This window comes from Equus quagga, chromosome 7 (genome assembly GCF_021613505.1).
Source record: "Equus quagga isolate Etosha38 chromosome 7, UCLA_HA_Equagga_1.0, whole genome shotgun sequence".
Classification (NCBI taxonomy): Eukaryota; Metazoa; Chordata; class Mammalia; order Perissodactyla; family Equidae; genus Equus; species Equus quagga.
The window spans coordinates 134,533,722-134,639,787 of record NC_060273.1 but is presented as its reverse complement, the minus strand read 5'-3'; the positions used below and the strand labels follow the sequence as shown (position 1 = coordinate 134,639,787).

At 45.2% G+C, this 106,066-nt stretch overlaps 3 protein-coding genes and 1 pseudogene across 3 annotated transcripts; 2 read left to right on the top strand and 2 right to left on the bottom strand.

Moving 5' to 3' along the window:
• Window positions 1-14,312: 14,312 nt before the first annotated feature.
• Window positions 14,313-44,495, top strand: NLRP3 (NLR family pyrin domain containing 3). The gene is made up of 11 exons (XM_046667393.1): window positions 14,313-14,427; window positions 14,508-14,567; window positions 14,735-15,055; window positions 18,541-18,639; window positions 19,142-20,909; window positions 22,936-23,106; window positions 25,271-25,441; window positions 26,790-26,960; window positions 40,103-40,273; window positions 40,773-40,943; window positions 43,949-44,495. The coding sequence occupies exons 3-11, from the start codon at window positions 14,779-14,781 to the stop codon at window positions 44,046-44,048; spliced, it is 3,099 nt and encodes a 1,032-aa protein (XP_046523349.1). The 5' UTR covers window positions 14,313-14,427; window positions 14,508-14,567; window positions 14,735-14,778; the 3' UTR covers window positions 44,049-44,495.
• A 6,397-nt stretch (window positions 44,496-50,892) lies between these two features.
• On the bottom strand, window positions 50,893-60,080 carry LOC124242659 (olfactory receptor 2H2-like; annotated as a pseudogene).
• A 4,372-nt stretch (window positions 60,081-64,452) lies between these two features.
• Window positions 64,453-65,409, bottom strand: LOC124242913 (olfactory receptor 2B11). The gene has a single exon (XM_046668335.1). The coding sequence runs from the start codon at window positions 65,407-65,409 to the stop codon at window positions 64,453-64,455; it is 957 nt and encodes a 318-aa protein (XP_046524291.1).
• A 32,450-nt stretch (window positions 65,410-97,859) lies between these two features.
• LOC124242979 (putative olfactory receptor 2W6) lies at window positions 97,860-98,807 on the top strand. The gene has a single exon (XM_046668476.1). It carries the CDS (start codon window positions 97,860-97,862, stop codon window positions 98,805-98,807), a length of 948 nt encoding a protein of 315 aa, XP_046524432.1.
• Window positions 98,808-106,066: the final 7,259 nt, after the last annotated feature.

The following is a 106,066-nucleotide window of genomic DNA, read 5'->3' as shown; positions in this document are numbered from 1 at the left end:
CACACCGGGACACAGGCACCCCACACCGGGACACAGGCACCCCACACAGGGACACAGGCACCCCACACAGGGACACAGGCACCCCACACCGGGACACACGCACCCCACACCGGGACACACGCACCCTACACCGGGACACAGGCACCCCACACAGGGACACAGGCACCCCACACCGGGACGGTGGAAAAGGGGCTCTAACTTCTCCTATTGCTGCTGAAGGGGTGGACTACTTTGTGGTTTTTGAAATCACATGCATAAATTATTTCAATAAAAGTTAATTTCAAAAATGTGAAAACAAATTATGTGCCACCAACATCATCTTACAACATCTGCTCTTTTCATTACGTCATGGGCTTAAGTTTGCACCCTGGCAAGTTTTTTTTTTTCTTTTCCAAAAAGTGGGCATGGGAATGGTGGTTTTAAAGTTCTGATCTGTTCAAAGTATGTTTCTCTCAACTACCGGCTTAAATGAATGTTGGCTGCCTGTGAAGTTCTTAAGGCAAATTTTGCTTTAAGATTTCATTAAATTATACTGAGATTTTGGCCAAAAGCCTGTGAGCACCTGGATTGTTGTTCTTTATAAGTGTCTTTAGTGGTTCACTTTTGCCCACAGGATTACTTCTCAGTCTTTGAAAGATACGCCCAAGGGTTGACATCCTGAGTCAGTTTCCTCTGAGACACGCTGTGCCTTTGCAGTTGGGAGATTCAAGCATTCCTTTGTTTTAGGAAAGTTTTGTTTAAGTCTCCGCTTTCTTTCCTGTTGCGTTTTCTCTGGTCTTCAGGGGCAGAAATTGTGCAGAAGCAGGATCTCCTTTGTCTTACACATCCTGCTTTGACTTTTGAATCCTCTGAGGCTTCTGTCCTCTGCTCAGTTTCTCAAGCATGTTCCCAGGGCCCAAACCGCGGCCGATGTAGTTTTCTTTCCTGCTGCTCCTCACGCTTCGTCCTGCAGGCTCCCCCTTCCTGTGACCTTATCGGGCCGGCCCCTCATTTCACCCCTTTTTCTCAGGTTGCCCCTACAGTGCAGCCCTGATGTCTCTTCTTCAGACTTTTTGTGATACATACTACTTCCTGTGAAGTGTCTGATTTCATGAAGAACTTGTGGATCTTAGTTGTATTAGCTTTCCGTGGCTGCCATACACATTGCCACAAATTTGCCGGTGTAAGACAACAAAAAGTGTTAATCCTATGGGCCTCACTGGTTAAAATCACGGTGCCAGCAGGGCTGCGTTCCTCCTCCTGGAGGCTCCGGGGGCGAATCTAGTTCCTTGCCTCCTCCAGCTGCCAGAGGTCCCTCCACGCGTCCTTCTCGCATCCGGTCGCTGCTCTCCTGTCCCCTCTTCCACTCCTGAGGGCCCCTGTGACTATTTTAGCCTCACTCATAGGATCCAGGAGAATCTCCCTAATTTAAGGTCAGCTGATGAGCGAAGTGAATTCCATCTGCTGCCTTGATTCCCCTGGTCGCAGTTTCCCGGTGTTGGCGGGCAGCCGCGCTGCGGGGGGTCACCGAGCCCCAGTGCTGACCTCCACTCGCCTCGGGGCATGTGCTGTGTTTCCTGCGTTTCTCCTTGTCTCCTGTTTGCCAGACACTTTTTCTCCTTTTGTTTTTCGCTCCTGTGTTATGTTTACACAGTTTCCGTGATGGTGCCTTTTAAAAGAGTCACTTTCCTTTGAAATATCGGAGTTTTCCTTGGAGTAGCTCTTGGGAGAGTAGCTGGGCAGGGCTGGCACCTCTCCCCAAGGCTTCTGTGGACGTAGCTCAGGGGTCTGTGAGCTTGGACGGGAAGCATTTTAATTGTGATTTTCTCTAGTGAATGCAGACGATGCAGTCCGGCAGCATCCGTGACCCTTCACCTTGGTCACCAGGAGAAGTTTCGGCTCTTCTCTGCTGGGGGTGCTCCCCTCCCAAATGACTCACAGCATACTCTGCATGTCACCAGTTCGGGGTGATTTAGCCTGGACTTAGCTGATGAGCGTCAGCGTGGGTCAGCTCCCATGGACTCTCAGTTTCTCCCCACCCTGGCAACAGACAACCCCACTCCTGGAAATGTATGTCTCTGTTTCATCTCAACCTCCTGCCAGGATGGCCCCATGGGGCTCGAAGCTGTGTTGGGTTTCCCCAGCGCCTGGACCTTGCAGTTCCAAGGAGAGTGGGGCTGGGGTTGCTGCTTCCCGCTGGCTGTGTTCCCTGCTCTGAAAACCCTGGGTTCAGAGGGTCTGCCTCACTGGGTTCCTCTCACCCCCAACCTGGCTCCAAGCAGCTGAGCCTCTCATGATGGGTGACTTCACGGAAGTGGATGTTCTTTGTTTCTCTTTATTGTTCTGGGCTGATTTCAGAGATGACACAGGAGTGAGACATTTCTCCTCTGCCCTCTTCAGCAGGGAGTCCTTCAGCTTTCTACAAAACTTTTAAAGAGTTGCTGAAGTTCTTTATAACAAAGAGATGATACAGAATGGCATGAAGCAGAAGCGTGTGCTCCTCCCTACAGTCACCTCTTTCAGGGACTAACTAGAGGTGAAGATGTGTGTGTCTGTTACCAAACGCAGACACAGCGGGGCCAATAAAGAGAAAAACCCAAAACGTCAGGCTTGTGGCAAGGAGAGAGGTTTACCATCAAAAGGCAGCCAGACAAGGAGATGGGAGTTAGAATTCAGATCCACCTCTTCAGAGGGAAAAAGGTAGGGGTTTTACGTGGGGAGGGGGAGCATGAGCTGGGGTTGTAGGTTGGGGAGGGGAGCATGTGGCCTTGCTGGTTGGTGCCTTTCCACCAGCCTGCGTTTGGCCTTGAAAACTGAATTTCTTTCCCTTGACCGTCTGGACTTTCCCGGTTAGTTTTCATCTTCAGCCTGTGTTTGTCCTTGTGAGGCTGAGTCTTGACGTCTGGACCTTGACTACCTGGGAAAGGCGGCTCACTATCTACTAAGGAGGGGCAGAAAGAGCTGGTTAGTTTTGAATCACAGTTGACTACACTGAAAATGCACAGCTGCAGTTGGCAAAGCTGATGGCAAAGTTTTTGCTCTTGGGAAGATGTTTTAGCCTCTTTGTTCTCGATTTCACGTCTGTTGTCTGTGCACACCGAGAAATGCTTATATGAAGACGTTAAGTATGACTCCATCTACCGTCTGCGTAGGCATGTCTGGGGAAGTGAGATTCACTGCTCACCTTTAACTCTTGAGTGTGAGGAGTAGCGTTTGCACTCCGGCTCTTCTTTACTCTCTTCTGGGCTAAATGAGGGGGGGAATGTATAAAATGACTGTTTTTCTTCTTTTTTTATTCTGAAAATATGTATACCATAAATTTACCATTTCAGCCATTTCTAAGTGTGCGATTCACTAGTGTGAAGCATATTCACATTGTTGTGCAACCGATCTCAAGAATTCTTTTCACCTTGCAAAACTGAAACTCTGTCCCCTTCCAACAACTCTTCCCCACCCCCTCCCCCCAGCCCCTGCCAGCCGCCGTCCCACTTTCTGTTTCTACGAGTTTGACTATTCTAGGAATCTTTTATAAATAGAGTCGCATAGTATTTGCCCTTTTGTGACTGGCTTGTTTCACTTTGCGTAACACTCTTATGTGTAGAGTGTGTCAGAGCTTCCTTCCTTTTCAAGGCTGAATAATATTCCATGGCATGTATATAACACATTTTGTTTATCCATCCCTTAGTTGATGACATTCGGGTTGTTTCCATCTTTTGGCTATTGCAAATATCACTGCTATGAACACGGGTATATTAAAATAACTTTTTTTCTACATGTAACTGTACTTTACCAAATATCCCTTCTTTCTGATGAAGAAACTTGAAATATTTGTCTTCTTTGTTTAAAGATAAGGCTTTCAGTTATAAGATGAGTAATTCTGGGGGCCTCATGTGCAGCATGGTGACCACAGGTAATAATGCTGTATTGTATACCTGAAATTTGTGAGAAGAGTAGACCTTAAATGATCTCACCAGGAAAAAAAAGGTAACTATGTGAGGTGGTGAGATATTAACTACCTTGTCATTCTGATCATTTCTCAATGTATATGTGTATCAACTCGTCACATTGTACACCTTAAACTTACACAATGTCATTTATCAATTACACCTCAATAAACCTGGAAAAAGAGTATGGTTGAGAGTCAGGAGTTGGGAATTCAAATTCTTACAGTTCCCAGCAGGCAATATAGAGGCAAGGTGTGGACTGAATCTGAAAGACAGGAGGGAGTGGTGGGGACTGCAGCAAACTGGGGAGTTCACCCTCTAGCTCAACGGACCACCTGTCCTAGTGCCCGGTTCCATGTTTGTTGAAGGAACAATGGTTGGATTGGGTCTAGATTTCTAAGTTTTAGATAGAAACCTGAAATCTATTTTATGGAACATCTCTGATTTAATTGTTGGCAACTCACTTAATGTAAGTATACTATGAGCCAAGGTTTCGCCTCTCACCCTCCCAACCAAGAATATGCCTTTTCTTCTTAAGGAAGAATTAATTAAAATTTTGTTTAAAGGAGACAAAATAGAAAAAGGCACCAAAAGTTATGCAAAAATAAAAGAATTTCTAGGAGGGATAAAATTTATCCTCTCATATGTGAAAGTGTTTATATTTCATCAATAAAATAAAATATAAATGACTTCGTCGCTGGTTTTTAGTCAACTGACGTGGGGCTCATGAAATCATTCCACACGACCCCCTGCTTCTGCGAGGCAGGTGGCCTGTCTTTCCTTCTGGTTCCTGGTCTGCAGTGAAAGCTCCTGGCTTTGCTCTAACTTGGAATGTGTCTTCCGGAAATGCTGGGAGCATCACCTAAAGGTAGATGAGCCAACGGGCCACAGCTAGAACTCATGACGGGGTCTCCGATTCTAATGCTTTTGGTAAAAATTAATTCTAGAGAGAAGCTCAGGGACAGGGAAAAGGCAGAGTAATGGCGGGAGATGAACTGCTTTCCATTGGTGCGTGGATGCTCACGCCGGGGATTTGTGCCTTCTGAAGCCGGAATCACAACTCCTTTTCGTGGTTGCCCACCAAATCTGCTTCAATCCTTGTCTCAGAAGGCATGGAGGTCCGAGAATTGGGGCTCCTGGAGTGCTGGGGCTCATACACCCCCGGAAGCCCCTCTCAACTGGGGACGCTGGGTGACATCCCATGGGGCGGGTGGTCCCAGCTGCCCAGGCCCCAGGGAGACAGCCCCGCTGAAAAGACGGAGGTGAGCGTGACCAAATACAGGGCCTGTGCCAGGCTCGTCCCCACGAGAACCCAGAGACCCAGGAATGCAAAATTGTAGCTTTATTTTCTAAAACTGAGTCTATCTTTGCTCATCTTCCTGCCACATCCATTCCTGCCTTGTGGTCTGTCCTTCAGGCACTTTCAGTTTAAAACAACTCTCTTTCCAGGAAAGCTCAGCGCCTCGCACGGTCCACCTCTCATCTCTTCTCTTCTCCCTGTAGCAGGAGGGCGTCTGGCTGCTGGGCGGATCTATGTCCCTGCTGGGCCCCTCTGAGATCCCGCACCCGGGCCTGGGTACCAGCCTTCTCCCCAGCTGCATCCGGCACCACATCCTCAGCCCAGTCTCGGGCCCCTTGGGATTTCTCACTGTCCCTGCCTGGGTCTGGGACATGTAGGGTTTTGTGAATATGTCATGGCCAACCCGCCTGGCATCTCAGGCACCATTTCCTTGTTGTTTTAGAAGAGGGGTTTCTCTGAGAGTTGTGCGCTCTTTCTGGGCTGCATCCGGGAAAGTGAGGCGTCTTTTCCCCTACTCTCAGATCCCCACACCAACTAGTAGTTTCTGTAACTCCCCATCCTGGGGCTTGGGCTGCAGGTGTGGGGCTGGGCTCTGGGTCCTTACTCAGGGAGGGTTAGTCAGGGTTCTCCAAAGAAACAGAGCCAGTTGGCTGTGTACGTTTGTATATGTAGACACACACGCACACACACATATATAATATAAACCGAGTGTTTGTGTCCCCCCCCCCAAGGTTCATATGTTGAAACCTCACCCCCAGTGTGACGGTGTTAGGAGGTGGGGCCTTTGGGAGGTGATTAGGTCATGAGGGCGGGGCCCTTGTGAATGCAATCGGTGCTCTTATAGAATGCGCCAGGGAGACCCCTTGCTCCTTCTGCCATGTGAGGACAGAGTAAAACGATGGTTTTCTGTGAACCAGGAAGCGGGTCCTTATCAGACACTGAACCTGACAGCACCTTGATCTTGGGCTTCTAGCCTCCAGAACTGTGAGAAATAAGTGTCTGTTGTTTAAATATGCTTATACGTATATATGGATATGTATGTCTATAGAGAGAGAGTTACTTTAAGGAAATGGCTCACATGTGTACGAAGGCTGGCAAGCCCAAAATCTGCAGGGCAGGTGGGGGACCCAGAGAAGGAGTGAGGCCACCGTCTTGTCTGAGTGCAGACTGCAGGCAGAGCTGCTTCTTCCTCAGAGGGTCTGTCTTTTCTCTTAAGATCTTCAGCTGGCTGGATGAGGCCCACCCACATTATGGAGAATAATCTGCTTTACTCAAAGTCTACTTATTTAAATGCTAATCTCCTTTAAAAAGTACCTTCACAGCAACACCCAGAGTGATGTTGGACCAAGTATGTGGGTGCTGTGGCCTGACCAACAGCATAAAACAGCATTTATTTTGATGCATAAAATTAACAACCACAGAGACTCTCAGGTGTCTACCCACCATTTCTCCAATTCCGTCTCCTGCTGAAATTCTCATGTTCTTTGAAGCTGTTCTTTCCTCACCTCGCCGTCTTCTCCATGCTGTAGTTTATGAGATAAAATTTATTTCCTGAGTTCACAAATGCTCACAGCATTTGGAGCTCAGCAAATCTCCTGTCTCAGAGCCCACTTCTATCACAAGAGCCTTTCTTTCAAGACCATTGTTCGACCTTGAAATTCAGAGCTGGCTGATAGCGCCTTATTTTTAGGCCACATTTACCGCAGGGAAGACTACGATGGGCAAATGTTGAGGAATGACAGCAACTGATGACTACAGGGGTCTTTTTAGAAATTCATAACAATCCTCAGGGCACAGACGCCCACCGTTAGCACAGGCACAGGCTGTCAGCAGGGCCACAGCTGTACTAGTGAGCGTCAGCTCAGTGATGACCCCAGGGAAAGGGAAACTCACAGAGAAGGAGAGGCAATCTCACCTTAAAAATGGCAACTCCTGTGTGAGTTGCTTTTGGATCTAAGGAATAGAAAAGCCGTATGAAATCGGCTTCAACAACGAGACGTTTCATTGTCGGGCTGGTTGCTTCAGTGGACACGTTCCTTCCAGCTCTGGTTGTGCCATCCTCAGCTCTCTCATAGTCACAAAAAGGCCACAGCAGCTCCAGGCATCAAGCCACTACTTGACCTCATCTATTGGCAGCAAAGGACCAAGATTATGGAATTTCTTTCTTAGGAGCACAGACTTTTCATTCTGTGATGCTCTGGTCTTATAACTAGAACTTACTCACCAGCCCACTCCTTAAATGATCATTTTTAGACAAGAGGATCCTGTGACCGGCTTGTATAAATCAGAATACATCCCTGGAGTTGGAAAAGGTTAACTTTCCAAGTCCTTTGAGGATGGGGCAGATACTTGCACAAAACTGGAGCCCTTTCAGCAAGGAAGAAGGCGGCCAGGGGATGCTGCTCTGACCACCTGTGGGATCTGCTCCACTCCTGTTAAATCCTGTGCTCATAGCAGGACAGAGGACCTGCGTAGCCTTGTGCGGCTGATGTCTTGACGTGGATGAGAAGGCGTGGGAGAAAGATTAGCAGCTACTGGGGGAGAAGAGAGAAAAGGAGCATGTCAGATGCAGGGTGGTGCGCTGAGGAGGATGGGAGGGTGGGAAGCCCAATGTGGGGACTGTCCTAGTTCGAGGGCACCAAAATCCCAGCAACTTGACACTGTGCTGGGGACACTCCCTTTTCTGTTTTTAGTTACAAAGTTATATATGCTTGTGGGAAAAAAGCCAATCAATACAGAAATGTACAATGTATAAAATACAAGTCCTCTGTGTGAATGTAGCAAATGAAGGGACTTGGTGTGCTCCTGCGCATGCTTGTGGTTTCAACACAGCTCTTCCAGGGGGCCGGCCCGGTGGCACAGTGGTCAGTTCACATGTTCTGCTTCAGCGGCCTGGGATTCACCAGTTCAGATCCCAGACACAGACCTATGCACCACTTCGCAAGCCATGCTGTGGCAGATGTCCCACATATAAAGTAGAGGAAGATGGGCACGGATGTTAGCTCAGGGCCAGACTTCCTCAGCAAAAAGAGGAGGACTGACAGCAGATATTAGCTCAGGGCCAATCTTCCTCAAAAAAATCATTCAATCAATACAGCTCTTCCAGATTTGTCTACACATGTACCAATAAGTGCATATGTCTATTTAAAAATAAGTGATCCTATTTACACCTTCAATAACTTGCCTAATGTCTGATAGAATAATACGCCGTTGGAAATTCTTTACATTTTCCAAGCATGAGGAATTAAGCTCCAGGAGGCCCTTCCAGGTGGCGAGAGGAGGCAGACCAGGGCTGACCAAGAAGACTCTGCAGTGATGGACGTGTCCTGTTTTGTGTTGTCCCCACGTGTGGCTGTCTAGCCCTTAAAATGCCACTAGTGCAGCTGGAACTAAATTGTTCATGGTCATTCATTTGAACTTGAATTTCAGCAGCCACGTGTAGCTGGTGGCTCCTGTGTCAGTCAGTGCAGGCTGGACGAAAGGAATGCATTGGCGATCCCTGTGGCCTGAGAGTGGCTTTCTGCTGGGACAGTACTGTGCTTTGTCCCTACGCATGTGGGAGAAGTGGGACCACCTCCCTGCAGGCCTGGGGGATCCGCTCTCATGCTGCACCTGGTGTGTGTGGGGGGGGGGGGGGGGGTAGCTGGGCGAGCGTTTGGAGGTGTTCGGCTCAGAGACCATGCAGGATTTGGGGGTCCTGCACTGTTGTAGCTGTTTGGCTTTGGGTTTCCCCATAGAATTCTGACTTTAAATGTTTGGGTCTTTGTCCCCCTGCCTACACTTTCACGTCTCATGTCTGGATTTTGGGGCTCAGAGCATGCCTCTGGCACTGCCTCGCTCTACTCCCACCCTGGGAACTGGGGTTTGTCCGGGTCACAGGCACTGGGAGGTGGGGGTGGGAAGCACGTCTGTCCGGCCCCATTTCTTTCCCCTCACACTTCGGTGGCTGTTGTCTTTGTAGTTTACGCAGCCATTGGCCTCCCGCTGTGTACTTTTCTTTGGTGTCTTGTAGTTTACGCCAGCCATTGGCCTCCCGCTGTGCACTTTTCTTTGGTGTCTTGTACTTTATTCAATTAGAAAGAATCTGTGGCAAGTGTGGGTTTGGCACCCAGTGCCCTGAGTGCCCTCGCTTTCCAGGAGGAGCTGCAGGGCCTGCGGGTGTCGTCGTTTTCTTCAGGGCACGATATTAAACTGTTCTTCTCCAGGCTGCTTTTGGAGGGGGCGTGAAGGATGTGCAAAGGGCAGATGTTATGCTCTACTTTTGTGACTTTCCTTGTTTATTATTTGTGTTGATTTTGATATTCCCGCATCTGGAAAAGAATTTTTTTCAGAATGCAGAATAACAGGTAAAGCGTGGTGACTTTTTTCTTGACGAATTTTTGTACGTGGTTAGAGTATCTTTCCACAGTTCTGGAGTGGCCTCTGAACACCGCCTTCTGCTTCACACGTCCTCTCAGGAGCTGTTTGACGGAGCCTCACAGCCGAGGGGATGGCTGGCCCAGGGGTGCAGCTGGGCGTCAGGAGGTGACAGCTGGACGTCGCGTCCGCTCTCCCTGAGCCTCCAGGGACTGATGTCCTTAAACCACTGCAACCAGCTCAGCTGCATGAACCTTTCAAAACATGGCTTAGTTCAATCCCCTTGTTCATACAAACCTACAGAATGGTTTAAACAAGCAAACCCAACTGATTCAGCCCCAAGCTGGGGGGAGACGCGGGGACTGGAGCCCCAGGCGTTGCTGGTGGCAATATAAAATGGTGTGGCCACCTTGGCAGGCAGCTTGGCAGTTTCTTATGAAGTTAAACATACCCCTCCCGCGTGATCCAGGCATTCCACTTTTAGGTATTTACCCAAGAGAAGTGACAACTGTATGCGAATGTTTATAGTGGCTTTATTAAAATTGCCCCAAACCGGAAACAGCCCGAATGTGTGGGTGTGGATAAACACACTGTGGTGGGTCCACACCACAGGCTGACCCAGCAACAGGAAGGAACGGAGCAGCGACAGACGCAACAGCAGGGACCAGGTTCCTCTGCGCTCTGCGGAGTGAAGGCACCTGGGAGCCAGGAGCTGCAGGCGGCCGATGCCGCTGTGCAACACCCTGGAAGAGGCACAACTTCAGTGGCAGAACCCAGGCCAGGGGACGGCATCTGCGCCTGGGGACAGAGTCTGATCACGCGGTGGTACAAGCAGAGCTTCGGGGCCATGGAGGCGTTCTGGATCTCCACGGTGGTGGTGGTCACATGACGACGACGGTGCCAGTGAGAACTCACAGACCTGGGCACCAGAACGGCGCGAGCTTTTCCTGCGTATAAATTCACCTGATTCTCTCAATTCACCTGAATAAAGACAGACAAAATCCCCAGTCAACAGATCCAAAGGATCAACTGCAAGTCAATACAGCGTAACCATTCGCTGCAGTAGAAAAGGAGGACACAAATGCTAGATAGGAAAGCGTGAAAAGTTCGTAACTGTTCTAGGAGGGAAGAAAACTGTTCACAACTACTTGTTGATCATTCAGAAACGAAAAATTAAATCTCGTCTTAGACGTCAGAAGCCCCAAGTTGAAGTATGAATCCCACTGCTGACTACGTGGCTGTGTCCTTAAGAACGCCCAGGTCCACGCAATGGCCATTTCTTCATCTGTGAAGCAATGGTCAACCCTGCCGGCCGCCTTCACGGGCGGGTCCTGCCCATCGTTTAAACGCGAGGATTTCCTTTAGGGCCTGCTCTGAGATGCACCGTTAGTTAACTTAACTTATGGTTTAATTTGTTTCTTTACTCTGATGAGTAATGCGTGTTCATGGCAAAACCATAAAACTTCAAATACCACCGAAAGGCATAAAGGAAAAAGGAAAAGTTCCCTCAGCCTCAAGAAAAAAATCCCTGGTCAAGCCAGCGGGCTCCTTTCCTTTCCAGCTTGACTGATCTGCTCTCTGTGGCCTCAGCACCCACGTCTGGCTGCTGTTGCACCCAGCCTGCCCTGACGACCTGAGGCTCGGCTCTGCCTCCCGCCCTGCTTCAGGAGGGGCAGGTGCCCCTCTCTGCTCCCTCCAAGCGCTGTGCGTGTGCTTCTGTAACAACGGCAGGGCCCGGAGCTGACCTCCAGGCTCTGCCAGAAAGGCCTCACATTCACCTATTCGCTCAGTCCTTATGACAACCCTCTACAGTTGGCACCACTGTTGTCCCCACTTTACAGGCGAGGAAACCGAGGCACTTGCCAACGCCCCTCTGCTGGCCTTGGATGCCTGTCCTTCTCCCTCCAGGGGTTCCTGCCCTCGCCTGGGGTGCTGGGCGCTGCTCGCCCTCCAGACTCTGTAGGACTCACGCCCTTGTCCGACTGTGGTCCTGCAGGTGCTGCCAGAGCCAGGGAGGCAGGTCTGCTGCTTCTCTCTCCTCCAGTTCCTCTCGGGGAAGGCGCTTTTCAGCTTTGTGTTTGCGCCTGGCGCACACCAGGCGCTCCGTAGGTGTCGGTGGAGCAAGTGTGTCCGTCAGTCAAGAAGTAGAGTTTGTGCCTATCCAAAGGCATTGAAGCCAGGATCCTGAAGAGCTGCCTGCACCCCCGTGTTCACTGCAGCGTTGTTCACTATAGCTGAGGCGCGGAAACACCTCGAGCGCCCGTCAGTGGAGGAACGGACAAAGGCGATGCCGTGTATATATAAACATATGTATATCTCCAGCCATGAGAGACAAGGACATCCTGCCATTTGTGATGACACGGATGGACCTTGAGGATATTATGCAAAGTTAAATAGTTAGACTGAGAAAGACAAACACTGTATGATCTCACTTAGATGAGAAACCTGAAATAGTCAAACTCATAGAAACAGAGAGCAGGATGGCAGTTGCCAAGGCTGGGGAGAGGGAGCAAGGGGGAGCATTAGTCAAAGGATATGAAGTTTCCGTCGTGCAGGATGACTAAGTCCGGCAGAGCTCCAGTGCAGCACAGGGCCTGCAGTCCACAGCACTGGACTGTAAGGTGAGGTTTGCGAAAAGGGCAGGCCCTTCTATTAAGTGTTCTTACCACACACACAATAATAGTAACAATAATAAAACAATAATAATAATAATAATAAAGGGGTGGGTGGGAGGAAAGTCTGGGAAGTGATAAATGTGTTTGTGGCCTTGATGGTGGTGATGGTTTCACGGGTATATACTTACCTCCATGCGGCGGTTTTAAAAAAATGAACAGGCGATAAGAGCACCTGCACCTCCTGTGACCCCTCTGTGTGACGGTGTGGAAGGGCATGGGTCATACTCTCGACTGTGCCCACCACTCTGCGGGATCCCCCATCCCAGCCTCACCTCTGTTGTTACAACACTTCACGTGGTTGCTGTGAGAGTCAGAGTGAGCGTCCATTGAGCACCGGTTGAGTCTCATCAAGGAAACGCCAAACTTCTCTGGCTACAGCCAGGCTCAGCTTCGAAAACACTCTTTCTTTCTTTACTTGTTCAGTTTGGAAAATCCGGGGCTGTGAGTAACCTCGGTCTCTGCCTTTGCCTGTGATGCAAGCTTGTTCAGTCCAGCCTGAGACCACATCCTTCCTGCCCCTGCTCTGCCATGACCACTATAAATTCATCAAGTTTCCTCCTGGGCTGTTCCTGAGGCCGCATGTGGGTGAGTCCAGCTCCATGGAGGGGGATGACAGAGAAAGCATGGGGGTGTCGAGGGCCAGACTCGCCTTGGTTAATGGACTTGGGATTTCTTTTGCCAGCCTCCAAGTCTGTCCTCCAACAACGATTCTGGAATGTTCTTTTATGTTTATCATTTGGGCTCTGTGTGTGCAAGTGCGTGTGTGCGTAGGGGGCAAGGACAGGGGCAGCAACCATGGCTTACACCCATGACTCCAGCATTCCACCAGGGAGTGGATGGGTGGGACATGTATGAGAAAATGAGTGTCCTCAGAAACCAAGGCCCAGAGTGGGTAAAGGTCAGGGCAGAGTGCACTATGGTTAAGGTCAGGGGAACACCAGAGGCAGAGTCCTGATGTGATGGAGAGACGGATGGAGCAGGACCTGGGAGGGTCTGCAGAGCTGGTGGATCTGTCTGGAGACCCTCACACCCCGTCAAACACATAAGGGGGTGGACTTGGGGGTGCATGAGGCCAGGAGCAGAGCGGTAAGAATGGAGATAGAAGAAGGAGAGATGAGCACGTTGGAGATGTCTCAAACATCAGACCATGGCCGTTACAATTTTCAGTTTGTTCCACTGCTTCACAGTGCCGCTCCCTCCCGTTACATCATTTATGGCTTTGGCTGATGTTGTGCCTTTGAGTAATATGAAGGGCTCAATCCCAAACAAAGCCAATGTGTTCATCCACCCGAAATTAGGAGTTGTGGAGGAATGAAAGACACGGCAGCTGACTTCTAGTCTTCCTGGAACTTGAAGTCTAGTTAGGAAAGCTGAGTAGGGGACCCTACAATGAAAAGCTGTGTGTGATAAATGCTTCCCTTTTAACCAGCTATTTTATTGTCTTTGATCGTCTTGGTTCCTATCTGTCTGAGATACATAGTTAAGTGGTGGAAGAGATGGTCTCCCACCTTCTCAGGCTGTGAAAAGCGCAGCGTCAGCAGCATGAGCTCAGAAGTGGGTGACCCCAGCCTAAATCCTGGCTTCGTCCCTTCCTGGCTGCGAAACTCTGGGCGAGCCGCTGAGCCTCTCTAAGACAGTCTCTACTTCCATAAAGCAGGGCCAGGAATAGATACACCTCGGGGGGGTTTGAGCACTTAGATGGGAGAAAGCGTCAGAGCGGCATCAGCCTATGAGAAGCTCTCAGTATGTGTGAGTTCTAATAATTGTCATAGTTACAAATTTTACGAGGAGACATTAAAGTGAGGTGTGTGTTCGCTGTTCCCCCCACACAACCCAAGCTCCATCTCAGTTCAGTTTCCATCAGTCAGTGGATTGAGAGAAGGGCGGTTGCAGACCACCCTGTCCTCCACCCGCCCTGTGCTCTCCCTTCTCTCTCTCTAGCCATGCGCTGCTCTGCCCTGGCCTCCTTCTTCTGTCGCTCATTGGTCTTTCCTCGGGTCAAAACAGAAACAAGGAACCAGAGTCTTTCACTTGGAAGGAACGTAGAGGCCATCTTCCCCACTGTGTCATTTCACGGATGAGGAAGCTGAAGTCGAGGGACAGTGAAGAGCTTGTCGTGGGTCATAGCCCAGTAATCAGTGGGACCAAGTTCCCCCGGCGATATGTCAAGGAGGTACCATGAAGCAGTGTGGGCCTCCATCACGCTGTTAATGCGGCTGAGTTTGTGGGTTTAATTACTGTTTCCCTCCACAGGAAGGCTTTCTTCCATGGCTCAGGACACAGTCCCGTGCGGAGCTAACAGCAAAGTTTCTGGTAAGTATTTGACTCACTTTTCAAAACTAAAGATGGCTACTTGTTACAGCCCAGAGATACTTTTTCCTTGCAATCTTTGGGGGTTTTGATAGCTTAGTTCCCTCTGAGGGTGGCTTTGAAAAAGACTGTCCTTACCTATATGCTGTTTTCACCGTCCAACTTCTCAGCGTGGACGTATGCCCAAGGAGCCTGACGGGGGCTGCAAGAGAGCATGGCAAGCGTCCGCTGCAAGCTGGCACGCTACCTGGAGGACCTGGAGGACGCGGACCTCAAGAAATTCAAGATGCACTTGGAAGACTATCCTCCTCAGAAGGGCTGCACCCGACCCCCTCGGGGTCAGACGGAGAAAGCAGATCCTGTGGATCTGGCCACCCTGATGATCGACTTCAATGGGGAGGAGAAGGCGTGGGCCATGGCCGTGTGGATTTTTGCTGCGATCAACAGGAGAGACCTTCACGAGAAGGCTAAACTGGAAGAGCCGGAGTGGGGTAAGTGGGAGGAAGATGGCATTTTTTAACGGTGATAAAGTACATGTAGCATAAAATTTACTGTCTTAACTGTTTTTAGGTGTACAATTTGGTAGTCCTAAGCACATTCATGTTGTTGTGCAATCAATCTCCAGAACTCTTTTTCGTCTTGCAAAACTCTACACCCATTAGACAATTCCTCATTCCCCCCTCCCCTCAGCCCGAGGCAACCACCACTTTCTGTCTCTATGAATTTGGCTACTCTATGCACCTCATAAATGCAGTCATAAAGTACGTGTCTTTTTCTATCCGGCTTATTTCACTTAGTATAACATCCTCAAACTTCATCTATGTTGTCTCATATGACAGGATTTCATTCTTTTTTAAGGCTGAATAATATTCCATGGTATGTGTATACCATATTTTGTCATCCATTTATCCGTCAGTGGACATTCAGATTGCTTCTGGCTTCTGATTATGGTGAATAATGCTGCTATGAACATGGGTGTACAGATCTCTTTAAGACCCTGCTTTCAATTCATTTGAGTATAGTCCCAGAAGTGGACTTACTGGATTACATGGTAATTCTGTGGTTACTGATGTTTTCCAGGGGCTGGCCTGGTGGTGTAGTGGTTGGGCTCACACGCTCTGCTTTGGTGGCCCAGGGTTGGCAGGTTTGGATGGTGGGCGTGGACATGCACATGGCTCATTGGGCCATTCTGTGGTGGTGTCCTGCATACAAAGTGGAGGAAGATTGGCACAGATGTTGCCTTGGGGACAATCTTCCTCAAGCAAAAACTGGAAGATTGGCAACAGTTGTTAGTTCAGGGCCAATTGTCCTCACACACACACACAAACGTTTTGCATAGTGGCTCTACGATTTTACACTCCCACCAACAGTGTACAAGGGCTCTAATTTCTCCACATCATTGCCAACACTTATTTTATGGTTGTTTTTTTTGGAGAGTAGCCATCCTAACGGGTGTAAGATGGTAGCTCATTGTGGGTTTGATTTGCATTTCCCTGTTGACTGGTGACGTTGAGTGTCTTTTCATGTGATTGTTGGCCATTCATTTACTTTTGGAGAAATGTCTCTTCAAGTCCTTTTCCCATGTTTTAATTGGGTTTCGTTGCAATTCTTGTTGAGTTGTAGGAGTTCTTCACATGTCCTGGATATGAACCCCTTGTCAGATGCATGATTTGCAAATATTTTTTCCCATTCTCCGTGTTCCTTTTCACTTTGTTGATGGTACCCTTTGATGCATCTAAATTGGTATGATTGGCTTTTAATAATTTCTTTTATTATCTTGGCCTCATCCTCTCTCTTCCTCTCATGATAGTGCTGTGAGAAGATGGAGGAAAGCACTTTGCTCTTTTCTGGTTCCTTTAAAACCCCACATCAGGGCTCACCCACCCCTGGGAACACCCCTGGTTAGTCCCACTTTATCCGAACCCCTCACCCAGCTCCTCGGGTATCTGCCTGCACAGCCACAAGCTTGGGTGTCTGCTTCCCATGGCTCAGGGGGCCGCCCCTCACCTCATAGAACTGTGTAATTTGTGGAGAAAAGGAATTCCCTCCCTCTCCGTGGGCATGGTGGGGGTCATGCTCTTCATTGTGCTTGGTGTTCTGAGCAAGGGAGGAAAACAAGGAAGGGCTCAGAAGGGTCTAGAACTCACAGGATGGGGATGTTGAGCTGGTGGGAAGGAGGAGTGAGAATGATTGGGTAGCCAAGGAGAATCTTGGTGAGGCGGGGCGGCAATATGGGTGTGATGATGGGGAGAAAAAGAGCCCGGGGGCAGAGGTGGGGGCACACAGCAGTGAGGCGCTCTGGAGAAACTGCTGTAATAGCACGGTTAGAACCGTGTTGGGGCCTGCTGCTCATCAACCACCGTAGAGTGTGACCATCGTGGTTGCAAAAATCATTTGCCAAGCAGTTTTATGAATTTCGTTCATTCCTCACACGAACCCCATGAGGCAGGCACTTTCAGATGAACTTTTAATTTCACGGTGCTAAGTGCAATAAACCAGTCACAAAAGAGAATGATTCCACTCATCGGCGGTGCCCGGCGCAGTCAGCTTCACGGAGACAGAAAGTGGCCGTTGCCAGGGGCGGGGGAATTGCTGTTCAATCGGTGTGGAGCTTCATTTTTGCAAGATGAGAAGCGTTGGGGAGACGGGCTGCCCGACAGTGTGAGGTGGGCCTGGAACAGGTTCTGGTTGCCCCTGGGTCTGTCCTAGTTGGATCCCAGGCCAGGGCTCCACGCCACGTGTGTCTCTGGCAAAAGCCCGGCCCCTAACCCCAGCTGGGTCTCGAGGTAGAAGAGTTATCACCAGGGTTAGCAGGTTTTTGGGGAGGTTTTTGGGGGGGCTAGGGTCAGCTTTAGGTAAGAATTAGGCTATGGTTTTGGTGTGAGTTAATGTCTGGATTTTGTTTTGTGATTGGGTTGCCAATAGCACTTGCCCACGGAATAAGTAGACACCTCCCAAGAGCCCTTCCTGTCGCTCTTGGGCTCCCCTCCACCTGAGGTATCCTCTGTATTTCCCCTGTGCCAACTCCTGTTCTCCCGTGCCTAAATTTCTCCTACGGACGCGTCCTTGGGATGTGTGATTTCGTGACTGTTTATGTCTGTGATTCTTAACCGTGGATGCAGGTTGGAGCTTTTAAAATACAATGGTACCTGGGCCCCACCGCAGATGGATTGAGAAAGAATCCCTGGCTGGAGTTCTGGAATCAGTTTTGGGTTTTTTGTTTGTTTTTTCTGTTGAGGAAGATTAGACCTGAGCTGACATCTGTGACAATCTTCTTCCATTTTGTGTGTGGGATGCCACCACAGCGTGGCTAATGAATGGTGGAGGTCCATCCCCGGGATCTGAACCTGTGAACCCAGGCCACCAAAGCAGAGTGCGATGAACTTAAGCACTAGGGCGTGGGGGCGGCCCCTGGAGTTGGTATTTTTAAAGCTTCCTAATGTTGGTCAGGATTCTGAACCATGGAGTTAGATATAAAGCAGACTGGTAATTCTCACTCTTGAAGACCCAGAATGTGGGTAAGATAAATTGCAGGCATTTGAGGTCAAGGAAGGATGCGCCTGCTGGCCCATGGCCCTCTTGGGGACACTGGAGAGTGTGGGGAGGGCCTCAAAAGCAGAACCCTGGCGGGGGGCAGTCTGCCAAGGACAAAGGAGGTAAGGGAGGCCGTGCCCGTCTCACGTGTTGGCCAGCTGATTCCCGGGCCCGGGAGAGAGATTCTGCCACTCGATACAGAGGGACGCGTTGCTGGGTGGGTGGGCGATATCCGCTGCTTTGAAATCAGGATGGCAGGGACACCCCCAGCTGATGTTCAACTGCACACCCGTCCCGCAGCTCTGAACTGTGCTCTGGTTGGGAGGGGCCCGGGGGGGGAGCTCTGACCTGCGCCCCGTGCTGGCCACTGGGTCTCAGTCACATCACCTTAGTCAGGAGTCCTGGGTCTTGACATTTTGTGTCTTTTTCCTTTTATTCTCAGATCATTCACACTTGATATGCCAGGAAGAAAGCATTGAAGAGGAGTGGATTGGTTTATTGGAGTACCTTTCCAGAATCTCTATTTGTAAAAAAAAGAAAGGTGAGCCATGAGGGTGATGCGTCCACTTGGGTTTGGAGACCGAATTTGGAAGGCACTGGGAAACTGGGAAGCTTGGCCACCCTACGTGCTCCTGCTTCTTGGGGTGTGGAGGCCCATCTCTGGGAATCCCGTGTCACTGAAGAAAGGGCCACGCTCACGAGGCTCCTTGCAGTCCCACAACAAGGGGAGGCGACTGGGGCTGAATATTGCAGGTTCTAAAAGGCACGGGCTGCAGACCACCAAAACGAGTAAGAACGAATAAAAAGGGTTTCCCCACTGGGACACATATGGCACTTCACTATTCTGCTCAGCCGTGCATAGGAAGATTTTGACATCTTAGATTTCTGGTGCTGCCCATACCCAAGCAGTGGAGAGAAACTGCACCTCCCGTTTCATAGTTTTGGTCCCCACTCCCCACCGACCACAGGCCCCTGTGGACAGCCCATCTCGAGTGGACGTGCTCGGGCTTCTCCCAAAGTCTAACCTCCCATCTCTGCTGCAGATTACTGTAAGAAGTACAGAAAGCATGTGAGAAGCAGGTTCCAGTGTATCAAAGACAGGAACGCCCGTCTGGGCGAGAGCGTCAACCTCAACAAACGCTACACCAGGCTGTGTCTCCTCAAGGAGCACCGCAGCCAGCAGGAGAGGGAGCAGGAGCTGCTGGCCATCGGCAGGACCTCGCCCAAGACGCAGGACTGCCCCATGAGCTCCATGAACCTGGAACTGCTGTTCGAGCCGGACGACCAACACTCGGAGCCCGTGCACACGGTGGTCTTCCAGGGAGCAGCGGGCATCGGGAAAACAATCCTGGCCAGGAAGATCATGTTGGACTGGGCATCAGAGAAACTTTACAAGAACAGGTTTGACTATCTGTTCTACATCCACTGTCGGGAGGTGAGCCTCGGGACACGGAGGAGCCTGGGGGACCTGATCGTCAGCTGCTGCCCCGACCCCAAGCCGCCCATAGGTAAGATTCTGAGCAAGCCTTCCAGGATCCTCTTCCTCATGGACGGCTTCGACGAGCTACAAGGCGCCTTCGACGAGCACACGGAGGCGCTCTGCACGGACTGGCAGAAGGTGGAGCGGGGAGACATCCTCCTGAGCAGCCTCATCAGAAAGAGGCTGCTCCCCGAGGCCTCCCTGCTCATCACCACGAGACCCGTGGCCCTGGAGAAGCTGCAGCACTTGCTGGACCGTCCCCGGCACGTGGAGATCCTGGGCTTCTCAGAGGCCAAGAGGAAGGAATATTTCTTTAAGTATTTCTCAGACGAGCAGCAGGCCTGCGAAGCCTTCAGGCTGATTCAGGAGAACGAGATCCTCTTCACCATGTGCTTTATTCCCCTGGTCTGCTGGATCGTGTGCACTGGGCTGAAACAGCAGATGGACAGCGGCAAGAGCCTTGCCCAGACGTCCAAGACCACCACCGCCGTGTACGTCTTCTTCCTCTCCAGTTTGTTGCAATCCCGAGGAGGGAGCCAGAAGCAGCACCTCTCTGCCAACGTCCGGGGTCTCTGCTCCTTGGCTGCGGATGGAATCTGGAACCAGAAAATCCTGTTTGAGGAGAGCGACCTCAGGAAACACGGCCTGCAGAGGGCGGATGCGTCCGCCTTCCTGAGGATGAACCTCTTCCAAAAGGAAGTGGACTGCGAGAAATTCTACAGCTTCATCCACATGACCTTCCAGGAGTTCTTTGCTGCCATGTACTACCTGCTGGAAGACGAGGAGCAGGGCAGTGTGAGGAACGTGCCGTGGAGTCGCTCGAATCTTCCCAACCGGGACGTGTCGGTGCTTCTCGAAAACTACGGCAAATTTGAAAAGGGGTACCTGATTTTTGTTGTCCGTTTCCTCTTTGGCCTCGTAAACCAGGAGAGAACCTCCTACTTGGAGAAAAAACTGAGTTGCAAGATCTCTCAGCAAATCAGGCTGGAGCTGCTGAAATGGATCAGTGTGAAAGCCGAGGTCAAGAAGCTGCAGACCCAGCCCAGCCAGCTGGAGCTGTTCTACTGCTTGTACGAGATGCAGGAGGAGGACTTCGTGCGGAGGGCCATGGGCTATTTCCCCAAAATCGAGATCAGTCTCTCCACCAGAATGGACCACGTGGTTTCTTCTTTCTGTATTGAGAACTGTCGCAGCGTGGAATCACTTTCCCTGAGGTTGCTCTATAACTCGCCCAAGGAGGAGGAGGAGGAGGAGGAGGAAGAGGAAGAGGATGGAGTTCGACACTCTGACATGGACCGCTGTGTCCCCTCAGATGCCACCTACTCTCCTCGGTAAGGAGGCCCGGCTTCGGGCAGGGGGTGGAACACGCCCTCCACCTGCCGGCCCCTTCTTCTTGGCACTTTCTTCCTCTCTCCTCTTCTCAACTGTCTTTCAAGTGCAGTTGCCACAGCTCTGTGATAATGCCACCACCAGCCATTTCCACCAGACCCCTTCATGGGCTGAGGGTAGGTGGGCAAATGGGATGAGAAAAAAAAGCCAACGAAACCATAAGCAAATGTTTGGTGGATGGCAATTCAGCACACAGCATGGAGTTGGGTAGAGAGTTGAATAAAAATGTTTGTCATCAACTTGGGCTCCAGTGGGTCACAGCCAGCCAACAACTCAGGAACAAAACAGCCCCAGTGACCGTCCCAGGAACGCAGAGGACAGAGGGCCTTAGCGCTGGACGCGGGCGAGCTCTCTTGGAGGAGTGAGGTTTGAGCGTGCTGGAGGGTTTGGCAGCACGTGGGTGCGAATGTGGTCTGAGGGAGAGTGTGCAGGAGACGATAGGGAGGGACCAGCTTCATGGGAACACACACACTGAGGGCAAGTGGAGGAAACGGCTGGGAAGGACCGAGTGCTTCTCGGCCACGTTGGGTTTGCAGCCAGGCAGTCACCAGCGGCACCTCTGCAGGGTCTGCTCTCGGACTTGCGAGGAGATTGGAAGCCAGGTGTGGTGTCTGCACAGCGAAGCCGTTGAGTTGCCTGACTTCCGAAGTCCCTGCACAGAACCGCCACAGCTACAGTGGCTGCCGGAAGGTGGCGGCCCAGAGAACGCGGGGGCTCCCCCTCCACAGAAGGCACTTGACATGGGACAAAATTACGGAGAAAGGGAGCTGGACCCTCCCCCACAGGGATGCGTTTTTGGCTCCCTCTCTCTGCCTTGGCACCACTACCAGGACAACCTTTCTATTTATCGTTGGTTCACCAAGGACCACCCACTGTGGCTTCTGTGGTGGCTGAGTCCCAGGTCCTGCTCACAACCACTTAAGGTTGGGTCGTGGGGACAGTGGAGAAACAAGGGCAGAGAGTAGAGGGGGATGGGCCATGGCAAGAACACTTGCAGGGTGACCTGAAGCACACGGTGCCCTTGACCAGCTGGATCCTGAAGGATGGGTGGGGCATGAGAGAGCCACGAGCGGGCAAGGGGCCCCCGACAGAGGGAGCAGTGGGCTCAGAGGGAGGGAGGTGGGAAAGCAGGGTACACTTCCATGATGACAAATAGTTCAGAATAACAAGCAAGAAGATGGGAGATGGGGAGAAAGAGAGAGAAGGAGTGAAAGGAGGAGGCAGACCTGCTCATTAGGCCCTAAAAGTGAGGCTGAGGAAACCAGAAACCTGAGCAGGATCACACAGCTGGAGGAAGGTTCGCAGGGACCCAGACTCAAATTCCTGGTGAAGAGCCTGACCCCTTCTCGCTCGTGACAGCTACCTTCCTCTGAGGGCAGGAGCTTGCTTTGTGTGTTCTAGAACCTTCTCAGGACCAGCAGCCTGGGCATCCAGCCAGTGCCTGTTGGAAGTGCAGAATCCTAGACCCACAGAGTCAGAATCTGCATTTGCACGAGAGCTGAACGCTGGCGTCGCCTGGAAGACCTAATATGGACATGCTTGGTCGCATCCCTGAGATTCTGGCTATTCCTACGGTGTGGCCTGGCCTAGGGATTTCTGAGAGCACTGCTGACACTGTTGTGCAGCCAACATGAGAACTGGTCTCTGGATCACTTAGCAGAGTGGGCAGGACGCTGACTGATGAGGGAGGGAGAAGAGGGGCACCCGAGGGAGGGGCCGGAGGGCGCTCACAGTCAGCCCAGGTCACAGGCTCCCTCTCTTTCCACCGTAGGTGTGCAGAGCGGTCTTTCCAAGGCTCCCCTGGCCTTCATTCCTCAGGAGGCCATCTTTGGTTCTGTGACTCATTTCTGAATCCCTGGGAGGCCTTTGTCTGAACTGGTACCAGTCGCTCTTGGCCCCTGGCTTCAGTTGGTCATTCTTAGAGATTGACTTTCTTTTCTCTCCTTCTTCCTTCCTTCCAATCTCTAGGTTGGTGAACTGCTCTCTCACTTCCAGCTTTTGTCAGAGCCTCTTCTCAGCCCTGAGCACTAACTGGAGCCTCACTGAACTGAACCTCAGTGACAACACTCTGGGGGACTCCGGCATGAAGGTGTTATGTGATATGCTCCAGCATCCTGGCTGTAACATTCAGAGACTGTGGTAAGAGCCTGTGTGTGTGTGTGTGAGAGAGAGAGAGACAGAGACACAGAGACAGAGAGAGAGAGACAGAGAGGAGGACTGGAGGAAGATCTCAGACCAGATCAGTGGTTTACTAGTTTCCTGGGGCCGCCATATCAAAGTGCTACACACTGGGGGCTTAAACAACAGAAATTTACTTTCTCACAGTCCTGGAGGCTGGACGTCCAAGGTGAAGGTGTGAGCAGGGCTGGCTCCTTCTGATGCCTCTCACCTCGGTGTGTAGATGGCCGTCTTCTCACTGTGTCCTACATGGTCTCTCTGTGTCCTCTTCTTCCAAGGACACCAGTCCTGTTGGCTTAGGATCTGCCTAATGACCTGGTTTTAGCTTAATTACCTCCTTAAAGGCCCTGTCTCCAAATACAGTCACATTCTCAGGTCCTAGGGATTAAGACTTCAACTATGGATTTTTGGGTGGGGACACACTTCAGCCCATAACAATTGGGAAGGCGAAATGGATTGGAGGCCAGGTGTTTGGGAAGTTTCAGATGGGGAAGAATGAAGGGGAACTGAAAATAAGTTATTTGTTGGTGATATGACAAAAGGGGCATGACCTTCAACATCCTCCATTTCCTCATCAGCTGTGCTCACAGAAGAGAATTGGAGAGTTTCGTCATACACGACAATGGCCATCTGGGCTGGAACCCATCACAACATTTTGCATAGATTGAACCATTACAGGGAATCTCCTGTAGCTTTATTAACAAAGTGCTTGCTCTGGGCCCACAATGTGAATCAGACTCACCTGCCCCGAGTTGAGCCCACAGTTGTCTGGCCACGCCCCCAGCCTTCTCCCATCACACAACAGCATTTTTGACAAGCTACGCAGCCAGTGTCAAAGCCTACCGCTCTAGGACATTTTCATACCCCTCTCTCCTGCTCATCATACTTACCCCAACACCAATCTCATCAATTTTACCTACTGTACAAGCCATTGTCCACTTTTCCTCATCCTGACTCCACCAGCCCAGGTCCAACAACCATGATCCCTTGCCTGGATACGGCAAAGGTCTCCAAGATCATCAGCTTCCCAGGACAGGATTTGTGTTTGTCTTGCCAATGTCTCTAGAATGTCTGGACAAATGTCTCAGCACATCTTAGTGCTCAGAGATGCATACTGAGTTGGTATTGGCTGTTTGGTCTCCGTACATCCGCTCTGCTGCCTACCAATCCATTCTCCACACAGAAGTGAAAGTCAGAGGGTTATTTAGAAAACCCCACGATGATCATGCCATTCCTTGCTTAAATGCTTTCTCTTTGCTCTTTTGATAAGTTATGAATCCTCTTCTTGCCTTCAAGGCTCTGGCTGGTTTGGGCATCTAACCTGCCTCTCCACCTGCATCCCACACCACTCTCTCCATCACCTCTGTGGGTGCCCCTGTGTGATTCCAGAGAGTGAGACACAAACAGGAGACATGGGTGATAACAAGATGCTTTGTGCATAAATAGAAATTTAGTTGTCCATTTGCTTCTAGTTGGTGTGAAGATGGGGCCAGAAAGGAAGGTGGCCAACAAGCTCCAAGACATATGAATGATTGGCATGGAAAGGAGCAGGAATATTGTCCTCGCTCCTATGACAGGGACAAATTGTTATTTGTGGTGGTGGTGGTGGTGTTGGTGGTGGTGATGCTGTGTGTGCACATGTGGTTGAAAACCAATCCAGAATCAGAGCTGCTTCTCCCTTCAGTGCAGCTGGAGGGCTGGGATTCAATCATCAAACAGCATAGCAGGGACATAGTGGTTCCACCCTAGGGAGAAAGGTGTTCCCCTGCTTGAACATGTGGTGAAGACATGGGCCCACAGGCTCATACCCTTCTCATGAACGAAACAGGAACATGCCATTTACACATTCGACAGTTGACCCCTGTTGATGGAGGGAGTTCACCCATGTGCTCAGCAGCTGTGGTCTCGGGCCGTGAGCTGGGGATCCTGAGTTAACTTCCCAATATGTTTTGGGCTGTATTCAGAGTTTCTGATAAGATGATGCTTTCATGAGAACTTGGTTAAAATTTCCCATTTGTAACATGAGAACACGGGTGTCCCTGATGGTGCTGAAAACAAGCACAGACGGGAGGGCGGTGATAGCAGCCGTGTTCTGACGCTTTCTGCTTCTGTACTTGGCGTGAAGGTTAGGTCGGTGCTGGCTTTCCCATCAGTGCTGCTTCAACATCTCCTCAGTCCTGAGCAGCAACCAGAAGCTGGTGGAGCTGGATCTCAGCCACAACGCCCTGGGAGACTTCGGAATCAGACTTCTCTGTGTGGGACTGAGGCATCTCTTCTGCAACCTGAAGACGCTCTGGTGAGTCTGAGCTGAGCTCCTCCACGAAGCGTGAGCTGCGGCTTCAGCAAGCCACGATGGGCCAGAGTCTCAGGGGGAGAACACCCTGGCTCCTCAGAAGATTCCTGGCGTGTCTCTCTGGGTGTTTGTCAATAACTCAGTCAGTGTTTGCTGGGGGAAAGCCATGTTCTAAGCCACGGAGGGAACTTAAACCATCAGCGAAATCCTGTTTGCCTCTAAGGTTTTCACAGCCCAGCTGAGAAAATAAAGCCAAGGCGGTGCATTGCTCTGGGAGCGTTTGGGGGCTTCATGACAAGCCCTTGGTCGGGAGGTCTAAACAGGAAATGGTGTTAAAACCACATAGCCTTTCACTCAGTGCTTCTGGGAGAATTGAATTCTGAAGAAGCGAAGGAAGAACTTGATGGTAGGGCCAATTTACACCCATTAGGATAGTTATTATATAAAACAAAACAGAAAATAGCAAGTGTGGGTGAGGATGTGGAGAAACTGGAACAACCCCGCATTGCGGGTGGAAATGTAAAATGGTGCAGCTGCTGTGGAAAACAGTATGCCAGTTCTTCAAAAAACTAAACATAGAATTACTATATGATCCAGCAATTCCGCTTCTGGGTATATATCTGAAAGTGTTGAAATTAGGCACTCAAATACGTATTTGTACACCCATGTCCATAGCATTATTATCCACCATAGCCAAAAGGCGGAAACAACCCAAATGTCCATCAGTGGATGAATGGATTAAAAAAATGTGGTGCATCCACACGTATAGCCTTAAAAAGAATTCGGACACAGGCTGCAACACGGGTGAACCTCGAGGACATTATGCTCTGCAAAATAAGCCAGACAAAAAAAGGACAGAAACTGTAGGATCCCACTTATATGAGGTCCCCAGAGTAGTCAGATTCATAGAGACGGAAAGTAGAATGGTGAGCGCTGGGGGTTGGGGGACGGAGGAGTGGGGAGTTAGTGTCTAATGGGGACAGAGTTACGGGTTGTGGTGGTGGAAAGAGGTTCTGGAGACGAATGGTGGTAACAGTTGCACAATAATGTGAATGTACTTAGTGCCACTGAACTATACACTTAAAAATGGTTACAGTGGTAGATTTTATGTGTCTTTTACCACAATAAAAATAAGTGTAGGGATCTGGGAAGATGTAGCATTGGCGTGGGCTTGGAAGGGGTCCACTTGCTGTTACACCAAACAGAAAAGGAAACAAAGTGTTAGTATGGAGCCTGGATGCACTCTTCCCACGTGTGGCCTGGACTCGAGGCAGCACAGGACAAGTGCGTCCCGGGTCCACAGCAGAGGGTGGGAGAGAGTGGTTGTGACACTCTGCTGTCTCTGTGGAAGGTTGGTCGGCTGCTGTCTCACGTCGGCCTGTTGTGAGGATCTCGCATCTGTCTTGAGCACCAGCCATTCCCTGATCAGACTCTACTTGGGAGAGAATGCCCTGGGAGACTCGGGAGTCGGAATTTTATGTGAAAAAGCAAAGCATCCACGCTGTAACCTGCAGGTACTGGGGTAAGTCTTGGCAGACAAGCCACTCTCTTCGGGAATGCGTTATTTGGAAAGTGGATGGGGCTTATTCTAAAAAAGGTTAATCAGAGGGAGTGGAGGGTAGAGAACACAGGACACCATATCTGAAGTGGTTTGAAGCACTAGGTACTACCTCCCGCTAGCAAGGCGTTTATAACCATGGAACTGGAGATTCTGAGAGTTGAAAGAAGCCTCAGGGATCGTGCAGCCCAATTCCGCACTGAGGAAACACCTGCTTCCAAGACACTCACGGACACCCCCGTTCTCTGTGTGAACGCTTCCAAGCACCCTGGTCACCGCTGCGCAATGCAGCCATGCAGGAGGAGAGGGTTCTTGTTTCCACACAGCACCTGCTTTGTGGCTGTGCATCGGTCCCCTGGGCTCTGCTGAGATGCGGATCTCAGTTCCCCAGAGACGGCATGCACACTTTGCGTCTTCCCACCTCTGCCTGGGCGGCTCTAAATCCTCGGCTAGGACGTGGTTTAGCACCTTCACCTGTTCAGTCCTAGGAAGGGGCTGGTCTGTTAATGTCCCTGTTTGAAGCACAGTGCCCGACCTGAGCCCGTTATTCCTAGAGATGTGCAGTGGAAACTTCTCCTCCTGGGGCCGGGCGCTGGACTGTCACTGGTGGAGCCTGGATTTCCTTATGTTTTTGGCAGTCACGTCAGATCATGAGTTCATGTTGGAATTCTGCAGTAAACTGTCATGTTTTCTCCAACCAACAGCCAATTCTCTGCAGACACCAACTGGGTGTCTTACAAGTCAATTCAGTTTTGACACTAACTACCCTGAGGTGGTGCAGACCCCACAGAGTGAGGGCTCAGTCCTACAAGACTGCCCCCTCTACCCCCAACATCAGATGACAGTTGCAAGCAGTGTGTCCCCAGGTTACTCACACTTCTTCCTGACTTGGCTATAAACCCCCTCCTTGGGTTTGAAAATTTGCTGGAACAGCTCACAGAAATCAGGGAAGCACTTTACTTACATATCTGTTATCACAAAGGATATTATAAAGGATACAAATGAACAGTCAGATGAAGAGTCACAGAGAGGTCCAGAAGGGTCTGGAGCACAGGAGCTTCTATCCCCACGGAGTTGGGGTGCTCCACCCTGCCGGCACATGGATGCATTCACCAACTCAGAAGGTCTCCAAATCTCATTGTGCAGAGATTTTACAGAGCTTAATCTCCAGCCTTCCTCCCCACTCCTTCCTAGAGGTTGGAGGGTGGGGCTGAAAGCTCCAAGTCTCTGATCACTTGGTCTTTCTGTTGACCAGCTCCATCCTGAGGCTATCCAGGGCCCCACCTTAAGTCCCCTCCTTAGCATGAACTCAGGTGTGATCAAAAGGGCCTCCTTTGAAAAGTAAAAGACGCTCCTGTCACTCAGGAAATCCCAAGGTTTTAGAAGCTATGGGCCAGGAAGTGGGTACAAAGACCAGGTATATTTCTTATTACACCACAAAAATACCTACTGATAATCATGCATTTCACCACACATCACTGCTCTTCCCTGTTCTTTCCATGGGTTATCTCAGTTGGCCTCATAAAAATGATACCAAGTAGGTATCAGTGTTTCCAATTTAAAGAGGAGAAAATGAGGCTCAGAGAGCTTAAGACCTTTGGCCAAGGACACGCAGATGGAAGGCAGTGGAACCCGATGTAGACACAGCCCAGTGTGACCCACCGCCCGCTCCCCAGCGCCAGTGCAATGCTGGATGTGTTGACAGCGGCTCTCTACAGGGCTTCTTTGTCACCCCCTCTCCAACCTGGGGGGGAGCATCACCTTTAGCTCTGCTAAATTTCATCTTACCTTTCTTCTGACCCATTGTCTACACATTTTTGAATTGTGATTCTGTCAATGTTAGCTACACATCCAACAAGCAAACTGTCGATGTCTTCATTCATATTACTGATACAAATGCCAACCAGGTCAGCATCCAAGACAAACCATGGCAGGAAGGGCCTTCCCTGAGGAGTAATCCGCTAGCCCATAACTAAAACGCGTGTATGCTCACAAGGCTCTGATCCCTCTCGGACCTGTGTTGTCAGCCCATCCTCAGATATCCCCGCATCTCTTCCCTGGAGAGGTCTATTTATGCCTCTGTTTCCTCCCGTTCTCTTCTCCTTCAGCAATTCGGCTGCTGCTGCTCTTGATCTGCTCAGCACATGATTTAGGCGCTTTATTTTCCAGGCACTCTGTGGGCTCAGCTGTGGGTGCTGACGATGGCAGTCAGTAAAACAGACCAACACCTTGTTCTCACAAACATTCTTATAGGGGGCGACAGACACTGGACGTTAGACCAACAAAGCAGTGCACAATACCAATAGGTGCTGTAATAAAACCGGAGAGAGAGTGAGGGCTGCTTCCTCGCCCCGGTGTTCAGCAAATGCCTCTCGGGCAGGTGACATGGGAGCAGGTACTGAATGGAGCGACACCACGAGCCAGGGGAGGAACCGGGTGGGGCGGGATAGGAGCAAGGGGAGGAGCTGGGGGCGGAGTGCTCCTGCAGAGCAGACAGAGGGAAGCCTCCAGAGCACCGCCTCCCAGTGGACCCTCAGCGATCCTGGTTCTGGCTCTTGCAGATCCTTCCCAGTCTTTATCTTAGTTGACATCTGTTGCCCTTAATTCTACTCATCCTCCCCTCCTTGAAACCCTTCTATCTTGTTTTGGGGACACCACTCAGTCCTTCCTGCTAATTTTACAGCTTCTGCTTCTCAGGGTCCTGCAATGACTTCTCTTCCTGTGGTCTGGGGATTTCACCGCTTGGTTTTCTTTTTTACTAACTGTTTCTACGCTCCTAGGGAACTCTCACATAACCCTCAGCTTCAAAAACGACTTGTATTCAGATGGCTCCCAAAACAGGTCTTAAACCCAGATAATGTTCTTGAGCTTTTTTCCTTTTCAAGAGGCTTTTATTTCTTACAGCAGTTTTAGGTTCAAAGCAAAATTGAAAGGAAGATGCAGAGATTTCCCATATATCCCCTGCCCCCACACATGCCCAGCCTTCTCCGTTATCAACATTCCCCACCGGAGTGGTACATTTGTGACAACTGGTGAACTTACATTGACACATCATTATCACCCAAGTGATATTAGTGTACATTGGGGTCCACTCTTGGTGTTGTACATTCTACGGGTTTGGACAAATGTATAATGACATGTATCTACTATTGTATCATACAGAGTAGTTTCACTGCCCCCCAAATCCTCTATGTTCGGCCTATTCATTCCTCCCTCCCCTCAACCCCTGGCAACCACTGATCTCTTACTGCCTCCATAATTTTGCCTTTTCCAGAATGTCATATTTTTGAAATCATATAATATGTAGACTTTTTAGGTTGACTTCTTTCACTAGTAACATGCCTTTAAGGTTCCTCCATGTCTTTTCATGATTTTACAGCTCACTTCTTTTTAGCACTGAATAATATTCCATTGTCTAGATGGAGTTTATTTATCCATTCACCTACAGAAGGACATCTTGGTTGCTTCTAACCAAATATGAACAAGGCTTCCATAAACATTTTTGTGCAGATTTTTGTATGGATGTTAAGTTTTCAGTTTCTTTAGGTAAATACCAAGAGGTGATGTTGCTGGATCATATGGTAAGAGAACGTTTAGTTTTGTAAGAAAGTGCCAAACTGTCTTCCAATGTGGCTGCACCATTTTGCATTCCCACTGCCAGTGATGACAGTTTCTGTTGCTCCACATCCTCACCAGCATTTGGTGTTGTCAGTGCTCCAGGTTTTGGCCATTCTAATAGATGTATAGTGGTATCTCATTGTTGTTTTAATTTGCATTTCCCTGATGATGTATGATGTGGAGCATCTTTTCATATGCTTATTTACAATCTGTATATCTTCTTTGGTGAGGTGTCTGTTAAGGTCTTTGGCCCATTTTTTAGTTGAATTGCTTGTTTTCTTATTATTGAGTTTTAAGTGTTCTTTGTATGTTTGGGATAACAGTCCTTTATCAGATACATTTTTTGAAAATATTTTCTCCCAGTGTGGCTTTTCTTTGCATTCTCTTAACACTGTCTTTCACAGAGAAGAGAAATTTAATTTTAATAAAGTCCAACTTATCAATTTTTTCTTTCCTGGATCTTGCCTTTGGTGTTGTATCTAAAAAGTCATTGCTCAATCCAAGGTCATCTAGACTTTCTCCTACGTTATCTTCTAGGAGTTTTATAGTTTTGCATTTTACATTTAGTAAATTGAGTTAATTTTTTAAATTTATTTTTTTTAAAGGGTATAAGATCAGTGTCTAGAGTCTTTGTTTTTGTATGTGGATGTCTAGTTGTTTCAGCACCATTTGTTGAAAAGACCATCTTTGATCTGTAGTATTGCCCTTGCTCCTTTGTCAAAAATCAATTGACTGTATTTATGTGGGTCTTATTTCTGGGCTCTCTATTCTGTTCCATTGATCTATTTGTCAATCCTCTTGCCAATGCCACACTGTCCTCGTTACTGTTGCTTAAGAGCAAGTCTTGGAGTTGAGTAGTGTCAGTCTTCCAACTTTGTTCTTATCCTTCAAAATTGTGTTTGCTGTTCTGGGTCTTTTCCCTGTCCATAGAAACTTCGGAATTAATTTGTCGATATACACCAAAAACAATTTGCTGGGATTTTAATTGGGACTGCACTGAATCTAGATGAAGTTGGGAAGAACTGATATCTTGACAATATTGAGTCTTCCTGTTCGTAAACACTGAATATCTGTGCATTTATTTTGTTCTTTGATTTCTCTCATCAGAGTTTTGTAGTTTTCCTCATGTAGATCTTATACATATTTTGTTAGATTTATACCTAAATATATCATTTTTGGAGGTGCTAATATAAATGGTACTGCATTTTATTTCAAATTCCACTTGTCCATTGCTAACATACAGGAAAGTGATTGATTTTTGCATATTAACCTTGCATCCTGCAAAGTTGCTGTAATCATTTTTTCATTCATTCTTGGAGTTTTTTTTGTCAGTTCTTTCAGGTTTTTTGTATAAAGGATCATGTCATCTGTGAACAAAGACAGTTTTATTTCTTCCTTCCCAATCTATATATTTTTCCTTTTCTTGTCTTATTGCATTAGCTGGGACTTCAGTATGATGAAGAAAAGGTGTGGTGAGAGGGGACATCCTTGTCTTGTTCCTGATCTTAGTAGTAATGCTTTGAGTTCCTCTCCGCTAAGTATGATCTTAGCTGTAGGCTTTTTGTAGATGTTTTTGTGTTCCATTATCCTTATGCTGCCCTTTCTAAAGGACTCGGATAATTATTGTGGAATTTCTACATTAAAAAAAAAATCTTTCTTCTCTCTCCTCTTCTACCTGCATGATTTCTAGATTTCTATCTTCGAACTTGCTAGTTCTCTCTTTGATATGGTCTGCTCTATTTCCAGTGCTTTCTAATGCATTCTTCATCTCATTTATTGAGTTCTTCAGCTGCAGAATTTCTGTTTCATTCTCTTTTTGAGTTTCAATCTCTTTGGTAAAATATTCCTTCTGGTCAATGATTTTATTCCTGAGCTCATTGAACTGCCTTTCTGAGTTTTCTTGTAGCTCATTGAGTTTCTTTGTGACAGCTATTTTGAATTCTTTATCAGTCGGATCACAATCTTCTATGACTTATGTTTAGACTCTGGAGAAATGTTATTTTCTTGTTGTGATGCCATGGCTTTTCATGGTGCTTGATAAGTTATTCCTCTAATGGCATTAATTTGGGGGAAATTCTTGGTCATTAGTGTTTTACTAATGTTCTCTTCCTTTCTGTTTTTCTTCTCTTTTTGGTATTCCCATTACATATATGTTACCCTCATACAGCTTCTGGAGTTGTTCTACAGTTCTTGGAGGTCTTGTTCTTTTTTGCAGTCTTTTTTTTTTCTGCTTACTTGTCAGTTTTTGGAGGTTCTGTTGAGATATCCTCAAGGTCAGAGATTCTCTCCTCAGCCGTGTCCAGTCTCCTAATAAGTCCATCAAGCAATCTTCATTTCTGTTACAGTGCTCTTTGTCTCTAGCATTTCTTTTGGGTTCTTAGAATTTCTGTCTCTCTGCTTCCATTGCCCATCTGTTCCTGTATGCTGTCCATCAGAGCCATCAGTGCATCAACTATAGGTGTTTTAAATTCCTGTTCTGATCACTTCAAAATTCCTGACATGGCCGAGTCTGGTTCTGATGTTTTCTCTGTCTCTTCAAACCCTTATTGCCTTTTGAAACGTCTTGTAATTCCTCCTTGATACTGGACATGATGTACTGGGTGAAAGGATCTGCTTTCAATAGACCTTTAGTGATGTGGTGATGAGTTGGGGGAGGGAAGCGTTCTATAGCCCTGTGATTAGGTCTCAGTCTTTTAGTGAGCCTGTACCTCTGGACTGTGACTTCTAAGTGCTTTTCAAGTGCTTCTCAGCTTTTTCCCACTCCCATAGGTGGGACAGGATGGCTAGAGAGGGCAGGAGTGGAGTGTTTCCCTTCCTTCAGGTCCTTTGGGCTCTGATAATGTCTCAGCTCGTTAGGCTTTGACTACCTAGTTTCTCCTGAGGACAAGCCTTGCTAAGATGCATAGAGTGCTCTAGTATATTTTTAAATGATTCCTTTTCCCCTCTCCCTGCAGGAAACACAAAGGGATTTTTCTCTGATATTCACTGAGCCCCTGGTGGTTGCCTGAATGACTGGTCTCCCTGGAGTTCTGGTCTCTCGCCCCTGTCCACAGATAGCCTCCAGCTACTTGTCAGTTGTAGTTCAGGTTCCCCTACCCGGCACTGGTTCCCACGAGGTTTCAGCCTGTGGGCTTCTGACCCAGGCTGTAATTCTCACTGTTTGCTTCTCTCTCCGTCTCCAACCTGGGAGCAGCAGACTGCCCTGCAACCACACTTCTCTCACAGATCTGAGAAGAGCTGTTGATTTGTCAGTTTGTTCAGCTTTTAACTTGTTGCCAGGACGGAGTGCAGACTTCCAAGCTTCCTACATGCTGGACTAGAAACTGGAAGCCCTGCTTATGAGTTTTTTATTAAAAATGCAAGACATGCTTAGCGTGAAAATATCAAATAATTTACATACATAAAGTAAGAAGTGAAACCTCCTTCACAACCCACTTCTGAGAGAACCATTTCCAACGGGTGATGAGCAAACTTCCAGATACTTTGTTATATGTGAACATTTATCCATTCATCTGTCTGTCCATCCACCCACCCATTTCAATATACTCTACGTGTTGGGTTTCCAGAGCTTTTGTAACAAAGCATCACAAAAGGGGTGGCTTAAACAACAGACGTTTATTCTGTAATAGTTTGAAACCAGGAAGTGTGATGCCTCTTTCTGTGTTCTCTCTCAGGATTGCTTAGTTTATTCAGGGTCTTTTGTGATTCCATATAAATTTTAGGAGTGTTTTTTCTACTTTTGTGAAAAATACCATTGAAGTCTTGATAGGGATTTCATTGAATCTATTGATGGCTTCAGGTAATATTGACATTTTAATAATATGAATTCTTCTGTTTTATGAACAAAGGATTTCTTTGCATTTATTTGGGTCTTCTTCAATTTCTTTCATCAACATATTGTATTTTCAAAGTGGAGATCTTTAATCTCCTTGGTTAAACTTATTCCTAAGTATTTTATTGTTTTTGATGCTGTTGTAAATGGGATCGATTTCTTTATTTCTTTTTCAGAAAATTTGTTATTATCGTATAGATATGCTACTGACTTTTGTATGTTGATTTTGTATCCTGCAAGTTTACCAAATTCATTGATCAGATTTAACACTTTTTTAGTTGAGTCTTTAGGATTTTCTGTACATAATATCATGTCATCTGCAAATAGAGACAGTTTTACTTCTTCCTTTCTGCTTCTGATGCCTTTTATTTCTTTTTCTTGAGTGATTGCCCTGGCTAGGACTTCCAGTACTATGCTGAATAGGAGTGGTCAAAGTGGGCATCCTTTTCTTGTTCCTGATCTTAGAGGAAAAGCTCTCAACCTTTCATCATTGAGTATGATATTAGCTGTGGGCTTGTCATATATGGCCTTTATTATGTTGAGATGTATTCTGTCTATGCCTAATTTGTTGAGTTGTTTTTTTTTTTATCATGAATGGATGTTGAATTTTGTTAAATGGTTTTTCTGTGTCTCTTGAGATGATCATATGATTTTTATCTTTCATTTTGTTAACATCGTGTATCACATTTACTGGTTTGTGTATTTTGAAATATCCTTGCATCCCAGGGACAAATCTCATTTCATCATGGTTAATGATTTTAATGTGCTACTGAATTTGGTTTACTAGTATTTTGTGGAGGATTTTTACATCTATGTTCATCAGGGATGTTGGCCTGTCGTTTTCTTTTCTTGTAGTGTCCTATCTGGTTGGCATCAGGGTAATGCTAGCCTCGTAAAATGATATTGGAAGTGTTTCCCCCTCTGATTTTTTTGAAAACTTTGAGAAGGATTGGCATTAATTCTTCTTTAAATGTTGATAAAATTCACTATTGAAGCCATCTTCCTTTCCTTTCCTTGTTGGGAGTTTTTTGATTACTGATTCAATCTTCTTACTAGTAATTTGTTCAGATTTTCCATTTCCCCTTGATCAGTCTTGGTATGCTGTGTGTTTCTAAGAATTTTTTCACTTCTTCTAGGTTGTCCAACTTTTTGGTTACAGCTGTTCATAGTGACCTCTTATGATCCTTTGTGTTTTGTGTTATCAGTTGTAATTTCTCCTTTTCATTTATAATTTTGTTGATTTGGGTCCTCTCTCTTAATATCTTGGTTTGTATAGCTAAAGCTTTATCAATTTTGTTTATCTTTTCAAAGACCAACTCTTAGTTTTGTTAATCTCTCTACTGTTTTTCTGTTCTCTCTTTTGTTTACATCTGCTCTAATTTTTTTTAATTTCCTTCCTTTTGGTAACTTTGGGCTTAGTCTGTTCTTCTAGTTCCTTGAGGATAAAGCTAGGTTGTTTGAGTTCTCTCAATTTTCTTGATGTATGCATTTATAGGTAGAAACTTTCCCCTTGAAACTAATTTGATGCATCCCATAACTTTTGGTATGTTGTGTTGCCATTTTTGTTTGTCTCAAGATACTTTTCTTATTTCCTCTATACTTTCTTCTCTGACCCATTGGTTGTTCAGGAGAGTGTTGTTTAACTTCCATGTATTGAGTTTTCCAGTTTTCATAGTGTTATTGATTTCTAGTTTCATAACACTGTGGTCAGAGAAGATACTTGGTATGATTTCAACCCTGAATTCATTAAGTCTTGTTTTGTGGCCTAACATATGGTGTATCCTAGAAAATGTTTCATGTGTGCTTGAGAAGAACGTGTAGTCTGCTGTTGTTGGATAGAATGTTCCAACCAAAATTTATTGTCTGTCAGTAGTGGAGGCTAAAAGTCCAAGATCAAGGTGTCAGCAGGGCTGTTCCTTCTGATGCCGGTGAGGAAGTATCTGTTCTATGCTTCTCTTCCAGCTTTTGGTGGTTTGCTGGCAATCTGTGACATTCCTTGGCTTGTAGATGCTCCACCTCAGTCTTAGCCTTTGTCTCTACATGGTTTTCTTCCTGTGCTGATGCGTGTCTGTCTTTGTGTCCAAATTTCCCTTTTTTGTAAGGACACAGCTCATATTGGATTAAAGTTCACTTTAATGACCTCATCTTAACTAATTACATCTTCAGTGACCCTATTTCAACAAGGTCACATTCTGAAGTACTAGGGGCTAGGACTTCAACATAAAAAGTTTTGGGGGACACAATTCAACCCATAATCCTCTATCTGTCAAAACTGGAAAAGTAATGTGAATACTTTCCTATGATTTGCTTTTTTTCACTTATTGTGGATACATTGCTATGCTAGTATATACAGATCTACAGATTTGGGTATAATATTCCATAGTAGGCATTATGGTAATTTATTATTTTATTTTATTTTGTTTTATTTTTTTAGATTGGAACCTGAGCTAACAACTGCTGCCAATCTTCTTTATTTTCTCCCCAAATCCCCCCAGTACATAGTTGCATATTTTAGTTGTGGGTCCTTCTAGTTGTGGCATGTGGGACACCGCCTCAGCACGGCCTGACAAGTGGTGCCATGTCCGTGCCTAGGATTCGAACCGGTAAAACCCTGGGCCACCAAAGTGGAGCACGCAAACTTAACCACTTGGCCATGGGGCCAGACCCCTGGTAATTTATTTAGCTGCTCAGTAAATGATGAACCTTTGGATGGGTTTCTACTTTTTCACTATTACAAACAATTCTGAAAAAAGTGTGTATGTGTGTATATATATAACTTTATGTCTGTATGACTGTTTCTTTTGAGTGGATGCCTATTAGTGGAATTAATGAGGCAAAACTTTTAGGCATTTTATATTTTGTTAGGTATAGGCAAATTTTCTTTTTTTGAACTTTAGACCTTTATCTCTGCCTGCATATAATGCCCCCCCCCCAAATATTACACAAGCGTGAGACACTGAGCATTTGCAACATGTTTTAATTCCCGTAACCTACTCCCACCCCATCCTTTTGTCCTTTTCTTGCCCTCTCCTTACAGCCTTGTTGAACCGTGGGACTTTCCAGGAAGCTGACCAGCCAGTAAACAGGGGACAATCCTAAATTTTCTCCACTTTCAGTTCCCTCTACCTCTTATCCTTTTTTTTCGCACAACACCAAAGGGAGTTTTCTAAAATGCAAATTTGATAATATTGAACCTTTGCTCAAAACACCTTCGAAAGTTCTTCTCTGAAATCAGAGTGGAGGTGGCATACCTTGGCTTGGCACACGGGGCTGTCCCTCACCAGTGCTGGACGGCTGCCCCTGCCCCTTCGCCTAACACACAGTTCACTCCATTTGGAGTTGTATTGAATTATTGTTTAGTTCTAAGCACCTGACCTACTCTTTCACCACTTTCCTCCTGCCTGGAGAGTTAAGTTTAGTCTCCTACCCTCACGGTCCATCTAGGAAGCTCCTTCTCATTCTTTCAAGTAATTTCTCTGATCCTGTTTTTCCATTTAAAAATAGAGACAAAAACAATGCATGCATCTTGGTTTTGAACAATTCAATGAGATAATCCTATTTAAAGTCATCCTCAGACAGCCAAGGCCATAGTAAATATTCAATAAATGTTATATCTTCTTCCTCGATTTTCTTTGAGACATTTTTGTGACATAAGATATATCATTAGTAAATTTTTAGAAACCAAATAATTTAACTTAATACAGTACATGACAAGATATTTGTGCTCAGTAAATGTAGAACTGAGTTAGTGGGTCAGTTGAGACCAAGATATATGATGTTGGTTACATTCCTCTAATCCAGCAGATTGGTTGGTAAGACTTGTTTGCTTGATTTTCTAAACATTTTATTACGTCCTCCATCTATCCATAACTCAGTCTCAATAGTTAACAACATTCTGATAATTCAGATGTGACTTATTCTTAACAAAACCAACTTGCCTGCTTGTAACTGCTGCCATTTCACTGTGCTCTGTTCCTCAAACATCTGTTTCGTAATCCCTTCTAGTCCTTTTCTGGAAATAGTGGTAAAGCTTGCCATTCTGTAACTTTCAAAATATTCTTTTTTCTTGTTTTTTCCAAAATATTCTTTCCTTTCCTTTTTGATGACCATCTCCAGGCTCCTGGAAAGTTCTTCATCTTTGCCGGTGTGTTTCGTCTGTTTGGGCTGCTATAACAACAATGCCATAGACTGGGTGGCTCAAACATTTATTTCTCCCAGTTCTGGAGGCTGGGAGCCCAACATAAGGGTGTCTGTAGATCATCTGGTTTCTGGTGAGGACTCTTCATGGCTTGCAGACGGCCACATTCTCCCTGTGTCCTCACATGGTGGACGGGGCGAGAGAGCTCTCTGAGGTCACTTTTATAGACGAATTAATCCCATCATGAGGGCTCCACCCTCACGACCTAATCACCTCTCAAAGGCCCCAGCTCCTAACGTCACCACATTGGGGGTTAAGGTTTCAACATACGAGTTTTGGAGGACACAAGCATTCAGTCCATAACAGCTAGTGATCCTGCAATTTCCTTCTGCATGTTCACTAAGGACCCCTGACAAAAATTCTTCGCAGCTGGAGGCCACTCAAAACGTGCTTTGTTTCTGCTCCTTCCTCTGGGGCTGCATTTCCTTCTTCGTCCTGCTGACACTTCCTCGTTCGTTGTGATTCCTCCTTGACCTGGAGGATGGAGACCAGTGGGAGGAGAAGTGCTTCTGTCTCCTTGTGGTCATCTGTTCAAGCCCCACTGTCTGAATGACTTCTTTCTGTGTTTCTATTTATCTGATTCTAAGTCACCTTAGAGCTTAGACACGTACCGTTGTTAAGGATCCTGGCAGGAAGGAATGTGACGGCACAAGACGTTCTTAAATCAAGGCTTCATTGAAGGCCTGGCGTATATGGCGTCCACCCTCTGACTCCTATGCAGGACTGCACAGCTCTCTATTTCAGAGCCCACATGCTCTCGCTGCGTGATAGAACATCCTCAACTAGACCCAAGAGTAGTACATCAAAGATCTTAATTCCGTGAAGTGAAATGCAACCTAGGGCTTTGTGTTCTGAGAGGCCCTTACAGTGCAGGAGGAGGAGGGGCTGGACAGAAGGGGCAACAGAGGGCGGACGACACCGGAAAGCTTATGTCCGGGTCCCCTCTCCACCACGCACTTGCTCTTTGACCTCGAGAGAAACATGATCTGATGGGACTCAGGTTTCTAATCTGTAAAAGTCAAGTAATAGTTGCAGCGGCACTGCCCGCTTGCCCGGTTGATGTAAGAATCAAACAAGGTAGGCCTCTGCAGGCTTGCGGGAATTGTTAGGGTCAACTGAGGAGTCTTTCTGGAAGAAGTGGTGGTGAGGAGCATGTGTGGTCAGAGGGAGTGTGTGTAAGAAGGAGGAGGAGTGTGGAGGGAGTCTGCATCAGTTTACTTTCGTTCTGTCTCTTCTACTGATCCCAGCAAAACATCTGCTGAGACCATCGTGTGTCTCTCTTACGGGGCCAGCGGCAGGGAGTCGTGCTGTCCTCAGATTACATCCGAGAGGCTGGCTCCTGACCTCTAAGTTGAAGGACGCAGATCTTCAGATGAGATGAGGTTTCTGTGGTGAGAGGGCTCTGCCATGTCTGAGGAAGGCTGGCCGCTGAGGATGCTTCTCCCTGTCCTTCCACAGGTTGGTGAATTCTGGCCTCACGTCAGGCTGTTGTCCAGCCCTGTCCTCGGTGCTCAGCGCCAACCACAATCTCAAGCAACTCTACCTGCGGGGCAATGCTCTTGGAGACACGGGGGTCAAGCTGCTCTGTGAGGGGCTCTCGCACCCCAACTGCAAGCTGCAGATGTTGGAGTAAGTCCCTCAGCTTGTTAGGGTGACGGGCACACACGTGGCTGGGTGGGGGGAAGTTGGAGGGAACGATGACGAGATCATCTGTATCTGAGGAGAGATGGAGTCCTCCCAGGGTTTGGCTTATTATAGAATCGTGAGACTGGGAGGAATTCTACTTTTTGACGGTGTAAAGGTAAGTTCTGAAGTTCCTCTCACCACAAATTTCTCTACCACAAAAGAGTGGGGCAGAATGGCACTAGTATTTTAGGGAAATTCATGAGGGGACATAGAATTTGGGAAAAATCAATTGGCAAAGTGCTGTCACTAATTTGATCTGCACAATCCAGTAGACTGGAAAAAACGCTCCCACCTGAGGAGGGAAGAATAAGCATGGGTCTGTAACACTGGTCCAAGCTCGTTCCTCCTGTGCTTCCTCTGCGTCTGAAACGGCGCAGGCTCAGACCTGGGCGAGCTGGGGAGGGTCGGGCACAAGTTCTGTAAATCACCCTCCTTCTTGCAGGTTAGACAGCTGCAGCCTCACCTCACACTGCTGCTGGGATCTGTCCACACTGCTGACCTCCAACCAGAGCCTGCGGGAGCTGAGCCTGGGCGGCAACGACCTGGGTGATCTGGGGGTCATGCTGCTCTGCGAAGTGCTCAAACAGCAGGGCTGCCTCCTAAGGAGCCTGGGGTAGGTGTGCTCTGCAGAGCTGCACGTGGCAGCGTGCAGAGTCATCAGTAAACGTTGACTGGGTCCCAGAATCCGGGACGGCCTCACTTGCACTCAGAATGAGGTGGGGCCTGGGCCAGCTGTAGATTTTTTAAAGGAGTATATGAGTCATGAACTGTATGTTCAACTTCATCCAGACATTTAGAGTAATCAAGGTTCAGTTTGGCGAGAGAAGATTTCTCATCTATTTCCCTGAAAGAAGCATAAGTCCCGATGAAAGTGGCTGAATAGAATTGTATTTCTGTGCAAGGGACTGTGCTTTGTGCAAGAATGAGACCAGTCTCTGGGTCATCTTAATTGCAATGGTCTTTGTGTACTGGAGGTACCGTCAGTCTTGTTTCTGAGGATTCTAAACGGAAGAGAGTGCTCCAGAAACATCCAGATCAGGGACTCCATAAAATTCAGCCTAGCTGCAGTTGTGAGGACCAATGGCTCCCTTCCACTATCAGTGGTACCACTGAGGCACCGTTGCCTCTCTAGGAAGAGCTTCCTGGCTGGTCTCTGGCCTGATCACCACTCTCCACTGAAGACAGTTCCTTTACTCGGCTTCGGGGCGACACACTCTTCTCTGGATTTTCTCCTACTTCATCGGCTGCTTCTGCTCAGTCTCCTTTTCGCTGCTCTTCATCATCCTGACCTTTACACGCTGAGTCCCCAGGTCTCAAGCATTGGGGTGACTTTTCTTCTCTACACTTTCTCCCTCATTTACACCATCTAGGCTTCTGGCTTTACTATATATGTGCTGTGTCTCCCAATTTATATCGCCATGAGTTCTTTGTCCCGATGCTTGTCTGACCTTCCACTTGATGTCTAGCAAGCCTCCCAAACGTCACGCGTGCAAATCCGAGCCTGTGCTGTTCCTCTCTGTCTAAAACCTGCATCTTCCCACCTCAGTCAGTGGAAACTTGGTCTGAATTTCTCGGGCCAAAAACTCCTGATGTCGTCCTTGATGCCTCTTCTTCCTTATGCACACATCCAATCCATTGGCAAGTCCTGTTAGCTCTGCTTCACAGCAGGCCCACTCTCTGACCACTTCTTGCCAGCTCCATGGCTTCCACCCTGGTTCAAGCCACTGTCACCTCTTGTCTGCACTGTCCTGATGGCATTCTGCCAGGCTGCTCTGCGTCTACTCTTCTCACCATAGCAGATGGAGGGTGTAGCTAAAATGTGAGTCAGAACATATTACTCCTACCACCATGCTCCACAGACTTCCTATCACGTAAGAGCCACTAACTCACGGCAGCGCCTCAGGCCCCATGTGATCTGCCCCCACTGCTTCTGCAAATTTGTCTTCTCCTCACCCTTATTCCTTCTGCTCCACTCATACCAGTCTCCTTGCAGTTTCACAAAAACCCGGTCACCTCTGGAACTTTGCACTTGCTGTTCCCTCTGCCTGAAACTCTCTCCCTTTTGATAGTCACATGCTTGTTCTCACACATCCTTAAATTCTCTGCTTAAAGGTCTTCTGTGAGAGTCTGTCTCTGACCATCCTACTTAAAACAACAGGCCACAATGCTCTTCCCTCTTATCTGCTTATTTTCCTCCATAGCGTTGACCACCATCGTACATGCTATGCCATTTTCCGGTTTGCTTTCTATATCTCACCACAAGAATATAAATTCTGTTAGCCCAGGGACTTCTGTCAAGGCTGAGCACTGACTGGAATGCAGGTTTGAATAAATAGAAATTCAGATCACATTGTATCCTTCTGCAGACACAGAGGGGCATGTTGGCTGCAGGAAAAGCCAACACTCCCGGTGCTGAGAGAAACAGAGAAACAAAGGGAGGGGTTGGTCAGGATGAAGCTGGAGACGTTGCTGCATGTGGGGTCACTGAGCCAGCCCTGAAGGGCACTCTGGAGATGAGTGACAGGCTCAAAATGGACTGGGAAAGCAATCAGCCTGTCTCGTCAGCTCGGGCTGCCATAATAAAATAGCATAGCCTGGGCGCCTTAAACAACAGACATTAATTTCTCACAGTTCTGGAGGGTGGGAAGTCCAAGATCATGGTGCTGGCTGATCCGATTTCTGGTGAGAGCTCTTTTCCAGGCTGGCAGGTGGCCGCCTTCTTGCTGTGTCTTCACATGGCACAGAGAGAGAAAGAGAGAGAGACAGAGAGAGGGAGACAGAAGTGTGCACTCAGGTGTCTCTTCTTACAAGGGCACTAATCCCATCACGAGGACCCACCCCCATGACCTCATCTAACCCTAACCACCTCCCAAAGGGCTCATCTCCAAAACCATCACATTGAGGGTTAAGGCTTCAACATACGACCTTCGGAGGAACACAGACATTCGGTCCACAACACAAGCTAATCGAGATTGCTGGAAACGATGCAAGTCAGAGGGCTGATTTCTGACTTAAGTTGTGAGGGAACTTTTTAAAAAGAGAAGGAAGAACTTATATCCAAGAAGACTTGAGGGGCATACCAAGCGACTGCAATGTGTGGACTTTATATGGCTCCTGATTAAACGTACATAATATGAAAAATTTATCAGACAGTTGAGGAAATTTAGACACTGATTGAACATAGGTTAATACTAAGGATTATTAACTATTTTAGGTGTGATAATTGGATTGTGGTTATGCTGTTAAAAGCTTTCTTCACTTAGTGTCACTCAGTGAAGCATTTATGGGTGTGTGAAACGCTGTGTTTAAAATAGTCCATGATGTGAGGAGCGAGAGGGAGACAGAAGCAACAAGACTGACCAGGAGCTGTTAATTGTCAGACCTGGGAAATGGGCACGTGGGGGCACATTATACTGTTCCCTCCACATGTACATATGTTCAAACATTGCCAGACTCGAAGGTTAAAAATATAACAGCAACCACATCAGGCATGAAGCGTGGCAGCGGAGAGCGAGGAAGCCCATGGGGTTGGGGGGGTGAGGAGATGGGGTTGTTAAGGCCAGAAACTCTGAGTGTCATTTGGAGAGAATAACCCAGGCTCTCTGTTTGTCTTTACAGTCTGTGTGAAATGTATTTCAATTATGAGACAAAATGCGCATTGGAAACACTGCAGGAAGAAAAGCCCGAGTTGACTGTGGTTTTCGAGCCCTCGTGGTAGCGACAGCGTGGGGCTGCTGGACGCCCATGTTCTCCGGCTGTGCCATCCGGTGTGGACCAGTGGAGGGATGGTCCTCCATCAGGGTTAGACCAGAGCTCTGCAGTTCTTCTGGTCCGTGTGGGAGACGAAAGCCTGCGGGTGGTGCCTTTGAGGAGAGAGTGTGAGTGCCTCCTTTGGCCCTGGGTCGAAGACAGCAGGGCCACAGAATCCTCCAGAGGATGTAGTTCTCATCACATCGCCTCCTCCGAGGGTGTGCTCCTCTTGGTGATCTCATTAATGAACTCCTTCAATAAAGCACTTTCTTTGTGCTTTCTTCTCGAAATTTTCTTCCCTCAGATCTTTCCTTCTTTTTGTTCTGTTTATTTTGCCCATATCATCACTCCTGCCATCTTGTTCTTAACTGACGGTAAACAGGACGAGTTAACTGTATATTATGTTGCAATTTTGTGGCAGTAACTTATTTATTTTTGTAACAGTTTTATTTTCTAATAAAATAATTCGTGTTTATTGTAGCTCGCTGATAATTCAGAAGATAAAAAAACTTTGTTATATTTATTGAGTTGTGTGCTTTCCTTAATTTTAAAAGATGGTGCCTAGAAATCTTTTTACTTATTTATCTAAACTACTAAAGATAAATTAAATTTCTTTATGAATTTTTAAAATCTCTTTGCCAAATGATTTAAATTGTAATGAATGGGAAAAAAAAATCCCCTCACCCTAACTCTGATGGAAATTTCAGCTCTGCTAGGACAGGAGGTTGAAAATCAAGCAGAGGAAGGTTTTAGAGGAGATGAGGCTACAGCCACAAAAAGAAGTACTATGTAAAAATGTGTTTTGCCTTCAGTTATAAGAACTTATCTTGGATTTATCTCATCCCGGGAGAAGTTTATTTACGCCCTTCACACAGCATTAAATCACTAATAAATATTAATAAATTGCTTCTCTACACATGGGGCAACTCTTGAGCCATATGGAATTGTTCAGGATGGAAACAGTACTTCCTGTCAAGGAGCCATCCAGGCCAATGCTACTCAAAGTGCGGACTGTTGATATAAGCAGCTTGTGCAAGAATGTAAACCAACCACATTACCAAGTGTGCTTTTTAGATAAGCTGACTTTTTTCAAGCTGAGACTTTCTCAATAAAGGAAGCAGTATGTGATTCATACTCTGGTGCAAACTCTGTGCCTGGTCCAGGACCAACGCTTTTGAGTAAGTCTGATCTAGGTGTTTGTTTTCTGCATCTTAGTGAGGTGAGCTACTGCACACAGACCCCCACTACAAACACCTTGACATGCAGGATAAAATGTGATTAAAAACACAAAGCTAAGCTGGAAAGAGGAAAAGCAAAACTTCTGGGCACGAAGCAGTAATGGATGCTAAACCTACAAAGGAAGTCGAACGAAGAGCAGGGCTCTCGTGTGCTCGGAAAGTATCTCTCCACAGTTGGCTAAGCAGTTATAAAAGAAACACAGTCACTATATAAAGAGCAGAGATTGGACAGGGCCCTGAGCATCTAAGAAACAACCTCAGTGAGGAGAGGTGGATTCTGCTTTCAGATGCGAGAACTTGAGAAGAAACCAGTATTACCCAAGTAGGATCTGGCTGAGAACACGTAGCCAGAGTCTAATCTCGGGGAACACCAGACAAACCCCAAGTGAGGAAGTTCTGCTGAAAAGGGCAGCGGGCCGTATTCTGCAAGAGTGTCAATGTCAGTGTTGACAATGGGTAAATCCTGGGGGGTGAGAGGGTCGTATGGGATTGTTCTTTATACCATTCTTATTCTTGCATCTTTTCTGTACATTTGGCATTATTTCCAAGTGAAAAGTTAAAAAATCAAAACAGCAGCTTTCCTAAACACCTGCAATTTAAAATGTAATAAAACTCCTACTAATCATACCAACAAAATTTATCAGGTACCTAGAATAAATCTATCAAAAATTGCATAAAAATCATACAACAGAAGACCCAAATGGTAAATATACGTGTCATATTCACGGATGGGAAGATTCAAAAGCATGACAATGCCAGTCTTTGTCCCCCGAAACTAAAATTCAATGTAATTGCAATTAAGACACTAACAGGGATTTTCATAGAATAGAGAAAGATAATTTTTAAAATGTATGGAAAATAGGGGGCAAAGAGTATCCAGGAAGACTTTGATGACATAGGAGGACTTGCCGTCTTACACATCCAGGAGCTATGATCACTGGCGGTGTGGTATAGGCAGGACACAGTTCATGCCAGGCACAGGCGCGCATGGAAATGCTATTTGTGACAATGAAACTGGGGAGGAAAGGAAGGAAGGTCAGTGAACCTGGCAGGAACAAATAGCCATGCACACAGAAAGATTGTATTTCTGACTCACATGACACAAAAAATTCCAAATGTGATGGAGACAAATTTTAAAAGTAAAGCTACGTGCACAACAATGTGACTCTAGTTAACAATACTGTATCATATACTCAAAATTTGCTAAGAGGGTAGATCTTCCGACCACACACACAAAAAGGAAAAGGCCAACATTGTGAGATGATGGATATGTTAATCAGCATGATTGTGGTGACTATTTCAGAACATGTACTTATACCAAAACATCACATAGTACACTACATATAAATATACCATATGTTTTATTGAGGTAAAATTGGTATATAACATTATATAAGCCACAGGTGTACATCAACTCAACATATGTATACACTACAGTCTCCTGGCCACCAAAAGTCTAGTTACCATCCATAACCATACACTTGAACTCCTTCACTCATTTCCCCCACCTCCAAACCTCTGGCAGCCACCACTCTGTTTTCCGTATCTATGAATTTGATTTTGTTTGGCTTTGTGTGTTTATTTGTTTTGTTTCTCTTTAGATTCCACGTATGAGTGAAACCATACGGTGTCTGTCTTTCTCTGACTTATTTCTCTTAGCATAATATTCTCAAGGTCCATCCATGTTGTTGCACATGGCAAGATTTCATCCTTTTTATGGCTGAGTAGTATTCCATTGATATATACACCACATCTTCTTTATCCATTCATCCATCCGTGAGCACTTGGGTTGTTTCCATATATGGCTATTGTGAGTAATGCTGCAATGAACATGGGGGTGCAGGTATCTTTTTTAATTCATGTTTTTGTATTCTTCAGATAAATACCCAGCGGTGGAATTGCTGAATCATATGGTAGTTCTATTCTTAGTTTTTTGAGGAATCTTCATACTGTTTTCCATAGCAGCTGTACCAAATTACATTCCCACCAATAGAATATGAAGGTTTCCTTTTCTCTACATCTTCTCCAACGCTTGTTATTTCTTGTCTTTTTGATAATAGCCTTTCTGATTGGCATGAGGTGATATCTCATTGTGGATTTGCATTTCCCAGTGATTAGTGATATTGAGCATCTTTCTATGTGCCTATCAGCCATCAGTACATCTTCTTGGGAAAAATGTCTATTCAGATCCTCTGTTCTATTTTTAATTGGGTTGTTGGGCTTTTTGCTTTTGAGTTGTATGAGTTCTTTATATATTTTGGATACTAAACCCTTATTGGATATATGGTTTGCAAATATTTTCTCTCATTCTCATTGCCTTTTCATTTTGATGATGATTTCCTTTTCTGTGCAAAAGCTTTTTAGTTTGATGTAGTCCTATTTATTTATTTTTGCTTTTGTTTCCCTTGCCTTTGGAGTCAGGTCCACAAAAGCATTGCAAAGATGGATGTCAAGGAGCTTACCGCCTCCATTTTCTTCTAGGAATTTTATGTTTTCAGGTCTTACATTCAAATCTTTAAGCAATTTTGAGTTAATTTTTGTGTATGGTATTAGATAGTGTTCTAGTTTCATTTTTTTGTGTGGCTGTCCAGTTTTCCCAACACCATTTATTGAAGAGGCTGTCATTTCCCCATTGTATATTCTCGGTCTCTTTGCCATAAATTAATTGACCATATATGCATGAGTTTATTTCTGGGCTCTCTATTCTGTTCCATTGATCTGTGTGTCTGTTTTTGTGCCAGTATCATGCTGTTTTGATTGCTATAGCTTTGTAGTACATTTTGAAATCAGGGAGTGTGATATCTCCAGCTTTGTTCTCTCTCGAGATTGCTTTGGCTATTTAAGATCTTTTGTGTTTCCACATAAAATTTAGAATTATTTGTTCTAGTTCTGTGAAAAGTGCCATTGGGATTTTGATAAGGATTGCACTGAATCTGAGATGGCTTCGGGTAGTATGGACATTTTGAAAATATTAATTCTTCCAATCCACAAGCATGGAATATCTTTCCATTTCTTTGTGTCTTCAATTTTTTTCATGAGTGTCGTATAGTTTTCAGTGTACAGTTCTTTCACTTCCTTGATTAAATTTATTCCTAGGTATTTTATTCTTTTGTTGTGATTGTAAACGAGATTGTTTTCTTACTTCCTCTTTCTGATAGTTTGTTATTAGTATATCGAAATGCAACAGATTTTTGTATATTGATTTCATGTCCTGCAGTTTTACTGAATTCATTTATTAGTTCCAACAGTTTTTGGTGGAGTCTTTAGAATTTTCTATATATAGTATCGTGTCATCTGTAAATAGTGACAGTTTTACTTCTTCCTTTCCAATTTGGATGCCTTTTGTTTCTTTTTCTTGCCTAATTGCTCTGGCTAAGACTTCTAGAACTATATTGAATAAAAGTGGGGAAAGTGGGCATCTTCCTTGTCTTCTTCCTGATCTGAGAGGAAAAGCTTTCAGCTTTTTACCATTGAGTATGATGTTACCTGTAGGCTTGTCACATATGGCCTTTATTATGTTGAGGTATATTTCCTCTGTACCCACTTTCTTGGGAGTTTTTCTTATAAACGGATGTGAACTGAAATCTCAAACTCAACAACAAAACAATTAAAAAATAGGCAAAAGTCAAGATGCACTGAAGAAGACATGCTGAGGAAAGATGAAAAGATGTTTATCATCAATAGTCATCAGGGAAATTCAAATTAAAACCATAGTGAAATATCATTAGATGTCTGTCAGAATGGGTAACATTTAAAAAAAGTAGTGACAACACTAAATGCTCTCAAGGATATAGAGAAACTGGATCGCTCACAGGTTGCTGGTGGGAATGATAAATTGTACAGCAACTCTGGAAAGGATATGGTAATTTCTTACAAAATTAGACGTGTGTTTACTACATAACTCAGCAATTGCACTCTAGGGCATTTATTGCAGAGAAACACAAATCTAATAATCACATAAAAGCCTGTTCGTGAATATTTATAGCAGCTTCATTCATCACAGACCCAAACTGGAAACAACCCGGATGGCTTTCAATGGGTGAATGATGAGATGAGCTGGTACATCCATACCATGGAATACTACCTGGCAGTAAAAAAGAAGCAAACTATTGCTACACACAGCAACTTGGATGAACCTCCAGAGAATTATGCTGATTGAAAAAAGTCCATCCCAAAGGTTACTTGCTGTATAGTTCCATTTGTATAAAATTCTTGAATTTATAAAAGTGTGGAATCACAGAACAGATTAGCTGATGCCAGGACTTAAGGGAGGTGATGGTGCTGTGAGGGCAGAAGGCGTGGCTGTACAAGGCAACACAACGGACCCTGTGGGATGGAAATGCCCTGCATCTGGTGTGCATCAATGTCAATGTGCTGGGCTGCGACATTGTGCCACAGTTTTGCAAGATGTTACCTCTAAGGGACAGAGTGATGAGTTCCTGGGATCTCTTCATTAATTCTTACAGCTGCATATGCATCTATAACTATCTCAAAATACAATGTTTAATTTAAAATAAATCCAGTGTAGCAGGCACAGCGAGAACGCCTTCAGTCATAAGATTGTAACAGTTTGAGATTACTGTTTCCTTTAGTTTACTTCATGAATGACAGCTCTTACATATGTTCTTCTTGTCATTATCCTGACCAGACGTGGAGCTCGTTCTCAACAGAAAGTAGCACGTGGGATCTAGACTGAGCAGACTCCATAGGCTGACTACCACCGTGCCTTCCTCTTGACTAGAACTTTGTATTTTGGATTCCTTTTGTAGTGTCAAGAGTCGTGAGATGCGCCTTTTGTTGAGCCAGCGTCTTGCAACTCCAAACCCCACTTGTGCCAGTCAGCTCCATCGCGAGGCTGGGGCTGGGCGCGTGTGTGCCATATTTCTGCTTTGCTTGCTGGTTCCTTGTTTGGCTGCAGCCATGTGTGGGCGACACAGGCGAGCAGGCTGCAGGCTGGGGCTAGTGGAGGAGACGTGCTCCTCCCTCTTTGATTCCTGTTTGTTTTCTTTCTTATTCGTTTGGGCCTGCCAGTGTTTTTTCCACCCTGCCAGTGGCAGTTGGTGAGGTAAATAGCAACGGAATCAAGATTCTCCAACTTTGTGGTGAGCAGAACCAGCAACACCCCTTCCTCAGAAGTAAGAGGTCCAAAAATTTATACTCCCAGGGGCCTCTCCTCTGGGCCATCTGCTTGAACAATTCTTGTCCTTTCCTGGTGGTTCCCTCAGTGTAAGGGGTTATTGCTTCTTCCTTTTGCCTTTTACCTCCTTCATTAGCTGGTTAATGATTCCTTGTAATAAATTGTCCCTTTTAAAATAACTGAGATGGTGTCTCTTTCCTGGTGGCAGCCCGATGGGAGCAGTTACGCTTACATTTAAATTTAAGAATAACATTGCAGGGTGTGTGAAATTTTGCTTCTGGTTAGTCCCCTGTCCGGACAACTCAGGTTACTGGCTCTTGGCGTTGGTGTTGATCAATGAGAATTCCCATTCATGAAATGCCACACGTTTAATTCTGTGAGCAATGGAGCTGGACAAAAGCTGCCCTCCCCTCGAGTCCGAGCCCCTCCCTCAGGCCTCACCTGCCATTTTGCTTTTCCCAAACAGCTTCTTGAAAGCCTCCTTCATGTTCTTGCTCCTCAAGGTGTAGATGAGGGGTGGAGAGTGGGGTCACCACCGTGTGGAAGAGTCAGGAACTCCCCCTCTTTCGGGAAAAAGGGCTCTGGGGCTGGATGTAGACCGCATGTCAACTGAGTAGAAGAGGAAGACGACGGCCACATGGGATGAGCAGGTGTGCAGAGTCTTGTTCCCCCCCTTGTGGGACTGGGTGACCAGCACCACCCGGGCAATGCGCCTGTAGGAGACAAGGATGAGCAGGAACGGCCCCATCAAGAAGAAGGAGCTGATCACTGAGATCTGGAGCTCATTGACGTGCGTGTCCCCACAGGCCGGGAGGATCAGTGCAGGGACCTCACAGATAAAGTCATCTACCTGGTGGTGATGGCAGAAGGGGAGCTTCAGGGTGGTGGGCGACTGCACCAGGGTCCTGAAAGTCCTGCTTGCCCAGACCAGGAATACCAGCTTGTGACTCAGCTGCGGGTGCATGATGACTGTGTAGTGTAGGAGTCGGCACACGGCCACAAAGCGGTCAAAGGCCGTGAGCAGCAGCAGCACACACTCGGCAGCCCCCAACCCCAGGGGGGTGTGCAGCTGGACCACACATTCCAGGCAGCTGATGGTCTTGGCTGGGCCCCACAGGTTGACCAGCATTTGAGGGATGCAACTGGTGGTGAAGCAGAGTCCAGGATGGACAGGTGGATGAGGAAGGAGTACACGGCTGTGGAGGTGGGAGTCCAAGTGGGACAGGAGTATGACGGTGGTGTTGTCCACTGGGGTGACCATGTAAAAGATGGCTACAGCCACAAAGAGGGTCCTTTCCAGCCTGGGGTTACCCAAGAAGCCCAAAAGGATGAAGCCACCCAGGGCAGTGTCGTTGGCAAGTCCATCCAGCACCCGCCTGGAACTATAAGGAGCAGCACATCAACTAGAGGACCACCTGCAGGAGGCAGAGAAAAGGGACTTTTGATTTTAGAAAATTGCCTGTCCTGTATTAATATTTCCTCTAAACTTTCACTGGCCTTTCCTCTCAGTTCCCTTTTGGACGTTTTCATCTGTTCATTTCTTCAGACTTGGATGATTCTAATAAAGTCTTAGAAGGCAAGAATGTGGTAGGCGAATGTTCGGAACTAACCCTTGCCACCACGAACAACTATACACCAACAAACTGGACAATCTGGAAGAAATGGAGACATTCTCAGAATCATTCAAACTACCAAGACTGAATCAGGAAGAAACAGAAAATCCAAATAGACCAATTACTGGCAAGAAGATTGCATCAGTACTCAAAACCCTCCCAAACAAGAAAAGCCAGCACCAGACAGCTTCACTGGTGAATTCTAGCAAACATCTAAAGAAGTAACAACGCCAAACCTTCTCAAACGCTTCCAAAAATTGGAGATAAGGGAACACTCATTTTACAAGGCCAGCATTACCCTGATGCCAAACCAGAAAGGATACCACAAGAAAAAAAAACTACAGGCTAATTTACTTGGTGAACATAGATGTAAAAATTCTCAATAAAATTCTAGCACAGTGAATTCAGTAGCACATCAAAAGGACCATTCACCATGATCAAGTGGGATGCATCCCAGGGATGCAGGGATGTTTCAACATATGCAAATCAATCAGTGTGATGCACCACAATAATAAAATGAAAGAAAAAAATCATGAGATCATCTCAAGAGACGCAGAAACAACATTCAACAAAATTCAACATCTGCTCATGATAAAAACTCTTAACAAATCAGGAATAAAAAGAACCTATCTCAACATATTACAGGCCATATATGACACATCCACAGCTAACATCATATTCAATGGTGAAAGGCTGAGAGCTTTTCCTCTAAGATCAGAAGCAAGACAAGGTGCCCCCTCGCACCACTCCTATTCAATATAGAACTGAAAGTCCTAGCCAGAGCAATCAGGCAGGAAAAAGAAATAAAAGGTATCAGAATTGGAAAGGAAGAAGTAAAATTGTCTTATTTGCAGATGACATGATTTTATATAGAGGAAAATCCTAAAGACGCCATCACAAAACTGTTGGATCTAGTCAGCAATTCAGTAAAGTTGCAAGATACAAAATCAACATACAAAAATCAGTTTCTGTACACTAACAACTAATTACCTGAAAAAGAAATAAAGAAATTGATCCCATTTACAAGGGCATCAAAAACAATAAAATACTTAGGGATAAACTTAACTAAGGAGGGAAAACATCGCTATGCTGAAAACTACAAGACATTAATGAAAGAAATTGAAGACACAAATAAATGGAAAGGTATCCTGTGTTCATGCATTGGGAGAATAAATATTGTTAAAATGTCAATACTACCAAAAGCATCTATAGATTCAATGCAATCCCTATCAAGAATCCAATGGCATTTTTTATAGAAGTAGAAAAAACACTCCAAAAATTTATATGGAACTGCAAAAGACCCTGAATAATCAAAGAAATCCTGAGAAAGAAGAACAAAGCAGGAGGTGTCACACTTCCTGATTTCAAATTATATTACAAAGCTACAGTAATCAACACAGTGTGCTACGGGCATAAAAACAGACAAGTAGACCACTGGAACAGAATTGAGAGCCCAGAGATAAACCCAAGCATGTACAGTCAACTAAATATTTGACAAGGGAGCCAAAAATACTCAATGGAGAAAAGACAGTCTTTTCAATAAACGGTGGTGGGAAAACTGGATATTCACACGTAAAAGAATGAAACTTTTCCCCTATCTTAGACTATTCACAAAAATTAACTCGAAATGGATTAGAGACTTAAATGTGAGACCTGAAACCATGACACTCCTAGAAGAAAACAGAAAACCTCCTTGACATGGGTCTTGGTAATGATTTTTTGGATATGACACCTAAAGCCCGAGAAACAAAATAAAAAATAAAACAAGGACTACATCAAACCAAGAAGCTTCTGCACAGTAAAAGAAACCATCAGCAAAGTGAAAAGACAATCTACAGAATGGGAGAAAATATTTGCAAGTCATATATCTGATAAGGGGTCAATATCCAAAATATATAAAGAACTCATACAACTCAAGAGCAAAAAGCCAACAACCCAAATAAAAAATGGGCAAAGAAACTGAATAGATATTTTCCAAAGAAGATATTCAAATGGCCAACAGGTACATGAAAAGATGCGTAACATCATCAATTATTAGAGAAATGCAAATCAAAACCACAAGAAGATATCACTTCGCACGGCTATTATCAAAAAGACAAGGGATAACAAGTGTTGAGGAGGAAAAGGAGAAAAGAGAACTTTCATACACTGTTGGTAGGAACGTAAACTGGAGTAGCCACTTTGGAAAACGGTATGGAGGTTTCTCAAAAAATTAGAACTAGAACTACCATATGATCCAGCAATTCTGCTTCTGGGAATATGTCCAAAGAGAGCAAAAGCAATAACTTGAAAAAAATATCTGCACATTCATGTTCACTGCAGCGTTATTCACAATAGCCAAGGCATGAAAACAATGTGTCTATTGATAGATGAATGAATAAAGAAGATGTGGTATATATATACAATGAAATATTATTCAGCCACAAAAAACGAGGAAATCCTGACATTTGCAACAACATCAATGGACCTCGAGAGCATTACGCTAAGTGAAGTAAGTCAGACAGACAAAGACAAACACTGTATGATCTCACTTATCTGTGGAACGTAAAAAACAAACAAAAAAAAACAAAACACAAACTCCTAGAAAAAGAGATCAGATTTGTGGTGACCAGAGGCGGAGGGTTGGGGAGGGGGAAGTGGAGGCAGGTGCTCAAAGGTACCAACTTCCAGTTATCAGGTAATAAGTCCTGGGGATGCACAGCGTGGTGACTGTAGCTCACGCTGCTGTGTGACATAAAAGAAGGTCGTTAAGAGAGCAGGTCCTAAGAGTTCTCATCACAAGGAGAAAATCTTTTTCTCTTTTATTTGCTTTTTCTTTTATCATATCTATACGAGATGATAGATGTAATCATTTCACAGTGTATGTAAGTCAAACCATTATGCCGTGTGGCTTAAACTTATATGGCAATTAGGTCAACTGTATCTCAGCAAATTGAAAAACACTAACCGTCACCATCCTTTCTGCAGGAGCATTACTGATCCTTCTACCCTTTTCTTTAGAATCAAGGTCACCTTTGCTTCTGCTTAAGTGACTTTAGCTTATAAAATTTCTCCTCAGGCCTCCTAACATAGTCTCCCAGTCAGCAGAGAAGGTAAGAAGGAGGAAACCCACTGCCTTGAAGGTGGTGAGGAGAGTGGGCGTGCACGACCACACGCGAGGGCTCCTGACGTGTGGCGGGGGTGAATGGTGGAAAGCGGTCATTTCCTGTGGGCTTTGCTCTCTGCTTCTGTAGTTTTAGGTTTGAAAAGTTGGAACGTGTGTCCTTTTTCTGTTAGCGCTTGTGGAGCACCAAGCAAGTCAGGATCCTGTGTCTGATTCTTGGGGACACTAACGGACAGCTGCACTAGCAGCGGGGGGCAGCCCGGGATGCCCGCTGATGAGCTGCTCAGGGGCGTCCTGCCTAAACTCTGGCCCTCAAACAGTCGTGACCTCATTCTCCATGTAGGTATTTAAAAATAACTGTCCAGGGGCCAGCCCCATGGCCTAGTGGTTAAGTTTGGCGCACTCCACTTTGGTGGCCTGGGTTTGGATCCAGGGCACGGACCTACACCACTAGTCTGGGGCCATTCTGTGGCAGCATCCCGCATATGAAAATAGAGGAACATTGGCACAGCTAACTCGGGGTGAATCTTACTCAGAAAAAAAAAAAAGAACAAAACCCAACTGTCCAGGTTAAGAATGATTTCTTCACATCGTGGGTGCTTCAACCTCAGAGGGGACGCTCTAGGGGCATCAGAAATCACTGGGAATGAAAAATGCACGTCAGAATATCTCAAAGGAATGTCCTAAATAGGCAAATCTACAGACACAGAAAGTAGATGTTTGCCTAGGGCTGGGGTTGGGGGGAGTGGGGTGTAAGAGTGATGGCTAAAGGGAGTGGGGGCTCTTCTGGGCGAAAAGGAATTCTAAAACTGTGGCGATGAATTTACAATTCTGTGAATATACAAAAAAACATTGAATTCTACATTTTTTTCCAGTTTTATTGAGAAATAGTTGACCTACGTCCCTGTATAAGTTCAAGGCATACAGCACGATGGTTTGATTTATGTACATTGTGAAATGATTACCATGATAGATTCAGCTAACATCTGTCACCCCATATAGATACAAAAAAAGAAAAGAAAAGAAAAGAGGGACCGGCCCCGTGGCCGAGTGGTTAAGTTTCCGTGCTGCACTTCAGCAGCCCAGGGTTTCACCAGTTCAAATCCTGGGCGAGGACGTGGCACGCCTCGTCAGGCCATGTTGAGGCAGCATCCCACATGCCACAACTAGAAGGACCCACAACTAAAAATACACAACTATGTACCAGGGGGCTTTGGGGAGAAAAAGGAAAAATAAAATCTTCAAAAAATAAAAAAGAAATGAAATTTATCTCCTCATGGTGAGAACTGTTAGGATCTGCTCTCTTGACGACCTTCCTCTCTATCACACAGCAGCGTGAGCTACAGTCACCACGCTGTGCATCACATCCCGGGACTTATTACCTGATAACTGGAAGTTGGTGCCTTTGAGCACCTGCCTCCAATTCCCCTTCCCCCACCATCTGCCTCTGGTCACCACAAATCTGATCTCTTTTTCTAGGAGTTTTTTTTTTTTTTTTTTACGTTTTACGTACAAGTGAGATCATACGGTATTTGTCTTTCTCTGTCTGACTTATTCCACTTAGCATAATGTCCTGAAGGTCCATCCATGTTGTCACAAATGACAGGATTTCCTCATTTTTTATGGCTGAATAATATTCCATTATATATATATATATGCACTATACATTTATATTTTCTTCATCTGTTTATCCATCGATGGGACTTAGCTTGTTTCCATGTCTTGGCTATTGTGGATAATGCTGTGATGAACATGGGGGTGCAGATATCTCTTCAAGTTAATATTTTCATTTTTTTGGGCATATTCCCAGAAGTGGAATAGCTGGATCATATGGTAACTCTATTTTTAATTTTTTGAGGAACCTCTATACTATTTTCCATAGTGGTTGCACCAATTTACACTCCCACCAATCGTGTATGAGGGTTCCCTTTTCTCCACGTCCTCGCCAACGCTTGCTGTTTCTTGTCTTTTTGATAACAGCCATTGGAACAGGTGCGAGGTGATATCTCATTGTGATTTTGGTTTGCATTTTCCTGATGATGAGTGATGCTGGGCATCTTTTCATGTCCCTGTTGGCCACCTGTACCTTCTTTGGAGAAATGTCTATTTAGGTCCTTTGCTCATTTTTTAATTGGGTTATTTGTTTTTTTGCTCTTGAGTTGTATGAGCTCCTTGTGTGTTTTGGATATTAAGCCCTTATCAGATACATGATTTGCAAATATTTTCTCCCATTTGGTAGGTTGCCTTTTCACTTTGTTGAGGATTTCATTCACTGCAGAAGCTTTTTAGTTTGATGTAGTCCCACTTGTTGATTTTTGCTTTTGTTGCTTGTGCTTTAGGTGTCACATCAAATTGTACATTTTCAATGAATGAAATGTATGGTACAAAAATTATATCTCAATAAAACCGTTGGCTTTAAACATCAACATGTTTCAGAAAGTTATCTCACTACATGTTTTCCCTCAAGATTTAGTCCTTGATATGTTCTGTTCCCTATAGATGCTGTTTTTACTTAGATTTTTATCCTTTTTTTTTCCCATGGACTTGATGTGGTAAGCTATCAACTGTGATATTTTTCCAAAAGTAGGACGACTGCTTTAGGTCACTGCCTTTCCCTGATGTGGTGGCAATGACACTCACTGGTGGGATGGCGACACTGAGTGTGGAAGAGGATGACAGTGAAATACATCCACGGAGATTCAGGCAGTGATCTCAAATGATCATCGAGGACGTGGCTTCCCTTCCTCCTCTGACCTGCCTCGGTGTCCAACCTTGACGGATTATGAAGTCTGCTCCCTGCCAGCGTTGGTCCCACTTCTCTCCACACAGGTCCTGTGCTTTTTATTCTCTGCATTGTCCTTGCTTTTTCACTTTCTGGAGGAGCATTTCTTCTTCGTCTGTTGTGATTCTTTATCCTTCCGTTGGCCTGATCTCCTGGGCCTCGTCTTCCAGGGATCCTGGGGGGCCTTGAGCAAGTCCTTTCCCCTGCAGGAGCCTCAGGGCTGTACGTGACTTTCCGTGTCCAGGGCCCCATGCTCACCCTCGGCTGCCTCTGCTGCTCTGGCGTCCACTCAGGAGGCAACCTTTAAACAAGGACTTTAAGTGATTCTGAGGAAGGGAGACAGCTGGACCCTTCAAGGAACCTGACTCGGAGGGAGCTGTGGGGACATCCTCAGTGAGCGCCCTATTTGCTGTGCCATCTTGACTAATGCGACCTCTCTAAATCACGCTCTCTCATCTGTGTAAAATGAAACTCAAAATTACATATTCTTGGGGCTGGCCCAGTGGGATAGTGGTTTAGTTTGCGCACTCTGCTTCGGTGGCCCGGGGTGCACAGGTTTGGATCCCGGATGTGGACCTAGAACCACTCATCAAGCCATGCTGTGGCGGCTTCCCACATAAAATAGAGGAATACTGGCAATAGATGTTAGCTCAGGGCCAATCTTCCTCACACACACACACAAAAAACCTTTAGTAATTTTTAAAAATGAAGTTTGTAGATCTCCAACCCTGAGCAGGGATACAGAAAATGCTCACTAACTACCAGCTTCCTTCCTCTCTTTGGTTTCTCTGGGCTTCGTGCCTATTTTCTTTTCCTACTTGTGTTCGATACCAGAGGGAAGTACTGAGTTAAGTACTTTACAGGAATCATCTCACTCAGAGTTAACCTTCGAGGGGCTGTCAATACCAGCATGTATCGCAAGTGAGAAAGCAGTGAACTGAGGCACGGTCAGCAACGTGTCCTAGATCCTGCAGCCGCAGCACAGCTGGCAGGGTTCTGAACTCGCTCACTCATGTGACAAGAATCCGTGTGTGCCGGCTCTGCTCTCGACGCGGCACGGAACACAGCAGAAGAAATCTCTACCACCACAGAACGCACATTCTACGGGGAGGAAAGACACTAAGGAAAACTGAAAGGAAAACTATACTGTATGTTCAAAGGTGATAATGAGTTTCATGGGGAAAAAAAGTAAGGACATGTTCTTTTCTTCCAGCTTCACTGAGGAACGATTGAAAAATAAGCATTGTATATCTTTAAAGTGTACAACCTGAGGTTTTGGTTACAGATACAATGCATATGTGTATCACATATACATGATTCAGGTAGAAACACTTGTAAAGAAAAAAGCAAGTGAGGAAGACTTTCCTTAGGAGATGTTACAACCTCTATGAAGCCACGGCTCTTAAAACCTGGTGATCAGAAGGTACAAACTCCCAGTGACAGGATGAATAAGGCCTGTGGATGTGGGTGACTATAGTTAATACTGTCTTGTATATTTGAAATTTGCTAAGAGAGTAGCTCTTAAAAGTCCTCATCACATTGAAAAACACTGTAACTGTGTGGTGATCGACATTAACTAATCTCATTGTGGCGATCATTTTGCAATATATACATTATCAAATCATTATGTTGTACACCTTAAACTTATACAAGGTTGTATGTCAATTGTATCTCAATAAAACTGGAAAAATAAACCCTGGTAGATACTGGTGCAAAGACAGACAAATAGACCAGTGGAACCAAACAGAAGGTCCAGAAAGTGACCCAGTTGCCTGGACAACTGGAAGCAGAATCGTCATTAACTGTAGGAAGAGCAGGTGGATCTGGGAGAGACGAGCAGTGTGGACAAAGTCAGATCGGTCCAGCTAGACCTGTTCCCACAGTTATGCACGGTCGTGGGACGGTTTGATCCCAGAGTGAAGCCGGGCACCCCACATCCAGCGCCTGCACCGACAGCGGGTCCCCCTGGCTGTGCCCGCCCTGGGTCTCCTTCCTCTGCTGCAGCAGAGGCCAGCTTCCTGAGTCTGCACTCCCGCAGCGGTGGTGGCAGCTTGCTCCATCTTCCTTCCTCTTAAAGCTCTCATTTAAAATGCTGCCTCTTGGCTCAATGCCAGAGGATTGCCACATCGCGTTTCTAAATAAATCTGGCGCCTACTCCTCCCGAACAAGGGCCACTTGAAGTCACAAAAAGTTTTTGCAGTTATGTGCATGATAAATGGCCACCATCATGTCCGAGATTGATTTTTCTAGTAAGTGCAGAAAAGCTCTAAGTGTCAGGAACAGTGTAAAATGTCAGAGAGGGAGTATTTGTACCAGTTTCTTTTAGTTTTTTTAAAGAAGTGCTGCTTTCTTAGTCTCTACATTAAAAATCATAATCTAGAGAGAGGAGAGGATGATAGCTCCCAGGTCCGGGGTGAAGAACTTGGGGGCATTCTAGGAAGGTGGCAGTCCCAGTGTGTCCCCTCCCGAACCCCGTTCACCTTTCTAATAGGAGCAAGAGGGTGGCCACAAAGGGGACGCAGCCAGGGCCTCTGGAGAAAGCATGGGTCACACATTTGTTTCCCCTCTGTGCCCAGTGGGAGCTGAGAGATGAGGATGGAAGAAACCAAGGCCCTGGAGTCTTCCGGCTTGTTGGAGGCCTGAGCACCGGACAGCTGTGGACTCTGCCTGGGAGGGTGCTCCCGTCTTAAGGGATTTGCCGCTTGGTGACCTTGGAGCTCCCGGGATTTACTCCACGCCCTGCAGCTCACGGGTTGACCTTTGGCTCAGCAGGGACATGGTGACGGGATGCTCCCTGGAGCCCCACGGCTTGCAGGTCCAGGGATGGATGGTTGGCTCCCTCTCCCCGCTGTCCTGCCGGGTTTCAGCAGCAGCTGCTGGAGGCGCAGCCGTGCGTCCAGGGGGCTGCTCCTAACTTCCACTGCGGTCAAATTTGCGCCCCTCATGCCTCTTGTTCTCTTTATTTCAAGATCTTGTAGTGGTTAAGATGAGGCTTCGGGAGTCCGTGTCTGTGGTACAACAAAGAAGTATATTTGGTCTTTGTCCCTAGTGCCCGGCACAGAGCTTCAAAAACCCTTGGGATTTCCTGAGGGATGGGAGTGTCCTTTGTTATTTATTTGTGGAAAGCTCCTTTCCACCACCTGGATTAATTTCAGTGGAACTCATGGTGGGCCCCTGGATTGTTTCAAGCGAGGGGTTGGCCACACCAGAAAGACCAAGCATGTAATTAGAGGATCAGATCTTTCGACTCCATTGCCCCTGTCTCTGAGTAGGAGAGAGGATCTGGAGACTGCGTCCATCACATGGTCAATAATTTAATCCATCAGGCCTCCCTAATAAAGCCTCCAGTAAATCCCTGGACACTCAGGCTTGGCAGGGCTTCCTGGCTGGTGTCACGCCCGTGTGTTGGGAGGGTGACACACCCTGACTCCAGAGGGACAGAGCATGGAAGCTGTGCATCAGCCCCAAAGCAGACCTTGTCCGCTGCGTCTCTCCCATTTGGCTCTTCCTTTATTACAAAATCGCGATCCTAATATAGAGCGCTTTCAATGAGTCATGTGAGTCCTTCTAGTGAACAATTGAACCTGAAGGCTGGGCTGTAGGAACCCCCGAATTTCCAGCCGAATCGGTTAGAAGGGGTTGGCCCCTGAGACTTGCAGCTGGTGTCTGAAGCGGGGGAAGCCTTGTGGGACCAAGCCCCTTAAACCAGCGAGATCTGTGCTAACTCAAGAGTCAGCATCAAAATTGGACAGAATGGTTGGACACTTGGTAGGGAATGGAAAATTGCTGCTCGCACGCAGGGTCTCAATCTTCCACCTGCCTGGTCACCTCGGGCAAGTCACCCCACTTTCCTGCATGTGTAAAAATGCAGATAATGATTATATCCACCTCATTTTGTTGCTTTCAGATTTAAAAGGCACTCAACGCATTCAGACAGCACCAGGGATACGATGAAATATATTTGCCCTTCTTTCCCCTCTCACCATGACGCCACTCCATTTTGACGAGAGCAGCAAGTGAGTGACTGTCACGGATCTCTGGCTTTGCTCTTAGGTCACAACATACAACGCCCACGTCCAAGAATCACTTAAAGAGTCACGTTATATTCACAGACAGGCCAATATATTCCCAAAGCTTTCTTGGCAAAAATGATACTTTCGATGGGATACCTGAAGAGTGCACCTCGTGTCCATTCCTCTTCATGAGTGCTTCGCACATTTCTACACAAAGTGCTCGTAAGAACAGAGGAAAGTGAATTTCAGTAATACAGAGCTGAGCACCAAAAGCGGACAAAATATTTGAAATCTTGGCTTTCATTATAAAAACGTATCTACATTTTTCTATCTATGATGTCAGTTCATTATAATGGAAGCCTGCTTTAATTTAATTATCAGTTGACTTAGTTAAATATTTTCTCAGAAAACCTTGAATATTTATCCTTCTGGAAAATTCACCATGTTCACTCTGTGGTTTTACATAACTTGGATACTGAATATCCTAGGGGCCCCTGGTGCTCCTGCTGTCTATGGCTGCCTGCCAAACCATCCCGAAACTTAGCAGCTTAGAGTAACAACTGATTTGTTAAATCTCATCATTTTGTGGGTTACGAACTTGTGCAGAACTCAGCTGAGAGATTCTTCTGCTCCAGGTTGTGTCTACTGAGGTTGCTGGGTGGTATTCACCTGGTGGGTGGGCTGGTCAGGAGGGTCTAGGATAGCCCCACCCGGGTGTGGCAGAGCCAGCTGGAAGCCTGGCTCAGGTGGGCCTGTGACGAGAGCAGCCAGCTGCAGCCTCCCCAGCACCGTGGTCTTAGCTGGCTAGTCCTCTCCCCTGGAGACTTGGGGACCCAGAAAGAGCGTTACTAGCAGGAAGCTCGTAAGCAGATTTCTTATGGTCCTGCCTCGGCACGTCTAGCATATCACTTTCTCTTCCTTCTATCAGTCTCCCCCTCTCACTGCAAGGATCAGAAAAGACTTGGAGATGACCTCTAAGCTAGCACATCTCTCCTGGAAACACAGTCCTCAGGGCCCTCAAACATGTCCTAGAATTAGACAGATCACTACATGTGTGGACCGACTTCCTTCAGATCCATGTTACATGGCTTTCATTGAATTGAGTCCTGGACCTGTGCCACTAGGAAAAGTTAGAAAAAAAGGCTTATACATCATTGTATGTGTTCTCTACAGTAGTTCTAAGGGCTTTTAGCTGTTACCCTGTGGCCGCTCTGTGGCAGCCCAGGGAAAACATCCTTTGCGGTCACGGAATCAGGAATAAACACGGTCCTTTGCGTCTTTTAAATCAAGTCCTACAGCTTTGTGGTTTATATGTCCCTTTTGCCTTTGCTGTCAGAAAGACTTCCTTAATTTTCCTTTTGTCCTAATTGTCATACAATTGTTATTATTATTATATCTATTTTCTCTGCCAGGTTATGTTAATATTTGGCATATGCATGGCAGGGGGAATAAAAATGAATAAATTAAACATAAATAAAGAACATGAAAAAACAAAATGCAGATCTCAAGTCCTAGCATCACAGCTGCATCTGCTGAAGCAGGAAGGAGGCAGCCAGAGTGGACATTAGTGCTGGTCTCAGACCCTCAGTCCAGAAGGAGCTTGGCCAAGTTACTGCAACGTCTCTAATAGATTCTCTATGACCATGGCGGATCATAGAAGCGATTGCATCAGGGAGTCATCTGAGGTTTCAACAAGGTGGTGTACGTGAACACACCTGCTCTGGTACCTGCATCTGGGAAGCCTTTTACAAACGGTGCCCATGATCTTGAACTTATTATTTAAAGTTATATTGTCTGTAACTCTGATTTTGTTTATACCTTGTGTTCTCAGCTAGAGTCTACTCTTTCTTTAGATAAGAGATCATGCTGTTTTGATATGTACCCGTGGAATCTAACACAGAGTCGGGCACATCCACGGTGAATATGATGTGCTAGTTCCCAGTCAACAGTGGGGAAACTTTCTAAGGAAGAAAACTTGCGTCATCGAAGGTCACAGGAAGAAGGGAGTGAGTCACTTCATTTCTGGAATTTCTTTGAAAGTCACATATAATTTATGGAGATTTAAGTATATGGAGAAGAACATAATTTATTACAAATAAGATTATATTTTGGTTTCACATTATATATACTTAGGAGTAATGGAAAAGGAAGAGAGAAGATGGGAAAGGGAAAAATAGCAGAAAAAATAGTAAGATGAGAAGGGGAAAGAATCAGGACATTAGAAATTAATTAACTTGACAAATACTTATTGAATGTCAATTCTGCTTAAAGAGTTAAAAACATACGGCCTTTTAAAATTAAAGACTCCAGTGGGAGGAGGGATTTCAGAGACTGTGGCCATGCAGGAGGTGAAATGTTCTGGACAGGGGGCTTGGGAGCTCTCAAATCTCTCAAAAAACTCACACTGTTCGGTTGTTGACCCCGTAAGCACACAGTACGCTGGGCCCCGGTCCTGTAACCAGTGGAGCTCGCCCCGTCTCAGAGCTTCATCTTCTGCAGGGCCTCCAGATCCTTGACAGGAGTCTTCTCAGAGCTCCCTTCACATCCCTATTCCTCAGGGTGTAGATGAAGGGATTGAGGGTGGGGGTGATTATGGAATAGAAGAGCGAGATAAACTTGCCCTGTTCTTGGGAGTAGCCGGAAGGGGGCTGCAGGTACATGTAGATGGCAGGGAGGTAGAAGAAGCAGACCACCACCAGGTGGGAGGAACAGGTCCCAAAGGCTTTGCGCCGGCCCTTGGAGGACCGCATCTTGAGCACCGCACGGGCGATGAAGCCATAGGAGAGAAGGATGAGAGCTAGGGGGACCAGCACAAAGAAGGCCACCAGCACGGCCAGCGTGGCGTCATTCACGGCTGTGTCAGCACACGACAGCTTGATCATGGCTGGCACTTCACAGAAGAAGTTGTTCAGGCTCTGCCGCCCGCAGAAGGGCAACTGCACTGTCAGGACAACCTGAACGAGGGAGTTGCAGAAGCCGCTGAGCCAGGCCACCATCACGAGCTGCTGACAAAGAGGGCGGTGCATGATGACCGCATACCGGAGGGGCTCACAGATGGCCACGTAGCGGTCCAGGGCCATGGCGGCCAAGATGATGCATTCAGTGCATCCCAACCAGTGGAAAATGGCGTACTGCACTGTGCAGCCACCGTAGCTGATGGTCTTCTTGGAGCTGCCCATGTTGACCAGCATCTGAGGCACTGTGGTGGTGGTGTAGCAGAGGTCCAGGAAGGAGAGGTGGCTGAGGAAAACGTACATGGGGCTGTGGAGCTGGGGATCCAGCCGGGACACGAGAATGATGGCGATGTTCCCCAACATGGCCAGAACATAGGACACCAGGAGGACCACGAAGAGAGGGAGTTCCAGCCATGGCCTGTCAGAAACACCTAGAAGGATGAAGTCCTTAGGGGGATCCCCCAAGAAGCTCTGGTTGTCACTTCTCATGCTGAGGCATTTTCTGGCACCTGTGATGAATGAAGAAATTTGGAATGAACAAAACCTGAGAAGAGGAATTAATTGTCTTCCTCATGCCTGTGTCCATGCTTCTATGTGGGTTTCACCCTGTCTGACCTCTGTGGAGACGCTGAGATGTAGAGTCAGAAGCGGGAGGCAGAACAGCTGTATAAGTGTCTTGCTCTCCCTCCTACTCTGTGACCTTGACTATGTCATTTAATCTTTCCGAACTTCAACTTCTGTATCTATAACGTGGGGAGAAAATACTTGCTTCAACTGCATACCACGTGAATAACAATTTTCTTCCCATCTGGTCAAAGTCTACACAGCTCCCATCACCATTAGAATGTTTGACTTCTCTCTACAAACTCCTGATGGGAATTGGCCACCTCAGGTTTTCTTGTTTTCCCTTTTGGAAGTGATGGAAGGAGGGAGGTGAGAGGTGGCACAGAGCAGGCACAAGGGCTTTGTGAGCAGCTGGGATTAACTGATGTGAACACACTCTGCTCATCTCCCGAGGCTTCCATCTGCTCTGTCACCATGTCCTGGGCCCTCTGCACCATGCTGCTCTCCCTCCGTGACCGCTCACACACAGGCAGCACCATCACTCACTCTGGCAGTGAAAAAAAAACACAATCCAAGATCCTGAGTCCCTGGAGTGAAGGAGCTGAGTCACTTCAGCTGCTGACTTGGTCATGGCTCCCAAGGAGACCCCAGAGTGTAGGATCTTGAGCAGAGGGAGAAAGATGTGGATCCACGGAGGAAACACAGCCCCTGGAGTTGTCTGCTGAACGTCAGATTGCCTCTAGAGCTTCCCCTTCTTGGGAAATTTGAATTCCCTGTACAACCTCTACACCAAGCAGCTGTTTCCTGTCGGATTTGGAAAACACAGCCAACCTGACTTCTGGATTCTATTGCTGTTAGAAAGCAAGCGGTTGCCATCTGCTGACTCCTGCAGCCTTTCCAATGAGCTCCATCAGCCTCCAACCTCCTACCCTCTCCCCAGGACGCGCACCCTCAGATTCATCATGGGGATGCTATAGTCCCTGATAGGACCGGGAAGAAATTAAATCCCGTGTGTGCAGGTAATTTACGAAGGATTCATTTTCAGTTCCTTATTTGGTGCTTTACGCATAAATGAAAATTCATGGAGATCTGTTCAGCTTAGACACTGCAATTAACAAGCACCCCATCACCACACCCCGAGTCCTACATTCCAGAGAACTCTAGTGTTATTTGAAAACAACCCAAACTGTGGCGTGTAAATGAATAAAGAAGTACAAATTACCTTTCTTCTTCTTGTTTCAAAACTACATACTATTCACTATGAAGTTCCCAACATTCTTGTGGAACACTCAATTATTGCACTTCTCACTATTCTAACAAAAATACTTCTGGGATAAATCTTATAGAACCCGATTATTCTATCCCTAACAGAGCTCAGGCCGCAGGTGTCAATGCAGTGAGCAGGGCAGGGCAAAGTCAGGCTAGCCCACTTCTGAGATGGAGTAATCATGCCATTTCCCCTTCGTAGATTTCTGATTCCAAGGTTTCTTCTCAGAGTCTAAACTGGACAAGAAAGGGAGAAGTTGCAGGGATGGTGAAGAAAGACATAAAGGGGTGGAGGGACCAAGAATGACAGAGGGCAGATACAGGCCACACTTCATAAATGCAAATGGCTAGGCGCTCACTCAAGCCAGGTGCTGTGCTGACAACTTCATAGGATTACCTTAGTGCTTTAACGACTCAGCAAGGTGGCTGTTTTACCCCCCTTGTACTGCTGAGCAGAGCGGCTTGGGGAGGATAACTGGTCTACCTTAGCTTATTGACCGTGGCAAGTGGTGAAGCCAAGACTGAAAGCTAGGATCTTGCTAGCACTTTGCTTCTAAAAAGACCTGGAAGCAGCAATAGCATTAGCGCAAATGACCAGGACAGAAGAGAATGCCAGGAAAAGGAGGGCGATGTTCTGGGAGGCAAGGAGCGGGAGTGTGAGTAGGGACCCTACTTATGATTTCCATCAGCATCCCAGGCAGGCACAGCACACACATCTTCTGCAAAACTGGATGCTGTCTGGCCCGACCGTTCCAGCTCTGCCTCCAACCCTTGCTGTCCCGCCCTTTCCACGTGGGGCTCTGCTTCAGACCTGGCTCTGCACTCCCTGGGCCCTCTTCCATCCTTTTGCTGCCCAGACAGAGGTGCTCCCAAGGCGCTGCCTTGCTTCCCTGGGTGAACACAGTAATTTCCACATCTGCCACAATGACCAGTAAGCACGATCCTTCCAGAACTGTCTCCAGCTGTCAATTCTTCTCTGAAGTCCAACATTCCTGTTGACGTTGTTAACTGAAGCATCTCAAATTTAACCTGTCAGCCATTCCCTGACTCAAACCAGTGCCTTCCTTCTAGTTTTCGGCTGCCTCTGTCTCAGTTGCCCTGACTCAAAGTGCTCAGTTATTTTTAATAATGTTCTAGTTCTCATTCACCATATTTCATTAGTGACCTTGTCCCACTGGTTCCACCAGCGCAATGTCACAGGCACAAGCTGTCTATGCCCTCGCCCCTGCCGTCCTGGGCTGCAATGAGCATCCGGACCCCTGGTAGAGCCACCAGCCATGTTCCTGTGGGCAGTCCCTTCCCTGTGCAGCTGTCGCTCGCATTCACAGCGGGGTCGTCTTTCTGAGACTCAGGTCTTAAGAGCAAAGACATCTTTAAGTCTTCCAATTGCCTAAAAAGTAAGAACCCGTCCTTTAAACAGTTACGAGGCAAACGGAGGGATCGTCTCCTTCTCACACTGAGTCCCCTGAGTTTCTTCTGACCACTGCCACCTCCCTCTCTCTTAGCAGCTGCCGTGGGGTCTTTTAATGACAGCACTTGCACCAGGCGTCCTGGCAGGCTGGGTTGTGAGCACACTGACACGCCCTGTGACATACAGCATCCCCTGTGAGAGACAGAGCCCTCACGCTGTACGCACATGCACGCGTGCGTCCACAGCCCTGTCTGCGTCTGTATCTAACGTTATCACGACGCCTGACGCTGGCTGCTGAAATCCCTCTGGTGGTTGACGGAATGTGTTACCCATGCTGACAAACAAGAGAGGACATCAGATTCACAGCAATGTGAAGAATTTCCAGAAACAAGCTCATGAGAGGGGCAAACAGGGACTCGGCCACAGCTTGTTGTTGCCTATTAGCCTAAACAATCTCTTCCTTCAATATAAAATCCCCACCGCCTGGGTACCCAGGGGCAGGTGCTTCTGGACCGGCAAGGCCGTAACTGTGACCAAGCTACACGACATGGAATCTTGGGGACAAGGTTCGAGGACGACTCTTTCCTTCACTGAGATTAACAGGCGGTCTCTCACCATTTGTTTGTATTTCCAGGCCTGCTCTGATGACACGTTTATTCCAGACAGGAGCTCTGATTCGAGCAGGACTCGCAGGTGCGGAGTCGTCTCAGAGCACCGTGTCCCCTCTGCCCACGTCGGGTTTGCTCTGGAGCCCTCCTCTGCCCACCACCCGCTCGCTGGCCCTGCCAGGCCTTGGCTGCCCATGTCCTCCTGCCACAGAGCCCTTCTCTTCACGTCGCCCCCAGCGAACCCACAGGAGGGAGCTTGCTTCCTCCTCACCCGTCCTCATGGATTCCTCACTGCGGACCACCCCTCGGCTCCCAAGTACAAGGGGGGGGGGTCACCATATCCCCAGAAGGGGGCTGAGGGGTAATTTTTCAGGACGCTTTAGAGATAAAAACTTCTTTCCTAACTAACCGCGAGAGGAGAACGGAGGTGAGGCAGCCTCGAGGAGCACCCATGGGCTCAGTCTGCGTGCCAGGCTCTGTCCACGTGCTCCTGTCCCACTTCAGTGACTCGGGGAAAACGGAGAAACCCTAAGGGTTAGGGAGGTCTCCTACTCCGTCTGAGCCAAGATGGGACTCAGCGGGGTGAGCTGCTGAAGCCTCATTGCTGGTTCACAGGAGGAAGTCACCTCCTCACAGGCCCCCAGATGTTGTGACCGTGACCCAGGACACACCGCCTCCGGGGTGCCCACAGCCCCCTTTTATGTGCACGACTCTGCTAAACACCCTGTGGGGCTGAAAAATACTTAAGATCTTGCCTAATGGAAAGTTTAGTAATGTGCTATATCGTTAGCTAATAATTTCCAATCTGTTACTTTCTACTTTCTGTAGAGACGGTCATTTCTTTAAAGACAAGAATCTGTCTTACACGTTGTGTAAGCACTTAGCACGAGTAAGGCAATTAATTCATGAAATGACTACTGATTTTGTGAAGAAATCTGAAGGCCTGTTCCTCAAATAACTCCTCGTTCTGCAGGGTGTGTAGGGCCCTGAGCCTGTCAGCAGTCCTTTCTAGTGGTGGTGGGAAGGGAGGGGAAAGGGGAAGGAGCCGGAACACAGCAGTGATGGGCCTCTGGACCACAAAGAGGGAGGCCGCCCGCCCGTGGGTGAGACAGGGACAGGCCCTCCTGCACTGCCTGCCCCCACCCACACTCCACTGCCTTTTTGTTCTCTAAGTATTTCCATTTGCTGGAGAATTCAGCACAAAGCTTGCTTTCTGTGGGGACTGGTATGTTTGACCTTACCAGCTCTCCTCCTCGGTTCCCACGGCTACACTGGGCTTGATGTTGTCTGGGTGACTCTGACTCAGCATTGTCAGAAACATCGAGAGGCAGCAGAAATGAGGCTCAGGGTCCTTCACACTCGGCAGCATCTGCTCTTCTGGAGAGTCTTGGACAGCTGGTCTGCCCAGGCAGGGGCAGCCTGTTCTGTTCCTGCTGTCTTTTCTAGCTTGAAGTACACAGTTTTACACAGTGCTGCTTAACGTACGAGCACTCTTCATTGGCACCCCCGGCCTCCGTCTCACGGCCCCTTGGTCTCCCGCATAGACCAGCGTTCACACTGCTGCGCCTGACCAACCTCTACTGCATTGTGTAGACTTCAGTCTGTCTAGAGCTGGGGACTAACCCCACCTCCACGGTTTCCTGGCTTCTACAGAGGGCTTGGGAAGGGAATGGAGGCTTTGCTAGCAGCCTGTGGTCCTAGTTGGGGAGGGACAGTCAGGGATGGAGTCATCGGAGATGCTCTTCATATTCCAGGAGGACACGTTGTGCTTGCTCTGACGAGGCTGCGGGACCTAGCCCTTACCTGAGTCTCGCCCTCTGAGCAGGTGTGGAGAGGTTGTTCTCAGTCTAGGAGGGTCTGCCTTCCATCACAACATGCTCTCGGGGGACATGCATTATTCTCTGGACTTTCTCCGAGCGCTGGGCCAGCTCTGCGGATCTGCTCCAGCCGTGGTCCCTGGGGAACCTGCAGAGAGGGGGTATGGTGGAGGTGGTTGAGGCTTGTGCAGTGGAGGTTACTTCTGAGGATCACTGTCTCAGGTGACAAGCCATCCCCTTGTCACGCTCCCTTCTCCCTTCACAATGATCCCTCGGATTAGACTTGACCTCGTTCTCTCCGCACTTCTATAAGGGCTCTGCTCTTTCTCCCCAGACCCTGAGAACAAAACCTGCTCTCCCCTGGCTGCGGAGTTATCCCTGACGGCTTGTTTAATTAGTGTCTGAAGGGTTAGCTGGTAATCAATGTGGTGTGTGAGTTTGAGTGCTTGCAATTAATGGTAAATCCTAGAAGACCAGAAGACCAGAGGACATGGACCAATAATGGGTAATGAGGACTCTGTGGGCTGCTGGAAAGTCTGAGTGGAAGAGTAACTTGAATGGCACATAATTCAGCTAGAGGGTGGGCACTGAACAGGCTTCACTGTCTGTGTCTTTGAGCAGCTTACCCAACCTCTCTGTGCCTCACTTGTGTGATCAGAAAAGCACAGTATTGTGCTTCGCAGTCTGTTACAAGCGCAAAATGAGTTGGTTTTTGTAAAACACTCAGAACAGTGACCTGCACAGAGTAATGACTTTGAATTTTTTTCTGACACATGGTCTCAGCTGCCTGCTCTGTTTGTCACGTGGAAGGAAAGGACACAGCCGGCATGAAGTGGTGCACGTTTTACTGCATGAGCCACAATTCCCCTGAATAAACACTAATTAGAAACCACCATGAAGAGTCACGCCTTAGGACACTGTTTTTTCTCTCTAGGTTTCGACTCAATCACCTTTGGCCTCTTGTTCTAGATGTCTGAGGGGGAAGGAGGGGAGGTCATGGCAGTGGTTTTATTTTTGTTTTCTGGGTTTTAGGAAGCATTTTGTCTGAATCAGAGGCAGAAGAGAGGGGCCACCCCAAAAGAAGATGGGCAGGTGGTGCTCAAGCGATGAGGTGGGCAAGGTCCCTGGTTCTAAGCATGGCTCTGCTGTGCTCTCTCCCGCAGAGAACCAAATGTAGGATGGGGGACGAATTAGGAACTGGGATGATTTCTAGAGATATAGAGTCGTAAATATCTGTGAAGTTGGAAAAAAGAGATAAAATTGACAGTTTTGTGAAAAGAAAATGCCGGTATAATTAGATGGAAACTCTCACGGCTGAGACTGACAAGGAGTCCCTTTGGCATTGTGGTGATCGTCACCTTTCGCTTTCCTTCAGTTATCTGTCCTGCCACTCTTATTGTCAGCAGTCCCTGGTTCTCCAGACAGCAAGGTGGCCTGTGAAGGAACTGTGTTTTTCCGTTTCCTTGATAGATAAGCGGAGATAACGAGATGAATGAGACGCTGGCAAAACTTGCAGAAAAATGTGTCAATTCTTCTTTCTCCATTTTCATGCATGCAATTTAGACTTGATGGCTGGAGCCCTAGCAGCCATGCTTGACCCTGAAGCAAACTTGAAAATGAAAGTCGCACACTAGGAATGGGGGAGCATTCAGAGGAGCCAGGGCACCTGATGATCACAGAGGTGCCGTGAGCTGTTGACTTCCAGCTTCTTTGACATGGGAGTGATAACTTTCCATCTTGCTTACAGCACTGATTTTATGTTTTAGGAAACAACCTAATTCTGACAGAACTTTCAAAAAGATTTTCTGAAATTTCTTTCTCAACATTAATAATGTTATGAGCTGTAATAAAGCTGTTGCTAGTACTAATCCAAGCCTCTGGGAGAAGGTGACCTGAAGCCGTCTGTGTTGATGTAGACATGATAGCTGAATAATTGAACTAGCAGAGGGCAAATCAACACATTTAATGATCAAGTAAATGATAACGAATGCTTAATGTGGCTGTCGTCAGAGGAGAAGAGAGGTCTTGTTCTGCTTCTTCTTCTTGTTCTGAAGAATAGGAAGCTTCTCTTATGGAGGGGGAGGGTGTGATACGGTTAGCCCATATTTCTGGAATTTCATGATTTTCATCTGTGAGTAAGATTAGCATAAAGGAAAGAAAGATTTTTTTTTTAAAGATTTTATTTTTTTCCATTTTCTCCCCAAATCCTCCCGGTACATAGTTGTATATTCTTAGTTGTGGGTCCTTCTAGTTGTGGCATGTGGGACGCTGCCTCAGCGTGGTTTGATGAGCAGTGCCATGTCCACGCCCAGGATTCAAACCAACGAAACACTGGGCCACCTGCAGCGGAGTGCGTGAACTTAACCACTCAGCCGCGGGGCCAGCCCAGAGAGAAAGACTTATGCTGATAACTACAGAAAACATCACCAGTAAGTGATGGTGGTCAGAGATGGACTATTGTAGTCAAATGAACTGGTTCAAACCCCAGCACCTACGTACTGACCATCGGACCTTGTGTGAGTTATGTAAGTATTCTGAGGCTCAGTCTCCTCAGCTGTAGAACAGAAATAATAATATCTGACCACTGGGTTGTTATGAGAAACACTGACATAATACATACAGATATCTTAGTGTAGCTCCTGTTCAAAATTTAATAAGGGGTAGTCCACACTTCTCTTCACTCCTTCTTTGCTTCTGTCGACTCATTCGAGGAAACTTTTTGGGGTGAAGGAAGTGCTCTGTGATTTGACTGGAATAATAGTCGCACAACTGCCTGCGTTTATGAAAACATCAAACTGTGTATTAAAATGGGTGAATTTTGTTGTATGCGACTTATACCTCAATAAAGCTGTAAAAACTTATTTGGGTCTGTATGGAACTACAAGAATGGTGTAGAAAAATAGACATTAAGCAAATCATTGCATGAGTATAGAAATACAATTGTGCAAAGGATTAGGAAGGAAAAGAGAGGACATTGAGAAAAGGCTTCAAAAAGGACCTAACCCCAACTGGGAGAATGGTGCGCAAAGAACAGCTCCTTCTGGATGTGACGTTCAACTTGATCATCATCGTCGTCATCAAGTGTAATGCCTTCTGGGATGTCTATTGGCAACATTGATGGAGATGATACATAGTCTCACTTCTGAGCTATGTGTGTCTTAAGCCTCTAAAGATGTGAGCTTTGACCCATCTCCAGCAGGACATGCCCTCTGTGTGAGGCAGTGATGGAGTTTCATACCCTCTGTACCTCAACCTGCCCTACTGAATGGTGATGTCCGTAGTATCCATATCATGATTCATTGACTGGTACAACGAGAACTTTACTGGATTTATGGCCAAGATCTTTGCTCAGGAATAAGTAGAAGGTGACTGGACCATAATCCAGTGCCTTTATGATTTGATCTCTTTGGCAACTATTCTAATCAATTAAAATGAAAAATAACGCTGTGTTCACAATTTCCAGGATCAGGAACCAGATAGCCTCTGTCCTGTCTCATCCTTCTGTCTAAAGTTAACTAATTTCTGAAATTACCAAAGGCTCCATGAGAGGTATTATGCAGAAATTGAAAGGCCATGTCTGAGAGGTGCTGTGTGGGAGGTACGCCTCAACTTTCACAAGTTCTTTTTCTGCAGTGCGTCTGTCTGTGAGCCCGGAAGCTGACCGCCAGCTCCCTTTTCACAATCCACTTTCTTCCGGTTCATCACAGAATGGGTATTCCTCATGCCAGCCTGAACATTAGTAAGAAGCATTGCTCTATAGTGCAAACGAAGGGATAATTAATTTTACAAAGTATCGTCTATGGCAGAGAGTCCCGAGAGAGCTTAGCTAGGAAATATGAGAGGTACCGTGCCTGACTTGCTGGTGGTGACATGTGAGCCGGGCCCCTTGACTTCTCCCTCTCTTCCAACCCAGCCTGTCAGTCTCCATCGGCTTACTTGCCTCTGTCTCTCACATCTCTCATACCTGGTTCAGGATTAGAATCTAGACTTAATAAGGATATTACAGGAATGCACTTTTTAACACTTATTTAATAAAAAAGAAATCAGGCAGATTTTTCAGATGAAAAATAAATCTAACTACCCTAGTTGTTTTCAAAATGAGGACTGGATTAGTTGATGGAATTAGATGGGAGAAGTTTTCAAAAAAATGGATAAGCTAAACCATCAAATCCAAAGCTCAAGAAACATATATAGAAGGCAAATACATGGTAAATAATACATTATGACATACTCCTTTGCAATTGTGTAAACTGATGAAGAATTTGACTGAAGCCAGCTTAAAAGTGTGCAAGCGAGCATCTACTTTTCAAATGCTTTTAGGGCATGTACGGGCACGTGTTCGAAGACCACCATTCTGTTGTATTTGTCTCTCATTTACTCCCAGATGAACATGATTTGGGGAAGAAAATTGCTGCGTTTTTGTTCTCGAGGGTTACAGTTTTAATATATGAATTTTGGGGGACACAAGCATTCAATCTCTAGCAGGAGCCATGGCAAGTCACCCCAAGACTTCGCAGATAAAGTGAACACCAGAGCATCTTCTGAGAATCATTCTAGAAAAGTCATCCAATGGCTGGCATGAGTCATGAGGAGATGCAATCTACTCTAACTACGATTTATACACGTTTCTGTTATCAAGACCAAACAAAGGGCCCTGTGGAAATCTTTGTCCCTAGACTGTAAACGAGGAAAACTAAAAACAAATCGCGGGCTTTTTACAGCAGAAGGGCAGCCAGAGGAAAGCTTCTAGAGTGAAAGGGCGGAGCCTCGTTGTCGGAGAGGGGGGTGCCCTGAGCTCCCATCACACACTCTCGTGGTGGAGACGATGCAGATGGATGAATGAAGCTCAGATAGGTGGAGACATGTCCGTCCAGGCACTGCTGGTTTTGGCTTTTGCTTCCTTGTGGACCGGGGACATTTGACCTTTCAGGGAGACATCGCTAGGCCAGAGAACGCATTGATTTGTGGACACGAGGATTATACCCCAACCTTCTATTACCTTTCCCAGTCACTTCTTTTCTGTTTAAGCCAGTTTCTTGTGGGTTTTTAAAAAGTGTTGCACAGACCCTGAGTATATGAGTTTCTAGTTTATACTCAAGATGTAAGTGTATTCCTAATAATCTCCTGCCGCTGTCTGAGCAGCCGCTGGCTTTACTCTTTGACATCTCCCTTTGGAAATGAATGCTCACTTGTTCCAAAAATCCTGTCTCAGAAACAAACGTCTGTTCTTGTCAGGGATCTCTCTGGAGCACCCGCTCAAAAAACTACTCAGTTTCCCATGAAAGGTCTTGAGATTCCTCAGCGCTTAACATTCATGCTTTCCTCCTTTCTTGGAAAATCAAGTTATAGTTAATAAACATCGACAACTAAGTGATTTACAGCAAGATTTTTCTGCACCCTTTCCCTCCAGAAAGGTAAATTTTAAAAGTTGAAATGGAATACATCATGTTTTCAGAATTTCTGGAAAAAGAAAGTGTGCCTGCTTGCTCTCTAAGCTATAAAGAGACAAATCTGCCCAACAAACGTGATTCAGATGAGCTAATGGAGCTGAGGTTGGACGCCATCCTGGGCTGTCTTCTCTGCCCTGGGCAGGGTAAGGGAGGGTTCAGAGGTCAAAACCATCACCACCTTGAAGGAGACGCCTCATTATGAGCAACACATTTTTCTCCATCTCCAAAATGTGGGGCTGGGGAGTCAATTTCTGCTCAGATACATGGAAAAAGGAAGACATCTCAGAAAGGAGAGGGTTGAATCTAGTTTAGGTGATATTTAGTTTCAAATAATATCATGGGAAGAGCATAAAGTGGCAGTGTAAAACTGTTGGCTTCAAATCTCTTAGTGAACTAAAATCTCCACCTCTTTTTTTGTTACAAGAGATCAAAAGTAGGCACCACCTGACAAAGGGAGTCACCCACAGCTTTGTCAGGTGTCTCAAACAAGGGGACATTATGTGCTTCTTGATCCCCAGCACATGGGAATCACATTTGTGCTTAATTAAGCCTTGCTTCAAAGCTCTATGAATGAGTGCTGTATGTTAGACGTCTTAGGCATTTAGAGCCTAAGACTCTTATCAATCGGGATACAGGAAGAGGGCTGTCTGCAAAATATTTGTTTATTTCAATTATTTTTTTTGAAATCGTGATGGTTTATAACATTGTGTAATTTCAGGTGTACATTATTATTTATCAATTTCTGTATAGACTGCATTGTGCTCAGCACCAGTAGTCTAATATTTATCCATCACCATACAAATGTGCCCCTCTACCCTTTTTGCCCACCCCTCCTTCCCCTTCCCCTGTGGTAACCACTAATGTGTTCTCTTTACCTATGTGTTTGTTTATCGTCCACATATGAGTGAAATCATGCAATATTGGTCTTTGTCTGGCTTATTTTGCTTAATATCATACCCTCAAGGTCCATCCATGTTGTTGCAAATGTGACGATTTTGTCTTTTTTATGGCTGAGTAGTATTCCATTGTATATATATATATATCACATCTTCTTCATCCATTCATCCATAGAAGGATACTTGGGTTGCTTCTATTTCTTGGCTATTGTGAATAATGCTGCAATGAACATAGGGATGCATAAGTCTCTTTGAATTGTTGATTTCATATTCTTTGGATAAATATCCAGTAGTGGGATAGCTGGATTATATGGTATTTGTATTTTTAATTTTTTGAGAAATCTCCGTACTGTTTTCCATGGTGGCTGCACCAGTTTGCGTTCCCACCAGCAGTGTGTGAGGGCTCCCTTGTCTTCACATCCTCTCCAATACTTGTTATTTCTTGCCTTGTTAATTATAATAGTCATTCTGACAAGTGTAAGGTGATATCTCACTGTAGTTTTGACTTGCATTTCCCTAATAATTAGTGATGTTGAACATCTATTCATATGTCTGTTGGTCCTCTGTATATCTTCTTCAGAAAAATGTCTGTTCATCTCCTCTGCCCATTTTTTGATCAGGTTGTTTGTTTCTGTCATTGATTTGTATGAGTTCTTTATATCTTTTGGAAATTAACCCCTTGTCAGATATATGATTTGTAAATATTTTCTCCCAGTTGGTGGATTTTCTTTCTGTTTTGTTCCTGGTTTCCTTTGCCTTGCAGAAGCTCTTTAGTCTGATATAGTCCCCTTTGTTTATTTTTTCTTTTGTCTCCATTGCCTGAGTACACATGGTATTTGAAAAGATGCTGCTAAGATGATGTCAGGGAGTGTACTGCCTATATTTTCTTCTAGGAGTTTTATGGTTTCAGGTCTTACATTCAAGTCTGTAATCCATTTTGAGTCACTTTTTCTGTATGGTGTAAGATAATGGTCTACTTTCATTCTTTTGCATGTGGCTGTCCAGTTTTCCCAGCACCATTTATGGAAGACACTTTCCTTTCTCCACTTTATGTTCTTGGCTCCTTTGTCAAACATTAGGTGCCCATAGATGTGTGGTTTTATTTCTGGGCTTTCAATTCTGTTCCATTGATCTGTGTGTCTGTTTTTGTGCCAGTACCATGCTGTTTTGGTTACTATAGCTTTGTAGTATATTTTGAAATCAGGGATTGTGATGCCTCCAGCTTTGTTCCTTTTTCTCAGGATTGCTTTAGCTATTCGGGGTCTTTTGTTGTTCCATATAAATTTTAGGATCCTTTGTTCTATTTCCATGAAGAATGTCATTGAGATTCTGATTGGGATGGCATTGAACTGTACATTGCTTTAGGTAATATACCTAAAGGATATTACCTAATAAATGGATATTTTAACTATGTTTATTCTTCCAGTCCATGGCATGGAATATCTTTCCATTTTTTTATATCTTCTTCAATTTCTTTCAGTAATGTTGTATAGCTTTTAGTCTATAGGTCTTTCACCTCTTTGGTTAAATTTATTCCTAGATATTTTATTCCTTTTGTTGCAATTATAACTGAGATTATATGCTTGACTTCTCTTTCTGCTAGTTGCTCATTAGTGTATGGAAATGCAACTAATTTTTGTAAGTTGATTTTGTACCCTACAACTTTGCTGTAGTTGTTGATTATTTCTAATAGTTTTCTGATGGATTCTTTAGGGTTTTGTACATATAGACTCATCTCATCTGCAAACAGTGAGAGTTTCATTTCTTCCTTTCCAATTTGGATTCCTTTTCTTTCTTTTTTTTTTGCCTAATTCCTCTGGCCAAAACCTCCAGTACCATGCTGGATAGGAGTGGCGAGAGTGGGCACCCTTGTCTTGTTCTTGTTCTCAGAGGATGGCTTTTAGTTTTTCACCATTAAGTACGATGTTGGCTGTGGATCTGTCATATATGGCCTTTATCATGTTAAGGTGCTTTTCTTCTATACTCATTTTATTGAGGTTTTTTTTTTTTTATCATAAATGGATGTTGGATCTTGTCAAATGCTTTCTCTGCATCTGTTGAAATGATCACGTGGTTTTTACTCTTCATTTTGTTAATCTAGTGTATCAAATTGATGGATTTGCAGATGTTGAACCATCCCCGCATCCCTGGTATAAATCCCACTAAATCATGGCGTACCATCCTTTTAATGTATTGCTGTATTCAGTTTGCCAATATTTTGTTGAGGACTTTTGCATCTATGTTCATCAACGATATTAGCCTGTAGTTCTCCTTCTTTGTGCTGTCCTTGCCTGGTTTTGGTATCTGAATAATGTTGGCCTTATGGATTGAGTTAGGAAGTGTTTCATCTTCTTCACTTTTTTGGAATAGTTTGAGAAGCATAGGTACTAAATTTTCTTTGAATGTTTGATAGAATTCTCCAGAGAAGCCAGACGAGCAGTTCGGAGTTAGAACTCAGATCCACCTCCTTGAACGGAAAAAGGTAGGGGTTTTTACCTGGGGTTTTAGGTAAGCGAGGAGGAGCATGTGCTGGAGTTTTAGGAAGTGGAGAGAGTACGTGCTAGGGTTTTAGGTGGGGCGGGGGAGTACTTGACTTTGCTCATTGCAAGGGCTTTTCGGTCGGGAGGCAGTATGTGGCCATGCTGGGTGGTGCCTTCCCACCAGCCTGCGTTTGGCCTTGAATTTCTTTTCCTTTGACTCTCTGGGCTTTGCTGGTTAGTTTCCATCTTCAGCCTGTATTTGGCCTTGTGAGGCTGAATCTTGGTGTCTGGACCTTGACTTCCTGGGAAAGACAGCTCACTCATTTTAAGGGCGACAGAAGCACCCGGTTAGTTTTAAACCACAGTTGATGATGTCAAGTAAGCACGGCTGCCGTTAGCAAAGCTGATCATAAAATTTTTGCTCTCGGGAAGATTTTTTAACTCTTTAGTTCTTGGTTTCAATTGCATGCTTCCTCTCTCACCAACCTCACACTCTTTACCAGGTTTGAACAGCACGCACTCCAGCCTGTATTCCTTTGCACATGCTATCTTCTCTCTCTTCCTCCCATGTTAACTTCCTGGAGTTCTATTTATCCCATAAGACCCAGATCAAGCATCATTTCCTCGATGAGACTTCCCATGATCTACTCTTCTTGGTGTCCATGTTCTACTTCCTGTTCCTCTGCCATTGCAGTCACTCACTGGCCTCTCCTCCTGCCTGTGAACACTTTAGGAGCTCCATCTACGTGTAAGTTCCGCTGCCTCCCCAGCACCTCACCTAGTTTGGGTGTGTAGCAGCTATTTAATAAACGAGTAAAGGAATAGCTAGTTTCTGTGGTTACTCAGAATGGAATATCTAATTTGCTTCCATAATGTCAATCTAATTCCATCTTCAGCTACTGCTCCACATAAATGCTCATGTTAGGCTGATCTTGCTTATTTCTTTAAAACTCGCTTACAGTTATTGCTACCTCGATTCTCTTGCAAATGATATATCTTTCACCCAGCCTAGTAACGTCTTTCTATTTCTTTCCCCAAATTCTCCTCAACGTTCTAGACTTGGTTCCAATTTTACTTTTTCTTAAGCCATTTGTCTCACCCATCATGTAAGCTATGAGGTGGCAGAAATTCTACATGCCCTTAACGTTTTTTATGTAACACCTAGGTTGGTGCTTGCTGCCTACTAGAGTTTCAGTGTGCGCTTGATGATCATTTTCTCTGTCTTTCCTCTTGAGTCTTTTGGCCGTTGTCTTTTCCTTTGCTGCTGACTCCCAGAAATGCATACATTTTTTTGGACTTAATCTGTTCCTGGGCCTGAAAATCACTGTGCTGATGGTGAGAAGGGGTCATGATTAGGTCCAAGGGGAAAATTGCTTGAACGCTCTTATTTGGGGTCCTGTGCCTTACTTCCTGTTCCTTAGAACCGCCTACCTTCACTGGGTAAGAGAGAGAACTGCCTCTGCGAACATCTCTGGAATTCACTAGAAGAGGAGTGGGTGCTGACTCATGTCCTCAAGCCTAACTTGGCCTCTCCCACCCGTTGTACCTTGAGTTGAAGAGGAGGTGTAGACGGACAGGGAGTGACACTCGGAATGTTGAGACCTGGGTAGAAAAGAGAAGGATTCTCTCCAGGTCTAGGATTCAAAGGAGAGAGGGACAGGAGCAGCTGGAATTCAGCCCTGCAAGAGAGAGAACTGGCTGGCATGGGAGGCACCGTCTGTGATTTATCCTCTTGGATCCTCTGATACCTGAGCTACCTCATGTAGGTAATTAGTTCAGGGGCTAAGTTTGTAGAAAGGAACATTCTAGAGGGATTTCTACTCCTTCTAATTTATTGTCTTTAGAATGATCTTTACCCTGGGGAATATGCCTGAGTGAGCTGGGGGAAAGACCTCAAAACAATAAAATTGTCCTAGAAATTGATTGAAATAGAGTCTCTGGCCACATTAGGTTGTTTTCATGGGCTCCCTATCAAAGAATGAGCAGAGGGACAGACTGATGTCCATCATGGGCAGTTTTTTGTTAAAAAATTACACGGTTAATTAAAGTCATGCATTGCTTAACGATGGGGACACATTCTGAGAAATGCGTCACTAGGTGATTTCGTCATTACGCCAACATCACGAGTGTACTTACACAAACCTAGATGGTATAGCCCACTACATACCTAGGCTGTATGGCACTAATCTTAGGGGACCACCGTCGTCTGCACAGTCCGTTATTGACCAAAACGTCATCATGTGGTACACGACTGTAAATGTAAGGCAGTGTATATTAACTCATCGATCGCTTCAGCAGAAAGTTGAGCAACTCTTTGGATAAATAGATTTATATTTTCTTGCCTTTGGGGAACTTTATGGCATCTTTATGAAATATTGTATTTCACAACACTATTTTTCTTTCCATGCTATAAAGCCATTACTTCATTCCATTCTTTCATGTTGCCATCAGCATCGCCCTTCAGAGAAGTTCAGAGAGGATAAAACTGACTGGCTTTTCTGTTGAACAACTCATCGATTGCTAAGACTTTTCCACACTCTGAGGGGCTGGCGATAAGCTGATGCAAGCCCAGCTTGGAGAGAGAACTGTCACTAATTTTTTATGGCTGTGCCTCAGCCCACATTTAAGAAATCTTCAGCAATTTCCTTCTATATTCACCTTATTTCATTGAAAAGTAACCTGGATTCGATTCACAAAAGAAGCATTCTCTTCTCTGAGTCCTGCAGATCTCCAGCATCCTTCTGGCGTTCTCTGGACCACGTTCAGGTGGTTGGTTGTGGAGACTGCGGAGGACCTAAATTGTACGTCCAGAGGAGTCTGGGTTCCTGTCAGAGTATCAGGTGACAACTTCAGGCAAAAAAGAGTGAGACAAATAGCAAGAGTTGCAAAGATGTTGTTTGAGATGCATAAAAGGAACAAAAGAAAGCCGTTAATGAAATATATCATCTTGATAATGAAGTCGGAGTCCTTTGAACAAAGGAGCAACTTTTGTTTTCAGCAGTCCCCGGGATTTGCCAATTATTTTCGAGTAAGAGCTTCCTCAGAGTCAATATTTAGTTTTTGTGGTATAACAACTCCTCTGTATTCTGAAAATGTTAAATCTCTTGACAGCAATATTTTCCCATTTCAGAAAGGAATGTAAGCTTGCTTCCAGAAGTATTAAAATGCAAATACATTTCTGCTCTGTTGTAGGTGGCATGTTGTACGCAGGCCTTATTTGATTTAGACTTTAAAATAATCAGGGAACAGGATATTTCACCCTATTTTATTTTTATGTTTATTTCTTTTATTGTAGTAAGAAACTTAAGGTGAGAACCATCCTATAAAAAATTTGTAGAGCACAATACAATATTGTTAAGTAATGTTGTACAGCAGATCTCTAGAACTCAATTGTCTTACAAAATTAAACTTTATATCACTTGTACAGCAACTCACCATTTCCCCTCTTCCAACCTTGACAATACAATTCTGCTTTCTGTTTCTACGACTTTGACTATTTTAAATACCTCATATAGGTGAATTCACACAGTATTTGTCCCTCTCTGACTGGCTTATTTCACTTAGCATAACGTCCTCCAGGTTCATCCATGTTGTCATATATAGCAGGATTTCCTTCCATTTTAAAGCTGGATAGTATTCCATTTTATGTATATACCACATTCTCTTTATCCATTCATCTGTCGATAGACGTTTAGATTGTTTCCATATCTTGGTTATTGTGAATAATGATGCTGTGAATGTGGGTGTGCAAACATCTATTGAAGACTCTGCTTTCACTTCTTCCAGGTATATGCCCAGAAGTGGAATTGCTGGATCATATGGTAATTCAACTTTTAATTTTTTAAGGAGCCATCACACTGTTTTCCATATTGACTGCCCACTTTATATTCCCACCAATATTGTATGAGTTCTGATTTCTTCACGTCCTTGCTAACATTTGTCACCTTCTTCTCTGTACTTTAGTAATTACCAACTGTCAATGCTTTTTTTTTTTTTTTTGGATAATTGCCAGCCTAATTGGAGTGAGGCGGTATCTCACTGTGGTTTTGATTTGCACTTCCCTGATGATTAGGGATGTTTGAACATCTTTTCACATACTTGTTGACCATTCCTAAGTTTTCTTTGGAGAAATGTCTGGTCCAGTCCTTGCCCAGTTTTCAGTTGAGTCATTTGTCTTTTTCAATTAGGCCATAGAGTTGTAGCTGTTCCTTTTATATTTTGGATACTAACCCCTTATCGTATATATGGTTTGCAAATGTTTTCACCCATTTATAGGCTGCCTATTCAGTCTGTTATTTCCTTTGCCATGTAGAAGCTTTTTTAGTTTGATGTGGTCTCCCTGGTCTATTTTTCTTTTGTTGCTTGTGCTTTTGGTGTCATATGCAAGAAATCATTGCCTAGACCAATGTCATGGAGGTTTTTCTCTAGAAGTTTTACCCTTTCAGGTCTTATGTTTACATTTTAATCCAATTTAATCCATTTTGAAATTCATTTGTATCTGTGTATGGTTTAAGATAAATGATCAATGTCCTTCTTTTGCGTGTGGATATCCAGTTTTTCCAACACCACTTGTTGAAGAGACTATTCTTTTGCCATTGGAAAATCTTGGCAGCCCTGTGCAGAATCAGTTGGCCATAGATGTGTGGGGTTACTTCTGGGCTCTCTATTCTGTTCCGGTGGTCTATATGACTGTTTTCATACCATGAGCATACTGTTTTAATTACTGCAGTTTTGAAATACTTTCTGAAATCAAGACTTGTGAGGCATCCAGATTTGTTCTTTTTTATGAAGATCACTTTGATTATTGGGGTCTTTTGTGGTTCCTTCCATATGAATTTTAAGATGGTTTTTAAAAAACTTCTCTAAAAATGCCATTGGAATTTAAAGGGGATTGCATTGAATCTATAGACGGCTTTGGGTAGTATGGACATTTCAACATTAACACTTATGATCCATGAACACGGGATCTCTTTCCATTTATTCATGTCTTCCTTAATTTAATCAATGTTTCATTGTTTTAAGTTACAGATTTTTCACCTCTTTGGTTAAATTTATTCCTAGTATTTTATTTTTTTTGGTTGCTATTGTGAATGCAATTGTTTTCTTTATTCCTTTTTCAGACAGCTCATTGTTAGCATATAGAGACACAATTAATTTTTATATATTGTTTTGCATTCTGCAACTTTTCTGAATTTTTAAAATTAATTATAGCATTTTTTTGGTAGAGTCTTTAGGGTTCTCTATATATGAGATCATGTTATCTGTGAACGGAGACAATTTTACTTCTTTCTTTCCAATTTGGATGCCTTTTATTTCTTTTTCCTTCCTGATTGTTCTGGCCAGGACTTCCAGGACTATGTTGAATAGGAGTGAGGAGATGGGCGCTCTTGTCTTGTTTCTGATCTTAAAGGAAAAGCTTTCAACTTTTCACCATTGAGTATGATGTTAGCTGTGGGTTTGTGGTATATGGCCTCTAGTATGTTGAGGTACTCTCCTTCTATATGCAATTTGTTGAGAGATTTTATCATGAAAGAATGTTGAGTTTTGTCCAATTCTTTTTCTGAATATAGTGAAATGATCATATATTTTTTATCTTTCATTCTATCGATGTAGTGTATCACATTTATTGATTTGCGTATGTTGAACCATCTTTGCATGCCAGAGATGAATTGCACTTGATCATGGTGAATAACGCTTTTTAAAAAAATTTTTTAAATTGAGTTCATAATAGTTTACATCAATGTGAGATTTCAGTTGTACATTGTTTCTTGACTGTCACCACATAAATGCTCCCCTTTACCCTCTGTGCCCACCCCCCACCTCCCTTCCCCGTGCCCACCCCCCACCTCCCTTCCCCGGTAACCACTGAACTGCTTTCTTTTTCCATGAATTTGTTCATATTCCACATATGAGTGAAAGAATGATCCTTTTAATGTGCCACTGAATTTGGTTTGCTAATATTTTGTTGAGAATTTTTGGTTCCAATTTCAGCATAAATATTGGTCCATAACTTTCTTTTCTTGTAGGGTTCTTATCTGGCTTTGGTATCAGGGTAATGCTGGCCTCATAAATGAGTCTGGGCGTGTTCCTTCCTCTTCAATTTTTTGGAAAGGTTGAGAAGGATTGGCATTATTTCTTATTTAAATGTTTGGTAGTATTCGCCAACGTACCCATTTGGTTCTGGGCTTTTCTGTGTTCAGAGAAGATTTTTAATTGTTAATTCAATCTCCTTATTCCTTATAGGTCTTTTCAGATTTTCCATTTCTTCATGATTCAGAGTAGGCAGGTTGTTTAGTTCTAGGAATTTATCCATTTCTTCTAGGTTGTTCAATTTGTTGGTGTATAATTATTCATAGCTGTCTTATGTGATCCTTTGTATTTCTATGATATATGTTTTAATGTCTCCTTTTCCATTTATAATTTTATTTATTCAAGACGTCTCTTTTTTCTTGCTAAATCTAGCTATAGGTTTGTCAGTTTTGTTTATCTTTTCAAAGTACTGACTTAGTTTTGTTAATCTTTTCTATTATCTAATTCATTTATTTATTATATTCTTCCTTTTGGTAACATTGGGCTTAGTTTATTCTTCTTTTTCTAGTTCCTTTAGGTAAAAAGTTCGGTTTTTAATTTGAGGTCTTTCTTTCTCCTTGATGAAAGTGCTAATAGCTAAAACTTTCCTCTTAAACTGCTCTTACCATATCCAACTGGTTTTGTTATGTTGTGTTTCATTTTCACTTGTTTCAATATTTTTTTCCTTACCTTTTGATTTTTTTCTTTGGTCCACTAGTTGTTCATGAGTGCATTGTTTAATTTCCAAGTGTTTGTAAATTTTCCACATTTTCTCCTGTTACTGATTTCTAGTTTGAGACCATTGCAGTTGGAAATGATACTTGATATAATTTCTATCTTCTGAATTTGTTAAGAGTTGTTTTGTGGCCTAACATATGATCTATCCTGGAGAATGTTCCGTGTGAGTTTGAGAAGAGTGTGCATATTTCTCCTGTTGGTTGGAATGTTCTGTATATGTCTGTCAGGTCCATTTAGTCTGTAGTTTTGTTCGAATGCGCGGCTTTCATATTAATTCTCTGTCTGGATGATCCACCCATTGTGAGGTGGGGTATTAAAGTCCCCATCTATTACTGTATTGCTGTTGATTTCTCCTTTTAGTTCTGTTAATATATGCCTTATATATTTAAGTGCTCTGATAGTAGGTGCAGAAACAGTTATAATTGTCCATCTTCTTAATGAATTGACCCCTTTATCATTATATAATGACTTTTTTCTCTCTTTGACCCTTTTTATTTAAAGTATTTTGTCTGATACAACTATAGGCGCCCCTGCTTTCTTTTGGTTACCACTTGCTTCAAACATGTTTTCCCACCCCTTCACTCTCAGCCTATGTGAGTCTGAAAGCCAACGTGAGTCTCTTGCAGGCAACTTCTTGTTGGATCTTGTTTTTATCGACTTGGCCATTTTATGTCTTTTAATTGAAGAATGTAATACATTTACATTTAAAGTAATTATTGATGAGTATGGACTTACTATTGCCATTTTGTTCATTGTTTTCTGACTGTTTGGTAGATCCTTTATTCTTTTCTTCCTCTCTTGCCTTCTTCCTTTGTGATTTGATGAGTTTTGGGGGTGATATGCTTTGATTTCTTTATCATAATCTTTTGTGTATTTACTAAAGGTTTTTCCTTTCTCTTTACCATGAAACTTACATAAAAGATCTTACAGTTATAACATCCTATTTTAAGCTGGTAACAATTTAACTTTGATAGCATATAAAAACTTTATGCTTTTACTTCTCCTCCCCCACGTTTTAGATTATTGGTGCGCTAATCTACATCTTTTTAATATTGTGTATCCAATAACATATCATTATAGTTATAGTTATTTTTAATATGTTTGTTTTTTTAACTTTTAAACTAGAGTTGTAAGTGATTTGTGCACCACCATTACAATATTAGAGAATCTAGCTTGGACTATATATTTATCTTTATCAATGAGTTTTATATATTTATACGTTTTCATGAAGCTAATTAGCATCTTTTCATTTCACCTTGAAGAATGCGTTTTAGCATTTTTTTGTAAGGCAGGTCTAAAAACTTCCTGAGTTTTTCTTTTTCTTTTTTTTTAATTTGTTTTTATTAAGGTTATGAAAGTTAACATCCTTGTGAAATTACAGTTGTACATCATTATTAGTCGTGTTGTAGGTACACTGCTTCACCCCTAGTGCCCTCCCCCCACCCCCCTTCTCCTGGTAACCACCAATCAGTTCTCTTTGTCTATATGTTAACTACCACCTATGAGTGGAGTCATACAGAGTTCGTCTTTCTCTGTCAGGCTTATTTCACTCAACATAATACCCTCAAGGTCTATCCATGTTGTTGTGAATGGGACGACTTTGTCCTTTTTTATGGCTGAGTAGTATTCCATTGTATATATATACCACATCTTCTTTATCCAGTCATCAGTTGCTGGGCACTTAGGTTGGTTCCATGACTTGGCTATTGTGAATAATGCCGCGATGAACATAGGGGTGCATGGAACTTTCGGAATTGCTGATTTCAGGTTCTTAGGATAGACACCCAGTAGTGGGATGGCTGGGTCATAAGGTATTTCTATTCTTAACTTTTTGAGGAATCTCCATACTGTTTTCCATAGTGGCTGCACCAGTTTGCATTCCCACCAACAGTGTATGAGGGTTCCCTTTTCTCCACAGCCTCTCCAACATTTGTCACTCTTGGTTTTGGATATTTTTGCCATTCTAACAGGTGTAAGGTGATATCTTAGTGTAGTTTTGATTTGCATTTCCCTGATGATTAGTGATGATGAGCATCTTTTCATGTGTCTATTGGCCATCTGTATATCTTCTTTGGAGAAATGTCTGTTCATGTCCCCTGCCCATTTTGTAATTGGGTTGTTTGATTTTTTATTGTTGAGTTGTGTGAGTTCATTGTATATTATGGAGATTAACCCTTTGTTAGATAAATAACTTGTGAATATTTTTTCCCAATCAGTGGTCTGTTTTTTTGTTTCAATCCTGTTTTCCCTTGCCTTGAAGAAGCTCTTTAGTCTGATGAAGTCCCACTTGTTTATTCTTTCTATTGTTTCCCTCATGTGAGGGGTTACAGTGTCCGAAAAGATTCTTTTGAAGCTGATGTCAAAGAGTGTACTGCCGCTGAGTTTTTCTTGGTTTGCAAAAGTCTTTCTCTCTCCTTTGTGTCTCTAGGACAGCTTTGCCAGTGTGATATTCTTGCTTGACGGTTCTTTTCTTTCTACATTTTGAACATATCGTCCTTCTCACTCTCTGCCTGCAAAGTTTCTGCTGAAACACCTGTTGATAGTCTTATGGAGGCTCCTTTGTATGTGATGAGTCATTTCTCTCTTGCTGCTTCCAAAATTCTCTGTCTTTGATTTTTGGCAATTTAATTATCATGTGTCTTGACATAGCCCTTTTCAGGTTCAGCTAATTTGGGGTTCTTTAGGAATCATGTATCTGGATGTCCATTTCTCTCCCCAAGTTTAAGAAGTTTTCAGCTATTAATTCTTTAAATAGACTTTCTGTCCCCTTCTCTTTTTCTTCTCCTTCCAGGATTCTCATAGTGAATATCCAGTCACGCATCAATCAGTGTTGGGGATATGTGCTGAGAAATGTGTTGTGAGGCAATTTCATCATTGCACAAACATCATGGAGTGTCCTTACACAAACCTAGATGGTACAGCCTGCCACACATCTGGGCTGTATAGTGCTAATCTTATAGGATCACCAACGTATACGTGGTCTGTTGTTGACCAGAACATTGTTACGTGGCCATGACTATATTGTTCTTTTAATGATGTCCCACACGTCCTGCAGGCCTTCTTCACTCTTTTTCTTTTCTTTTTTTTGCTCCCCTGATTGGATCATTTCAAATGGCCTGTCTTTGAGTTCACCGATTTTTCTGCTTGGTTGAGTCTCTGTTGAAGTTCTCTATTGAATTCTTCAGCTGAGTCATTGTATTCTTCAGCTCCAGGATTTTTGTTTTCTCCTTTTTTTGATGGTTTCTAGTTCCTTGTTGAACTTCTCATTTTGTTCATGTGTTGTTTCTCTAATTTTGTTTAGTTGTCTCTGTTCTTGTAGTTCACTAAACTACTTTTTTTTTTCTTTTTAGATTGGCACCTGGGCTAACAACTGTTGCCAATCTTTTTTTTCCTGCTTTTTCTCCCCAAGTCCTCCCAGTACATAGTTGTATATTTTAGTTGTGGGTCCTTCTAGTTGTGGCATGTAGGACGCCGCCTCAGCATGGCTTGAGGAGCGGTGCCATGTCTGTGGTCAGGATCTGAATCAGTGAAACCCTGGGCTGCCAAAGCGGAGCACATCGACTGAACCACTCAGCCACGGGGCAGGCCCTACTGAACTACTTTAAGAGGATTATTCTGAATCCCTTGTGAAAGAGTTCATAGATCTCCATTTCTTTAGGGTCAGTTATTGGAGCTTGTGATGAGAAAGTGGCCATTCTGAGTCACTGCCTCAGAATTTACAGTATGACAACCCTGCTCACACCCCAGAGTCTGGAAGTCTGGGTGCTTAGAAGAGGATCTGACCTTAGGATGTCCACCTCAGGTTCCCTTTTGCTACTCCCGGGGCACCTTTTAAAATAACCACTTAGAGTTGAGCCCATTAAAAGTTAGTGACCTCCACCCTAACCACCTCGTAAGTAACAGGTGCCTGCTGCCCTGCTCTCCACCTGCTCGCTGGTGACCTGGGACAGAGGACTGCCCTTCCCTGGCTCATTGTGCCCCCTGTTCTGGGATCTGTAAGTAATGAATCTTGTGACTCTACTTCCTTCATGTGAGGGTACTGAAACCACATCTTCCCTCAAAACGACCCGGGGTTTTACTTCCCCAAAGTGGGAGCTCAGTGTCAAGGGAGCCACCTGCTGACCCCTGTGGGTGGCGCGTGCCCCCTCATTCAGCAGGTCATAATCTGAATGTTCTTAATGTAATACACCAGCTCCAGGCCCCACACAGACCTTCATTATTTCCCTTGGTAGTGTCACGTCTGCATGATCCTTTGGGAGCCTCGAGTCCTGGCATTGATTTCTGTGCATTTGAGTAGGCAGTCTCCTTGTCCAGACTTACAGGTTTGCTTTGGTAGGGAAAGATGTTCACCAGTCGGCTTAGCTTGGGGTACTGGACAGATCAGCTGATAGCGTTCTTGGGCAGCAGGGTCTGCTATTGGGGTCTCTAGATGGGTGAGGCCATTACCTGTGCTTCATCTCAGGGGTTGGGTGCTGCTGGCTGGACTATGTATTTGGGGGGCCTGCTGGCTGAGCTCTGTCTTCAAGTGGGGCTGCTCAGTGGACTCCCCGGTCAATGGGGCTGCTGTCTGTGTTCCATGGTCACGTGAAGTGGGCCATTAGCAAGGCTCTGCAATCACCTCTGGTTGGGCAGGTCACACTCTGTGTTCCCTGGAGACGTAGTGCCACTGATCGGACTCCCTGGTTGGGCAGGGCTGCAGGCTGGGCTCCACAATCGCTCCTGGTCTGATGGGGCCTCAGGCTGTGCTCCCCGACTGGATGTGGCTGGACTCTGCATTCAGGTACAGGACTAATGAAGCTAGTGACTTTAAGTTGAAGCCAATGCTCATTTACTATTCTGAAAATCCTAGGGCCCTTAAGAATTATGTTACACCTATTCTGTTTTGCTCTATAAATGGAACAACAAAGCCTGGGTGACAGCACCTCTGTTTAAAACATGGTTCACTAAATATTTTAAGCCCACTGTTGAGACTTACTGCTCAGAAAAACAGGTTCCTTCCGAAATCTTACTGCTCATTGACAACGCGCCTGGTCACCCAAGAGCTCTGTGGGAGATGTACGAGATTAATGTTGTTGTCATGCCTGCTAACCCAACATCCATTCTACAGCCCATGGGTCAAGGAGTAATTTTGCCTTTCAAGTCTCATTATTTAAGAAATATATTTCATAAGGCTACAGCTGCCATAGATAGTGATTCCTCTGATGGATCTGGGCAAAGGAAATTGAAAACCTTCTGGAAAGGATTCACCATTCTAGATGCCAATAAGAACACTCGCGATTCTAGGGAAGGGGTCAAAATACCAACACTAACAGGAGTTTGAAGAAGTTGATTCCAACCTTCATGGGTGAGTTTGAGGAGTTCAAGTCTTCAGTGGAGGAAGTAACTGCAGATGTGGTGGAAATAGCAAGAGAATTAGATTTAGAAGTGGAGCCTGAAGATGTGATTGAGTTGCTGCAATCTCATGATAAAACTTTAACAGATGAGGAGTTGCTTCTGATGGATGAGCAAAGAAAGTGGTTTCCTGAGATGGAATCTACTCCTGGGGCAGATGCTGTGAAGATTGATGAAGTGACAACAAAGGATTTAGAATGTTACATAAGCTTAGTTGATAGAGCAGTGGTGGAGTTTGATAGGATCGACTCCCATTTTGAAAGAAGTTCTACTGTGGGTAGAATGCTATCAAACAGTATGGCATGCTGCAGAGAAATCATTCATGAAAGAAAGAGTCAATTGATGCTGCAAAATTCATTGTTGTCCTGTTTTAAGAAATTGCCACTCTAACCTTCAGTACCCACCACCCTGACCAGTCAGCAGCTATCAACACCAAGGCAAGACCCTCCACCAGCAAGAAGATTATGACTCACTGAGGACTTACATGATGGTTAGCATGTTTTAGCAATAAAGTATTTTTTAAATTAACGTATGTACATTTTTAAAGACAGAATGCTATTGCATACTTAATAGACTGCAGTATAGTGTAAACATAACTTTTATATGCACTGGGGAACCAAAAAATTTGTATGACTCTCTTTATCGCCATATTTGCTTTACTGCAGTTGTCCGGAACTGAACCTGCAATATCTCCGAAATATGTCTGTACACACTATAGAATAGTATTCAGCCATGAGAAAGAAGGAAATCCTGCCATTGGGACAATGTAGATGGACCTTGAGGGCATTTTGTTAAGTGAAATAAGTCAGGCAGTGAAAAACAAATACCGTATGATCTCACTACATGAAGAATCTAAAAAAAAAACTGTACTCTTAGAAACAGAGGCATAGAAACAGCCAGAGGCCAGGGGATGGGGAAAATGGGGAGATGTTGGTCAAAGGGTACAAACCTCCAATTAGAAGATGATAAGTTCTGGGAGCTGATGTACAGCATGGTGACCAGAGTTAATAAGACAGTGTGTGCTCTAAAGTTTCTAAGAGAGTAGACCTGAAATGTTCTCGTCACACAAAAACGGTAAACAAGGTGGTGGCGGTGTGAACTAACTCTACTGTGGTCATCATTTCACAATATATACGTCTATCAAATCATCCTGCTGTATATCTTAAACTTACACAATGTCGTATGTCAATTATATCTCAAGAAAGCTGGAGAATAAAGACACATGTGAAAGAAGAAGAAAAGAATTTGGAATTTCAACCAATTCCCCGAGGATGCTGATGCTGCTGGCCCTGGGCCCACACTGTGAGACCCGCCAGCCTGGAGACAATGGGTGACCTGTCTGTGTTTTATGGCTACAGGGAGAGTCGGGCCAAACTTAGGGGCCAACTGTCGGTCAGCTCCCTGACTGACCTTTTCAGTTGTCACAGTATTGCTATTACTGTTCAAGGACCAAATTATTTTTAGGAAATTCCTATAAGGTCTAAATATTTCTAGGATTTTGGTCCTAAGGATTCCACATTCTATAATAGGAATCTTAAGCACTTCATTGCCAAGATCTCACGCGTACATCTGAAGTCAAACAAGTGAACACAGACAGAAATACGTGTATCAGCCACCAAGATGCAGACTTCACGGGAAGCAGGAAAATCACTAACAGTTACAACACTCCATCAAAATTGACAACGCCCAAATGTAAGCCATTTTATGTGAATCTCAATCTATTTATAAGTAGACACTAAGGAATGCACATGTAAAGAGTTGTAGATTCTTCCAGGAAAAAAATATAGCTACACTCAGACACATACACACAAATTTACCAATCCAAGTGAAATTTTGGAGAGATGAAGAACTTCAGGAATATCTGCTATCTGAGTAAAGAACATAGGTTTACCACCATTCTCAGGGGCCTTAATTGCATATTTAAAAGCTTCACGTAATTTCTGAAATAAGAAAAGATAATTAAGGTGCAGGATAATTAGGGGTATGAACATCAGGTCACATCCCTGTTCTGGCCCAGACCATTCACCCTCTAACAAAGGGAAACGCCAAATCATGCTAAGAGCTCCAATCTCCAGTACTGCAGAGAGAAAAGGTGCCATATTAAGGTTCAAACGCAGAACTTCTCTCCAGTTTGGGGCAAGGCTGCCTATTTTCAAAGTCCAAGAAAAGACAGGCTCCTATGCAGCAAACACACATTTTTATTCTTTGAAAAAAGGGCTTAACCTTGTTGTTTGTAGCCTGAAAAACCATAGTTGGAATCTAACCATCTTCCACCTCAATGAGTATCCGTTGCGTTTTATCTGACTTGATGGGAAGAGTGTGCCTTAAGGTCTGAGAGAGCTGGTTCTGGTTTTGGCAGCCACTAGCCACCAGCAGTCTGACCTTGAGTAAGTCACAACACATCTGGAAATTAATCCCTTTACATGTAAATTTAGAAGTTAATCTTTTTCAAGCTGCATGCAAGATTGTATTTTTTTTTTTATCAATAAAGTGTGAACAGCTAGGATCCAAGAAAATCAGATATATTGTGTTTTCTGCTACTATTCAAAGAGATTCCTGTCTTAAAGCAAGTGGTAGTGCCAATGCAAATTTAAGTAGTTAAATAAAATGTTGCAATCAAATTATTTTTGCCAGTTGTACAGATGGCTGACACTCCTATTTGTCTTTGGTTTAGGAGGTGTGCAGGAGGCGAGACGAGAACGACATGTGCACAGCAAATGTGGGGTGGGGTGGGGCATAGACACTGTCTGGTCACCTGGACTGGACTGGACTGGCTGAACACCAGCCCACGACGGGGCCCCATCATGTAGGAGATGAAGACACATCGGGTGGAGTCGAGGGAAGAAGTGAAGCTTCTCTGGGCTTCTCAACAGGGCAGTGACGGACCCAAGACTTCTCTGTGTCTGTGTCTCCCTTCCCGTGTTGGAGGGTGCGGATTCAACTCTTGGCTCCCCACAGTGTCATGGTTTTAACTTTGTCAGTCCGGGATCAAATGAAGAAATTGATCTACTTTCATTTTTACATAAAACCCAGACATCAATTCTCTCTTTAAGAAAACTGGAGTCTCATGTTTGGGAACTTTTGTGATGCTTTCCCGGTGAGCTCTGCCTTCATACATGGGGGCCGGGGCCAACCTCTGGATGCAAACCCCACTCCCTGAGGTCTTAGCTCTGTAAATAAGCTGATGTCTGTCCTCAGGCCCCCAGACTATTTCAAATTCCCAAGGCGACGGGGTGTTAAAATTGTCCTCTCATCCCCTTGGTATGCACAGTAAAATGACATCATGTTTGTTCTTCAAGCACTTAGAACTAGTTGCTCTTTCCTTTATCCCTGGGGGCCGTCTGCCATCCCCTTAGCCCTAAGGCACCTTATATACGGGTGTGAGATGAAATATGCTGGTTGAAATGTGGCTCTGTGCCACTGTGCCCACTAAGCTGCAGAGATGCCCTCTGGTCAGTCCTGGTAGCTTTTGCCCTCAGCTAACTATTTCTCTTCCAAGCTGTGCTGCTTAGAAGTTCACTAACTCCTCACTGGGGAAGGCTCTATTTTTGTGCTCAATCTCCCATCAGAGTTTTTGTTGGAATTTCCTTCGGAAGATCGAGAAAGTGAAAGGGACCAGAATTAGCTGCCTCATCCCTGAGAAAATTCTTGGCTGATCTCTGGAATTGAAGTAAGGAGAGCTGACAGATCGTAGATCTTTCACTTTCTGGGAAGAACAGCAGTGAGGATTTCGATATGAGCTTTGTTGTAGCAATGAGTCTTATTTCTGTACCCTTGGTCCCTTGCGTATGGGTATAATTATCTTTGTGACAGTTTTATCAAAGCACCAGAGCATGGTTCCCAACACCCACTCGCACTTTCACTCCATTTGGAGCAGTCACTGCACCCAATTCACAAGCAATCGAATGCCCCAAGTTCCAACAAAGTGGGTCTCAGACAGATAGATGAGGACGGATTATGTCTACTCTCTACCTCATTCCCCGTTGGGCATCCCCGGAGCCTAGATGCACGCATGTCCTCATCCTTTTCAGTCTCCTCATGAAATGAGAGCCAATTTGAACGGAAGATCTCTGTGTTGTCCTGTTTGGGCACAGTGCCACATCAAGCTTTGCAAGCCATCCTGGCAACGCTGAGAACTATCGCAAGCTTCTCCCCAGCTAGTGCTCACGTGATGGCTCGACTGTCAGACCTGTACCTGCCGATCGGTGGGGGAGCAGGAGTAAATGATCGACTTTAAACAAGTTTAAATAGATAGAAACAGGGGAGGGAGGCAGAGCCAATGGGACTCGGAGCTAACGGGTGGGACTGGCTCTGACGTGACCTTGCTCTGACATGAAGCTTTAGTGCGAGCACTGGCTGTTCTTTCGACCTCCCTGTCATTGAGGCCATTGGTCCCTAATGTGGAGATCCTAATGCTTGGCTTGTCCATCTTGCAGGGCTGCTGTGAGGAGGGCCCAGGACTGTGGGTGTGAAAGCTGTGAAATGTTTAACGTGTTGTAACTGTGAAAAGAGTGATGGTTGCTTAGAATGCTTGGGTGTAACCCTCTGTCAGAGAATCCAGCCCAATGCTTCGATCCAATTTCAGACCTTTAGGCCGAAGCTTTCAAAATCAGCACACACTTACAGTGTTATGTGCCAACTAAACTACTATAGGTGTTTGAACGACTGCATTCCTTTTCAATTTCCATTTTCAACAGCTCAGTTCCTTGCAATTTCATGGTTCTGAACTCAGAATATGAGCCAAAACCCATTAAAAAACTAGGCTCACTGATTTATACCGTTAGGCGAAATAGAGGAGAGCCTCTGGGTCTCGGGCATGAGGCCAAGCATTGGGTCATCCCGAATGAAAGAATAATAGGTTGAGAAACCATCACTTAGAGTAGGTAAATTGTAAAAAGATAATGTGATAAATTTGCAATTTTGACTGAGGAGTCAGGCCCTAAGTGATGCAGGTTGCTGAGTAAGTTGTGTAGCTTGTCGTCGCCACTTGTGGGGTCTTTTATTTGTTCTCTTGAGTGTGGGTGAAGGCTTGTGACAGGTCTGTGGATATAGAAGTGCGTGTTGTTCTTCACAACCGACACAGCAAAGTGTGTGGGACAGTCTCCCCTTGAGTGTTCGGCTGACCTCATAAGGCCGTGCTGCAGGCTTCGGTCCTTGGCCGGCTGCTTCTGATCATTCTTCATGGGCTTTGCTGAGGGTCCTGTGCCTGACGCAGTGACTGGAAATGGACAGAATGTCCACCTGTGGCTCTGGCTGGATAGAGCTCTTAGCTTCTCCACAGGTCTCAACAGGCGATGACAGAGCCGCATGGAGATACCCGTCTTTCCAAATGTTTCCATAGTCTTCTTCCTGCTGCTCCCTTCTGTGTGTTGCCATCTGCTATCACCACAGCTGATGCAAGCTGGCTGCACACTGGTGCTGGAGGCAGAGCCCCATCAAAGCCCTTGGCATAAACTGCAGAAACTGTGAAGAGCAGACAATGTTGAGGGCATATACCCAGTGTCCCCAGTCACATAGGCATGTGAGGTGTGCGTGTAGATTTAGAGAGGACATAACCTGCTTTCCAGCTTGCACAAGGAAGCACCAAGATATGGAGAGAAAAACTGGATTTCAGGCCACACATTCCCAGACGTGCCTTTCATAAAGGCAGAATCCAGTCTCTTATCTCAACTTCTTTCAGGGTCAAAAAGCATTGTGTTTAATCTCAATAAAATTCCACGTCATTAAGGAGTTGCCTGGCAGGTACATTCGTGGATTCCCTGAGCATCATCCATGAATTTGGTCCTTTGTGCCTTTGAGCGCACTGGTTCCTCTTCTTGAGACGTGTTTTCCTCAATCTGCCACATGTAAAATTCTTACCTGTTATTTGGAAAACTACTAAAACCCCCCTCAGTTACTGCAGTCTCCCCTAATAGGAACTCCTACAGGGGTTTCCCTGGTGAATTGGAAATAATTTGCAAAACACTCAGCTTTTCAACAAATCTTCTTCTAGAGAACTTTCATTTTCTCCCTTCTTTGTGTTATTTACCTAGGAGGCCAACTCCTGGGTCAATTCATCCTCTACCCTCCAGGGGCATTTGGCACACTACTTAGCATACAATAGGTGTCAATTAGTGTATGCTAAAAAGAGAATGACTCTCCTAACTTTGCAGACCCATAAATGGAAATTGGAGAGTGTTGGGTGCAGTCTTCATTTGCGGCCTCATCCAATTCTTTTTTTCCGCATCTCCATAACAGCTGGGGAAGATTATGGGAAGAGACAATGACAGCTACCAACAGGCATTCATCCTGGTGGGGTTTTCTGATCGGCCTCGACCGGAGATAATTCTCTTTGCTTTTATCCTGGTCTTTTACATCCTGGCCCTGCTGGGCAACACTGCCATCATCCTCTTGTCGATCATGGACACCAGGCTCCACACACCCATGTACTTCTTTCTAGGGAACCTGTCATTCTTGGACCTCTGCTGTACGACGAGCATTGTCCCCCAGCTGCTGTGGAACCTTTGGGGTCCAGAGAAGACCATCACCTACCATGGCTGTGTGGCCCAACTCTATATCTACATGGTGTTGGGCTCGACTGAGTGTGTTCTCCTGGCTGTCATGTCCTATGACCGCTATGTGGCCGTCTGCCGGCCCCTGCATTACACTGTGGTCATGCACACACGTCTCTGCCTGAAGTTGGTGGCCGTGGCTTGGTGTTGTGGCTTTCTAAACTCCTTTGTCATGTGTCCCCAGATGATGCAACTCTCTCGATGTGGGCGTCGCAGGGTGGACCACTTTTTGTGTGAGATGCCTGCTTTGATTGCCATGTCTTGTGAAGACACCATACTGGTAGAAGCGTTTGCCTTTGCCCTGGGGGTCGCCCTTCTCCTGCTGCCCCTCACCTTGATCCTTTTCTCCTATGGTGTGATCGCTGCCACTGTGCTGAGGATCAAATCGGCAGCGGGGCGCAAGAAGGCTCTCAACACTTGCTCTTCTCACCTGACGGTAGTCTCCCTCTTCTATGGAACCATCATCTACATGTACCTGCAGCTGGCCAACAGCTACTCCCAGGATCAGGGCAAGTTCCTCACCCTCTTCTATACCATCGGCACCCCCAGTGCCAATCCCCTCATCTATACCCTGAGGAACAAGGATGTGAAGGTGGCAATGAAGCAGCTCGTGCGAGGGAGGAAGGGGCTGGGGAAGCCTGAGTGAGAGGAATGCTGGGGTGATAGATGGTACTCTGCAGACACTCCCGGAGACACGTCTATAACCACGGGGAGAGCTAATATTCAAAGACTGGAGTGAACGTAGATGGGCACAATGCTCTTGAGATTGACCCTGTCCTCTGCTCTCTGGATGTGAAGCGGCTTCCTTCTGCTTAAAGGTGTCTGCTTTAGGAGATCTCTACTGTACTTGCATTTCCTCCATCTTTGGGCTTTAGTCACAACTGCAGGGGCCCTATAGATCTAATTCAAAGCACACATTCTGCAGATTATGTCATGAAATGTCAAATAAAAATGAGACAGCATGAGTGGCCTCCTCTTGAAGCCCCTTTATTTATGACTGCAGTGGTTTTTCAGAGAGGGGCGAGTCAACATCAGTAAAATCAGTCCTGTCCCAGACATAGGTTGATTCTCCGTGACTGAGGAGTGTTCTTTGATTTGCTTTTTGAAAGGAAGGAAGAGTTTGTTAGAGTTGTCTGCACCTTTTCCTTGACTTTCTCTCATAGCCAAAGCATTTACAAGATAGTTGACTGGAGTTAGAGTCCAAATGAAACACATCAGAATAGAATGAATCACTTTGGTCTCCTTAGCAGGTTACTTTAATTAGCTATGTGTGTTCCTCTTTAAAGACAGCTGTGCTATATTCAGATTAATTACCACTCCCTCCAAAAAAAAAAAAAAAAACTTTGATGGGCAAAGTGATTGGAATTGGAAGTTACTAAGAGCAGTCCTTCCAAAACTTGGTTTTGCACCAGAACTCTTGAGATAGGAATTTCCAAGAACTCTTTAGACTTCTTGCATCAAAAACTCCAGGTGTGGAGTCCAGGCATCTCTGTTTTTAAAAACTCTTCTAGGGGCTGGCTCCGTGGCCGAGTGGTTAAGTTCGCGCGCTCCGCTGTGGCGGCCCAGGGTTTGGATCCCGGGTGCGGACATGGCACCGCTCGTCAGGCCACGTTGAGGGGGCGTCCCACATCCCACAACTAGAAGGACCTTCAACTAAGGTATACAACTATGTACGGGGGGTTTGGGAAGATAAAGCAGGAAAAAAATTTTAAAAAAAAGAAGAAGATTGGCAACAGTTGTTAGCTCAGGTGCCAATCTTTAAAAAAAAATTAAAAAAAAAACTCCTCTAGATATCACTGATGACAGATTTGGAAATAATTGTTTTAGAGATAATTTAAATCCAACTCTTTGCACCAACCAGGAATCTCCTAGAGCATTCTGAGTGTACAGCCACCTTTCTGGGCATGAGCAGCACTGCGAACCAGGCAGGGAGGAGTCATCACCCACATCTGGGTTTGGAATTGATCTGTCCTCTCTCTGGGTATCTCTTGGAGTCTAGCACTTTTCATGTGTATTATTGGGCTAAGAGTCTTCTTTTTGTGAGGTTGTAGTAGACGTTACATACAGTGAGATGTGTCAAGTGTGAGGCAAGTGGTCTCTCGACAACATTTGCCTTTCTTTCCATGATCCACAGCCACTGGCAATCTATTCCTTTTGAAATAGATTCAATTTTGTTATTTAGATCTTGTTTTAGTAAAAATCGTGTTTAGCATTTTCCCACTCAAATCTGCAAGGTGAAAAACTCCTTCTCCCAGATATGGGAACTTGCTTCTTCAATATGAGGTAAGTAGGGTCCCTCATGAACTCTCCGAGGACTCTGCTGCACACTTTAGCAGCGTAGCATAAGTGTGGGGTGGGGTGGGGGGCAGGTGAGGACCCGGGTCCGCGTGCTGCTTCTACACTGTTAGTAGATAGCAGAAGTTCAGCTATGGGGATTACGGGGGAGTGGGTCACAGACTACGACAGAGGCTAAATCTGTAATAACAAGATAGCCACATGGAAATGGGAAAATTATTTCAAAGTCAACTAGGTGCTTTGGAGATATTAAGAATAAAGTGAAATTAATTTGTTTCTCTCATCTTCCTGTATTATGAAGATGATCACAAGACCACATAGGGAAGGTAGATATTTTTTACTCCATTTGCAAATGATGTGATGAAATGAAGGGAGGCTGAGGGGTTGCTCATTCTTACGAGGCAAGTGAACACCCAAGACAGAGCTCAGTGTCTGTCAGACGTTTCCCATTTCCCACTGAGTTTTCCATTTCATCAGCTGCCTCTTGTGAATTCAGGCTGTATGCAGTTAAAATGTGGACTATCTAGTAGCCCAATGTGGCCTTCCTATTTTATTAAAAAAAGACCATTTAAGTTTCCTTTTAAGCTCAAGAAATCACCCACAGACATTATCTGGGAAATAAAAGACTGAAGGAATTCTGTCTGTTGTTCCAAATGCCAGTCCTTTTCTCTATCCCTCTTCTTCTTGTTGCGTCTCTGTGATGTGACAATCACAGACAAAGCATCCACACACATATAATAAGTGTATTTCCTGCTGATCTGGAGTAGAGTGCTGGCCAGAGAGGGGACGTCATTTCCCAAGTGGTTCTATTCTTTCACTGAAAACCTCCTACAGCCATGCTATTTCCGCAATAAAATTTCCAATAGGCCAACATGATAAGTATTTATCAAACACACATATATCCTGGAAATTCTAAGGAAATCAAAGAAACTGACCTGGCCGGGGGGTGGGGTGCCTGCCCATTCATACCTCCCTAAGTACGCCCATTTTTCCTAGCACTGCGGCAGTGGACAAATTTTGCTCCAACAAAACCTCACCCTTGTATATACTTAATAGTGAACAGGAGTTTCAGGAGATGGAGTGAGGAGTCAACCAACCAGTCAATGAACCGGCCAGTGACCTCTGTACCAAGTCTCTTTTAGGGGTTTAGGAAACTGACTTGGAGATGCTCCCCAAAACTTCATCAGTTGAAAAGAAATTGGAATCAAGTACTATATAATAAAATACAACAAAAAGTAAAGTGAGGAAGAGAAGACATGGAATAGTGATAAAAGATTTGGCCAGAGACTTGAGTTAGAATAACTGGAAGTTATAGAATTCTGATGATCTGCAAAAATATTTGAAAGGAGCAAAAAAAAAATAATGGCATATGGGAATAGATATTTCACCCTGAGAAATATGGCAGCACAGGCAGAGTAAGATTGACTGTAAATGGTCTTAAATCACGGCAACAAAGATTTCACGTGAAAAGAACGCTAGTAAGGTCAAATTTCCCCGGAGGACTGTTCACCTGGGACCGGTAGATGCAGCCCACTTTGGGGTTTGCACTGGAATGTGCTGCGATGTAAGGGCTGAGCTCCCACCTTGCAGAATCCCTCTTTGGGCCTCCATGGTGCCCCCTGGTTGTGCAGGCTCAGAGACTCAGACTCACTTTAACCAACTTCATCAGAGCCTGCGTATTAGAGCAGGATGGCAATGTGCTAACTTCACGATGAGAGAAAACTGTCTTTCCATGGTACCACTCCTTCTTGCCGATGAACAGTAGATTTTACTCCTGTTGGGAAGCTACATGGGGAAGCAAACGATCAGAAAGTGGCTTGGTCAACGTGTAAAGCAAATAACAGGAATTTGATTTAAAATGAAGATTTGATAGTATCAATCTCTGCTAATACACAATATCTAACTCTCAACTAGTGTTTACCATGGGCCAGGCACTCACAAACATTTTGCCTTATATAACCCACTTAGATCCTTAAAACCACCCTGAGAAGAGAGGTAGGTGCAGAGAGGTCTGTAACTCCGCACAGGTCACACAGCTCATAAAATGCTGGAGTCAGGGACTGATCCCAGAGTATCTGGCTCCAGAGTCCATGCCTGTGACCCTTGGTACATCCTGCTTTACTCGCAGCTCTGAACAAAGGACAAATACAGTCCAAGTTTAGTACGAGGAACTCCCAGCTAGCAGCCTCTTACAGATGTGATGGGGCTTGAAAAATGAGCTGAGCTTAACCATCTGATTATTTTCTCACAAACTGAGAATTGAGAATGAGAGGAACTAAGACAGCAGCAAGTAAGACCTGAAGCAGACACATCATCATGCAGAAGAAGGCCAGGCAGAGATCAGAGAGGGGTTGTTTGGAGGGGGCATGTGTAAGGTACTGTGGTCCTTGGGTAAAGGAGCCAGAGGGAGAGGCAAGGAGGCTGCCAGTAGGGAGGGAGACAGGAGAAGGGCACCTGTCGTGGGAAGGACCGTGGGTCTTGCTGCAGATCCTTTTCTCCTGGAGAGCCCAGGTGGTGCTCTGGTCTCTGCCTCAAATTCCCGTGGGATCACTCATCTACTTTACAGCAACATCCACCTTCTTTCACATGAGTTGGCTTGAGTTGGTCTTTCCTGCTTTTACTTAAAAACAAATAAAGGTTCAAACATCTTTCCCTACCAAAGAGAGCTTGAATGGGCAGGATCAGTCTTCCACCACGATTCTCCTTTCAGTTTTTTGGTAGAGCAATCTTTTCTTTAGCTCTTCAAATCCTGTCAGTCAAGCCAAGAAAATATTTCTTTGGCAGCTGTCCCTCTATGATGAATTTTTTTTTTTTTTTTAAAGATTTTATTTTTTCCTTTTTCTCCCCAAAGCCCCCGGTACATAGTTGTGTATTCTTCGTTGTGGGTTCTTCTAGTTGTGGCATGTGGGACGCTGCCTCAGCGTGGTCTGATGAGCAGTGCCATGTCCGCGCCCAGGATTCGAACTAACGAAACACTGGGCCGCCTGCAGCGGAGCGCACGAACTTAACCACTCGGCCACGGGGCCAGCCCCTCTATGATGAATTTTTTACCCCCTTTTCTTATTCATTCTTTCACAGTTTAACATTTGGAAGACAGTAACAGGTAGAATTTACTGAATATTGACTATGGCGCTCTGCTAAGACTTTACATATTTTATCTCAGTTAATCTTTATGAAAACTCTGAGAAGCAAACACTATTACTGTTCCCCAGATAAGAAAACTGAGTCTAAAAGGGTCATCATGAGAGTCTTAATTGGGGGCTGAATTCCTGTTTCCTGGTTGGGTATTGACGTCAATCTATTGTGAGTCAGACCCAGTGACTGAAGGCCAAGAGCCAGCGATGTGAGAACTGAAGCAGGTTAGTGAGGCAAAGGCGTGCCCATTGATAGATGCCCCCAGGCCCCCCAATTCTTAACTTCTCAGACTGAAATAACCAAACAGCCTTATCTCGTCTATCCATTCTGAAGTCATTCACTTAAGAAAACTTGGAGCCTGGGGAAACCAGGTGAGGCCGCCATGGTGCCTAGGAGGTTAAGGCCCGTCTCTGCAGGCTGAGGCCACACCACTCTCTCCTGGGGCAGGAGGCCAGGAGCAGGGTGTGAGAGACAAGAGAAGGCCGCGGACTCAGACCAGGGGGACAGCTGTGCTGTCCTCACTGTTCTCGCCTTGGCCTTGTCTTTCCCAGTCCATGTTCCCAGGCTGGACATAGTTTTTTCCCTTCACAACTCCTTTCCTGATAATGCAAACCCTTATTAGTCTTGTTCTTAAAACTTGTGAATAGGAATATGAGAACTGGTCTCCAAAATTTAATGTTTTTTTTTAAGATTGGCCCTGAGCTAACATCTGTTGTCAATCTTTTTTTTTTTTTCTTTTTCTTCTCCCCAAAGCCCCCCAGTACATAGTTGTATATTCTGGTTGTGAGTGCCTCTGGTTGTGCTATGTGGGATGCCACCTCAGCACGGCTTGATGAGCTGTGCCATGTCTGTGCCCAGGATCCGAACCGGCGAAACCCTGGACTGCCAAAGTGGAGTGCACGAACTTAACCACTCAGCCATGGGGCTAGCCCCACCAAAACTTAATTTTTAATAACAAATCTTAGTTGCTGTTTCTAATGCAGGCATGCAACCAACTTGGGATTCCATTACCAATTTGAGGCCACTCTATACTTTGACAAATTGAAAATCCCTGAAACGTTTATGATAAGCTTTTCAACACTGACAACACTGGTCTTTCTTCTCACATCAAAGATACTTAATTCACGCCTGCTTGCTTGTACCATATTTTCAATATGGTAGGTTCAATATTGAACCCAATAGTCCTCCTACAATTGTGGGACCTTTCACAAAAAAGCATGAATATTTTACACCCCTGTGTATAATCTTCTACTCACTTGATGTGAATTTGCTTTGGGAGGGTGGAGAAAACAGAATTCCAAATGCCCATTGCAGTCATTATGTTCCTTTTTTCTCACTCAATCAGCACGTATTTACTTACTACCTCCCACGTGCCACACACAAGGTTAGGACAGTAGGGACACAAATATGAAACACAAAGAAAAGTGTCACCTGACATTGACACTTTGCTGTAGGATGAAGTGGGCACCCTGCACTTGATCCCTGAGGCTCAGTTTCCTGCAGCAGGCGATGGCCGCTGTGAGTCTTGAAAGGCGAACTAGTTATGAAGTAAAAGAACTGAGATAAGGTGCTGCAAGTAAACACAGAAGTTTGTGCTGAGGCAGGGAGATGAGGGGAAGCATTTGGAGCTCAGAGGGGGGTGTGCTTGGAGGTCCTAAGGGAGTGGTGGTGGGTAAATAGGGAGCTGTGGGCAGGAGCCAGGCCTTGAAGCATCCTCCCCAAGACTGAACTTGGATTGTATTTTGTCCATCATGGAGAGGAAATGAAGGTATTTAGGAAAGAGAACGAAATCAATGGGGTGATTTTAGGCAGATGATTTGCTGCAATTTAAAGTATGTCTTAAACTTGGAAGCAACCCAAGTGCCCATCAATGGCTGAATGGATAAAGATGTTTTATATATATACAATGGAATGCTACTCAGACATAAGAAAGACAAAATCTTGCCATTTGCAACAACATGGATGGCTCCTGACAGTATTATGCTAAGCAAAATAAGTCAGACAGAGAAGGACAGATACTGTATGATTTTACTCATGTGTGGAAGATAAACACATAGACACAGAGAATAGCTTGGTGGTTACCAGAGGAGAGAGGGGTGAGGGGAGGGCAAAAGGGGTAAAGGGGACATATGTGTGGTGATGGATAAAAACTAAACTATTGGTGATGAACATGATGTATACAGAAGCTGAAATATAATAATGTACACCTGAAATTTACACGATGGTATAAGCCAACATGACCTCAATAAAACAATCTTTAAAAATAAAAATAAAAAATAAAGAATGTTTTAGGAAAGAGAAGAAAAAGCATTTTGATAATCCAAGTGAGAAGTTAGGAGAATTTAATGAAGGAAATGAGGTGTGGATGCCGCTGAGGAGCTGGACCGGGGGATGTCAGAGGCAGAGAATTCTCAGGATTTGGGATTTGATGGGAAGTGAGAAACCAGTAACAGAGAGAAATCTAGACTTACTCCC

What these genes read in the sequence shown, in the direction of transcription:
- NLRP3 (XM_046667393.1), top strand. Translation starts at nt 14,779, where the DNA reads ATGGCAAGCGTCCGCTGCAAGCTGGCACGCTACCTGGAGGACCTGGAG. An exon ending in TATTTGTAAAAAAAAGAAAG is followed by an intron (nt 18,640 to 19,141) that starts GTGAGCCATGAG and finishes TCTCTGCTGCAG; the next exon opens with ATTACTGTAAGAAGTACAGA. An exon ending in TGCCTCCTAAGGAGCCTGGG is followed by an intron (nt 40,944 to 43,948) that starts GTAGGTGTGCTC and finishes TTGTCTTTACAG; the next exon opens with TCTGTGTGAAATGTATTTCA.
- LOC124242913 (XM_046668335.1), bottom strand. Translation starts at nt 65,409, where the DNA reads ATGAGAAGTGACAACCAGAGCTTCTTGGGGGATCCCCCTAAGGACTTC.
- LOC124242979 (XM_046668476.1), top strand. Translation starts at nt 97,860, where the DNA reads ATGGGAAGAGACAATGACAGCTACCAACAGGCATTCATCCTGGTGGGG.